The sequence below is a fragment of the Neoarius graeffei genome, chromosome 13 (genome assembly GCF_027579695.1).
Source record: "Neoarius graeffei isolate fNeoGra1 chromosome 13, fNeoGra1.pri, whole genome shotgun sequence".
NCBI classification, from domain to species: Eukaryota; Metazoa; Chordata; class Actinopteri; order Siluriformes; family Ariidae; genus Neoarius; species Neoarius graeffei.
In genome coordinates, this window is record NC_083581.1 from 75,927,617 (window position 1) to 76,071,795 (window position 144,179).

The window sequence follows — 144,179 nt, forward strand, 5'->3', positions numbered from 1 at the left end:
TGCCGAGAGTTCCTTACCCAGTGTCAACTCACCTTTGAGCTTCAGCCTACCACCTACACTACGGATCGCCGCAAGATTGCCTTTGTGATCACCTTATTAGCTGGTAAGGCGCGAGCCTGGGCTACTGCTATCTGGCAAAGACAGGGACCTGAGTGCTTTGATTTCCAGCTGTTTTCTGAAGAGATGCTTCGGGTCTTCGATCAGGCAGACATCAGTACTGACGCAGCCCGAAAGCTCATGTCCATCCGGCAAGGAGGAAGCGTCGCAGATTACGCCATCTCGTTCCGAACACTCGCAGCAGTAAGTGGATGGAACGAGACTGCCCTGGTGTCAGCCTTCCACCATGGTCTGTCTGACCCCATCAAGGATGGTCTGGCCTCTATTGGATGCCCAAGTGACCTCGAAACCCTCATCTCACATGCTATTCGTCTGGACAACAGGATGAGAGAACGCCACCAAGCCTTGAGCCCCCCCAGCCTCCCTACCTCTACCTGGAGACCGTCTACCTCCTTCAGTGACTGTCCAGAACCCATGCAAGTGGGTCGTACTCGCCTCTCCGCATCTGAGAGGGAGCGCAGAAGGAGGGACAAGTGCTGCATCTACTGTGGCAAGCCTGGTCACTTCCGAGCATCATGTCCCGAACTCTTGGGAAAAGGACCGCCCCGTCCAGCCGAGGGAGGGTTGTGACGGGGCCTACCCTCTCTCCCGGACTCCCTGGCCAAGGAATCTACATCCCGGTCTCCATCTCCTGGGGTGAGTCTGTCCACTCTTGTCAAGCTTTGATAGACTCAGGGGCGGCTGGGAACTTTATGGATATTCACTTCGCCCAAAGCATCAATATTCCGACTGCACCTCTTGAAGTCCCACTGTCTGTGTCTGCCCTCGATGGCCAAGCGTTAGGTGATGGAAGAGTCACCCAAGTTACTTCTCCAGTTTTCCTCCAGTCTCAAGGTCACAAGGAAGAAATATCCCTGCACCTGATTCCTTCACCTGAGTTCCCAGTTATTCTAGGCCTTCCTTGGCTTACTCGCCACAACCCTCGCATAGACTGGGTAACAAGCCAGGTTGTGGAATGGGGCCCTGCATGCCATGCCTCTTGTCTGCTCTCTAGCTCTCCTGTGTCTCCTGCTGAGCCCCCTGATCTCACCGAGTTATCTCAAGTTCCCACAGAGTACTGGGATCTCAAGGAGGTATTCAGCAAGAGCAGGGCCGCCGTTCTTCCTCCGCACCGGGCCTACGACTGTGCCATCGACTTGCTCCCTGGGACTACCCCTCCTCGTGGCAGACTGTTTTCACTCTCTCAGCCAGAACGCAAGGCCATGGAGGAATACCTCAAAGATGCCCTGGTCTCTGGGTTTATTCGACCCTCCACTTCACCTGCTGGAGCCGGCTTCTTCTTTGTCGGCAAGAAGGATGGGGGGCTCCGACCATGTATTGATTACAGGGGCCTGAATAAGATCACTGTGCGCAACCGATATCCCCTTCCGCTGATGTCCACAGCTTTCGACCTGCTCCAAGGCGCCACCGTCTTCACCAAGTTGGACCTACGGAACGCATACCACCTCATCCGTATCCGACAGGGAGACGAGTGGAAGACTGCCTTTAACACCCCGTCTGGGCACTACGAATACCAGGTGATGCCCTTCGGACTCACCAACGCACCAGCTGTTTTTCAGACCCTAATCAACGACGTCTTAAGGGACATGATTAACCTATACGTTTTTGTCTACCTCGACGACATCCTTATCTTTTCCAAGACCGTGCAGGAGCACCGCCACCATGTCCGCCAGGTTCTCCAGAGGCTGCTACAGAACAATCTGTTCGCCAAGGCCCAGAAATGCGAATTTCATGTTCCCGAGGTCTCCTTTCTGGGATTTATTGTACGGACAGGCCAACTCCAAATGGACCCTGCCAAGACCCTGGCCGTCCGGGATTGGCCTACTCCCAAGTCCGTTAAGGAGGTTCAGCGGTTCTTAGGATTCGCTAACTTCTACCGCAAGTTCATCAGGAACTTCAGTTCTGTGGCAGCACCCATGTCAGACCTCACCAAAGGGACAGGTGGATCTTATGGCTGGTCTCCTCAGGCAGAAAAGGCGTTCAAAGACCTCAAGGACCGCTTCTGTACGGCACCCATTCTGGTTCTCCCGGACACCTCCCAACCATTCATCGTGGAGGTGGACGCCTCGGACAGTGGTGTCGGCGCGGTGCTCTCTCAACGTTCGGAAGGAAAGCTGCACCCCTGCGCTTACTTCTCCCACCGCCTGAGTCCTGCTGAGTCCCGGTACGATGTGGGGGATCGAGAACTGCTAGCGGTCAAACTGGCCCTTGAGGAGTGGAGGCACTGGCTGGAGGGAGCACAACATCCATTCCTGGTTTGGACTGACCACAAGAACCTGGAGTACCTCCAGCAAGCCAAGAGACTGAACCCTCGACAGGCTAGGTGGGCCCTGTTTTTCAGTCGGTTTGACTTCACCCTCTCATACCGCCCCGGCTCCAAGAACACCAAACCTGACGCACTGTCCAGACTGTTCTCTGCCACTAACAGGGAGAATGAAGTCGGGCCTATTATCCCTGTGTCCCGGATTGTGGCCCCTGTCCGCTGGGGTATTGAGGAGGCTGTCCGACGAGCCCAACGCCAGGACCCCGGTCCTGGGACGGGGCCACCAGGCCTCTTGTACGTCCCACATCAAGCCCGGGCCAAGGTTCTCCAGTGGGGTCACTCTTCCCCTCTCACCGCCCACCCGGGAGCTCGGAGGACCCTGGACTTCCTGAAAAGACGCTTCTGGTGGCCTAACATGGAGAAGGAAGTAAGGTCATTTGTCCTGTCCTGTGAGGTTTGCACCAGAACCAAGAACCCACGACAGCGTCCCCAGGGTCTCCTGCATCCTCTGACCATTCCCCGGCGTCCCTGGTCCCACGTAGCAGTCGACTTTATCACGGGTCTCCCTGAGTCACAAGGTAACACGGTCATTTTGGTCTTAGTTGACAGATTCTCCAAGGCCTGCCGCTTCATACCACTGTGCAAACTCCCCTCTGCTCTTGAAACTGCGAAACTTTTGTTTAATCATGTCTTCCGAGTCTTTGGTCTTCCACAGGACATCGTCTCAGACCGAGGGCCCCAGTTCTCCTCCCGAGTGTGGCACGGGTTCTGCAAGGTCATCGGAGCCACTGCCAGCCTCTCCTCTGGGTTTCACCCACAGTCCAATGGTCAGACGGAGAGGCTCAACCAGGACCTGGAAACCACCCTGCGAGGCCTGGCTATGGATAACCCGACATCGTGGAGCACCTGGCTGCCATGGGCGGAGTACGCCCACAACACCCTGCAGTCATCGGCCACCAAGCTGTCGCCATTCCAGTGCCAATTCGGGTTCCAGCCACCTCTGTTCCCGGACCAGGAGGAGGACGCGGGGGTGCCCTCGGTCAACCAATATGTGAGACGGTGTCGCAAGACCTGGAGCAAGGTCAGGAAGACCCTCATACAGACCTCCAGAACCAACCAGACTCAGGCCAACCGCCATAGAAGACCTGCACACGCTTTCCGCCCTGGGCAGCGTGTTTGGCTGTCCACTAAGGACCTTCCACTGCGGGTGGAGAACCGCAAGCTTGCTCCTCGCTACATTGGTCCCTTCAAGGTGGTGCGCAGGGTGAACCCTGTCTCCTACCGGCTCCAGTTGCCCCGGACTCTGAGGATCAACCCCACTTTCCATGTTTCCCTGTTACGGCCCGTACTGACGTCTACGTATGCCCCTGCCCCTAGGAACCCCCCACCCCCCCGCATCTTCCAGGGGCAGACTGTGTTCACTGTGAATCGCCTGCTTGACTCCCGCCGGGTCCGCGGCGGGTTGCAATATCTGGTGGACTGGGAGGGCTATGGTCCTGAGGAGCGCTGCTGGGTTCCTGCTCGGGATGTCCTTGATAAAGAACTATGTCGGGACTTCCATTCGGCCCATCCGGATCGCCCTGGGAACGTCAGGAGACGCTCCTAGAGGGGGGGGTCCTGTTAGGACTAGGACTGTTTTGGCCTCTAGAGGCCGCTGTTATTTCCTTTTCATGTCGTGTTCATTTTGGCCTCTAGAGGCCGCCACTGTTCCTGTGTTTTGAGTTTGTGTTAATTGCCTAATTATCTTCACCTGTGTCCTTAATTAGTTTGTCTATTTATACCCCTGAGTTCAGTCCTCTTGTCACGGAGTCTTTGTGCTGTTATGTTTATCTCCAGTTTCCTTTGTACTGTGTTTTTTGATCTTCTTAGCTTTTGTATTTTTGCACTTTGCTTTTCTTTTGGATCATACTCTTTGGTTTTTTTTTGTCTTTTGTTTTGCCCTGTATATAGTGTATATAGTTTAAATAAACCTTTTGATTCTTTTTCTACTTCCGCCTCACGCCTCTGCATTTGAGTCATCCCCCTGGTGGCCTAGTGGGGGTTTGCTGGATTATCACACCAACGAACCAGGTTCGAATCCCAGCAAAACCCTAACAGCAGAAATATAGAAAATTCTAAAGGGTTCACAAACTTTCAAGCACCACTGTACTCTATGTTTTATTCCTTATATAATATATCCACTGTATATTATTTAAGTTATTCCACAAAATCGAGTCGTACATGAGCTGATAGTCCGCTATAATCCATGTACGACGAGATTGAGTGGATTAATTGTTTTATTCTATGCATAGCATTTTTTTTATTCTTTTGCAAATTCAATAAATAAAAACTTTACACAAAACATCCAACAAAACCATTTCCGCTTAGAATGTAAACAAACCGGCGAAATGACAGGAGCAATTTGTGAAAAATGTGATAATAATAATTCTTGAAAAATAAAAAAAAATATGTTCTTACCATGGGGTGGCACGGTGGTGTAGTGGTTAGTGCTGTCGCCTCACAGCAAGAAGGTCCGGGTTCGAGCCCCGTGGCCGGCGAGGGCCTTTCTGTGCGGAGTTTGCATGTTCTCCCCGTGTCCGCGTGGGTTTCCTCCGGGTGCTCCGGTTTCCCCCACAGTCCAAAGACATGCAGGTTAGGTTAACTGGTGACTCTAAATTGAGCGTAGGTGTGGATGTGAGTGTGAATGGTTGTCTGTGTCTATGTGTCAGCCCTGTGATGACCTGGCGACTTGTCCAGGGTGTACCCCGCCTTTCGCCCGTAGTCAGCTGGGATAGGCTCCAGCTTGCCTGCGACCCTGTAGAACAAGATAAAGCGGCTACAGATAATGAGATGAGATGTTCTTACCATCAAATACATTTATTCCATATTTTGTTGCATTTTTTGAGGGGGTATTTTTTCGGGTTTTGTTTTTGAGTAGAGTTTTTATTTCATCCTCAGTTGGTTCAGCAACACGCTCCGCCATTTTGTTTTTCTCTACTCACGGTATATGAGGTGATAGCCTAGTAGTAGAGTAGCCAATCAGAGCATGTGATTGCTTGTATCCAGTGAATGTGGATAAAATAATAAGATTTAGCAATATTTGTGGGGAAAATGTGCACATTTTACTTTTTTTAACTATTATTAAGATCACACATGTAAAGTGTACAGTGATCATCAGGAGCTTCAGAAGAACACATGAAGTTTTACTTCATCTTGTTATAATTGCTTAAAGTGCATATCACGGGTAAATTCAGGAGCGAGATCAATGTAATTCTCCTATTTTATATTAAACTTTGGTCAAATATCTGTCACATTTTGCATTTTGTGCAATTTTTTTTCCTTGCGCAATACCAGAAAAATTCAGTTGAAATCAAGCCATTTGAGGCGAATTGGTCCGCCTCTGAAAAAACTTGGCATTTAGATTTCCCAGGAAACATTGATTTTGTGAGTCACGTGCGGGACGCCTCCTTCTGAATCCTACGTCAGCGCTGGTTTGTTTATGAGAAAACGACCTGGTGGTTTTCTGCAAATTTCTTCAACGTTATCACGTAATTATTAAAATGGTTAACAGATGTATCGTAGGAGGGTGCAGCAACATTACATTCTTCATCCAAAGGTGAAGTAACATTGCGCTCAGGTGACAATTCCATATTTCAATGCAAAATCGCTCGCTGCTAAACTTGGTCTACACAGGCTGTGCACTGAAACCGTGCAAGCTCTCGCAGCCTGCTGGCGCTTCTGCAGGTGACGTCACGAATCTGGCTACAGACTCCCTTGGGATTTTTCCAGACGCATTTTGTTATTTTATTTTTTTTCTGCTGTAGACAGATGGCCTTGTGCAAAATTACCCTTCTGGATGAGTGTGTAAAGGGACATACTTTCATATATAAAAAAAAGGAAATTTGGTCCAGGATATGCACTTTAAAAGCGTCTGTTGCTGGTTTTGAAATAGTTGGTTTTGAACAGTGCTGTGTGACACATGAGAACACCAACAGGGGGCAGTAGAACACTGTGGCTGTGAAACCAGTGCAGAGGAAATGGTGGCCTTTTAGAAAAAGGTCTACAACCTGACAGGTTGTTCTGTAAGTAATCTACGGTATATCATCAGGAAAAGTATCTTTATTGCACATTTCTTTCAAGGAGAAAAATTATATGCGGATAGACTGAACAAGGTGGGATGCTGGCGGAGTGATTAGCCCTGTTGCTTCACAGTGAGAAAATTCTGGGTTCAAACCTTGCAGATGACTGGAGCCTTTCTGGATGGAGGTTTCTTGTTCTTCCTGCATGCAGATTAGGTCAACTGGCTACTCTAAATTATCCATAGGTGTGAATGTGAGTCCAAATGGTTGTTTGTTTTTGTGTTAACCCTGCGATAGAGTGCCACCCTTCCCAGGGTATACCGTACCCCGCCTGCCAGCTGAAGTCAACTGGGATTGGCTCCAGCTTCCCCGACGACCCTGACAGATAAATGGTACAGATAATGGATGGATGGATACACTACCATTCAAAAGTTTGGGGTCACCCAGACAATTTTGTGTTTTCCATGAAAAGTCACACTTTTATTTCCCACCATAAGTTATAAAATGAATAGAAAATATAATCAAGACATTTTTCTGGCCATTTTGAGCATTTAATCGACCCCACAAATGTGATGCTCCAGAAACTCAATCTGCTCAAAGGAAGGTCAGTTTTATAGCTTCTCTAAAGAGCTCAACTGTTTTCAGCTGTGCTAACATGATTGCACAAGGGTTTTCTAATCATCCATTAGCCTTCTGAGGCAATGAGCAAACACATTGTACCATTAGAACACTGGAGTGAGAGCTGCTGGAAATGGGCCTCTATACACCTATGGAGATATTGCACCAAAAACCAGACATTTGCAGCTAGAATAGTCATTTACCACATTAGCAATGTATAGAGTGGATTTCTGATTAGTTTAAAGTGACCTTCATTGAAAAGAACAGTGCTTTTCTTTCAAAAATAAGGACATTTCAAAGTGACCCCAAACTTTTGAACGGTAGTGTAAATGGAACAAGACAATTTCAAGCTTAAAATTTGTACAAATGCTAGAAACAGGATCTGTTTTATTGTAATCGCACAGTTAGCCAAATCTGAAGATCTGAAGATTTTGCAGTCCTATAAGGATTTTCTTTTGAGTCACGACTACTAAAATGGTACACAATCAAAATTACAGTGGTGCTTGAAAGTTTGTGAACCCTTCAGAATTTTCTATATTTCTGCATAAATATGACCTAAAACATCATCCGATTTTCACACAAGTCCTAAAAGTAGATAAAGAGAACCCAGTTAAACAAATGAGACAAAAATATTATACTTGGTCATTTATTTATTGAGGAAAACGATCCAAAATTACATATCTATGAGTGGCAAAAGTATGTGAACCTCTAGGATTAGCAGTTAATTTGAAGGTGAAATTAGAGTCAGGTGTTTTCAATCAACGGGATGACAATCAGGTGTGAGTGGGCACCCTGTTTTATTTAAAGAACAGGGATCTATCAAAGTCTGACCTTCACAACACATGTTTGTGGAAGTGTATCATGGCACAAACAAAGGAGATTTCTGAGGACCTCAGAAAAAGTGTTGTTGATGCTCATCAGGCTGGAAAAGGTTACAAAACCATCTCTAAAGAGTTTGGACTTCACCAATCCACAGTCAGACAGATTGTGTACAAATGGAGGAAATTCAAGACCATTGTTACCCTCCCCAGGAGTGGTCGACCAACAAAGATCACTCCAAGAGCAAGGTGTGTAATAGTCGGCGAGGTCACAAAGGACCCCAGGGTAACTTCTAAGCAACTGAAGACCTCTCTGACATTGGCTAATGTTGATGTTCATGAGTCCACCATCTGGAGAACACTGAACAACAAATGGTATGCATGCCAAGGTTGCAAGGAGAAAGCCACTGCTCTCCAAAAAGAACATTGCTGCTCGTCTGCAGTTTGCTAAAGATCATGTGGACAAGCCAGAAGGCTATTGGAAAAATGTTTTGTGGATGGATGAGACCAAAATAGAATTTTTTGGTTTAAATGAGAAGCGTTATGTTTGGAGAAAGGAAAACACTGCATTCCAGCATAAGAACCTTATCCCATCTGTGAAACATGGTGGTGGTAGTATCATGGTTTGGGCCTGTTTTGCTGCATCTGGGTCAGGGTGGCTTGCCATCATTGATGGAACAATAAATTCTGAATTATACCAGCGAAGTCTAAAGGAAAATGTCAGGACATCTATCTATGAAGTGAATCTCAAGAGAAGGTGGGTCATGCAGCAAGAAAATGACCCTAAGCACACAAGTCGTTCTACCAAAGAATGGTTAAAGAAGAATAAAGTTAATGTTTTGGAATGGCCAAGTCAAAGTCCTGACCTTAATCCAATAGAAATGTTGTGGAAGGACCTGAAGCGAGCAGTTCATGTGAGGAAACCCACCAACATCCCAGAGTTGAAGCTGTTCTGTACGGAGGAATGGGCTAAAATTCCTCCAGGCCGGTGTGCAGGACTGATCAACAGTTACCAGAAACGTTTAGTTGCAGTTATTGCTGCACAAGGGGGTCACACCAGATACTGAAAGCAAAGGTTCACATACTTTTGCCACTCATAGATATGTAATATTGGATCATTTTCTTCAATAAATAAATGACCAAGTATAATATTTTTGTCTCATTTGTTTAACTGGGTTCTCTTTATCTACTTTTAGGACTTGTGTGAAAATCTGATGATGTTTTAGGTCATATTTATGCAGAAATATAGAAAATTCTAAAGGGTTCACAAACTTTCAAGCACCACTGTATCCTGTCTTACTCTAAGCATACACATTTGTGTTGCATCCTGAGATGAGAGGAATGTAGGCTCCTATCTATGATCTGATCTGATCTGATCTAATCTGATCTGATGTTTTAAAGGCAGTGCTGGTTTCTATAACTCGTGTCACCTTTTATTGCAATTCACGTGAGTGACACCTGAATGGGAGGTCACAGACAAAGTGTAAATACTTGTGTCTGTGCGTCAGAGGAGCTAAGTTGTGTAAGAGGAGTGACGCACAAGTTTGCACTATAAGGGCAAAGTAAAAAGGGAAGAAAGTCCATCTGCCAACGTCAGGTGAACTGCTAAACGGTCATCGTCTGGGAAAATTACCCCATACATATGACACACATATCTCTTCTCATACCTGCATATAGTGTAGGCAGTTTATTAGCATTATTAGCATTATTAGCCCATCTGTTGCAATGCACTATGTGTAAGTTCCTTCTACCATGTCCATTCCTGAAAATCCATGGAATGACTTCTGAAAACCAAAATGTCTGAGGGCCCGTTTACACGAGGACGCTGTCGGGTAAAAACGACTAAATATTTTATCGGAAGTGCCTTTCGTCTACACGGGGACGGCATTTCCGAGGCTGAAAAATGGAAAAAATTGAAAACGCCTTCCAGAGTGGATAAGTTAAAAACAGCCCCCGTTGCATATCCGTCTAAACTACCCAATACGCGAAACTCTGCTCGGATCTGCTCACGTCGGGTACGCGTTTACGTCATACATATGTCATATACTGTACATGCCAGCCCGGGAAGTAAGAAAGTAAGTAAAAAAGTAAGAGCATGTCTGATTACGTCGATCCAACGGACCTTCAAGCTGCTCTGGCAGCTTTAATAAACGTCCAGGAGTCCTTCGAACATCTATACCGAATCTGCACATATACCGTTAATGAACAGAGGCGGGTATAGCATGCTCTTACTTTTTTACTTACTTTCTTACTTACCATAGCCAGAGTAGTCAGTTTTCGCGGTGCAGATGTTCAGATCAGACAAGACGGAAGACGTTGCGCATGCGTGCAGACATAGTGGAGGTCTTTCACAGCACCACCTAGCCGCCTGGCATGCACATCCAATTGAATTCCACACATTTATGCGTCACCGTATAGACGCAGATTTCCTCCTTGAAAACGGTCGTGTAGACGTGGAAAAAAGTGAGAACGAAAATGGACTTTTGCGTTTTTGTTTCAGACTGTCCCCGTGTAAAGTGGGCCTGAGTTCTTTAAATGGGTATCCGGTTATTTAGCACAAAAGTCTTTTAGCACAAATCTATGTTCTTTAGCATAACTCTGGATTTTGGTCACAATAATAAAAAAAAAAAAATACTCATCTTGATATCAGAAAGGGTTTATTATGATTGCTTAAAGACTGGAAGCTGGAATTTTTGCTGCTGCTCATGTTAATTGTGGAAATGCATCTATCGCCATGGTCAACGCATGTGCAAGAAACGTGTTGCTGCGACATCAAAACATCAGTTTCACATGGCAAAGTCAGCAGTTTTACGGTAATTACCTGCCACGCGCGTCTATTATTTGTAATGCGATTTTATCATGATAAATTTCACCTTCACAAACGAAAATCTTTTTTTTTTTCAACTTACTGGCATGTACATGCGAATCTTGGAAAAGTTCATTTCCTTTTCTCTATCAGTGCTCTCGTTTCATCTTCATTATTTTCTTTCTTCCTGCTGTTACCGATTTTTACACAATTTTCAGGACATTTACTGACATTTTCAGACACTGGTTTTTAGTGGCGTCCCCAAGCCGAGTGATCTAAAACTTTTGTTGTAATAACAATGGGATAGATGGCAAAAATTTTCACTTCTGTAATCCTACAGACCGTTTGCACATGACGGCACATGTCCCATGACCCTCTCTGATTTAGCCGTGTCCACCATCTTTGTGGAATAACACATGTGTAGCAACAAGTACAACCCCGATTCCAAAAAAGTTGGGACAAAGTACAAATTGTAAATAAAAACAGAATGCAATGATGTGGAAGTTTCAAAATTCCATATTTTATTCAGAATAAAACATAGATGACATATCAAATGTTTAAACTGAGAAAATGTATCATTTAAAGAGAAAAATTAGGTGATTTTAAATTTCATGACAACAACACATCTCAAAAAAGTTGGGACAAGGCCATGTTTCCCACTGTGAGACATCCCCTTTTCTCTTTACAACAGTCTGTAAACGTCTGGGGACTGAGGAGACAAGTTGCTCAAGTTTAGGGATAGGAATGTTAACCCATTCTTGTCTAATGTAGGATTCTAGTTGCTCAACTGTCTTAGGTCTTTTTTGTCGTATCTTCCGTTTTATGATGCGCCAAATGTTTTCTATGGGTGAAAGATCTGGACTGCAGGCTGGCCAGTTCAGTACCCGGACCCTTCTTCTACGCAGCCATGATGCTGTAATTGATGCAATATGTGGTTTGGCATTGTCATGTTGGAAAATGCAAGGTCTTCCCTGAAAGAGACGTCGTCTGGATGGGAGCATATGTTGCTCTAGAACCTGGATATACCTTTCAGCATTGATGGTGTCTTTCCAGATGTGTAATCTGCCCATGCCACACGCACTAATGCAACCCCATACCATCAGAGATGCAGGCTTCTGAACTGAGCGCTGATAACAACTCGGGTCGTCCTTCTCCTCTTTAGTCCGAATGACACGGCGTCCCTGATTTCCATAAAGAACTTCAAATTTTGATTCGTCTGACCACAGAACAGTTTTCCACTTTGCCACAGTCCATTTTAAATGAGCCTTGGCCCAGAGAAGACGTCTGCGCTTCTGGATCATGTTTAGATACGGCTTCTTCTTTGAACTATAGAGTTTTAGCTGGCAACAGCAGATGGCACGGTGAATTGTGTTCACAGATAATGTTCTCTGGAAATATTCCTGAGCCCATTTTGTGATTTCCAATACAGAAGCATGCCTGTATGTGATGCAGTGCCGTCTAAGGGCCCGAAGATCACGGGCACCCAGTATGGTTTTCCGGCCTTGACCCTTACGCACAGAGATTCTTCCAGATTCTCTGAATCTTTTGATGATATTATGCACTGTAGATGATGATATGTTCAAACTCTTTGCAATTTTACACTGTCAAACTCCTTTCTGATATTGCTCCACTATTTGTCGGCGCAGAATTAGGGGGATTGGTGATCCTCTTCCCATCTTTACTTCTGAGAGCCGCTGCCACTCCAAGATGCTCTTTTTATACCCAGTCATGTTAATGACCTATTGCCAATTGACCTAATGAGTTGCAATTTGGTCCTCCAGCTGTTCCTTTTTTGTACCTTTAACTTTTCCAGCCTCTTATTGCCCCTGTCCCAACTTTTTTGAGATGTGTTGCTGTAATGAAATTTCAAATGAGCCAAAATTTGCATGAAATTTCAAAATGTCTCACTTTTGACATTTGATATATTGTCTATGTTCTATTGTGAATACAATATCAGTTTCTGAGATTTGTAAATTATTGCATTCTGTTTTTATTTTCAATTTGTACTTTGTCCCAACTTTTTTGGAATCGGGGTTGTACCTTAATATGAAATACTGCAAATTTGTGCAGTTATCAGCTGCTCAAACAATTCTGCTAAGGCTGGAGTCAGTTTACCCACTGTTAAAATGCGAGAAGGACCCCAAATGGAAGATCTAACCCATAGACGACAGAGACAGCGGCTTGCAAATCTGAACAGATTGGACATAAAAGAGACCAGCTGCAAATATGTACGAGTATGTGCAGATCATTTCGTAAAGGGTAAGCTCATACTTCTACCGTTTATGTGAACCATAGACATAATATATATATAAAGATGCGACATACTGTAAGTGATATACATGCAAGTGCTACTCCAATTTATATTGCAGTTACAAATGCAGAGCACAAAGCCCCAGTAAAATGTACTGTAGGTAGCTGAGTTCGGGAAAATGTTGCCTTAGAAGACGTCAATAATTTGGTTGTTTTTTTTTTTTTTTGGTTCGTGTTTTGTGTAACATTTGCCCACATCAGGAACCTACTAGATCCTTACAGTAAACTTGCACTAAACTTTTGTATGCTTTCATCTGCTTCCCAGTGACGAAGCTAGTAGTGAACACCAGGTAATTCATGATTTCTGTGTAATTCACACTCGGCCACACCCGTACATCATCTTCATACTCTACAACATTGCTGTACGGATCCACCCCGAACATTATTTTAACTTTTCTCTGTATCTGACCTTGTCACTATTACTCAATTCGTGATATATTTGCGAAAAATGACAGTTCTCCAATGTACTCTCCTTGGCCGCCATGGATGCTATCCTGCAAAGATTGTGGACACAACAAAATCGGAGAGCATCATGGGAGATTCGTGACGTAAGTGCAAATGGTCTATTGTTCCCTTTAAATTGAGCACTCACTTACGTAGCCAAAAAGAGTTTCTAAAAGAAAGCTGTGATCCTTCCGATAAGTATAAAAACAGAGGGTCACATAGGCCTAACTACAGATCATTCTGTCACTACTAGATTACGCATGGATAAAGATTAAGTGTTCTTGGATCTTGTACTAAAGAACTTAGAGTTGTGCTAAAAGACTTTTGTGCTAAATAACTGTAATCCCTTTAAATGTATGCAGCCAAAACAGACACATACCTCGACGTCCTTGTGTTTTCTTCTAAATTATTTTAAAAGGGCTACCTACCTACCTTTTAATACCTCTATGAATTAATGGATAAACTACAAATAGTAAGAGTGGGCATGGACATCAAAATGTGTAATCACCAAAAGAACTGTATCACATGTTTGCCACCGTTTCTTTCCTGGCAAAGATGTTTGTGCTCGCATACCGATAATTACCGTTTGGGACTAGGGGTAACCTTGAAGTACAAAAGCGGGCATATCTCTCTACAGAAATAGAGTATTTCGTCCAAATTTGTTTTAAAACACAGCTAAGCAAGCAATGCCAGGATGTATCTCAGTATATTAAAAAAAAAACAATATGTGCTTGGATGTGAAGGCTGAGAGAGAAGTCTGTGAATAAGCACCAAATATATGCTAGTTTTCAATGAAAAAAATCACCTAAAATTAGTTCTTTATCCAAAATATATTTAATTTGGCACTTTTTAGTAACTAATGTCATCAGATCATCAGTTTTGCTTACTTTAGGTCTGTGGTTGGAACTGGTGTCACTGAAATAAGGATTTGCAATGTCATTTATTGCAAAATTTAATATAGGTCCCATTGCATGAAATGTTCACTTTCTGAAGTTTTTTAACGTTAAAATGAGTTCCTCTGACCTTCTTAAGTCACCCCAGCGGCTAGAAATTTCATAATGTGTAAACCAAACTATGCCCAACATTTGAGAATGGCGCGTCAAAACGGCGCGTTGATAAACTCTTCCCTTGCCTACGTCAGCAAGGGAGATGATCCCCACGCCCCCCCCTCTGGATTCCCACCCACTGTATGAATTGCCCGCCCAACTCAAAAATTGCTGTTTGTCCTACCAAGCCTACTGCGCATGCGCGAAGCCTACTGCGCATGCGCAGAACACATGACTACATTTTGTAGTGAGGAGCCCATAGAAGACACAACATGGAAATTGCGCTGTACATGGATGTGACAACACAGAAAGGAGTCTGTTTTTACTGCCGACAGGAGAGCCCCTGAAGACGCAGTGGCTTAATTTTATTTACTTCAATAATACGCCGTCGAGTCTACCTAAGACGGTGTATGTTTGTCAGAAGCATTTTCCTGATGAATGTTTCCACAACTTGGGACAGTACAGGGCAGGTTTTGCACATCAACTGTCACTGAAGCCTGGGTCCGTACCAAGCATCCCTGCCGCATCAGCAACAAACACCGAACAAGTAAGTGTATAACTGGTCGTTTTGCCGTGTTTTAAAATCAGTGCGTTAGCCTAGCAATGGCTACATTAGCTGTGCAGCTAACCGCTTCCTGCACTTAGCCAGGTACATGGGCTCGAGTTGTACCATTTTTTTAGACAGGGCAGACGGACCAGGGCATTCGCCTGCCTGGCCGTGCCCGACGAGGAGCGCTCTCGGCCGGCTTGGGAGGCAGACGGCAGCCCCTCCTGGAAGTGCAGTTTTACCATGGGCCTCATGCGCAAAAAAATGACAAAGTCCCACTGCTCAGTTTTACCATGGGCCTCAGGCGGGAAAAAATTACAAAGTCCCAGTTTTACCATGGGCTTGAGTTGTACCATTTTTTTTTAGACAGGGCGGACGGACCAGGGCATTTGCCCGCCTGGCCGTGCCCGACGAGGAGCGCTCTCGGCCGGCTTGGGAGGCAGATGGCAGCCCCTCCCCCTCCCCCCATGGCACGCCCCCACCGTCTACCCTTCCCCACCTCCTGCTTCTCATTAGCAAAACGACGCACTGGGAAAAGCGCTGAAATGGGGCTTTCTCCCAGGAGGCTATATCTACGTACCGAGGGTTCATTTCGAGAAAGGCTGTGGATATAACATCCGGAAGCCTCCACGAGCCCGTTTAAAGCATCAACAAACCACCATGCCATGGGCCCTTTAAAAATTGCGGTTTCGGATATCAAAAAGTGTAACACTTTCATATTTCCTATGCGTTGATTTTCGTACACTTTTAGTATGTCAAACTACATACCTTACAAAAATGCACTGTGCAAAAATAAATTCTGTTGCAATTTTTTTGTTACCTTTTTCACTAGTTCTCCTGGCCGAGAAGGGGACGACAAATGGACTACCATGGAGATATTCTCTTTCAGTAGATCATTTTCAACACAGCAGTCACTCTGACATAAGGCACTGATATGAACGTATCACGTGCAGCAGTACCCACTGGTAATTTTGTTATGAATCAGGAATCAATTTGTTGGCAAACTACAACCCCGATTCCAAAAAAGTTGGGACAAAATGCAAATTGTAAATAAAAACGGAATGCAATGATGTGGAAGTTTCAAAATTCCATATTTTATTCAGAATAAAACATAGATGACATATCAAATGTTTAAACTGAGAAAATGTATCATTTAAAGAGAAAAATTAGGTGATTTTAAATTTCATGACAACAACACATCTCAAAAAAGTTGGGACAAGGCCATGTTTCCCACTGTGAGACATCCCCTTTTCTCTTTACAACAGTCTGTAAACGTCTGGGGACTGAGGAGACAAGTTGCTCAAGTTTAGGGATAGGAATGTTAACCCATTCTTGTCTAATGTAGGATTCTAATTGCTCAACTGTCTTAGGTCTTTTTTGTTGTATCTTCCGTTTTATGATGCGCCAAATGTTTTCTATGGGTGAAAGATCTGGACTGCAGGCTGGCCAGTTCAGTACCCGGACCCTTCTTCTACGCAGCCATGATGCTGTAATTGATGCAATATGTGGTTTGGCATTGTCATGTTGGAAAATGCAAGGTCTTCCCTGAAAGAGACGTCGTCTGGATGGGAGCATATGTTGCTCTAGAACCTGGATATACCTTTCAGCATTGATGGTGTCTTTCCAGATGTGTAAGCTGCCCATGCCACACGCACTAATGCAACCCCATACCATCAGAGATGCAGGCTTCTGAACTGAGCGCTGATAACAACTCGGGTCGTCCTTCTCCTCTTTAGTCCCAATGACATGGCGTCCCTGATTTCCATAAAGAACTTCAAATTTTGATTCGTCTGACCACAGAACAGTTTTCCACTTTGCCACAGTCCATTTTAAATGAGCCTTGGCCCAGAGAAGACGTCTGCGCTTCTGGATCATGTTTAGATACGGCTTCTTCTTTGAACTATAGAGTTTTAGCTGGCAACGGCGGATGGCACGGTGAATTGTGTTCACAGATAATGTTCTCTGGAAATATTCCTGAGCTCATTTTGTGATTTCCAATACAGAAGCATGCCTGTATGTGATGCAGTGCCGTCTAAGGGCCCGAAGATCACGGGCACCCAGTATGGTTTTCCAGCCTTGACCCTTACGCACAGAGATTCTTCCAGATTCTCTGAATCTTTTGATGATATTATGCACTGTAGATGATGATATGTTCAAACTCTTTGCAATTTTACACTGTCGAACTCCTTTCTGATATTGCTCCACTATTTGTCGGCGCAGAATTAGCGGGACTGGTGATCCTCTTCCCATCTTTACTTCTGAGAGCCGCTGCCAGTCCAAGATGCTCTTTTTATACCCAGTCATGTTAATGACCTATTGCCAATTGACCTAATGAGTTGCAATTTGGTCCTCCAGCTGTTCCTTTTTTGTACCTTTAACTTTTCCAGCCTCTTATGCCGCTTTTCCACTACAAACGCGGCTGAGTCGGGCTGAGCCGTGCCGTGCTGAGTCGGGCTGAGCGGGGCTGTTGGAATTGCATTTCGACTACAACCACGCTGAACCGTGCTGGCTGGAAGTGGGTGGACACATTGGGTGGAGTTAGCGAAAGTGGGTGGACGTCACGTGATGTCGTTAAGCAGCGCAAACAGTGACATCAGTGATCTTTTAAGCGGTAGTCTCACAACCCGAATAGTAAACAATAAACATGGAGGACATGGAGTCGTTAGTGTTGCTGGTCTTGGTGCTGTGGCTTGTTGTCACCGACAACGCCAACAGATACTGGCAAGAGCGTATAGATGAGGCGAGGCGCATAAGGCTTCATAATTCTTGTAATTCGTAATTGGGCAATTCCATGTAAATGTCAACCTCACCATGCAAAAATAAAGCAACATGTAATACATCAAAACCACTCCCAGAGATCTCACCTAGGCCTGTATTTTACAGATGTGAATAAGTTGAACCAATTTGTAACCAACCTAATACGTCACTATTAGTCTTTCTTTCTTATAATGTAAACCCCAAGCTAAAATCAACTTTGATCATGTACAATTCTGTATTATTGCCACAAGCCACAGAAATGTATGCTAAAATCCACAAAACAGCAAAACAATAGCCATCCTAAATATTATTTAAGAACTTTGATAGTTTTAGCTGATATTTAGAGAGTTTTTCAAAGGGTTATGGTGGTTAAATTGCTGATTTTCTAAACATATGCCATGTCTATTTCAGACGCGTCACATCCATAACGGAATTTCGTCGCATCCATAACGCTGACTTTTCCTTCTGAAACTCTGCATGAAATACAAAATATTTTAAACAAAGATTTAATATTCACCTTGGACCCCTCTATCAAATGGATATCTCCATTTCGACATTAGGTTTACAATTTCACAGAGTTTGATAAAAATGTACAGTCACCCAAGAAAAGTGATACTTTTTCTGTCACATCCATAACGCATCTTTTATTGGCGTTTTCTGGCATGCCCTAGATGTACTATGGGAATTGTTCTTGTTCTATCACTTCTCCAGTATGGTACAGCCTTAAAATATGCAACACCTGTTTAAATACTGGGAGACAATAAAACATGCACTGGGTCATTTGTTGCCATTTTGAGTTCAAGTGTCACGTCCATAACGCTGGAATTGCTCAATTCTCCTTCTTCCGGGTTTACGGTGTTTACAGATCCCAGTGTGCTCGCGGGGCGTGTGTGGGCATGTGAGGACACTCCTCCTCACCAATCAGTGCACAGGGGAGTGTCTGCTCACGCCCCCAGCCTCACTCGGCACGGTTTGGCTTGCTTCAGCCCCACTCCAAAACGGTGCGAGTTTTGGGGGCTAAGCAGGGCTGAAGCGAGCTGAGTCGTGCTGTTTTTTGGTAGTCGAAACGCGAGCCGTGTCGGGCTGAAGTGAGCTGAAGTGAGCTGAAAAAGGGTAGTGGAAAAGGGCCATTATTGCCCCTGTCCCAACTTTTTTGAGATTTGTTGCTGTCATGAAATTTCAAATGAGCCAATATTTGGCATGAAATTTCAAAATGTCTCACTTTCGACATTTGATATGTTGTCTATGTTCTATTGTGAATACAATATCAGTTTTTGAGATTTGTAAATTATTGCATTCCGTTTTTATTTTCAATTTGTACTTTGTCCCAACTTTTTTTGGAATCAGGGTTGTACACTAAAATGTATTAAGGATTTGTCTTGGTGTTTGGTCCAGTACACCAGCTCAAACGCAATCAACATACACACTTACCTTAATGGTTCAACTTGTAGACATACAAGTAGAGACCAAAGCTTTGGTCTCTACTTGTATGTCTACAAGTTGAACCATTAAGGTAAGTGTGTATGTTGATGCCTGTATGTGCATCAACACACCTAGTAACAGAGAACGTAAGGAGAACGTTAGCATTTGGTTCTCTAAAGGTTAGGTTAGAAACAAAGGCTAACGTTCCTTGAACGTTTAGGGAACCACCCAACTGAAACCTTAGCCTGTAGTTGCACTGCTACCATCTGCCAACGTTATTCTTGGTTGTTTTTTGGTTGCTCTGAGAACCATCCAGAAAGTTTTTGTTTTGATTTGCTGGTTGCATTTTTGGGACAGTTTTTTGAAATATGACGTTTATAAACATGAGGCTTTCTAATGGCTTTGCCATTTCTAATGGCTATTTATTCTTCTTTTTTCATAGCACACTAATTGGACCAAAATGCAAAGACTAAAATACAAAGTAAATTTTATTTCAATTTATCCCAAGTTTGGTTTTAAATTGAGATAAATTCAAACACACACACACACACACACACACACACACACACACACACACACACACACACACACTTGGCTTGACTTGATAATGGTCCAGACATCATTGCAGATTTGCTGGCCATCCATTGCTTTTGGAAACTGGTTTTAAGACAGCATTTTGAAAAAGGAGGTGTATGAGGCTGGCTTTGTCATTTCTAATGGCTATTCATACTCCTTTTTTCATAGCACACTAATTGGACCAAAGTGCAAAGACTAAATACTTACAACAGGGGTGTCCAAACTGATCCATAAAGGGCCGTGTGGCTGCAGGTTTTCATTCCAGCCATGCAGCAGCACACCTGACTTGGCTCATTCAATCAACTGAACTGTCTTCACACAGTCAAATACTTGCAGCCACACCCACCCTTGATTAAAGGGTGGGTGTGTCAGTTGATTGAATAAGCCAAATCAGGTGTGCTGCTGCATAGCTGGAATGAAAACCTGCAGCCACACGGCCCTTTATGGATCAGTTTGGACACCCCTGACTTACAAAGTCAATTACATTTCAAATTGCATTCCAAATTTGGTTTTAAATTGAGATAAACGTTGTTGGAACGTTACTGCAACGTTGCTAACAGCTAACGTTTAGGGAACGTAAAAAAAAACTTTCAAAAAAAAAAAAACAAGTGACAACCTTCACACAAACCAAAAGTTGCTTTCAGGGAACGTAACGGGAACATTTTTGTTTGTTTTTGTTTCTTCAAGGTGAAGCTGATTCTTAGTAGGGTACAATTGCTGGGTTGCATCCGACGTCACAGCCGCCTCATTAGATATGCAAGACATGAAGTGGTGGTCAGCTAAACTCACTGTTCACAAAGCGTTACTATCACTGAGGTTCCTTGCTAGTTGTTAAAATGCTCTACGCTTGTGTTGTTTTGGGCTGTTCGAATCAAACAAACTGTGAAACTGATAAACGTTTCTTCTGGGTTCCCCATGAAATGATAAAAAAGGGTGAAAGGGCAAAGAATTTTACCAAAGGACGATGAGAAAGGTGGCTCTTGAACCTCAAAGGGAGCCGAGTCGAAGAACACTCGAGTTTGCAGTGATCACTTCACGAAAGGTTTGCAAATTCCTCTGATTTAGTTTGTTTGGATTCGCAAATTACTTTTCTCACCATTTTCTGTTATTTCGTGATGTTTTGAAGTTCAGGAGACGCTTCAGTCCTCGGATGTGTTTGCTTACTGTTTGACCATGGTCGCCATATTGTAAACTAACGCGTATATAATACATGTAATCCCCACGTGTTTAAAGGTGTGTCTGTGGATCTTTGTGAATGATTTACCTGGAAGAGAAGAGCAGGGAGGATTGAGAACTGAGCCACTGTGGTTTGTTTACACCCAATACTAAAATTCATAGCGTCCTAGCAAACGTTGCAAAGACGCGTACAAAAAACCCAGAAACTCCTCATTACCCGGGCAAAAACGATACAGGATTTATCTTGTAGTGTCCTGATCCCCAGATCTTTAACCCGGCCCCTCCATGCTCTTCCAGATTTTCATCTGTGTGTCCGTGTAGAACGATGTCTGCAGCACCAGGTAGTCTGAGATGTCAGGGAACTCAACGGACGGATAATTTTCCAACTCCAAGGAAAAAAAATCCTTCTTTGTTAGTGTGTAAGGATCTAATCCCATTGAGTGGTTTCTATATCCACTTCTTGGTTTTAATAACTTGCTTATTTGCTGAACACAAACATGGCAGTAAGTTCTTGTGTTAATGGACCAGACTCCACTTTTGGATCATTAATCCCTTTTGACTGAGAATGCATGGGTTTGGCTTCTGGCACATCTGTACAGTTTTAAATACAACACCTACAATTTAAAAAAAAAAAGTTATTGCATTTATTTAATTCCTGGGCTCAGATCTGTAACAGGGAGTGATGTTGCATCCCATTAATACACTGTACAATAGATTATTTAGATTCTAATAGAATCAATGAGCCAAAATAATTGGGGATTTTTTTTTTTTAAATGAATAGGTGGGCCTTAAAGGAGAAAAGGTTGAGAACCCCTGCTCTAGTCCATATGTTCCCAGTTCATTTTAATCTTCTCCCTGATTTAACACACCATTAGCTGATAAATTTATTTGAAAGTCTGGATTTTTCTCGTTTTTTCAGCACGAGATGAAGCGACTTCACCAAAAGGTGGATTTTTTTCCCCCAATGCTTTTTTACTAATATTTACAAAGGGGGCCAATAATCACAGACAGCACTGTATAGAGGAAGATTAAATAGGTTAATAATATACAGATTGGCATCTCTGTACATCTGTATGCCCTCCGTACAAAAGCTAAACACTTCCATAGTTCTCTCTCCGATTGTTGTGATGTCTTATGGTCAACATTTTAACCCTATTAAGATCGATTCAGAACCCAGAGATCCAGTAAATGGAATGACAAACCAGACATTTTGGGGAAAATAACAATATTTTATTGCAAACCAAACAGTCACATAAATCAAACATTTTACAGTACAAGTTTTAACAGTTATTACATGTAAGCATATCCGTAGTTGCTTTGTTCCATATATATTAAAACTAATACACAGACTCAAAATATACAAACAAACTTAAATAGCAGTACACGGTCATATCGAGTGGAATGTGGTGAGTGGACACACATGGAATGCTTTTTCTTTGTGAGCGGCTTCGTTACATCACAAAAGGAGGCTGGAAGACTAAAGGTGAGACGAAGGTGTCCGATTGGTCGATCCAGGCGTCTATCTACACACATACATAGCAGCAGGTCCCTTCCAGCGTTGGCCCACTCGATCAAGGGGAAATGGAGGAAAAAAAAAAAAAAGTAATGCTCAAAAAATCATACACTAACTGTGCAACCAAACCTGAGGTCATGCAAGTGGTGACGGATTGTGGTCATATGACCCAGAGTGAAGATGAAGACACACACACACACACACACACACACACACACACACAGCATTCACATTCTGACAACAGCACTACCCTCGAATATGTGGGTGGAAAAATAAAACAAACACTTGAAAATAAAATCCATTAACATTCCTGCACCCTCACTCTGTCCATCCAGAACAGTCGGACCACGACGTACGTAAGCGAGAAGTAACCATGCTCTGCGTAGACAAACAAGACAATGATGGTGAAAGAAAGTCAAGTCATTTCTCTCATATGTACGATTCAGGCCTTTAAACCAAGGCCTATGGAGCTGCCTAAGGCCATGTGCAAACAGGGGCCCCCAATCCGGGGGCGGGGCAATGGGGCTGGCTTCATTCTCATAGTGATGCACTACAGGTGGGACTCCATGGGACGGCATTTCCATGGTAATGAGCTACGGTTTCAGAGTCTATGGGATGGTGTCGCCATGGTGACAGGCTACAAGTACGAGTCCATAGTCGGAGCGTAGGAGAAGCCCAGAAAGGCTTCAGCTGCCTCACTGATGCTGGCGGTCACCAGAGCGCTGTCTGGGGAGCAGCCGATGGAGCTCGGCACCGGCTCTTCTGTGAACTCTGGGTCGAAATGCCGCAGGTCGTTGGGGCCGGTCTGAAAACAGACACAAAGATGAATTAGCTTGAAGAACAGAACAGTAATACATTCGTGTTTAAAAACATCGTTTAAGAAGAAAAAGAAGCCAAGAAGCCTTTGTCACATGGACACTCAAGCACAGACTAAAGCCTCGGTCACAACCGGCCGTACGTGCTCCTACAGCCGGTCTACGTGCAAAAAAACCCCCGCAAGAAACGCACAGAGGGCGCGCGTGTGACGTGCTGATTTTCGAGCCGTAGACTGGCCGCAGAGGTTCTTTGTCATGTCAAACAAACTCTACGGGCGCTTACATTTTTTTCAGGTTGCAAGACAAACTTACGGCCAACGTGCGTCTTTCTCCACGAACAAAAAAAAAAAAAAAAAAAAAAAAAAAAAGCAATTTGGGAAATGCCAAAAATCGCACGGCCCCAAAAAAAAAAAAAAAAAAAATCGTACGTCCGGTTGTGACCTAGGCTTTAAGCACACAGTGAAATTTAACTAAGGCCTATTAAATGTATTTCACCAAATTATTTATTACCAATTTATTATTATTATGTATTTATTGAGCCAGGCCTCTTAATTTATTACCAATTTATTTATTAATTTACTACCATTTTATTACTATTATTAATTTATATACCTTTTTTATTTATTTAACCAAGGCCTATTAATGATTTTAGTCAGATTTTAATGATTCATTTTACCATAGTATAAATAAAATGTCATCAGTGGAGTTGATCCTACATTCCCAGCACCTTGTCTAATTTCAGGAACAGCCCTATATTCCCAGGATTCCATGTCAAGAAAAGTAGGTCAGCGTGCTCATATATTCAGTAACTTATTTGAAGTGGAGTTATTTAGCCAATTTCATTAATACAACAGTTAAAGTCACTTGGATAAAGGATTTTTTTTAATCAATTTTTTTTAATAGTAGAGTGTTCATATCTGCTTTAGAGTGTGTGACTTTTGGCAACCCCATGACCCCACCCATAATCTTAGGAATCTTTAAGGAACTTTAGGAAGTTCGTCTAATGCATCATGTACAGCTCAGCTAAAGAAACCTGGATCCTTGGGGAATATACGGCCCTGGGAGCAGGGATACACTCCACTATCATGACCCTTATCCTTATTCAACATGCTCTACAGCATAATAATAATAATAATAATAAAAATAAATACCACGTTAGGGTTGAAAGGAGGCGTGAGCTTCTTAGCATTCAGATCATCCCAGTTAATGGGGGAGAAGAACATGTGGTTCTTGATCTCATTCTGTAAAGAAATCAACGAGAAAGACATGAGCCATCAGATAACAACGTGCAGTCATGTTTCAGGCACTGACGCTGTCAAACAACGACACTTACAAAGTCATCGGTGCAGCCTAGCCGCTTGGTACGGTCCTTCTGCAGCAGACCCTCCAGGAGATGGCGGGCAGCGTTGGAGATGTTGGGCTTCAGCTGCAGTGGCTTGTTCAGGATGTTGTCGTACATCTCCGCTGTGTTGCGGCTGTAAAACGGAGGCTGTGGGCCAAAGAAGGAAAAAAAAAAAAAGCACAGGGTTAAAACTGGTCTCAGTGGTGGGTGTAATTATATAGCTTACATGGTTCCTTGTACCTTATATGATACAATACTCACCAAGCCATACAACATCTCGTAGAGCACAGCACCCAAACACCACCAGTCCACTGTCCGGTCATATGGCTGCTTATGCAACACCTCTGGAGCCAAATACTGAAAGAATACAAGAGCTTGAGTGCATTTTTCAAAACAAGTGCCCTGTAAGGAAAGGCATTTATTTAGCGCCTTTGTTCCATTACAAGGGACAGTAAAAGTGACAAACAAAATGGAGCCACTTCAGCACCAATAGCCTCTATGGTAACAGTCAAGTAGCAGAGATGGATGGTATGTACCTCTGGTGTCCCGCAGAAGGTGGACGTGGTTCCGTTAGGCTCTATGTTCTCCTTGCAGAGGCCGAAGTCTGTTAGGATGATGTGTCCTTGTGAGTCCAGGAGGATGTTTTCGGGCTTCAGGTCCCTGTAGACAATGTTCAGGGAGTGCAGGTAGCCCAAAGCGCTGGCGATTTCAGCAGCGTAGAAACGGGCACGAGGTTCCAGAAAGCACCGTTCCCTCTGAAGGTGATAGAACAGCTACAGAAAGAGAATGGGGGGGAATGAAAGAATGATTAAGTCCTTGGTCCTATATCCTGTGAACCATATTTAATCAGCGCTTTCTTCACTCTTCCAACAATGGGAGGAAATGAGAGTGTACTCTACTGAAAAGATAGAACACACAGAGGACTAAAGCTCCATCACTGCTAAATTGAGCTGCCCCCTTACACACACCCTCCCAGCCGTTTCCTGAATAGCTCCCTTTAAAGAGCACAGAAGGGATATCCGCTCTCTGTCTGTCTCCCGCTCACTTTGTCTCTACTTGTTTTACTTCGCTCTTGTCCTCCAGTTTACACACAGAAATGTTCCATAAACACACTCGGATACTCTTACCTCTCCTCCATTGATGTAGTCCAGCACAAAGTAGAGTTTGTCGGCAGTTTGGAAGGAGTAATGCAAACCAACGAGGAACGGGTGCTTCACGTTCTTCAGCAACACGTTACGCTCGGACATGATGTGTTTCTCCTGAAACGTACAAAGGTGAAAGTTTTAGAGCAGAAGAATGAAGCAGTCAATACAGACAACATCCTCATTCTGTTTACCAGAAAAAAAAAAAATCTTATTAAAGGAAAAGTCTAATATTTGGCAACTGAATCTTCATCAGATACATTAAGAATGCAGGTGTGCTTACTACAGATGACAGTTCGGACACATTTTACTCAAAACCTTTTGGCTTGAAACTCATTCATAAGGGAAGTCAAGATTGCAGAATTGCAAGAACAATTTCCATGTCGTAGAATAAACAAACAGAACAGTGTGCGGTTTGTTTATTCTACGACATGGAAAATGTCAAAATTCTTATCTGTGGTAAGTGCACATTGAGAAATAGTGGCGAAGAAGAAGAAGAAGTGCTTGCCCTTTAAGTGCTAGATATCCCAAAAGATCTTACTTAATCAGAGACTATGGGGAATAAGCGAAAGACACTAAAGCCAACCTGGCCTATTTAAAAAAAAAAAAAAAAAAGGGGATCACATTTCGCACCTCTTTCTTCTTCAGGATGGCTTTCTTCTGGAGCACTTTAACCGCATAGAATTGGTCATCACCACGATGGCGAGCCAGAAGAACCTTTCCGAAGCTGCCTTTTCCGATAACCTTCAGGAAGTTGAAGTCGGAGGGTTTAGCGGTCGGGTTAGACGAAGGCCCCAGGTTTATCTGCTGAGACGGACTGGGCTACAGGACGAGACAGAGTCACGGTCAGGCGTATCATGTATGCACACGGTATATTTTTTATTCTAATTAAGAAATAGACAAATAGCTATTTTATCTTAACTGTTCGAGCACCAAATCAAGAACCATACTTGGCAATAATCTTGATTCTGATTCTGGGAAGCTTGCAGGAGGATACTTACAGGAGGAGACGGGTTGCTCGTCATCAGCTCGGGATCTTGTGGTGGTGTCAAGGTCAGTATGGAATCCACTTCTGGGCTGTAACATGAACGAAGGACCAGAATTACTCCAAGAAAAGTGCAATCAGTAAAGTAAAGTAAAGTAAAGTAATGCAGTTTACTCTAAAAAAAAAAAAAAAAAAGCCTTTTAATGATGGTGCATGCATTTGCAATCTTCAGTCATTTTTGTGTATGAAGATTGTGCATAAATATCGCAATGTAAAATAATGAATTTTGCATTTTAAAAAATATATATTTTTTGGAGGTAAAATAAACATCCTCAGAATTTGTTTGTTTTTCATGAGTGAACTGAATACTCACTGCTTGCAGGCGTAGGAGCTGGTTGCCAGTTTCTGAATAAAGTCATTCAGTCCCATTTTCCTCTGTTTCATAAAAGCTGAGAGAGAGAGAGAGAGAGAGAGAGAGAGAGAGAGAAGAAGAAGAAGGGGTCACTTGATATTCTTCCACTGAAGCAGGTTGGCTTGAAGGAGCTCCATTCATCGCTACTAGAATGAAAGCCTACCGCTGAGATTGGCCACCAGTCCCCTGGTTTTAGAGTAGGTCATCGCGGGAGCGCTCACGCTCGTCCCCGTTTGGATCGTCATGACTGACTGTCACGGTAGTTTTCCAGCGCGGGCACGCGCCCAACACTACACAAAAGCCTCAGTGAACTCCTACACCGCTCCCTTCGCGCACTTTATACCGGAGCGGCGGCGCGAGCTGTAGGCGGGGCCTGTCGAACACTTCCGAGCCGCTGCGTCGACCAATCACACGCGACTGCGCTCTGAATAATAATGAGTCACGAGCCCAAGGCTCCTCCTACGCTCGCGCCGGTAATGTTCCATTATTGCAAAAGGACAAAAAATGGATTTCTCACGCAGAGTTGCCAGATTGGGCACGGTTTTAATCTAACTAGACCTATTTTTTTTACCAACTGTCTTCACGGGTTTAATTAAATAATAGTCCAGTTTAATTCGTTTTATCTGTTCTCTGAGGTTACAAAGTGCTTTTTTATTGTGAATTTGAATTATAAACAAACTACAGTAAGAGGGGTTAACCCACAATATGGCAACCCGGTAATAAAACTGCAATAAAAACTTACGGTTTTATAAAGGAATGACAGAATGACACGAAAGTAAACAAACAGAGCACAGGTTTTCACTTTACACTTCAACACTTAGCCTGTGAATAAACACTACAAAGCACTGATTTAACACCGTAAGTGATTAAAAAAAGAAAGAAGGAAAACATTTTTTTTTTCATTCAAGATTCCAGTCACAGACAGAAAATACAAACCAAAGACAACAACATCCGACCTGACCAGAGAAAGTTTCCGGTTACATCCATCACACCGACTCACCTGGACTCTGTTCGGTTTACCGGTGAATCCGCGAGCCCATGAGGAGTGAGAGAGTGAGTAACAGCTCGCGCTCTCTCCTGACTGCACCGGATGGCTCGCGCAACACCGACAGAACCAAGGAAGTCCGTGCCAAAGACTTTAACCCGTGTTGCCAGATTTACTTCAAATCAACATTTTCATTTCCACTCAGCTACATACAGTCCTGTACAGAAGCCTTCGGTGCATGTAAAGAAACGCTGGAGACCAAAAACGGCTTTAAAAAATAATGAAATGAAATGAAATGAAATGAAATGTTTTAACATAAAAAAATATTATAAACAGTAATCAGTAAGCCATAATAAATGAGACAAAGTCAATATTTGGTGTGAGACGACCCTTTGGGAATGTGGAAGTTTCAAAATTCCATATTTTATTCAGAATAGAACATAGATGACATATCAAATGTTTAAACTGAGAAAATGTATCATTTAAAGAGAAAAATTAGGTGATTTTAAATTTCATGACAACAACACATCTCAAACAAGTTGGGACAAGGCCATGTTTCCCACTGTGAGACATCCCCTTTTCTCTTTACAACAGTCTGTAAACGTCTGGGGACTGAGGAGACAAGTTGCTCAAGTTTAGGGATAGGAATGTTAACCCATTCTTGTCTAATGTAGGATTCTAGTTGCTCAACTGTCTTAGGTCTTTTTTGTCGTATCTTCCATTTTATGATGCGCCAAATGTTTTCTATGGGTGAAAGATCTGGACTGCAGGCTGGCCAGTTCAGTACCCGGACCCTTCTTCTACGCAGCCATGATGCTGTAATTGATGCAATATGTGGTTTGGCATTGTCATGTTGGAAAATGCAAGGTCTTCCCTGAAAGAGACGTCGTCTGGATGGGAGCATATGTTGCTCTAGAACCTGGATATACCTTTCAGCATTGATGGTGTCTTTCCAGATGTGTAAGCTGCCCATGCCACACGCACTAATGCAACCCCATACCATCAGAGATGCAGGCTTCTGAACTGAGCGCTGATAACAACTTGGGTCGTCCTTCTCCTCTTTAGTCTGAATGACACGGCGTCCCTGATTTCCATAAAGAACTTCAAATTTTGATTCGTCTGACCACAGAACAGTTTTCCACTTTGCCACAGTCCATTTTAAATGAGCCTTGGCCCAGAGAAGACGTCTGCGCTTCTGGATCATGTTTAGATACGGCTTCTTCTTTGAACTATAGAGTTTTAGCTGGCAACGGCGGATGGCACGGTGAATTGTGTTCACAGATAATGTTCTCTGGAAATATTCCTGAGCCCATTTTGTGATTTCCAATACAGAAGCATGCCTGTATGTGATGCAGTGCCGTCTAAGGGCCCGAAGATCACGGGCAGCCAGTATGGTTTTCCGGCCTTGACCCTTACGCACAGAGATTCTTCCAGATTCTCTGAATCTTTTGATGATATTATGCACTGTAGATGATGATATGTTCAAACTCTTTGCAATTTTACACTGTCAAACTCCTTTCTGATATTGCTCCACTATTTGTCGGCGCAGAATTAGGGGGATTGGTGATCCTCTTCCCATCTTTACTTCTGAGAGCCGCTGCCACTCCAAGATGCTCTTTTTATACCCAGTCATGTTAATGACCTATTGCCAATTGACCTAATGAGTTGCAATTTGGTCCTCCAGCTGTTCCTTTTTTGTACCTTTAACTTTTCCAGCCTCTTATTGCCCCTGTCCCAACTTTTTTGAGATGTGTTGCTGTCATGAAATTTCAAATGAGCCAATATTTGGCATGAAATTTCAAAATGTCTTACTTTCGACATTTGATATGTTGTCTATGTTCTATTGTGAATACAATATCAGTTTTTGAGATTTGTAAATTATTGCATTCTGTTTTTATTTTCAATTTGTACTTTGTCCCAACTTTTTTGGAATCAGGGTTGTACATATATACACCGATATACAGTGCTCAGTGTAAATGAGTGCACCCCCTTTGAAAAGTACCATTTTAAACAATATCTCAATGAACACAAACGATTTCCAAAATGTTGACAAGACAAAATTTAATATAACATCTGTTTAACTTATAACGTGAAAGTAAGGTTAATAATATAACTTAGATTACACATTTTTCAGTTTTACTCAAATTAGGGTGGTGCAAAAATGAGTACACCCCACAACAAAAACTACTACATCTAGTACTTTGTACGGCCTCCATGATTTTTAATGACAGCACCAAGTCTTCTAGGCATGGAATGAACAAGTTGGCGACATTTTGCCACATCAATCTTTTTCCATTCTTCAACAATGACCTCTTTTAGTGACTGGATGCTGGATGGAAAGTGATGCTCAACTTGTCTCTTCAGAATTCCCCATAGGTGTTCGATTGGGTTCAGATCAGGAGACATACTTGGCCACTGAACCACTTTCACCCTGTTCTTCTTCAGAAATCCAACAGTGGCCTTAGATGTGTGTTTAGTCATGTTGGAAAAGTGCACGACGACCAAGGGCACGGAGTGATGGTAACATCTTCTCTTTCAGTCTAGAGCAATACGTCTGTGAATTCATGATGCCATCAATGAAATGCAGCTCCCCGACACCAGCAGCACTCATGCAGCCCCACATAAGGACACTGCCACCACCATGTTTCACTGTAGACACCATGCAGTTTTCTTTGTATTCCTCACCTTTGCGACACCATACAGTTTTGAAGCCATCAGTTCCAAAAACATTTATCATGGTCTCATCACTCCAGAGTATAGAGTCCCAGTACTCTTCATCTTTATCAGCATGGGCCCTGGCAAACTCTAGGCGGGCTTTTTTGTGCCTGGGCTTTAGGAGAGGCTTCTTTCATGGACGGCATCCATGCATGCCATTCCTCTGCAGTGTACACCGTATTGTGTCACGGGAAATAGTCACCCCAGTTTGGCTTTCTACTTCTTTAGATAACTGCAGTGAACTTACATGCCAATTTTCTTCAACCCTTCTCATCAGAAGACGCTCCTGTCTAGGCGGTAACTTCCATGGACGACCTGGACGTCTCTGTGAGATGGTTGCAGTTCCATCTTTCTTAAATTTTTGTACCACTTTTGCTACAGTATTCTGACTGATAAGTAAAGCTTTGCTGATCTTCTTGTAGCCTTCACCTTTATGGTGTTAAGAAATTATTTTCTTTGGGGAATTCTGAAGAGACAAGTTGAGCATCACTCTCCATCCAGCATCCAGTCACTAAAAGAGGTCATTGTTGAAGAATGGAAAAAGATTGATGTTGCAAAATGTCGCCAACTTGTTCATTCCATGCCTAGAAGACTTGGTGCTGTCATTAAAAATCATGGAGGCCATACAAAGTACTAGATGTAGTAGTTTTTGTTGTGGGGTGTACTCATTTTTGCACCACCCTAATTTGAGTAAAACTGAAAAATGTGTAATCTCATCTCATTATCTCTAGCCACTTTATCCTGTTCTACAGGGTGGCAGGCGAGCTGGAGCCTATCCCAGCTGACTACGGGCAAAAGGCGGGGTTCACCCTGGACAAGTCACCAGGTCATCACAGGGCTGACACATAGACACAGACAACCATTCACACTCACATTCACGGTCAATTTAGAGTCACCAGTTAACCTAACCTGCATGTCTTTGGACTGTGGGGGAAACCGGAGCACCCGGAGGAAACCCACGCGGACACGGGGAGAACATGCAAACTCCGCACAGAAAGGCCCTCGCCGGCCACAGGGCTCGAACCCGGACCTTCTTGCTGTGAGGCGACAGCGTTAACCACTACACCACTGTGCCGCCCAGCGTGTAATCTAAGTTATATTATTAACCTTACTTTCATGTTATAAGTTAAACAGATGTTATATTAAACTTTGTCTTGTCAACATTTTGGAAATTGTTTGTGTTCATTGAGATATTGTTTAAAATGTTACTTTTCAAAGGGGGTGCACTCATTTATGCTGAGCACTGTATTATGTTAGTCTCAGGTCCAGTGAGTGTAGTTTTATGAGGAAATGAGCTGTAGGTTTTACTGAGCATCTAAAGCCAGTATCTTATTGGGCTGCGACAGCCTGCGACTAGTTGGAGACACAACAATTGTGATAAAATATGCGAATTAGCAACAATTTTCACTTAGAATCACACTGAATTGATATTTGCATATTTTACTGTAATTGTTGTGTCTCCAACTAGTCGCAGGCTGTCGCAGCCCGGTGTTCCCTTGGCAGGCAGGGAAGTAGAGGAAGCTTCATGGAAACTGACTTGAGAAGGGTTCGCGACGGCTTTGCGACACCAGTGATGCATTTGCGGCTATTTTGAGAGAAGTTTTGTCGCACGAATTTTTTGAACATGTTCAAAATTTCAGGGACGAAGGAGCAACACTTTGCGACTCATGCGAGGAAATTGAGAAGCCCCGCGAATGTTTCAAGACACTTTTGAAACTCTCTCGCGAATGACGTTCGCAATTTGTCGCAAGCTGTCGCAGCCCAGTGAGATACTACCCTTACAGAACCAGCCACAGTTCTTCTGGACACTTTGACTGTCACACTCACTTCTTCATTTTGCACCAAAACCCAGTAGCCTTCATTATGTTTTCTTTTTTAATCTCTCTTATGGATGCTGCTCAGATACAAAATATTTTTCACCTGTAACATTTAATTTTTAATAAACAAACTTTTGGAACTCTAAAATGTTTTTGTAATGTTGTGACTCGATAATATAGAAGTCATAAAATAGAAATCTATAACAAAGTTTGTATAAAAAAAAATAGGGTGCCTAAGGCTTTTGTGGCGGCACGGTGGTGTAAATGGTTAGTACTGTAACCTCACAGCACGAAGGTTCTGGGTTCAAGCCCAGTGGCCGATGGGGGCCTTTCTGTGTGGAGCTTGCATGTTCGTCCTGTGTCTATGTGGGTTTGCTCCGGTTTCTCCCACAATCCAAAGACATGCAGGTTAGGCTAATTGGTGGCTCTGAATTGTCCATGGGTGTGAATGGTTGAGAGGAGAAAACCTCTATAGCATGTGTTGCCAGGCAAAACAAACCTCGCCTGGTAGTACTTATGATGAATATGAAGGAAGGTATCATGAAAAAATGATTGCGACCTTGATTTTGACCTTGTGTGTGAACATACTTGGCCAATAAACATAGTTCTGGTTCTCTGCTGCTCTCAGCCAATCAGAACACACCGTACTGCTCTCAGCCAATCAGAACACACCGTATTGCGCAATTGTTACATTCTTACAGTATGATGACATAGTGGCTAGCGCTTCTATATGAAGCAGTAGCCACAAAAACCTTGACCTTGACCAGATGACCCCCAAAATGCTGGAGGTTCTATTTGAGACCAATGCCCATCGATCCTGAAAATTTCATGAAGATTGGTCCAGCTGTTTTCCTGTAACATTATTAACAAACAAACAAACAAACAAACCCCACTGAAAACAATACTTGGCCCCCTGGCGGATGAATAATCCAGTAGAAGGCAACAGGAAGCTACTACTGTAATGTTCTCTAGACGATTTGATGGCTGAAGCTGTCAGAGCGGCAACGTCACTGTAGTGATATGCCTGGATGGATGGAAGACTTTTGCGCAGTATTGTATGTATGTAAATTTGTTTAAAAAAACAACAACAACTAAGTCATTACATTACAGGAATTTAGTAGACGTTCTTATCCAGAGCAACATACAACATACCCAGAGCAGCCTGGGGAGCAGTTGGGGATTAGATGCCTTGCTCAAGGGCATTTCACCCATTCCTGATGGTCCAAGGAGTTGAACCAGCAACCTTTTTGTCCCAAAGCTACTTCACTAACCTTTGAGCCATAGCTTGTCCAACTAAAACGTTTCTTCTCGACAACAGAGAATAAAATGCATCAGTGTTTTGATGTGTATATGTTCATTGGAGACGCATGATTGCAATGTAGTGCAATTTATTAATTTAGGTTAATATACTATTTTTTCCACTATCACAACCTTATTTTCACACTGTAAAGTCCCCAGTATGATGTTTATATGCATCCAGATGTTTTGTGAATCCAGATGTTGATGTGAAACAGGGATCTTGCCTTTCAATTTGCTCTTAAAAATCACCCAAACCTTCATAGATGCAGTCTTGTTAACTTTTCGAATGTGCCTCGATAAAGGAATTGTGATATGAATGACGCTTATACTTGATATTAACATATCTGAATTTGCAATCTTTTACAGTTAGGTCCAGAAATATTTGGACAGAGACAACATTTTTCTAATTTTGGTTCTGTACATTACCACAATGAATTTTGAACAAAACAATTCAGATGCAGCTGAAGTTCAGACTTTCAGCTTTAATTCAGTGGGTTGAACAAAATGATTGCATAAAAATGTGAGGAACTAAAGCATTTTTTAAACACAATCCCTTCATTTCAGGGGCTCAAAAGTAATTGGACAAATTAAATAATTGTAAATAAAATGTTCATTTCTAATACTTGGTTGAAAACCCTTTGTTGGCAATGACTGCCTGAAGTCTTGAACTCATGGACATCACCAGACGCTGTGTTTCCTCCTTTTTAATGCTCTGCCAGGCCTTTACTGCAGCGGTTTTCAGTTGCTGTTTGTTTGTGGGCCTTTCTGTCTGAAGTTTAGTCTTTAACAAGTGAAATGCTGCTCAATTGGGTTGAGATCAGGTGACTGACTTGGCCATTCAAGAATATTCCACTTCTTTGCTTTAATAAACTCCTGGGTTGCTTTGGCTTTATGTTTTGGGTCATTGTCCATCTGTATTATGAAACGCCGACCAATCAGTTTGGCTGGATTCGAGCACACAGTATGTCTCTGAATACCTCAGAATTCATCCGGCTGCTTCTGTCCTGTGTCACATCATCAATAAACACTAGTGACCCAGTGCCACTGGCAGCCATGCATGCCCAAGTCATCACACTGCCTCCGCCGTGTTTTACAGATGATGTGGTATGCTTTGGATCATGAGCTGTACCACGCCTTCGCCATACTTTTTTTTTCCATCATTCTGGTAGAGGTTGATCTTGGTTTCATCTGTCCAAAGAATGTTCTTCCAGAACTGTACTAGCTTTTTTAGATGTTTTTTAGCAAAGTCCAATCTAGCCTTTTTATTCTTGAGGCTTGCACCGTGCAGTGAACCCTCTGTATTTACTTTCATACAGTCTTTATGGTAGATTTGGATGTTGATATGCCTACCTCCTGGAGTGTTGTTCACTTGGTTGGCTGTTGTGAAGGGGTTTCTCTTCACCATGGAAATTATTCTGCGATCATCCACCACTGTTGTCTTCTGTGGGCGTCCAGATCTTTTTGCATTGATGAGTTCACCAGTGCTTTCTTTCTTTCTCAGGATGTACCAAACTGTAGATTTTGCCACTCCTAATATTGTAGCAATTTCTCGGATGGGTTTTTTCTGTTTTCACAGCTTAAGGATGGCTTGTTTCACCTGCATGGAGAGCTCCTTTGACTGCATGTTTTCTTCACAGCAAAATCTTCCAAACGCAAGCACCACACCTCAAATCAACTCCAGGCCTTTTATCTGCTTAATTGAGAATGACATAACGAAGGAATTTCCCACACCTGCCCATGAAATAGCCTTTGAGTTAATTGTCCAATTACTTTTGGTCCCTTTAAAAACAGGGTGGCACATGTTAAGGAGCTGAAACTCCTAAACCCTTCATCCAATTTTAATGTGGATACCCTCAAATGAAAGCTGAAAGTCTGGACTTTATGTCCATGTCCATTACATAACTATAACTTGAATATGTTTCAGTAAACAGGTAAAAAAAAACAAAATTTGTGTCAGTGTCCAAATATATATGGACCTAACTGTATTTTTCTGATAAATCTGAACTTAATGAGTTCAGATTTATCAGAAAATGACCCAACACTGAAAATGTTCCTTTTCACATTCCTGGCAAGAGCACCAATCTGGCAACCCTAATTTCACCTCCTAGAGGCAACAGCTACAGTGTTGAGTGGTGAAACAAATACCTTCATTCATGCTACAAAGAGAACGTACAGATAACATCCCTCATAAATCCACTCTGTACCAAAACCTTTGGGATAAACTGTGGAAAACATTCACGCAACACTCTGGGGAACTCGTTGATGAACTCTGAGATTCTGTTAATCACAGGAAAAAAAAGAGTTCAGCTCATGCATAACCCGAGGAAAGTGCTCAAATAATGCAAACATCTCTCCTGTGCACCTTTACACTAGATATGGTCTGGAGATGAGCCCAAAGCTGGATTATATTGCATATAAAATGCATAGTACATTCATGGGACAGTTCAGATCCAGATGTTGTTTGATACCTGATTTATGTAAGCTATAAATTATTGCTTCAATCCAAAATAATGAAAAAAGCCCCCAAGACACGGCTCGTCATCACCTTATGAGTCTCCTGAGAAATGAACTCAACCTGGAACAACAGACTTTATCATATGCAATCCAAGACTCCTTATCAGATCTAGGCCAACCTGATAGATATTAAGTGTTTTAAAACCAGGTCAAGAGTTCTCTCAGAGGTGACACTCGGTACGAATTAGTGCAGTTCATGCACTCTCAGAAGAAAGTACATACTGTATTTCCTTGTTGCGATTGGACCTTTATCTTTCAACTGGAAACCTTTAACTAAAAGGTTCAAGGTATAGAATTGGACCATTATTGCCTTTTAAAGTAAACTTTAAAGCTACACTATATTCCCTTTTCTAGGTAAAAGATACTTACAAAAGGCACGTTTAAGGGTACCAGTCCAGATACAAGGAATGGTAGAGTTTAGTCCACATTTTTCTTAGAGTATGCAGTTCAACGACCGCACACACACACACACACACACCACGATACCAACCAACATTCTCTTATTACATCATCCATCCATCCATTCATCCATCCATCCATCCATTATCTATAGCCGCTTATCCTGTGCAGGGTCGCGGGCAAGCTGGAGCCTATCCCAGCTGACTATGGGTGAGAGGCGGGGTTCACCCTGGACAAGTCGCCAAATCATCGCAGGGCTGACACATAGAGACACACAACCATTCAGATTCACTTTAGAACCACCAATTAACCTAACCTGCATGTCTTCGGACTGTGGGGGAAAGCAGAGCACCTGGAGGAAACCCACACAGACACGGGGAGAACATGCAAACTCCGCACAGAAAGGCCCCCATCGGCCACTGGGCTCGAACCCGGACCTTCTTGCTGTGAGGCAACAGTACTAACCACTACACCATCGTACCGCCCCATTATTAGTTCACTCCACTGCAATTTTCCTCTCACCTATAATGTATGTTATGCATTTTTCAATAGATATATACGTATACAGTACTGTGTAAAAGTCTTCGGCACCCTATATATTTTTTTTTCCATACAAACTTTGTTATAGATTTCTATTTTATGACTTCTACATTATCGAGTGAACAACACAAAAACATTTTAGGGTTCCAAATGTTCATTCATTTTCCTGCACAAAATTAAATGTTACAGAAAATAAAGTTTGTATCATATGCTGAGCAGTATATTCCATAAGAGAGCACTTTTCAGATTAAAAAAAGAAAACATAATGAAGGCTGCTGGGTTTTGCGGCAAAATGAAGAAGCGAGTGTGACAGTCAAAGTGTCCAGAAGAACTGTGGCTGGTTCTGGAAGATGCTCAGTAAAACCTACAGATCATTTCCTTATAAAACTGCACTCATTATATCTGAGACTACTATTTTTTTTTTTTTTAAAGCAAAGGGTCGTCTCACACCAAATATTGACTTTGTTTCATTTATAAGCTCATCCGGCCTACAGGTGATGAGTTTATGCCATCATGTGCTGTCCATCATCTGTCTGGTGTCCGTCCCCATTTCATGAAAATCGCTTCTTCTCTCTCAGTTCTTTACCAATTTTTATTCTTTTTGGCAGGAAGGTAGGTCTGCCTGGGGTGCATATGGCTTCTACCCAAATTTGCATAATTGCAATTAATAATGAAGATATGGAGTAATTAATCAATCCCTAACGAGCAGTTTCCACACAAATCACTTCTTCTTTCTCAATTCTTCACTGATTTTGATTCTTTCTGATATGAAGGTAGGGGAACCTAGGGTGCATATAACTTCTACCCAGATTTGCTTCATTACAATTATTAATGGACTAATTAAGCCTTAATGAGCAGTTCAACAAAAATAGCTTCTTCTCGGTCAATTCCTCGTCATTTTGGATTCTTTCTGGTAAATAGGTCGGTATTCCTAGGGTGGATGTTGCTTCTATATACAGCTTGTATATAGTGTATATAGCTTGGAACATTTATTGCGCAAGGTGGCCCACTTTAGATAGTTCCTTCTGGACTAACAGGGCCGGAGTGAGCTACGCCGTCACTAACGGTCTTGCTATGGCTTACTGCTGTTTATATATTGTTTTAATGTTGAAACATTTAATTTCATTAAGAGAAGAGAGAAGAAACCTTTATTTATCACATGCGCACTTCAAGCACAGTGAAATTCATCCTCTGCATTTAACCCATCTGAAGCAGTGAACACACACACACACACACACACCCAGAGCAGTGGGCAGCCACACTAGAGCGCCCGGGGAGCAGTCAGGGGTTCGGTACCTTGCTCAAGGGCACTAAGGCCGCCCCACGTTAACCTAACAGCATGTCTTTGGACTGTGGGGGAAACCGGAGCACCCGGAGGAAACCCATGCAGACACGGGGAGAACATGCAAACTCCACACAGAAAGGCCCTTGCTGGCCGCTGGGTTCGAACCCAGGACCTTCTTGATGTGAGGTGATCGTGCTAACCACTACACCACTGTGCCGCCATTATTTCTTAAGCCATTTTTGGTCTACAGTATTTCTTTGCATGTGACTAAGACTTTTGCGCAGTACTGTATATTAGAAAATCTTCTACCTTTACGTTTGCATTCAATCTTGCTTTTATCCAAAGCCACTTGCAGATGAAGAAGAAGCTTCTAATGCCATAAAGAATTAATGAGAAATCCACTGTAGAATGGTGGAGACATTGGCACAAATTTTGGACACAAAGATCCACAATGAAATGCAGTTATATGATGCAGTTGAATTTAGTTGCAGCAGAGAGTCAGCTCAGCTAGTTAGGGATCTATGAGATGACAAGTGCCATGGCATTGATGGTAGGATTAGCATGTGAAGTTGAAGCTTTGGAAACTGATCTTTTTGAGTGGAGTGTACAGATGAGGAGGTGAGAGAGCTGGACAGACTACAGGACTAAAGCGCCGCTGCATCACTCTCCTTCGGTAGAAATGAAGTGAGGGTAAGATTCCACTGCAGCACTTTCAGGAAGTACTTGAACATTATTGTGGGTAATCGTTAACCACATTTGTGGGCAGCTATATTGGACCATCAATTTTTTTTTCCTTAGAGCAATTTGGTATTATTCCAAGCCCTTGTATAAGCCCCGCCTCCCAAAGTGTGAAGGTGGCATTTTACCAGGAAGCTGGAAATTATGCAGATTATAATAAGGTTGTACTCTGAACTTAAGTTTCTAAGTACAGACTTTCATTGCTATTTAATAACAGTATGTACTTTTATTATGTCTTTAAAGGAAATATATAAAGATATAAACATGAATTTTCACAGAACTTTGGGTAATACAGGGCTTTATTATGCCGTTAACCTCATAGCACAGGTGAAAAAAAAAACTTCTTATATGTTTAGAGAAGGGCGGCACGGTGGTGTAGTGGTTAGCGCTGTCGCCTCACAGCAAGAAGGTCCTGGGTTCGAGCCCCGGGGCCGGCGAGGGCCTTTCTGTGTGGAGTTTGCATGTTCTCCCCGTGTCCGTGTGGGTTTCCTCCGGGTGCTCCGGTTTCCCCCACAGTCCAAAGACATGCAGGTTAGGTTAACTGGTGACTCTAAATTGAGCGTAGGTGTGAATGTGAGTGTGAATGGTTGTCTGTGTCTATGTGTTAGCCCTGTGATGACCTGGCGACTTGTCCAGGGTGTACCCCGCCTTTCGCCCGTAGTCAGCTGGGATAGGCTCCAGCTTGCCTGCGACCCTTTAGAAGGATAAAGCGGCTAGAGATAATGAGATGAGATGTTTAGAGAAAAATTTGTCATTTGTTTGTCAATTTGATTCACTGCAAAAGCATTTATTTAACTTCCCACATTCTGCCAAAACAGTCATCAACAACACACTGACTAGACGGATGTCTGGACTGAAGCGATGAACTCAGAGAAAAGGGAATGATCAACATCTGACGACACTCAACCATGAGCACAAAGGAAAAACAGAACAGAACAGGAACCATCGGTACTAACAATAAACAGGCCTATGCTTACTTCATCATCTTTCAGGAGCTCTGAGTGAAGCACGCCAATCAAACAGTTTTTAAAACCCTGCTATGTTTCACAATCCGAAATGGTTTATAAGGTTTTAGACTTTTTATTATTTTTTTTACACACACGCACACATCGGAGTCTTCCTTGTACCTTCACTGTTAAAAATAGAGGTACAGTAAGAGTCCATTTCTGTACCCTATGGTACAATCTACACTATTGTACCCCTTAGGGCTTATTATTGGACCTCAAGGTAACTATGTGTACCTTTTTAGGGTCAAAAAGGTACCCATACGTTCCTAAGTGGTATATAAAGGGTACAGATAAATACCTTAGAGGGTACTGCCCCAGTGACAAGCTATTGTACTCCTAAAGCTACAATAATATACTTTATTTTCTGAGAGTGTTGGCTGCATCCATAAATACTGAACAAACTCAGTTAAATTCATTCGACGAGTTATACATTACTGCAATATGTCTTATCTGTACATTGCCATTAACAGAAAGCATCTTTAAACTCATTTAGAGAAAGGTTTTGATAGTCAGTGTAAAGGCTTAGGGGAGCCAATACAATAAATAAGAAGGGAGGCGAGGCGAGCGAGATACGTGCAATGCCAAAAGCGAATTTATTTTTCTTAAGTCTCAAAAGTCTCTCAATTGTAAGCAACCAAAATAAAGGAAGATAGGAGATAAGTCGACAGTCAGTCGTGTATGCATGCTGGATGTGAAAGAAAAGTGGGTTTCAATGTCTGGGAGGCAGCTCCTAATAAAGGGCTAAGCTCCGCCTCTGGACAGGTGACCGCAATTGCTGCTCATAAACACTCCACCCGCGCCTAGTCTAGAGAGTAAAAGGAAAAAACAGCTAATAAACAGAAAAAACCCTGGTGGCCGTCACAGTCAGCTAGCAAGCAGGAGCTAACTTGACAGGATTTCTGCATACATGTCAACCTATACGGAATGTCCGTATTTTATACGGATTTGATTCAATAAACGTAGTATACGGGTGTACAAATAAAGTTATATGGATTCTTTAAAAAAACTTCAATATTTATTTAGAGCTATAATCAATTCCCACGATGATAAAAGAGCGCATAACATTTACAAACGTACTGTACACCACAGAAAGCACAAACAGCCAGTAAAGAGTCTTATGAAATCGCGCGTTATCTTGTGGTAGCGAGACTTCGTTCCACTTTTGATCATGCGCACACCGCATTGCGAGAATCCCGCCAACCGGGAAGTAACATTTTGTTTGAAGCGCGTATTTCCACCTGAGTGACTTTCAATAGCGACTGAAAAGATTCTGAATGGGCACTCTGGCAAGATCAACACAGACACTTGCTGTGACATGCAGCCTCGTGAGGTATTGGTGCAGAGCGCTAAAAAAGCTGTCATGGAGTACAATTCAGAACATTAGAGTGACACTTTGTGTTTTTGTCAAACATTGGAGCTTTGTATTCATTCTGAAGGTTTATTGTTATTAATATTGAATCAAAAGTAACTGGGATATATCATTGTTAATTATCATTCAAATTTTAGGTAAATTATTTTAATTTGCATCTTATAAGGATTTTATGAGGGAAATACAGATTTTGGAGGTTGGTTATACAGGTGACAAAGGGCAGCCCTGCCGGAGTCCAACATGCACTGGGAACAGGTCTGACTTACTGCCGGCAATGCGAACCAGACTCCTGCTCCGTTCGTACAGGGACCGGACAGCCCTTAGCAAAGAGCCCCGAACCCCATACTCCCGAAGCACCCCCCACAGAATACTACGGGGGACACGGTCGAATGCCTTCTCCAGATCCACAAAGCACATGTGGACTGGTTGGGCAAACTCCCATGAACCCTCGAGCACCCTATGAAGGGTATAGAGCTGGTCCAGTGTTCCGCGACCAGGACGAAAACCGCATTGTTCCTCCTGGATCCGAGGTTCGACTATTGGTCGAATTCTCCTCTCCAGTACCCTGGAGTAAACCTTCCCTGGGAGGCTGAGAAGTGTGATTCCCCTATAATTGGGGCACACTCTCCGGTCCCCTTTCTTAAAAAGAGGGACCACCACCCCAGTCTGCCACTCCAGAGGCACTGTCCCTGACCGCCACGCGATGTTGCAGAGGCGTGTCAACCAAGACAGCCCCACAACATCCAGAGACTTGAGATACTCAGGGCGGATCTCATCCACCCCCGGTGCCTTGCCACCGAGGAGCTTGCAAACCACCTCAGTGACTTCGGCTTGGGTAATGGACGAGTCCACCTCTGAGTCATCAGCCTCAGTCTCCTCAGTGGAAGACATGACGGTGGGATTGAGGAGATCCTCAAAGTATTCCTTCCACCGCCCGACAATGTCCCCAGTCGAGGTCAACAGCTCCCCACCCGCACTGTAAACAGTGTTGGCAGAGTACTGCTTCCCCCTCCTGAGGCGCCGGACGGTTTGCCAGAATTTCTTCGAGGCCGACCGATAGTCCTTCTCCATGGCCTCCCCGAACTCCTCCCGGTTCTGTTCATAATTTTTATGGACAGAATTTCTAGGCGCAGCCAGGGGCCAGAAGGAATCCTGTTTGGGAACCACAGGATTTCATCTCTGCTTTTTGCGGATGATGTTGTCCTGTTGGCTTCTTCAAACCAGGACCTTCAGCATGCACTGGGACGGTTTGCAGTCGAGTGTGAAGCGGCTGGGATGAGAATCAGCACCTCCAAGTCCGAGGCCATGGTTCTCGACCGGAAAAGGGTGGCTTGCCCTCTCCAGGTTGGTGGAGAAGTTCTGCCTCAAGTGGAGGAGTTTAAGTATCTCTGGATCTTGTTCACGAGTGAGGGAAGGATGGAGCGTGAGATCGACAGGCGGATCGGTGCAGCCTCCGCAGTGATGCGGTCGCTTTACCGGTCCGTTGTGGTGAAGAAGGAGCTGAGCCAAAAGGCGAAGCTCTCAATTTACCGGTCGATCTACGTTCCGACTCTCACCTATGGTCATGAGCTTTGGGTAATGACCGAAAGGATAAGATCGTGGATACAAGCGGCCGAAATGAGTTTCCTTCGCAGGGTGGCTGGGCGCTCCCTTAGAGATAGGGTGAGAAGCACAGTCACTCGGGAGGAGCTCGGAGTAGAGCCGCTGCTGCTCCACATCGAGAGGAATCAGCTGAGGTGGCTCGGGCATCTTTTTCGGATGCCTCCTGGACGCCTCCCTGGGGAGGTGTTCCAGGCATGTCCCCCCGGGAGGAGGCCCCGGGAGGAGGCCCCGGGGAAGACCCAGGACACGCTGGAGGGACTATGTCTCTCGGCTGGCCTGGGAACGCCTCGGTGTTCTTCCCGAGGAGCTGGCCGAGGTGTCTGGGGAAAGGGAAGTTTGGGCTTCCCTGCTTAGACTGCTGCCTCCGCGACCCGGTCCCGGATAAAGCGGAAGAAGACGAGACGAGACGAGTTATACAGGTTTGATTGACCAAAGGTTGACATGTATGTTTCTGAAAAGATATTTAAGCTACATTTTTAAACATTTATCAGCTTTACTGTCACTAGATAGATTAGCATCAGCTAACAGGATAGGATTTATTAGCAGATTTTTAAAGTCTTATCTGCTAATGTTTATAGCTAGTCTTTACTGCTAATGCTAGATAGACAGCTAACATGAGCTAACCTGAAAAAAAAAAGAAGATGGTTAACCGATGGCCATAAACGTTTATCATCTTTACTGCTTTGTATACAGCTAGTATGAGTTAACTTGACAGGGTTTCTCAGCAGATTTTAAAAGTCTTATCTGTTAATGTTTATATCTAGTCTTTGCTGCTAATGCTAGATAGATCTTAGCATAAGCTAATAAGACTGGATTTATGAAGGGTTTTTAAGTCATATTTATAAACATTTATCATCTTTACTGCCACTATACCGATGGCGATCTGGGAGGATTTTTAAATCACATCATTTAATGTTTATATTGTTTACTACTAATGCTAGATAGACAGCTAACATGAGCTAACCTGACAAAATTGATGGTTAACTGATGGTTATAAACGTTTATCATCTTTGCCGCTATGTATACAACTAGCATGAGCTAACCTGAGAGGATTTTAAAGCTATATTTATACATGTTTATCATGCGTTTTGCTAATGCTACAGTAGATCGATATTTAGAGAGCATTTTAAAGTTAAATCTTCATAATCCTTGCTGCTATTGCTACCTAAATGGTTACATGAGCTGACCCGATGCAATTTTTAGATCATAGAAATGTTCATAAACATTACTGGTAGCATGAAATGATTTTGGGGATGTCTTTCATAAATTTAAATGGTGAGCTAACATTAGCCAACTTGACATAATCATAAATGACTATTGGGCGGCACGGTGGTGTAGTGGTTAGCGCTGTCGCCTCACAGCAAGAAGGTCTGGGTTCGAGCCCCGTGGCCGGCGAGGGCCTTTCTGTGTGGAGTTTGCATGTTCTCCACGTGGGTTTCCTCCGGGTGCTCCGGTTTCCCCCACAGTCCAAAGACATGCAGGTTAGGTTAACTGGTGACTCTAAATTGACCGTAGGTGTGAATGTGAGTGTGAATGGTTGTCTGTGTCTATGTGTCAGCCCTGTGATGACCTGGCGACTTGTCCAGGGTGTACCCCGCCTTTCGCCCATAGTCAGCCGGGATAGGCTCCAGCTTGCCTGCGACCCTGTAGAACAGGATAAAGCGGCTACAGATAATGAGATGAGATGAGATAAATGACTATCATCTTCACTGCTAGCCAGCAAGGTAACATACCATATCCGGGTAAGGTAACGCTATTTCAGAAAACATCCTAATGATGATGGTTTTTGTTCTCCATGTCCCTGATGTAAGTCATATGAAAAATACAAGTGGCGTATTTTCCATTAAAACACTTGTAATATAAATATGTATTTCTCAACATGTTCTAGAGTAGCGCAAGAGGTAAATCCAATGTGTATCACTCTTGTATTGATATGCAAGAAGCTCACCGAGTGTGCTCCAGGATAATTTATATCCATCAAAGTTCTCTGAGCCATGACGTATGACGCTGGTTAAAATCCAGAAAGCCTATTACATATTAGATAATATATACAAATATAGCTTGTGCATTATACTTAGTTGAAGGTGAATAGGATATCCCAAGTGGTGTTTATTGCACCATTTATCTCATCTCATTATCTGTAGCCGCTTTATCCTTCTACAGGGTCGCAGGCAAGCTGGAGCCTATCCCAGCTGACTACGGGCGAAAGGCGGGGTACACCCTGGACAAGTCGCCAGGTCATCACAGGGCTGACACATAGACACAGACAACCATTCACACTCACATTCACACCTACGCTCAATTTAGAGTCACCAGTTAACCTAACCTGCATGTCTTTGGACTGTGGGGGAAACCGGAGGCGACAGTGCTAACCACTACACCACCGTGCTGCCCTGCACCATTTATATATAAATTAATATGAATTATTAATGAAATGAGTAAAAAATAAAGCCTGCAACACTTGATTTTTCTCTCTCTCTCGTGATATCTCTGTCTGCTTTCCCACATGGGAAAACTGTGCCCTTTTTTCATCCATCGGCTCACAAACAACACCACTGTATGTATTGTGCTTTCAAAGGGCATTGAGCCAAGTACACACATACACATTGTGAACACATACACAGACCTCAGACAGATGATTTGAAGCTCTCTGGCTAAGCAGTTAAATATCCTGCTGCTTCCTTCATACTGGTCTAACACTCATTCATCGTCAGCTAATGTCAGCTTTCACTGAGCAGCCATACACAGCTGCCATAATTACGACTCAGAGATGAGTCACTGTGTTATTGTGTCTACTGGAACTGGACTAGGCCCGGTTGTGTTTTTTTTTTTTGTTCATTCTATAAGACCCGGGTTTTATTTCTCATTTCTCTCCTCTGCGGACATTTTGTTTTACTGAGGCATATTTTATTCTCTCTTTCTGTGGTGTGTAGAAGAGTCTGGGAGAGAAAGATTCAGGATGAGCTGATGAGCTGAGAAGGGGATTTTCGAGGATTTAGTCCAGCAGGTGTGCCCAAATACTGTTTTTATTTGCATTTCAAAATGATGATTATGTAATATGCTTCAAAACATACTAGTGTCTTGAACTAAATCCAGCCATTATGCATGCTAATGTGGTTTTGGCACGTAGAGTGTTTTGGGGTTCCTTGAGATTATGTAACTACACACAAATTCATACACACACACGTGTATGAACAAACATGGACACACATCCTGGAGACGAGCCAGCTCTAGATCCATGCTGGCAGAAACCCACTACAAACGGGATGCTGTTTAGCAAAGGTGGCTGATTTTTATGAGGTAACATGAATGGGTTTAGTACATGACTGAGCAAGCCACAACCATCACTTTGGATATTTATCAGTGCTTCAGCAGCAACAACAAGGTCTAATAACAGCAGTGCCTTTCTATAACATCATGTTTCTGTTTGACTGTGCAACCCAAATAGCAAATAAGTGACAGCCCACACTTACCACTTCCATCTGGCCTACATACAACCATGAAATGACGGAGATGGAATCTGGCTACTAGAACACAGCCACAGTTTGACCTTGATGAGACCACATATCCGGCAGGATATGAACCAGAGCTTACGTAACCATTAGACATCATTTGGACCAGTGTTGGTACAGATTTCAAACGATAAATATTGTTGGTACATTTGGCCTATTTTAGCACCATTATACATGTGCTTATAGCATAATAACAAACTACATTTACAGTAAAATCTACACTGACTGGCAACTTTAATAAGAACTTGTTGTTGATTCTGAGATTCCTGTTCTTGGCTGCAGGAATGGAACCCAATGTGCTCTTGTGCTGTTGCATGCCGAGATGCTTTTCTGCTCACCACGGTTGTAAAGAGTTGCTATGAGTTGCTATATCCTTCCTGGCATGCCCTTCGAACCAATCTGTCCATTTTCCTCTGACCTCTCTTATCAACAAGACTTTTCCACCCACACGCTCAGAAAATAAAGTACATTATTGCACCTTTAGGTGTACAACAGCTTGTTGCTGGATCAGTATCCTCTAAGGCACTTATTTGTACCCATTATACACTGCTTGGTATATATGTACACTACCATTCAAAAGTTTGGGGTCACTTTGAAATGTCCTTATTTTTGAAAGAAAAGCACTGTTCTTTTCAATGAAGATCACTTTAAACTAATCAGAAATCCACTCTATACATTGCTAATGTGGTAAATGACTATTCTAGCTGCAAATGTCTGGTTTTTGGTGCAATATCTCCATAGGTGTATAGAGGCCCATTTCCAGCAACTATCACTCCAGTGTTCTAATGGTACAATGTGTTTGCTCATTGCCTCAGAAGGCTAATGGATGATTAGAAAACCCTTGCACAATCATGTTAGCACAGCTGAAAACAGTTTAGCTCTTTAGAGAAGCTATAAAACTGACCTTCCTTTGAGCAGATTGAGTTTCTGGAGCATCACATTTGTGGGGTCGATTAAATGCTAAAAATGGCCAGAAAAATGTCTTGACTATATTTTCTATTCATTTTACAACTTATGGTGGTAAATAAAAGTGTGACTTTTCATGGAAAACACAAAATTGTCTGGGTGACCCCAAACTTTTGAACGGTAGTGTATATGTACCTTTTTGGCCCTAAAAAGGTACACATAACTACCTTGAGGTCCAATAATGAGCCCTAGGGGGTAAATGAGTGTAGGTTGTACCTTGGGGGACAGAAATGGACTCTGACTGTATTCTTATTTCTGACAGTGCACAGAACTGTTGCTCATTCACTCGATGTTTTTTGTTTTTCGCACCATTCTGTCTGTGTAAACTCTAGAGCAGCCTTTCTCAACCGGGGCGCCGCGGCACCCTGGGGTGCCATCTGGCTTTGTTAGGGGTGCCGTCAAAAAAATATATATTCTAACATTGAACTAAATAAAATGAATTAAAATAAATAAATAAAAAAGATAGTTACACTAATGCAGATCATCGCCGCTTCATACATCATCAAAATTTGTCTCACGGCCCCCTTTCCCATGTCACAACATCACTGCCGGGGTCAGCGTATGGTCAGAGTGACTGCGTATATTTTATATGGAGGTGCCTTGAGAATTTGCATACTTCTGAAGGGTGCCATGACTGAAAAAAGGTTGAGAAACGCTGCTCTAGAGACTGTTGTGTGTGAAAACCCCAGGAAGGTGATCAGCAGTTTCTGAAATACTCAAACCAGCAGTTCATCTGGCTCAAACCAACACCCATACTACAGTGAAAGAAAGTCATACTTTGAGATCACAATTTTTCCCATTCTGATGTTTGAACATTGTGAACATTCACTAAAGCTCTTGATTTGTATCTGTGTGATTTGATGCCTTGTGCTGCTGTCAAGGGATCGGCTGATTAGAGAACTGCAGAGAACAGCAGGTGGATGGGTGGGTGTATGTTTAACATTCAAAGTACTACATGATATCCCAGTGTATTATACATACAGGATATTATTTGGATAAATGTCTATCAAATAATAACATTGTGGTGTCTACACTGCCAGTCAGTGTAGCTGTTTAGTTGGCACTGGCTCACCAAAACCAGACAGTTAAAGATTGGGATAAGGATTGGAAACTGATGTTGTCTTCTACTGTTGTCACTCATAGCCGCAAGGTTCTTTGAGCACTCTGAGTTGCTTTTCTGCTCACCACGGGTGTAAAAAGTGGCAATTTGAGCAATCATAACCTGGCTGTCAGCTCAAACCAGTCTGGCAAACTGGTCACCTCTGATTTCTCATCAACACTTTCGCTCACAGAACTGCTGCTCACTGGGTGTTTTTTGTTTTGTGCACCATTCTGTGTAATCTCTACAGATTGTGTGAAAATCCCAGGAGATCAGAAGTTTCTTGAATATTCAAACCATCCTGTTTGTCACCAACAACCATGCCACGGGCAAAGCCACTGAGATCACATTTCCCATGATTCTTATGTTTGATGTAAATATTACATTAAGCTCTAGATGTGAGTTATCATGTCATATGGTTATCCTGTCAGGACTTTGTTCAGTTTCGATTCGCAGAATTTATTAGTTCAGTCTAATGCAGGGTTCACATAATTCAGTCTAGTGTTATAAGATCAGGTAAGCAAGCGGAAAAAAACAAAACAAAACAGTAATTAAAGATAAGTCTGAGTGGAAAGTTTGTTGCACCATTTCAGGAGCTCGGGAAATCCAGCAGTCATGCTGAATAAGTCCTCCCACATCTACACTGTACCAATCTCTTGCTTTCTTGCATTCCTGTCTCTTTTTACTGCACTGTAATATAGTAGGCACTAAATCTCTTCTCATTATCTGTAGCCGCTTTATCCTGTTCTACAGGGTCGCAGGCAAGCTGGAGCCTATCCCAGCTGACTACGGGTGAAAGGCGGGGTACACCCTGGACAAGTCGCCAGGTCATCACAGGGCTGACACATAGACACAGACAACCATTCACACTCACATTCACACCTACGCTCAATTTAGAGTCACCAGTTAACCTAACCTGCATGTCTTTGGACTGTGGGGGAAACCGGAGCACCCGGAGGAAACCCACGCGGACACGGGGAGAACATGCAAACTCTGCACAGAAAGGCCCTTGCCGGCCACGGGGCTCGAACCCGGACCTTCTTGCTGTGAGGCGACAGCACTAACCACTGCACCACCGTGCCGCCCTGGCACTAAATTAGTTAAATTAAAAAAAAAAAAAAGAAGTGGGTTATAAATCTCCGTGCTAATTACGATTAGGATTCTCAAAGCTCTTTAAACAACCAATCAGACAACAACATGGCTTGTTTTGCACAATGAAATTAAACACCATAACAAAAGCTATTTAAGTACACAAGTTTTATTCATATGGGAAGCCATGGCCTAATGGTTAGAGAAGCAGCTTTGGGGCCAAAAGATTGCTGGTTCAATTCCCTTGACCAGTAGGAATGGCTGAAGTACCCTTGAGCAAGGTACCTAACCCCCGAACTGCTCTTCAGGCTGCTCTGGGTATGTTGTATGGTGCTCTGGATAAGAGTGTCTGTTAAATGCCATTAATGTAATATACAGTGTATATAAGAAATACAGCTGTGTTTTTTATATTGTTCAAAGATTGAGAAGAAACAGGAAGGAGGGAATTCATGTGCGGTAAATATTATGTTGTGTAAGTTGTTATTCTTTCATAAGTGCTGGTACGTGTGCAATCTTTCTGATAGCAATCATTCACAGTTTTAAGATGTCAAGTGAACAGTTAGTCATGTAATTGTTTTGTTATAATCTTGTGACTAATCTTTTTATTATAATCCTGTGACACGCCGAATGCTTTGTGTTTTAATCAAATAAGCAAATTCTATTCGATCATGGAGTTGACAAGGCAGCTGTCAAGAAAGTCAAAGTCCTTCCCGGGCCAGGACCTGGTGTTCCCAGGCAGTCTCCTGTCCCAGTATTAACCAGGCCCTTAAAGCAGATTGGGTGGTGCCGATCTCCATTTCTATAGCCCTCGGGCTCTTGCCTATTACCTAGCTAGGGTTACAGTCGGGGGCGGGTCCTCTGGTAACCGCGAGAGTTTGACTCCCTACTCGCATTTGTATTGTAGCGTGCCTCATCAGATGGCAGTAGGTACCATTTTTATGATGGTCTTTGGTATGACCCAACCACAAGTAGAACTCATGATCTCCCAGTTGAGAGGCAGACACACTAACCGCTAGGCCAGCTTGTGGTGAGGCATCTGTCAAAGTCCCTCCCATGCCAGGACCTGGTGTTCCCAGGCAGTCTCCCATCCTGGTACTAACCAGGCCCTTGAGGCGCACTGGGCAGTGCTGATTTCCGCTTCTATAGCTCTCGGTCTCTCACCTATTACATAGCTAGGGTTACAGTGAGGGGCTAGTCCTCTGCTAACCATGAGAGTTTGACTCCCTGGTCACATCTGTAATGCGACGTGCCTTGCCGGATGGCAGTATGGACCATTTTATGATGGCCTTTGGTATGACCTAACCACAAGTAGAACTCATAATCTCCCAATCGGGAGGCAGACACACTAACCACAAGACCAAGTTGCGGTGAGGCACCTGTAGATGTCCATTATTTGGCCAGCTTCACCTGACTTAAATCGCCAGATGGCAGTAGGTGCCATTTTTATGATGGCCTTTGGTATGACCTGGCCATGAGTAGAACTCATGATCTCCCAATTGAGAAGCAGACACACTAACCACTAGACCATCTCGCAGTGAGGCATCTGTAGACGTCCATTATTTGGCCAGCTTGGCCTACATGGGGGCAGTCATGGCCTGAAGGTTAGCGAAGCAGGCTTGGGCCCAAAGGGTCACTGGTTTGATTCCTGGGACCAGCAGGAAAAATGTGAGGGGATTTGAGTGAATAAACAGCACTTTCCCATCCCTCTATATCATGGCTGAAGTGCCCCTGAGCAAGGCACCTAACCCCCAACTGCTCCCCGGGCACTGTAGCATAGCTGCCCACTGCTCTGGGTATGTGTGTGCGCTTATTGCTCACTTGTGTGCACATGTGTGTGTTCACTGCTTCAGATGGATTAAATGCAGAGGAGGGATTTCACTGTGCTTGAGTGTACATGTGACAAGTATAATATACAGTATCTTATTGAGTGCAAAGGATTTCTCCATTTCCTTTGTTGACAGTTTTCTGTCGTAGAAATTAGCTCTGCCCCCAGCTGACATGGCATATACGATTCTGATCATTTGAACACCTGGAATTTACCTCAGTGGCAGCAGAAGGCGCTAATACGGTAATTACAGATTGCCCCTTTAAGTCTTGTCTCTCTTTATTATATTGTAGTCCCTTTATGGAGCATTGTACATTGACTTCAATAGCTGTCACAGTTTTCTAGGTCTTTAAAAGCCACCTTCATTTATTCATCTTCAATAATCATGGATTGTTGAAACTGGATACTAAGCAGTGATACACCTGAACCCTGGAGCTGTGAGGCAGCGATGCTACCATGCTGCACCATCATGTCATCCCAGAGATATATTTTCTCATCTTTAAAAAGTGCTCGCTTCGTTCTAATCTTTGGCATTTGGTTTCATAAGCATATCATTAGCATTCATAAAATGTAATTTGCTTTAATGTTCTCACAAACAGAATGCAGGCAGAGATAATGGCTCAAATAATGGAAGCGAATATAATTGCCAAGTCATTTCTGCTAGTCAGTTGCAATGTCTCTTTTGTTCATGGCATTTTCAGATTGTTTTCAGCTTCGAGACAATTATGGGACAAAAATGTGCAAAGAGTTGCAGTAGTGAGTCATCAGGCTTTATGAACATTAATTAAAACTGGGATACTCTTGCTCTTCTACAGAGCAGAGAGAATTATTAGGCAGAAAGAATTATTAGGCAGTTACAAAAAGCTCTGGAGGAGGAAGAGAGGAAATGATCATGGCATGTTGTATAATCTCTCTTACTGGTGTCTGAGGTGCAGCCGTAGTCTGGATCAGCTTCTCCGTGATAATACAGGTCCATCGCCTGACAAAAAAACAACAAAGATGGTCAGTATGGTTACTGTACATCTTAATATATTTACTTTAGGAATATATGTTAAGTTACATACAGTATCATTAATTATTCCGTCCACATTCACTGGATATGAGCAATCGCATGCTCTGATTGGCTACTCTACTACGAGGCTATCGGCTCATATACGGTGAGTAGAGAAAAACAAAATGTCAGAGCTTGTTGCTGAACCAACCGAGGATGAAATAAAAACTCCACTCGAAAACAAAACCCCAAAATTGTTATCAAGTATTTAAAAAAAACAAACAGAAATAGCTAAAAGAATATAGTTTTTCCCCCCAATATCTTCTGTTCCACACTCCAGCCCAGTTGGTGGGGGTAATGCACCTTTAAGTTGGTTTGCCAACCGCCAAAAAACCATAAATAATAATAATAATAATAATAATAATAATAATAATAATAATAATCCCCCAAAATAAAAAAATGTAATTAAATATGGAATTAATTTATTTGATGGTAAGTACGTATCTTTTTTAAATTATTTTTCAAGAATTATTATTATTATCGCATTTTTCACAAATTGTTCCTGTCATTTTGCCGGTTTGTTTACATTCTAAGTGGAAATGATTTTGTCGGATGTTTTGTATAAAGCTTTTATTTATCGAATTTGCAAAAAATAAAAATAAAAATAGTCTGTTTCTCAAAATCCAGTGAATGTGGATAGAATAAAACAGTTATTCCACTCAATCTTATCGTACATGTCTTTTAGCCGACGAGGTGTATATCAGCTCACGTACGACTCGATTTCGTGGAATAACTATTAAATATATGAGATAGTTTGTACCGTATGTGCAAACTTTAAAGTAGAACCATATTATCATCTGCATAGCTACTAGCTTTCTGCTACAATTCCACCTACAAAGTCCAAGGGGCGGAGCCTAGGCAGCATTTTGTTAAAACATCACGAGTGTAAATGTGCCCAAGTCTGCTATTGTTTTGTGTGGAACTATGCTAATTAGTACTCAGGAAAAAAGTCATCATTGGTTGTCCAAAATGGCAGGAAAGAATAAAGGAAGGAAAGAGGGAAGGAAGGAATAAATATAAAACACAGTAGCTTGTCTTAGATAAAGTGTTGCAACAGCTAACATAGCTAACTAACATTATCGATGCGATGAATAGTTGATTGCTCACCAACCTTTCTTTTAACTCTTTCTTGAATAAAGTCGTCATGTTACTGAGAAACCATAAAACCCAAAGCCTTTCCTAAGAAGACTTTCCCATGGAGGAAAACCTACGGTTACAACTTTACCGCTGACTGTTATAAAGCACTGACACTCGAGACTGCTTCCGTGAATTAAAACAAACAAAATCACAGAAAACCTCACCATATGAATGAGTATACAGTGGGTGTTTTTCTGTAACAATTAGTTTTCCAACCCCAATTCCAAAAAAGTTGGGACACTGTAAAACAGAAATAAAAACAGAATGTGAAGATTTGCAAATCATGGAAACCTTATAGTTCATTGAAAATAGTACAAAGACAACATATCAAATGTTGAAACTGAGATATGTTATTGTTTTTTGAAAAATATATGCTCATTTTTAATTTGATCTCAGCAACAAATTTCAGAAAAGTTTGGACAGGGGCAACAAAAGACTGAAAAAGTTGTGTCATGCTAAAAAACAAACAAAAAAAACCCCGAATTTGGTTAGTTAAAGTTAAAACCATAAACAATATCCAGAAACACCGCCCCCTTGTCTGGGCCTGAGCTCTTTTACGATGGACTGAGGCGAAATGGAAAACTGTCCTGAGGTCTGACGAATCAAAAATAGAAACTCTTTTTGAAATCATGGACACCACGTCCTCCAGGCTAAAGAGGAGAGGGACCATCCGGCTTATCATCAGTGCACAGTTCAAAACCCAGCATCTGTGATGGTATGAGGGGGCATTAGTGCACATGACATGGGTAGTTTGTACGTCTGGGAAGGCATCACTAATGCTGAATGATATAAATATGTTTCAGCGCGATAAGCTGCCATCCAGAAAAAAATCTTTTTCAGTGAAAGCCTTCCTTCTTTCAGTAAGACAACGCCAAACTGCTTTCTGCACATATTAAAACTGCATGGCTCTGTAGTAAAAGAGTCCAGGTGCTAAACTGGCCTGCTGCAGTCCAGACCTGTCTCCCATTTAAAACATTTGGAGCATTATGAAGCACAAAATATGACAAAGGAGACCCCGAACTGCTGAGCAACTGAAATTGTATATCAGGCAAGAACTGGACAGCATTTCTCTTTCAAAACTACAGCAATTGGTCTCCTCAGTTCTCAAACATTTACAAAGTGTTGTTAAAGGTAGAGGTGATGCAACACAGTGATAAACACGCCCCTGTCCCAACTTTTCTGAAATGTGTTGCTGACATCAAATTCAAAACAAGCAGATATTTTTCAAAAAACAATAAAATTTCTCAGTTTCAACATTTGATATGTTGTCTTTGTCCTATTTTCAATTAAATATAGAATTTCCATGATTTGCAAATTATCATATTCTGTTTTTATGTCCAGTTTACACAGCGTCCCAACTTTTTTGGAATTGGGGTTGTAGATGATGTGAAGCACCTCCGTACAAGTCCCTGCGAATTAGCTGTTACTCTGGAAACAATAAAATGCGTTTATATAAATTTGTGTTTTGCCTGCACTACTGTCAGAGAATGTTGTGAGTATTCAACAGCGCTGTGGTTTAAAACACAGGAAGAGTCAAACGTTTATTTCTATACTTATATGTATTCCTTATATGTATTCATTCTTACTCGTTACTCGTTGTGGTTGTCTTGTTAGTGCCTCTGTATGTGGTTTGCACCATCAGCAGTCTGTCGTCGTATAATTTATCCTGATGTTGTTCCTGTTCTGTGTAATTAGTGTTTACTTGGTAGTTACTTCTCCTGTCCTCTGTATTTACAATATTGAGCTGCACTTATTAACACTTTCTTTGTGGAGTCCTGCATACAAAAACAGTATATTGTCTTGAAGTGCAATAAGTTGTCCTTCTGTATACTGAAAACCAAAGTTTACCTTAATTTCTGGATAATTCTAATATGATTTTAAAGTCGAATAATAAGAGCCTATGAAGGTAAATAGACCTCAACTCAGTAGAGACACAAATAAATCTGTTACAGAAATAGTTTGGGCAAAAACAATGAAATTTCCCAGTTTCTTGAGAACGTAGCCAATCAACCAAAGCATGCTTGGCTACTTTTGCAGTGAATATATAAGGCTAAGGTAAGTAACAAGTCAGGAAAGCTTATAGCTACCAGGTTTGCATCTCACAAACATGTCTGATTCATCAGTGTCTCAAAAACAGAAAAAAAGTACAACAGGATGTCACAGAGCTAAAAACACCCATTGTTTTTTTAGCCAGAATTACTTTCTTGCTCAAACAAATCATTTCGCGTGACATTGCACAAATATCAGACAGATGGTTTACTCTTTATCTCTCCCTTGTCAATCACACTAGCCAATCATGGCCATCTGTGAGCTCGTGTATGAGGAAGAGGGCAGATAGCACTTTCCTTTGACTGTGTTAAGACCCGGTCCCACAATACCGATAACTATAACTATAGCTACAACTATAACAATAATGATAAATAAATCAGTCCCCTGCAGTTTATGTAGTTGGTGGTCACACCAGATCGATAACGATCCCTGTAGCCCAGGCCTGAGTTTATCCGTATCGGTGAGATTACTTCTGGAGCAATTTTTCCAGGTCTGGACCTGATCCGATAAAACATCTGATCAATCAGGTAATTGTTTACATGTGACATTGTCTGAGCACGTGCTGTTTTCCCCGGGCATCTTTGTACATCCTTATTGCATCATGAAGCCACGGAATACGGATTCACGGAAAATAAAAAAAATATAATAAAAAGCACAGAGCTTTTCACAGATATGTGATTTTCCGTGAAATATCAATCATATTAATATTAATATTAATAAACAAATAAATGCAGATAAGATATTTTAATTATGAACTTCAGCAGTCCAAACATTTAATTGTTTTAGACTTCTTAATTTTTTATCCATGATGCATCATCCGTATGAAATCAGTAACCAATCTGTAATATACTGAAACGTCCATGACTGATCCGTAAATTATTAGCATCCGTGATGCATCCATATTAAAATCCATAACCACTCTGTATTTTGTATTCTTTTTTTTTAAATTATATTTCTGTAATCCGTGACCTATCCGTATTTTATCAACCACCGGCGTGTGTACGTGGGTTGTTTTGGAGTCCAAGCTGTACAGTATGACCCGGAATAATGTGCTACAACTTGGAGAAAACTTCCATGACTATTCCTAAGTTGCATGTGTTTATTTCCCTGAGTGTCAGGACCAATTATTATTATAGTGGGGATTATAGTTGTGGTGTTTCTGCTCCAGACTGGAACTAAATCCAGGCAGAGGGAGAGTCAGAGTTAGAGTTAGAGTTATTGGTGTTGTGGGACCGGGCCCTTATGCTTTTCTGTGATGCAGCATGAGCAACAGTTTGAAAAGATGACGTTGATTGGCTTCATGTGTCTTGATAAAAGTATGTGTTATTCTTCACCCTCCCCAGCTAATAGCTTTCATATGATAGAGAAGTAGGTAGGAATTGGCCAAAAAAATCCAAACTGGGGAGAAAATGATGGAAAAGTAATTTGAATGGCAATCCAGTCCTGCTTTATTGAAACATTAATGGGAAATGGTGTTAATGTTTGATTCTAAACTGGAAACTAGACTTTGGTACTTGTTAGCAAAACTTGTTAGCCTTGTAGCTCCAGGGCAAATGTGTCTTGTCTGATCCTACATACAGTACTACATTTGTGGTATGTGTTATGCAAGCTGATAAGCATCTTTTTAGCTGATAAGGGGTCACATTTTCCTGTTATGTGGCTCAGCTCGTGTTACCTTGTGATGTAACTATTCCAGCAATGAATGGCCTGATATGTGATCTCCATTTACATCCTTCAGTAAGGATCCACTGTTGTTGTTTTTTTTTCATTCTCAGCTAGACCATATATTCTGAAGTAATAGGTCTCATCTCATTATCTCTAGCCGCTTTATCCTGTTCTACAGGGTCGCAGGCAAGCTGGAGCCTATCCCAGCTGACTACGGGCATGAAGCTGGGCTGCCAACTCTCACGCAATGAGTGTGAGACACATGCATTTGATTGTCTTCACACGCTCACACGCCATACCTCCGATTTCTCACGCTAGAAAAAAATCTAGTTTATCTATCTGATCTAGGCTACCCATTGCGTCGCACCAACCACTTGCGATTGATCAATTACGCCTTACGCACGGCTAAACAGGCAGAGAGGTGTTCCCTTCTGTACACACTCCCCTATGGTAGGTGGCGCATCTAATGATGCTGCACTCGCCAGAAGTTGGATAATTGCCTACCGTCAATTTAGAGGAAGAGGAGGGAGAAGAAGGTATCCGAGTTGAAGACGGGTGTCTCAGACAGGTTTGTACATATGCACGCCAATGTGTGGTGTTACTGGCATAATTATGAACTTATATAAAGTTTCTGAATCGTTTTAGCCTATCAGTGTTGTGAGAATATTTAATGCCATATCGAGAGCTGTGTACTAGGCATGCTAAATCATTATAGGCCTCCTGCCGTGCCACAGCCTCTATCTTCCCCAACAAGCAGCATGGGAGAGCACCTCCTTAGCACACGGTTATTACGGCACATTTTTAGTTTGTTTACTGTATGTTATCATACTTTATGACTTTATTTGAAGCCATACTGGAAATGTTGTAAAATAAAGCAAGTAAGAGATAATATTACAAATGCAAGAAGAGCCATTAGCCACCATACCTATTGTTTATTTACAGGGTATTTATTTTTAATTATTTATGATGTATGTAATTGCTCAGTTAAAGTAAATAAAGCATGGTCACCTGTAATATCAAAGAACTTGAACTTGTGAATAATTAAAAAAAAAGACAGAGAACAATATACTGAGGAGACAGGGTTTCAAAGAGGGCAAGACAGGTAGAGAATATTTGTCAGATAACGGGCCCTGACAAATGCTCTATTACTAATAAGAAACAAAGATAAGAAATATATTAATATAGCTTATTTAAGTATGACCAAAATTTTTAAGCCCAACTTTGTGTGCACATTCCCACCTATGGCCAAGGTTCAGCTTTTTGTGTTTCAATACTGTTCAAACTTAATCATTTTAATGTTTCTTGTAGCACATGCACATTTTGCTTACTGTTTAAGCATTTTATTTGTTCTTTTGCTGTTGATATTTTTCCCCATGTCAATCTTCTGCTGAACCCAGTGGTGGGGAAAGCCCTTAAATGCATAATGAATAGTCAGTGAGGGACAATCTTATTTTTTGCAACAGTTATTAAAATCTTAACATTTAGTTTCAATTCAGAAGGTGTTTAGGCTTAGCTGATGAAATATTTTCAAACATGAACTTGCCTTTAAATCTGAAACACAGGTCTATAGGGCTACAGGAACATTGGCAGTCATCTGTAGTTTTCTAGTGTGGGGGCTTTTAAGCCAAAACTTGGTGCTTTTGTTGGCCACAAGCTGAAGGCCTGGCAAGTCAGGGTGTGTAAGAATGTAGGTATGGCACAGCAGGCCACTCCAAAAATCCACCAGAATGCAGGAACATCTACTAAATCCAAAATCTCAAACCCCCCCCCCCCATTGTCCATCTCCAGCTGGACGACCCACAAACAAAACACCAGAATGCAGGGGGACAAGTGAATATCAAACTGAATACAAAATTCCCACTTACTGCATGGTGTGCGGAAAAATTTTGCTGTCGACCCCCCCTCCCCCCCAAAAAAAATCTCACTCCAAGGAATTTCGAAAAGTTGGCAGCCATGCATGAAGTAATAGGTGAAAATGGAAATATGGTTATATTAAAAATGGCATGTTATTGTTAGCCACAAATACAGTGCTCTCCAATCATTGGCGCCCCTTGCAAAGATGAGTAAAAAGGGTTGGAAAAAAAATCCACCCTTTGGTAAAGTTGCTTCATCTCACACTGAAAAAAATTGAGAAAAATCCAACCTTTAACTGAAATCATTTTATTCAGAGAAAAACAAATCCCTCATCAAGAAATAATTATTTAAACAAATACACATGTGCCACTATTATTGGCCCTCCCTGGAAATGTCCATTTAAATTGGACGTTTTTGAGTTGATTGGAGTGTGTACGAACCTTCAAGCTGTACAGTAATCTATGACTTCCTGATTAATTGGGGAACAAATATGAGGTGAGAGGCCAAATTCCCTTAGTCATCCGTCAACATGGGAAAGATAAGAGAACACACAAACCACATGCAGGAGAAGTGTGTTGACTTTCATAAGTCAGGGAATGGTTATAAAAAAATAGCTCCTCGCCTGAAGATGTCCATTTCTACCCTTAGGGCAATAATAAAAAAGTGGACACCAACTGGAACTGTTACAGACTCTCCTGGAAGAGGAGCCAAGTTTATTTATCCCCATGTACAGTGAGGAGGAGGATAAGAGAGGACAAAAAAAAATCCCCAAGTGTCAGTGTTGGTGGATTACAAGAAAAAGTAAAATCTTGGGGTTTCCAAGTCTCCAAAACCACCATCAGACTCCACCTCTATACCAACAGATGATCTGGAAGGTCTGCCAGAAAAATCCTTTTCTGTCAGTTAACCACAAACATAAGCACCTGAAGTTTGTGAAACGCTACGACAACTTTGACTGGAACTATGTTCTCTGGTCTGATGGAACAAAAATGGAGGGGTTTTTTTTTTCAGTAAACACTCACGGTGGGTTTGGTGTCAAAAGAAGGATGGCTATAATGAAAAGAACCCGATCCCAACTGTAAAATATGGTGGAGGTTTTCCTCCAAAGACCCTGAAACCTTGTTAGGGTCCATGGCATCATGGACTCTATGAAACACCAGAACATTTTAAATCAGAATCTGGACGCCTCTTCCAGGAAACTAAAACTGGGTCGTGATTGGATCTTCCAGCAGGACAAAGATCTGAAGCGTCTGTCCAAATCAACACAATAATGTTTAGATGATTCCTCTATCCTCTACTCTCCATCATTCTTTTTCTCCATGTTTTCATCTCTTTCTCTCTCTAAAATTTGTTTCCTGGATTCTCAGACTGTATCCATAGCGATAACAGATGTAGGCCTCATTAATAATGCATGACAAGTTTTTTCTTTTCCTTTGCTAAGTACCACACAGTCAGAGTTCTGCACAAACCCTTCTCTCTCTGCAGCACATACTTACTACATTAAATAACTCAGAGAGAGAGAGAGAGAAAGGATGATGGCTGCCATCATGAAGACGCACACACTGTTAACAAATCTCCAAATCACATTATGGTGCAAAAATGATTTTATTTACAAGGTGTCTGAAAATTCAGGAACCAACCAGATTCAAACTGTTATATATTTAATTTTGTATTTATTGTATGCAACATATGCTCTAGATGTTCACCCTTACAGATTTTCTCAGTCGTTGTTATGTTTTTGCATATTTATTTTTGCTCAATGTATTTCCATTAGTTCCTGACTTTTCCGACAGCCTGTGCATAGTTCTTTTAACAACAAACATTGTCACAAAACAGCTTTATACATAGATATACTTTGAGCTCAGCCAAAACTTAGCCAGACACCAAAACAGCAACAGGGCAAAGGATTTTGTAAGGGATTAGCGTCAGGCTGCCAGGTTGCTCCGTTGTGTGTAGCTGTCGATGTATCGTAAATTTTAAAAGTAACTCAGTAAATTACACAGGGAAATGAATATTTAAGTCTGAGTGAAAAATACTGTAGCGAGCGTGCAGCGTGGAAGAAGAGTCTGGAGACAGAAACCTTAGTTTCTCCGTCATTAGCCTGTAGCTCTCGATAGCACTGGCTTGACCACTTTATTAGCATTCACTAACACTACTGATGAACGCTACACCGGCTGGAAGGTGACTTCACTGCTGTGCTGACGGCGCTGACTCGCGGTTAGGCTCATGCTGGCCTTCGAGTAGGCTGAGGGCGATAAAGTTTTGGTCCCTCCCACTATAAATCAAAATCTGACTGGTTAATCTGTCTTCATCTGTCACTTCCTACATAAACAGACACTGCCATGGCTTTCTGTCCCGGCAGTGAAGTCCTAACCAATGAGTGAGCAGCTCTAAACTCTTCTCAGCTTAGACACAACAAACAAAAAAAAATCTCATTGGATAACTCGATTTTAATGTTTTCAGGACAGTAACCCTTTCATTTCTGAGGCAAATTTGATAGAAAATGAGGCCAAATTAGAATTAGAAGAGAATAATTATAATGAAATTATGAAAGACTGAAAGAGATTAAATATAACATTTGAAATGCTGATATGTTTTGGCTTTTCTGAAGGACTAGAAGGCCCTGACGGTTCCCGTCTGGGATATAACTTTAGATTTAACCTTAATGAGTAAACTAGAGGCAACAGTGGCAAGGAAAAACTCCCTGAGACATCATGAGGAAGAAACCTTGAGAGGAAACAGACTCAAAAGAGAACCTGTCCCCATCTGGGAGACACCTGATAGTGAGAATATCGTAAATCATTACTCTGTATGCTACAGTGATCTACAGTATAAGCGTCAGGGTCTTTTTTCTTTATTATTTCAATAGAGTTTCAGCTTTAAGGGTGTATTCAGACCAGGATATTTCGATAGTTCACTTGCTTTGGTCCGAACCAAATTTTTTTTTATTTTTTCATTTTGGTGCGGTTCGCTTTCACACTGTACATTTTAGTAAGCGGACCAAAATCTGTCAACAAAGCCACGCGCCCTGAGGTCGTTCAGCTATTGGTCAGAGACGACACACGCACAAAGCGTTAAGTTCAAAAGTAGTCACGGAGGCTTTCCGTGCTGTTATTCTTTTTAATGTCATCAAAGCTATATGTTTTTTCCAGTTTTTACTGTTTTCACAATTGTGCGATTACTATGCTGTTGTACAAGTAATTTATCAACGACGACGACAAAGGGCAAGGCGGCAACAGAGGATAGCGCTGATGAGCGCACATCATGTTGTGACAGTTCTGGCTCTTCACGCAATAGATGAATTTCTTTTTTGCGTCGCTAGTACCGCCACTTTTTGAAAGAATGTCCCTGATTTTAATGTAGGTCTGACGGAGTTTCTTCACTTTTAGCCGACATTGTTCTGGGGAGCGCGTGAACCCCTTCTCCTTCATTTTCTCACTGAATACAGCAAACACGTCGGCATTTTTGTGTGTTCTCTCCAAAAGCTCAGATATGTGGACATCTGCCCGTATATCCACAAGGGTACGCGTTTCTTCCTCGGCCCACGTTTGCCCCCTACTCATTTTTTGTACTCTGTAGTCTAGCCTGAATGACTGAACGACTGTTGTAAGGTTCCCTTGACAACCGAAACAGTGTTTGCACTTTGCGGTGGAGTGTCAAGACTCTGTTTCCCATAATGCTCGACAAACGACGGAAGCTCCCGAGGTACAAAAAAGCAAAACTGTCGGATTAGGTCCGGTCTGCTTTCACACCTCCAAAAGATCCGCACCAGGGTTCCTTTGGTCCGGACCGAGTCCGACCTTGCAGCTCGGTCTCGGTCCACTTGTTTGGTCCGGACCGGAGTTCGGTGGTTTGTATTCAGACCAACCCAAAAGGTCCGGACCAAGGGAAATTTGGTTCGTTTGGTCCGGACCAAACAATGTAGGTGTGAATACGCCATAAGTCTTTAATATCCAGGTGATGTTATTCACTGTATAATGAATGCCAGAATCACAGAATGTTTGTTTATCTGTATTGCATTTCCATTTTGATCTCAGAAGCCTGTTATATGTAATTCGTTTCAGTCTCACAAGACAATACAAAAATATCAAATATGAAATTAAGATACAATATAAAACAAGTGCAATTAAATGGTAGGTTAAATTATAAAATGCAAATTTAAATACAAGAATAAGAAATTTAAAACAGATAAAGAAAAGAGAAAAAATATTTAATCCATTATGGATCATTAAATTATGACATAATAATTTATAAAGCTGTATTTTAATTCGAAGCAATACTATATTTTATTAAAATTATTATTGTAATAGTTCGGTTACAGAGCAAATTATATAGAAATAGAAATTAAAATATATTTTTTTCATATGTTTAACAGTTATTCCAAAAAATCGAGTCGTACAAGAGCTGATAGTCGGCTATAATCCATGTACGATGAGATTGAGTGGAATAACTGTTTTATTCTATCCACATTCACTGGATTTTGGGAAACAGCATTTTTATTTTTTATTTTTTTGCAAATTCAATAAATAAAAACTTCATACAAAATGTCTGACAAAATCATTCCCACTTAGAATGTAAACAAACCGGCGAAATGACAGGAGCAATTTGTGAAAAATGTAATAATAATAATAATAATAATAATAATAATTCTTGAAAAATACAATAAAAAGATATGTTCTTATCATCACATACTTTTATTCCATATATTTTTGCTTTTTTTGAGGTTTTGTTTTCGAGTAGAGTTTTTATTTCATCCTCGGTTGGTTCAGCAATACACTCCGCCATTTTGTTTTTCTCTACTCACAATATATGAGCTGATATCTTAGTAGTAGAGTAGCCAATCAGAGTGCGCGATTGCTCATATCCAGTGAATGTGGATAGAATAATACCTAATATATCCCCTCTCCCCACTTTAGTCATGGCCAATTTCCACCAACCAGACAGCTCTCCCTTGTCATACAAAAGTTGCCAAAGGCTATCACATTCTTCCTCCGAGGCACGACACCAGCCGACTGCATCTTTTCAAACACACTTGGAGGAAAGTGCTATCCGCCCACCTCCATATGCATGAGGTAGCAGATGCTGATAATTGGCTAGCGTTGCTATAATTGACAGGTGAGAGACAGTGTGCCACGCCTCCCTCCCTGAGAGCACGGCCAATTTTGCTCTCATAGGCTCCCAGCCATGGATGGCTGTGGCATCATCAGGATTTGGACCAGTGATCTATAATGATAACGATATGGTGAACACTTCTGTTGCTCTGAGAGCAATTATTGTGTGTGGCGTTCACTTTGCCCCAAATAATTCAGGTCGGATCCTTGATCTGTCGCTGCTTCATCAGTCATGTTATTTATTTATTTTTTGTTCATACTGTGATACACATTGTGGTGGCAAGAAAAAAAAAATCACCTGCCAGAGCTTCAAAACCAGTTTCCACTGAGACACTGAGAATGTTCTTTAATGACCTCCTCGGAGACCGAGATGGAAGCTGAGCGAGTCGAGTGTGAACTAGCATTAGCATTGCTACCTGCTCGAAACTAACCAGACACGTACATTTCAATGCTTTGAATCTGGCTCCCAGCAAAATTGATACGCTCGTCACGATTTTACTCTGCTACAGCACAACCTCCAAGACTAAAATGAGTGAAATGTAGTGTTTTGAAAGTCGAGTGTGTGTATCTGAGTCATATGTGTGGACAGTGTGGGGTTTTTAGTTCCTGCCTTCAGGCAGTGTTGTGTAGCAGTTGGACACACTCTTCGCAAAATTGGCCTTTTTAGTGCACTTGAGTGAGAGAGAGGTCTGAGAATAAGACATTAAGCTAATAAACGTGACCTGGAAGTGATCAAATGATGCTAGGGGACAATAATGCATCACACACAATGGTGTGTGTGTGTGTGTGATGACCTGTGTGCGTTGCCGTGGTTGCCAAGCCTCCTCACTGCTATAGGTGATGAAGGGTCCGTTGCAGATGGAGCACTCCATGAGTACAGGGTTTCCCAGCAGGGGTGACATGGCCCAGGGGCAGACCATGTGACCTTCTGGCTCCGCCTCTTTCGCCTTCCCATCACCATGATGGCGACTCAGCATTTTCCACTTTCTCACCTAAACTCACACACACACACACACACACACACACACACACAGGTAAGCAAACAGGTTCTAGATTCTCCTTGTATGTTTCCTTCTTCTTTAGTTTTTAATGTCACTCTGGAAGTATGTGTCACACACACACACACACACACACACACACACACACACACACACACACACACCACAGTGTCCTAATCACCTCATCGTCAAAAGGTGTCGACTGTCTAAGTTCACTCTGAGATAACAGTCTCATTAACAGCACACTTCTCTCCATTCTTTTTTCTCTCCTCTTTCTATTTCTCCTTTGCTCCCATTCCTTCTCCTTTCCTCTCTGTATTCTTTCGCTCCTCTTTTTTCCTCTTTTCCTTTCTCTTTTCTCTTAATATTTCGACTCTCCTCCCTATATCTCCTCTCTATAGTTTGCATTTTCTTTCTTCTTTCTCTTTATTTAAATATTCCTCCTCTCATCTCATCTCCTCTCTTTCCTCAATCTCTCCTCTTCGTCGCTCTCCGTTGCTCCCTCATTTCTCCTCTCCGTTCTCTATTTCCCCTTTTCTTTCCTCTCATCTATCTCCTCTCTCTATTCCTTCTTCCCGTTCCTGTTTGTATTCCCCCTCTCCTTTCTATAAATTTCCTTTTCTTTACACTTGTATCTCATCTTTCTCCTCTCATCTACTTTTTCACCTCTCCTTTCTGTATTTCTCACTCCCCTCTTTCTCTCTTTCCTCACTTCTGTTCTCATCTCTCTTCTTTTTTAATGTAATCTTTTTTTCTCCTCCACTCGCTAATTCCTATTTGTCTCATCTCCATATTTCTGCTCTTCTCATTTAACAATTATTCAACGAAATCGAGTCATACATGGGCGATGAGATTGAGTGGAATAACTGTTTTATTCTATCCGCATTCACTGGATTTTGAGAAACGGAGCATTTTTATTTTTTGCAAATTTGATAAATAAAAACTCCATACAAAATGTCTGACAAAATAATTTCCGCTTAGAACGTAAACAAACCGATGAAATGACAGGAGCAATTTGTGAAAAATGTGATAATAATAATTCTTGAAAAAAAAAAAAAACCTGGGTGGCATGGTGGTGTAGTGGTTAGCACTGTCGCCTCAAAGCAAGAAGGTCCGGGTTCGAGCCCCGGGGCCGGCGAGGGCCTTTCTGTGCGTAGTTTGCATGTTCTCCCCGTGTCCGCGTGGGTTTCCTCCGGGTGCTCCGGTTTCCCCCACAGTCCAAAGACATGCAGGTTAGGTTAACTGGTGACTCTAAATTGACCGTAGGTGTGAATGTGAGTGTGAATGGTTGTCTGTGTCTATGTGTCAGCCCTGTGATGACCTGGCGACTTGTCCAGGGTGTACCCCGCCTTTCGCCCGTAGTCAGCTGGGATAGACTCCAGCTTGCCTGCGACCCTGTAGAACAGGATAAAGCGGCTACAGATAATGAGATGAGATGAAAAAAAAAAACATTCTTGCCATCAAATACTTTTGTTCCATATTTTGGTGATTTTTTTTTGTATTTTTTAGGGTTTTGTTTTCGAGTAGAGTTTTTATTTCATCCTCGGTTGGTTCAGTAACATGCTCTGCCATTCTGTTTTCCTCTACTCACGGTATATGAGCTGATATCCTAGTAGTAGAGTAGCCAATCAGAGAGTGCACGATTTCTCATATCCAGTGAATGTGGCTAGAATAATTATCTATATCTCTGATCTTTATTTTACATTCTTCCTTTCATATATTCTCTGTCTCTGTCCTACTCATCTCTTTATTTCATCTCTCCTCTCATCTTATTTTCTTTCCTATTCTGCTCTTGTTTGTATGTTTCTCTCTGATGCCTGTTGATTTGCCAGCCAGTGGAAAACTGCTGTTTTGGAAGCCTGTATTTTTTTTTCTTTCTTGTGTGTGTGTGTGTGTGTGTGTGTGTATGTCACACTGATTGCAATACAGCTTTAAGGAAAGTTCAGGCCAGAGCTGCTCGCTTTGGATAAACATTCTTGAGATTCCCAAGATCCCATAAAGCTTCCCTCACTCTGCTGGCTGTACCCATGGAAACCAGATGAGTTTTTCATCGTGTTTTAGGTTCGAACATGTGTGGGCACTGCTGGCTACGGGCCGCCTAAATTGATACGCTGTTTTGCAAAGGGTTAATGTGTGTATGTGAGTGTGTTTATGGTTCCACACCAAAGTTTCCAACAGCCTGGATTTGTTTTTTGTTTTGTTTTTTCTTCAGTTTAGTTCCTGTTTTTTTGCTCATCACCTGTCTGAGAGAGCCATGACCTCTGCAGTGCAACTCTGCTCGAGGCAGAAATACAGTACACCCTCGCATTTTCCATCTTCATATCCCGCTAACAAAATTAAAGCTCCTACACGAGCAGCCTTCCTTCTCCTTTTACAAAAAAAAAAAAAATCTTTTTTGCAAACCATGGTTAGTTTTCCTAATGCAATTTTCAACATAATACAGGAAGGAAATATGAGCAGCTCTGCAAAAATGTTTCATAATGTTTTCATATTATCTGATCCTGGAGACCTACAATACTTTTGTTTCCTGCATTACATATGCAAGACACAGTGAGATTTAGAAATTCTTTCCATACAACGGCTCTAATTTAAAAAGCAAAGTCACATCACATACTGGAGCAAACAAACAAGACCACAGTTTCACATTCACGGTGGGACGGAATAGTTTATATCGAGCAAACGGTGACTGAAGTAACATGGAGGAAACAGTGCCATGGTGCCTTCTTCCATACAAAATATTAGTATCGGGAATCATTATACATACAGGAGACTTTTTCCATGGAATAAAAACGTGTTCTATTCCCTTCTAGCGGGTTTCATTCATTTGGTTTGATAGCATGCAATATTGTTCGCATATCGCTTATCCTACGTGTATTACATCACTCTACCCAATGGAGAATGAGCATTGAATATGGTTTACGATATTGCATGGTTGTCAAGACAACATTATGTCACACATCAGAGCTCATGCGAAGATCTAATAACAAAACTTATCTGCTGCGCATGCGCAGAACCATTTCTTTGTCTGCCTGGAAAGAGAAAAGATGAGGCTAATCCAGTGCTACTGCTAGGATTAGCTATGCTATAATTAAGCACTAAATAAATTAACTGAAAATTGAAACTAAAGACGCACTGAAAACCTGAAAGGCTACCAAAACTTCATTAGATATTCTTCACACATATTTACAAGAGAAAAACATACCAATGGACATCGAAAAACTGGAAAAGAGACACATTGGAGATGTAAAACTTCTGCGCTAGTGAGTGACTGTGACAATTTGTAAACAAACATAGCTGCCAGGTTTGCTTCTTTGAATATGGAAGATTTTGAGAGAATTTTGGTTGCCAAGTTACTCAGTTGTATGGAGCTGTCAATGTTGATTTTAAAAGTAACTCAGTAAATTACACAGGGAAATTAATACTTAAGTCTGAGTGAAAAATACTGTGGTGAGCATGCAGCATGGAAGAAGAGTCTGGAGACAGAAATCTCGGTCATGCTACACTGGCTGGAAGGTGACTTCACTGGCATGCTAAACAGCACCAACTCGCGGGTAAGCTAGCGTTGGGCTTCGCTAACACTACTGATGAACGCTACACCGGGTGGAAGGTGATTGCACTGCCACGCTAACAGTGCTAACTTGCGGGTAAGCTAGCATTGGCCTTCGCTAACACTACTGATGTACATTACACTGGATGAAAGGTAACTGCACTGCTGTTGCATTGCACAAAATAAAAGCGATATTTGTCAAAACACAACTGCGAATGGTCTGCGTTTCCACTGAGTGATGTCACCTGATTACACTTGGGTTTTCTCCTCTTGCAATAGCTCTTACAGAGTGCGCTTTGTTTCAGAAAGGTAGGATTTCCATTTGCATTTCATGTCATGTCATGTGAAAAATGTGTTTCCATTTCATTTTTGTGAAGTATTGCTTTATCAAATCATCTGGGGGAAAAAAAAACACTTCATGCAAACGTAAATTTTTTGGTGATAGTTCGGGATGTTTTCAAAATTCACGTGTTTCCATTACTCTTTTTTTTTTAGTTCACAATTTCAAATTACGCATTAAACCGGTTAATGGATTTGTTGTTGTCCATCATCTCTGCGATGATGATGATGATTCCAGCAGAACAATCTGCGTTAACATCTGTGAAAATGTTTATGGCTGATCAACCCGACCTTCGCAAAACATACACGGCTGCAGACGTCACACACAAAGGAGATATCCGGTGGGGGTTGTAGTTCGTGCTGGCGCTGGCGGTCATGGCAAGTCTTCGCATGCGACGCTCCCCTGTGTTCCACTGCCTTATGCCCCAGTGCACAATTAGTAGCCATTTCTTCTTATGTTTGGTGGTCGATCTTGCAAAGCTTTAGATGGTGCTTGAGATTGTCCTTGTAGCGCTTTCTCTGTCCACCTTGAGTTCGTTTGCCATTACTACGTTCGGAATAGAAAACACACTTGGGTAGCTGATAGTTGGGCATGCGGATTAGGTGGCCTGACCAGCGAAGTTGAGACTTTATAATCTTTGACTCGATACTGGTAGAATTTGCATGAGTTAGGACAACTACATCAGGTATGTGATCTTGCCAGCAGATGCCTAGGAGTAAACATAACTTGCATTGGTGAAAGCATTCCAGATCCTTGATGTGGCTGTGGTACGTAGGTGGTCCACATTTCGCATCCATAGAGTAGGGAGCACATAGTGAATGTGAGTGTGAATGTTTGTTTGTCTCTATTGCCGCTTTTCCACTACAAACGCGGCTGAGCCGTGCCGTGCTGAGTCGAGCTGAGTCGAGCTGAGCGGGGCTGTTGGAGTTGCATTTCGACTACAACCGCGCTGAACCGTGCTGGCTGGAAGTGGGTGGACACATTGGGTGGAGTTAGCGAAAGTGGGTGGACGTCACGTGATGTCGTTAAGCAGCGCAAACAGTGACATCAGTGACAGTGGCGGAACAAGTCAGAGCCGGGCCGGGGGCGGGGCAAATGACCGGGCCCTTTATTAAAGCTTATCATAACATCATTTTAGGTTACAAAATGTCCGCAACTGTGGTGTTTACCAATTTCAACACTACCGGGTGCAACTATGTTATTTAGTACATCAAGTCCTTCAAACGAACATGTAACTCAGAAACAAAAAACATTAGGATACTGTACATGGCTCATAATAAAACATCAATAGCCTATACTGCGCGCATTATTTGAAGGGCATACGAATGAGCGCTCAGAGGTTGCAACGGTGACAGGAAGAGTCAGAAATAAAAGGAGGGCGGTGCAAACCTCACTGAATGCACTGTGTTTACCAATTTCAACACTCCGGGGTGCAACTATGTTATTTTGTACATTAAGTCCTTCAAATGAACATGTAACTCAAACAAAAAAACATTCGGCGACATACTGTACATGGCTCATAATAAAACATCAATAGCCTACTGCGCGCATTATTTGAAGGGCATACGACGAGCCTTGCGCTCCGCGAACTCGTCCACGATGCTCTGTATGTCACTGATTCAGTGATCTTTTAAGCGGTAGTCTCACGACCCGAATAGTAAACAATAAACATGGAGGACATGGAGTCGTTAGTGTTGCTGGTCTTGGTGCTGTGGCTTGTTGTCACCGACAACGGCAACAGATACTGGCAAGAGCGTATAGATGAGGCGAGGCGCATAAGGCTTCAGAAATTCTCATAATTCATAATTCTTCTTCTTCCGGGTTTGCGGTGTTTACAGATCCCAGCGTGCTCACGGGGCGTGTGTGGGCATGTGAGGACACTCCTCCTCACCAATCAGTGCACAGGGGAGTGTCTGCTCACGCCCCCAGCCTCACTCGGCTCAGTTTGGCTCGCTTCAGCCCCACTCCAAAACCGTGCGAGTTTTAGGGGCTAAGCAGGGCTGAAGCGAGCTGAGTCATGCTGGTTTTTGGTAGTCGAAACGCGAGCCGTGTCGGGCTGAAGTGAGCTGAAGCGAGCTGAAGTTAGCTGAAAAAGGGTAGTGGAAAAGGGCCATATGTGTCAGCCCTGCGATGACCTGGTGACTTGTCCAGGGTGTACCCCGCCTTTCACCCGTAGTCAGCTGGGATAGGCTCCAGCTTGCCTGTGACCCTCCACAGGATAAGCGGTTATGGATAATGGATGGATGGAAGTAAACAGACTTAAGCAAATGCTATCCAATCAAAGTATAATTTACACAAAGTGACAAAAGACAGAACTATTTCGATCTGTTTAACATGCTTGTAATTTGGAAGAGACAAAACATGATTCAAAGTCAAAGTCCCTCCCATGCCAGGACCTGGTCTTCCCAGGCAGTCTCCTGTCCCAGTACTAACCAGGCTCTTAAGGTGCATTGAGCAGTGCCAATCTCTGCTTCTATAGCCCTCGGCCTCTCATATAGCTGGGGTCATAGTGGGGGGCTAGTCATCTGGTAACCATGAGAGTTTGACTCCCTACTCACATCTGTATTGCAGCATGCATTACCAGACGGCAGTAGGTACCGTCTTTGGTGTGTCCTGACTGTGAGTAGAACTTGTGATCTCCCGATTGAGAGGTGGACACACTAACCACTAGGCCAGCTTGCAGCGACACAACATGATTACAGACTTAAAAAAATAGCAATCACAAATATTGTTGCCTCTGAGATATTTACTGAGGTTGTTCCTGTGCGTATGCATAGTAGTTTCATGCTAATATAATGAGAAGAGCACTTGGTGGAGTGCATACCTCCACCAAGCCACATATTATCAACATCAAAATCAAATCACTTGAACATAAGATAATACTAAAGCTATCCACCAAATTTCATCAAAACCTGTTCACTACTTTTTGAGTTATGTTGGGAACAGGCAAGAAAATCCTAGATCCACAGACATATCTGGATTTCGGATCCACAAACATATCCAGATTTACATCAAAATTTAATCAACTGTTCATTGGCCCATGGCCCACCTTTCCTCCAAATTTCATCAAAATCCATTCACTACTTTTTGAGTTATGTTGGGAAAAGGCAAGAAAATCTTGGCTCCATATACATATCTGGATCTCGGATCCACATACGGTACATATCCAGATTTGCATCAAAATCTCATCTCATCTCATTATCTCTAGCCGCTTTATCCTTCTACAGGGTCGCAGGCAAGCTGGAGCCTATCCCAGCTGACTACGGGCGAAAGGCGGGATACACCCTGGACAAGTCGCCAGGTCATCACAGGGCTGACACATAGACACAGACAACCATTCACACTCACATTCACACCTACGCTCAATTTAGAGTCACCAGTTAACCTAACCTGCATGTCTTTGGACTGTGGGGGAAACCGGAGCACCCGGAGGAAACCCACACGGACACGGGGAGAACATGCAAACTCCACACAGAAAGGCCCTCGCCGGCCCCGGGGCTCGAACCCAGGACCTTCTTGCTGTGAGGCAACAGCGCTAACCACTACACCACCGTGCCGCCCGCATCAAAATCTAATCAATTATTCATTGAATTTCCTCCAAATTTCATCAAAATCCTTTCACTACTTTTTGAGTTATGTTGGGAACAGGCAAGAAAATCCTAGATCCACACACACATCTGGATTTATCTCATCTCATCTCATCTCATTATCTCAAGCCGCTTTATCCTTCTACAGGGTCGCAGGCAAGCTGGAGCCTATCCCAGCTGACTACGGGCGAAAGGCGGGATACACCCTGGACAAGTCGCCAGGTCATCACAGGGCTGACACATAGACACAGACAACCATTCACACTCACATTCACACCTACGCTCAATTTAGAGTCACCAGTTAACCTAACCTGCATGTCTTTGGACTGTGGGGGAAACCGGAGCACCCGGAGGAAACCCACACGGACACGGGGAGAACATGCAAACTCCACACAGAAAGGCCCTCGCCGGCCCCGGGGCTCGAACCCAGGACCTTCTTGCTGTGAGGCAACAGCGCTAACCACTACACCACCGTGCCGCCCGCATCAAAATCTAATCAATTATTCATTGAATTTCCTCCAAATTTCATCAAAATCCTTTCACTACTTTTTGAGTTATGTTGGGAACAGGCAAGAAAATCCTAGATCCACACACACATCTGGATTTATGTCAAAATCTAATCAATTGTTCCTTGACCACCTTTTAGCCCACCTTTCCTCCAAATTTCATCAAAATCAGTTCACGACTTTTTGAGTTACATTGGGAACAGTCAAACAAACAGTGGCGAAAACATAACCTCATCCAAAAAGTTGGCGGAGGTAATGAGTAAGAAGAATAAGACCCTTGCTTTAAGTCCCAAACATAATTTTTCTAGTCGTCCCATTCAGTATCATGACTGGCCATCTCTTATCTACTATTTTATTATAGTTACCATAAAACACCACAGTAAATGCCAGTAAATACCACAGTGGCTTTACATGAGGGTATCTCTATCATATTCTTTCATGGACTCATCAGCGCTGCTGTGTTGCTCTTAGAAATTTTCCATAACCTTCATTAAAAAAAAAAAAAAGCATCTACAAGGCCACAGCACTAAAAGTGGGTAAAGGACATGAACTTTCTTAATAATATATCTACCAGCTGACAGTGCCATTCCTAGAACAGAAGAGTCAAAGGGCAGCATCCCAGGTAGGTAATTGTGCTCCACATCATCTTGGAGGAGAAAATGCAGCACGACACACTGCAGAAAGCACAAGAGAAGAAGAACAGGACTCCTGGAGAGAGGGCATGGACTGTCCAGACTCTGTGAACTCTGCAGTCAGTGTGGACTTGGTTTTTGGTTCGTTTTTATAAAAATGCATGACTATGATGATAGGATACGATATTCCACTGATGACAGACCTTCAAAGATGTCCATTATTAACTTAAAAGACCTCATTTACTGAATATCATGTCTCTAAATAGATCCTTCTTTACAACAGTGAACAATTTTCCTTCCTAAAGCTGTTAAATATTCCCAAATCATACTAGTGATTACTGATGACTTATTCTCAATGTCATTGCACTGTCCAAACCATGTGCTTTTTTCCTGACTCAAGCTCACCACATTATCCTGTAACATCATTAACCATGAGCAGAGGTACAAAGGGACAGAGTACACGAGGTCAAGTGCTACAAAGAGAAGCCGATGCAAGCTAGCAAAGGAGGTGAGAAACGAGGGTGGCGCTAATTCTCCTGCAGTGTGACAGGTATCTTCAACTCCGGAGGCTACTCTTATGTAACTACACACTCTTTCCTGCCCTCTGTACCACTAGGCTGTACTTAGATACAGTAAGTATGGAGGCGGACAGCCATGCTGTTAAAAGTTTAAAACGTGACGACTCGGCTCAAGAGGGTGAAAGGTTGAATATTATCTTAACTGCTGGAGAAAGTGCTTTTCTTTTATGCAAAGCTCATATATGGAAAGGTATAACCATTCACAACACAGAGAGACTTTAGAATACAGTAAAATCTCAACATCTAACCAAAGGATAATTGAATCAAGATCTAATCTAATTGGAAAAGGTCAAAATCTTTATCACGCTAATTTGGCACACCATGAATGTATGTTAAAGTTGATTAGTGCTATCTATGAGTGGTTTATCTAGGCTTAACCTTTACCCTCCGAGCATGCCTGATTTGAATAAGCTGCTCATTTACAGTCCATTAAAATTCAAGAACAAAATGTACACCAGTAAAATTTATTATAGCAAAATTTAAACTTCTTTAGTGTATAATGTAAATACAATTACAATATACACACCGATCAGCCACAACATCATGACCACTGAGAGGTGACGTGAATAACATTGGTGGTCTCATTACAATGGCACCTGTCAAGGGGTGGGATATATTAAGCAACAAGAAAGAGAACAGTGAGTTCTTGAAGTTGATGTGTTGGAAGCAGGAAAAATGGGCAAGCGTAAGAATCTGAGTGACTTTGACAAGGGCCAAATTGTGATGGCAAGATGACTGGGTCTGAGCATCTGTAAAAATGGCACATCTTGTGAGGTGTTCCTGGTATGCAGTGGTAAGTACCTACCAAACATGCTCCAAGGATCTAAAGGACAACTGGTGAACCGGCAACAGGGTCATGGGTGTCAAAGGCTCATTGATTTGCACGGGGCACAAAGGCTAGCCCATATGGTCCAATCCCACAGAAAGGTGTCTAAATTAACTTCTTCAGCAGTTTGTGCTACAGTAGCTCTTCTGTTCTTCTGGATCAGACCATATGGGCTTGCCTTCGTGCCCCATGTGAATCAATGAGCCTTCAATACGCAGGACCCTGTCACCGGTTCACCGGTTGTCCTTTAGATCCTTGGACCACTTTTCGTCAGTACTAACCACTGCATACCAGGAACACCCCATAAGATGTGACATTTTAGAGATGCTCAGACCCAGTCATCTCGCCATCACAACTTGGTTCTTGTCAAAGTCACTCAGATCCTTACACTTGCCCATTTTTCCTGCTTCCAACACATCAACTTCGAGAACTCACTGTTCTTTTTCTTGCTGCTTAATATATCCCACCCCTTGACAGGTGCCATTGTAATGAGATAATGAGATACCCAATGTTATTCTCTTCTTCACCTGTCAGTAGTTTTAATGTCATGGCTGACCAATGTATACTTTACTATTACTTCCTTTTCATATATGAGAAATTGTATAGATTACTGTATATTCGTCTGCAGTTTCATATATTTCACATAAACACATATATAATATAATGTTTATACTATTAATGATGCACCAAAATGAAAACTCTTGATTTAAGCAAATAAATAAAATTAAGGGCATTCTGGATAAGACTGAAAAACAAATCCAAGTAATCAATTTGTAATTCAATTGTTTAACTGTCAAAGCTGTAATTAACCTCACAGCTCCAGGATTCCTGGTTTGATCCTGAGCTTGAATTACTGTATATATGAAATTTCACATGTTCTTCATATATCCGTGTGGGAATTCTCCAGGTTTCCTTCAAAAAATATGCCAGGAAGTGGATCGGCTGTGGTAAATTGTCTTTAGGTGTGAAACTGTGTGTGTGTGTGTGTGTGTGTGTGTGTGTGTGTGTGTGTGGTGCTCTGTGTCCCATCCAGGCTGTATTCCTGTATCACGCCCAGTTTTCCTGGGAAAGACTCTGGACTATTAACTATTAAACATGGCTTGTATATTATAATAATTTTTTAGCATTTGTACTGTTTCAGTAAATTCCTAGTTTATGTTGGAAATGAAATAATGCTAAAGGTATGAAGGATATTATTCTATCCATTGACTGGATATGAGCAATTGCATGCTCTGATTGGCTACTCTACTAATGCCCCTTTTCCACCAAAGCAGTTCCAGGGCTGGTTCGGGGCCAGTGCTTAGTTTGGAACCGGGTTTTCTGTTTCCACTGACAAAGAACTGGCTCTGGGGCCAGAAAAACCGGTTCCAGGCTAGCACCAACTCTCTGCTGGGCCAGAGGAAAGAACCGCTTACGTCCGTGGGGGGGGGCGGAGTTGTTAAGACCAACAACAATAACAAGACCGCGAAAGTTCGCCATTTTTAAGCGACGAGAAGCAGCAGCTGTACAAACGCGAAGTCATCCATTATTATTATTGTTGCTGTTGTTGCTGCTGCTTCTTCCGTGTTGTTTTTGCTTCGATATTCGCGCCAAGGTTTATGCAAACGTAGCGACGTAACTGACGTATACAGCGACGTAATGACATATACAATGACATAACTGACGTATACAGCGACGTAATGACGTGTCTTCTCTTAGCATCGCGAGCTATGGAAAAGCAAACTGGTTCTCAGCTGGCTCGCAAGTTGAACGGGTTGTGAACCAGCACCAGCACTGGCCCCGACCCAGCCCTGGAACTGATTTGGTGGAAAAGGGGTATCAGAGGATATCAGCTCATGTACCGTGAGTAGAGAAAAAAAAATGGCGGTGCGTGTTGCTGAACCACCTGAGGACAAAATAAAAACTCTACTCAAAAACAAAACCCCAAAAAATACAAAAAAAAGCAACAAAATATGGAATGAAAGTATTTGATGGGAAGAACGTATCTTTTTTATTTTTCAAGAATTATTATTATTATTAGCCCTGTGATGACCTGGCGACTTGTCCAGGGTGAACCCTGCCTTTCGCCCGTATTCAGCTGGGATAGGCTCCAGCTTGCCTGCGACCCTGTAGAACAGGATAAAGCAGCTACAGATAATGAGATGAGATGAGATGAGATGAGATGAGATGAGATTATTAGCCCTGTGATGACCTGGCGACTTGTCCAGGGTGTACCCCGCCTTTCGCCCGTAGTCAGCTGGGATAGGCTCCAGCTTGCCTGCGACCCTGTAGAACAGGATAAAGCGGCTAGAGATAATGAGATGAGATCATTATTGTATTTTTCACAAATTGTTCCTGTCATTTCACTGGTTTGTTTACATTCTTCATTTTTAAGCATTACAACATGTTGAACTTTTTTTTTTTAGACTGGTTAAAATCCTCAAAGAAGTTTGAAAATTACAGAACTGAAATGTCCAACGAAGAATTAAATAAATGTCTAAAGCCTAAATTTTATTCCTTGGCACGACAGCGAGACGGCACTTTCAACAAAAAAACAACACTAAAGTCAATTCGTGCCGCCATCGGGAGGTTTTTAAGAAGTCCGCTCAAGTGGAAATTATTTTGTTGGACGTTTTGCATAGTTTTTATTGATCGAATTTGCAAGAAATAAAAATAAAAATTCTCCGTTTCTCAAAATCCAGTGAATGTGGATAGACTAAAACAGTTATTCCACTCAATTTCGTCGTACATGGATTATAGCCGACTATCAGCTCATGTACGACTCGATTTCGTGGAATAACTGTTAAATATATTAAGAATGTTCATATATAGACTCCAATGGATATGATTATGCATGATGTTTATTCAATTGTACTCTACATATGAATCTACATCTATTAATGAGATACTTAAAACAGAATAATATATACGCAAAACAATAATATACAAAATATAGGAATATTTGTTATGTAAGATACTATGGAAATCATGCTCCTGATGCATGTCCAGGGCTCCCTGACCAAATCTGAAGTGCATGTTGACCTTGTCGTTCAAGGTCAGCTGTTCTTGGCACAGCTATTAATCAACACTCATATCATTTTCCTGACAACTGTAATCTCGGTCACACACAGTAACGCAATCACCACCCATATCACTTTCCACTGAGCTGTAATCTCTCCTGCATACAGGAATTACTGTGATGACGAAGCTGTTGTGGTGCTGATGATGATGATGATGATGATGGTGGTGGTCTTTCTTTCTAAGTGCAGGTCAAAGACCATACGCTCTGCAAAACCCCTTGATCTACAATCACACTTCTGAACCTGACACTATAAATAATCCCTCTTTCATGTTGTGTTTTTGCCTTTGTGTGTGTGTGTGTGTGTGTGTGTGTGTGTGTGTGTGTGTGTGTGTGTGTGTGTGTCACAGCAGAGACCCCAGTGATGAGTCATCTGCGCACTACAGCCAGGCTGAATCTTTCTGCCACATTAATTCTCTGGCTCATGACACACACAAAGACACGTTCAAATACACACACACACACCCCAAGTGCAAGATGTGAAAGACTATTTTCTATTCGTGTAAAAGTGAAGGCCCTTGAAACAGCCAAATTCCTTCAAGGAGGTAAGTTCTAAGTATAATATGATCTAGAACTGTGTGTGTGTGGTTGTGTGAATGATGTGAATCTGATATGTGTCACACTCGTGAATGAAATCGTTCACAACTGCTGATGGTTTTGACACCCGCGCACGGAAACCTGCTAAATCACAACACCTTCCCCGAGGACAGCTATTGAGATAAAAATACCATGTGTCATCCCTTTTCATCTGTCTCTGTCTTCTTCTGGTTCATACAAAACCTCACATCCAGGGCGCTACACGTATCAGAAATTCTGGTACGTTCCATTCCAGATCTCTTGAAGAACCCATTTTACCTAGAGTATACAAAGGACCAAGATAGCTGAGATAATATTGATATGGGGCGGCACGGTGGTGTAGTGGTTAGCGCTGTTGCCTCACAGCAAGAAGGTCCGCGTTCGAGCCCCGTGGCCGGCGAGGGCCTTTCTGTGTGGAGTTTGCATGTTCTCCCCGTGTCCGCGTGGGTTTCCTCCAGGTGGTCCGGTTTCCCCCACAGTCCAAAGACATGCAGGTTAGGTTAACTGGTGACTCTAAATTGACCGACCGTAGGTGTGAATGGTTGTCTGTGTCTATTACCCTGTCCACACTAGGGATTTTGGACCGATACGAAACTACTTTCGTACCGCAACACCTGTCCACACTAGCAACTATACCGGTACTGTAGCGGTATAACTGTATCGGTACGAAACCCACAAATGTATGGGTTTCGTATCGGTACTGTAGCGCTTCGCTGTAGTGTGGACAGATGAAGCGGCTCTGTATCGATACAAATATAATGCGCATGCGCAAAGTCACACACCTCAATCGATGTCTTTGCTGAATAAAATAGTGAAGAACGGAGATTCGTTTGTTTCTTTCTCAACTGCCTCGCGCGTTTTATACGATTCGACTGAATAAATGACCACCAGAAATACAGTACAGACTGTACATTGACAACAAAAAGCGCACACACGTTGTTTCATCCGTACGGAAGCCAAGTGAGGCCCTTCATATAATCCTTTTTTTTAATTCACCTTGTTATCCCGAGATAACGACATAATTAATTCAGGATCTTGAGAAAACAACACAACTAATTTGAGATCTCAAGAAAACAAAACAATTATTTCATGATCTCGAGTAAACAGCTGAGAAATGGTTCATTCAGGTGCGCCAAGAGACTTGTGATATGCTGACTTTGGGGCTATTTCTCATTCTGTATAGACGCAACTTTGGTCATTAGAATGTCTGGAATAATCGATCACCTAATAAGGCAATATTTTGATCAGGGGTTGACACAGGGAGAGATTGCATCAAGTCTTTTAATAAGGGATAATTTCAAAATTAGTCCGCGGCACCTCTGCAGAAGACTGGCCCGGCTTCGTCTCTACCGACGGAGATACAGTGATCCAGCTGAGATAATGAAATAATTGTTTTGTTTTCTCGAGATCTCGAAATAACGGATGCCATATATTCTCGGAAGGAAGTTATTCGGTAACCACGGAAACATTTCATGCACGCGCATTTCAACTACCGTGAAAGAAAACTGCAAATATTTCTCGCTAGTGTGGACAGATGCACTAAACTGTACCGGTATACTTTGCATCGATACAGTTATACCACTTTCGTACCCGTATAAGTGTGAACACAGCATATGTGTCAGCCCTGTGATGACCTGGCGACTTGTCCAGGGTGTACCCCGCCTTTCGCCCGTAGTCAGCTGGGATAGGCTCCAGCTCGCCTGCGACCCTGTAGAAGGATAAAGCAGCTAGAGATAATGAGATGAGAATGAATATTGGTGTGTTCTGGGTAATAATAAGAAAATGATTACCTTTTGTAACATTTGTACTATTTTCTAGAGCTAAGAACCAAGAGTTATCCAATGAACCCTTAAAGAAATCCCTGAAAAACCATTTGAACTTAGAGTTTACCAAGTATCGAGGCAGTTTAGCTCATTGTGATATTCTATTTAAAAAACAATCACAAATAATTTTGAGTTTGTACCACACACCCAGTTAAAACACTTTTTGAATAAAGGGTTCTTCAAAGGTTCTTCAGTTTTTCCTCATGGGAACCCCTGAAAGATTCTCTGTAGAAGGGCTTTCAGAAATTGTTTCAGAAGTAGAACCCTCAATCACTTAATGATCTAATGACTCATGTAGCAAGATTCAACTCTCACCAAAAATATAGCAGACATGCAAGAACAGTGTCATTAATCGTATCTTTGTTGTTTAGTGCAGATCACTAATGTGACTTCTGCAGGACTCGTACTGTATTAGATGGGTTTGCAGTTCAGTTTTGCACAAAATGGAAGCGATTTTTTAAAAAAAGTCAACAAAAAAATGGTGTTTCCACTGAGTGATGTTATATGATTAAAGCTGGGTTTTGTCCTATCGTGATTGTCATTCCAATTAAACGTGGTGATGGATCTCCAAGACTTGATAAGTGTTGGCATGGTGATTTTTGTTGGTTTTGTTCCTCTTCATGTCATGTCATGTAAATGTTAAATGCGAAAAAAAATTCCATTTCAGTTTTGCAAAATACTGCTTTGTTGAGTTATCTGAAAAACCACCAAGCGCAAGTGTATAAACTTTTTTGTTATATTTGAGAGGTTTTTTTTAAAATAAATCTCATGTTTCCATTATTCAGTGATTAGGTCGCAATTTCAAAATTGTGCAGTACACAGGTTAATGGAAACTTGCCTATTGTTAGTGTTAATGTTAGTTATCATCCACTAGAGCACTAACATTATCAACTGGTGCTACTTATCCATCTGTCCGTCCATCCATCCATCCATCCATCCATCCATCAGGGTCACAGGGGAATCTGGAGCCAATCCCAGCTGGCTTTGGGCGAAAGGAAGGGTACACCCTGGGCAGGTTGCCAGTCTATCACAGGGCTTGGTGCTACTTATCTTTAACAAAATGAAAAATTTATTTCTTACAAAACACATTTCCTGCCTTTTCCCAAATAGAATACCATTTCCAATGTTAGTCCACCAAGCCCATTATATTTTCAGCCACCTTTATTCTACCTTCCTAGACTGACAGTGTTGTTATGGAAAGTGCTCCTTTGCTAACGTTGGCTGAATGTTTGCACAACTTTATATGGAGAGGGCCAATATAGAGTAGCCACCCAAAATAGTCCTTGGTACAACATCAGTTTGCTACCTTTTAATACACTTTCCAGTCACCAGACTCTGTACTTTATGTAGTATATATACAGTACAAGTCTATCTTGGGTATTGTGTATTATCAGTCAATATACTGTATGTTTTTATGTAATTAGCTTTTCCCTGCTTTTCACTTGAACAGCTTGAACTTGGACAGACTGAAGCTCTGCCAAATCCACTCAATTTAAGCAAATATGCCAACAATCGGGCCAACACTGCAGTAAAAAATCCATTCCTGGAAGCTTTAGTTCCAGAAGTAGGCCACATTGGGTTTATGACTCTAATTCTAAGAGAAGTAAACATTGTAATGACACATTAACTGTTCCTATGAAATGCCACTTTACCACCCAGAACATCAAAACGACTTCTTTGAAAGAATTCTGGAGTTGAAAACAGTTTACGCATAATAATGAATGCGAGTACAAGGAAGCCAATCTCTAATATCGCCTCGGGCACTTCATTAGCATGCTTTTCATCTGAAATCATGTGTGTTAATACAGTAGTAACGTCACTTAATCATTATACATTTCGAGAAATTAAGAACAGCAATGCTGAGCAGTTACTGGAACATAAAAAGAGCATGGATTTTTTATGGTTTGGGGATGAATGCTTGTTAAATTAGCTGGAGAGAAAAGTCTTATAGCTGTGGAGCGACTGAAAATAAATTCTGCAAGGTTGATAGACAAGATAATGCTCAAAATGTAGGTTTTTTTTCAATAAAAATACGGGAATGTAATTTATTCAACATCTATTCATTTTCTATACCGCTTATCCATTGTGGGTCACGAGGGAGCTGGAGCCAATCAGAGCTGACATTGGGTGAGAGGCGGGGTACACCCTGGACAAGTCGCCAGGTCATCACAGGGCTGACACATAGAGACAAACAACCATTCACACTCACATTCACACCTACGCTCAATTTAGAGTCACCGATTAGCCAAACCTGCATGTCTTTGGACTGTGGGGGAAACCGGAGCACCCGGAGGAAACCCTGGACAGGTCACTGATCTATCGCAGGACTAAGGCCCTGTCCACACGGCAACGGATTCAGGTGACTCCGATACAATTGCTTATCGTTTAGGCCTGGCGTCCACACGGCACCGGCGTTTTGGGTGCCCAAAACGCAATCTTTTTGAGAACGGGTTCCAGAGTGGAAAGATCTGGCAACGTTGCCGTTGTGAAGTCGTCTGGATGAGTAGAACGGATTTGTTTACGATGACGTCACAACCACATGACTGTGAGTGCTTCACGCCGGGTAGAAGTGTAACGAATATCACCAGGAAAACGCCTTACAGAGCACTAGTGAGAGTGAAACACGAGCTGGGATATTATTATTATTATTATTATTATTATTATTATTATGTTCAGTGTTAGTTCACAGTAGTAATGCAAGAAGCAGAATAGTGACAGTAATAGTGAAGCAAAAACATGCAATTGTACAAACACTGCAGCTCTACAGCAAAATATTCATTTATGAAATGGTCTGATTCTTAACACCAGTAGTGCCAATGATCTTCTCATTGCGATGTGAGTTGTCAACAAATCCTATAACTTGGTTCATGAAATGCGCTTACAAAATATTTTCACTGTGAATATTTATTGTGTAATGGTGCAATCCCGCCAGCAAAAATAGGGGAAAAAAGGAGCGATCTCACCTCTTCAGATGTTGATTTAAGTCCGACAATACATTCCTTAAAAAGGGCGTAAAGGAGCAAATTAATCCAATTTATTCCGGACCATTAAAGACGTCGCCTTCTGTGTAGAATCATACGTCATCCTCGCCGCCATATTGGAGAGGTCAAAGCGGAGAATAAAGATTAGCTGCGTTTAACTGTACCAACAGGTTTACCGTCCAAACGAGATCATATGGGATTACCTTTCACAGGTGAGAAACAACAAATTAATTCCATCAACGTGTATCATTCACTTTATTCCGGACCATTGAAGACGCCGCCTTCCGCGTAGAATCATACGTCATCCTCGCCGCCATTTTGGATAGGTCAAAGTGGAGAATAAAGATTAGCTGCGTTTAACTGTACCAACAAGTTTTCTGTTCAAACGAGATCACATGGGATTACCTTTCACAGGTGAGACTGGAAAAATACTTTTCATTGTATTTGGTCATTATAATGTAATTTTACGAACAGATTTTCCTGACTTTGTGGCTAATATGAAGTCTCGCGCATAATAGTTTATGCGCATGCGTCCTTACTTCTTCTATTGTTCTGGTGTCTCCGAAGGGGGCGTCTTACAGCGCCCCTAGAGGTGTGGCATGTGTATTGCATCGTTTTCAGCAAACGTTGCGTTGCCATATGGACCTGATATTTTACTGATTGTTGCCCATTTGGACACGATATATTTTTAAATAACATCTCGTTGCCGTTGTCGTGTGGATGTAGCCTCAGCCTTTCACACTCATATTCACACCTATGGGCAATTTCTAGTAGGCAATTGACCTAATTTGCATGTCTTTGGATTGTGGGAGGAAACCAGAGCACCCAGAGGAAACCCACACAGACACAAGGAAGAACAGAAAGGCCCCAGTTGACCTGCAGGTTTGAACTCAGTGTCTTATGTCTTGTGTCTTATATCTTATTTAATTTAACAGGTGCTCAGATTCACATCGCTCCTGTGGAGGACGGTCCCATATGGACAGTTGAAAGTCACAGATGGAAGACGCTCTGGACTCTTACAGTAATGCTTTTATGGCTGAAGACTACAGTTGACTTGCTAACTTTAGGACTGCAGTTGTCATGAACAGTTTTGCACTCAAGTTTCCATCAATAAAGAATTATAACATCAACAAAACTGACTTCATGTTAAAACTTTTAAAAATGTTCTAATCATGTTGTCCGTTATCACCTAAATGAAAACAGGTTCCCTTTTGATTAGATTAGATTAGATTAGATTAGATTAGATTAGATTAGATTAGATTAGATAAAACTTTATTGATCCCTTTGGGCGGGTTCCCTCAGGGAAATTAAGGTGGGGTTTACATTAGACCGTATCAGCGGATCATCAGATTAACGTTTTTAAAACGATTCGCGTGCACACAGCAACACCAATACACGATTCGCCTGCACACAGCAACGCCAATACACGGATACGCTCGGCTCCGCAGGCATCCTGCGCTCCAAATCACTCCGCCCTGAACAGCGAGTGCCCTCTGGAGGGTGCGCACTCCGGCCTTGCGCAGCTCACAGAGCGCGACAGTGGAGCGCACGAGCAGTGATTTGGGACTGAGCCGCTGTGTGTGTGATCCCAGTGCATGTCGGGCATGCGCGTCACTTACCACTTGCAAGTGGAAGGATGGCAAGCCTAAAGACAATCATAACTACACAATGGGCAGTATTTGCATCAGTATTTGCAGTATTTTCATACTTTTATACTCTTTAATGAAAGGTGATACAAGGCGGAAGTCCGCGCCGTTTTTCAGCAGTCGCGTCACATGACCAACGCCAGCGAATCAGGAAGGTGGATGTCACAGTGATGTTGTCCAATGACGACGCCAGCTAGAGCTCAGCACAGCGTATCCGCGTATTCTCAATGTTTACACAGCACCGGATCAGACACGATCTGGATTGAATACGTGGACCCTGGCGGATTCCCGTTTCCCGGCGTTTCCAGGCGTTTTAATGTAAACGGACAGTGCATCCGCGAAGACAATGAGACAGATACGGTCTAATGTAAACTTGGCCTAAGATTCCAGCAGCAGCATCAGATGCGATTCTAGAGTTTGTTGTGGCCCCAAGCAAAAATTTCCAGAGGGCCCTTCTGACCAGTGTTCATCACCAATATGTTATAAATAATCTGACACCAACGAAAAATGTATGAAACCAAAGTTTTTTAAATTCCAAATATGAAAATACAATGGTAAAGAACAATAAAAACAATAAAAAAAACAAAATAAATAAGCCCTCGGGCCCTGACTCTCGGGGGGTCCCAAGCAGTTGCCTGCCTTGCCTGTTCACAAGCTGCGCATCTGAGCATCATTACAGATAAACAGAGAAAAGAAATAGAGAAAACTTGATAAATTAAAATAAATTATTTACATATACAAATATAAAAAGAATAAGATATGGGGAAGAGAGGAAGGGGGAAGGAGGGGGGAAGTCTGGTTCCTCTCGAGGTTTCTTCCTCATGTCGTCTGAGGGAGTTTTTCCTCACCACTGTCGCCACAGGCGTGCTCATTGGGGATAGATTAGGAATAAAATTAGCTCATGTTTAAAGTCATTAAAATTCTGTAAAGCTGCTTTGCGACAATGTCTATTGTTAAAAGCGCTATACAAATAAACTTGACTTGACTTGATTTGGGCCAACTAACCTGATCGTGAAAGGTCTGACAAAATAAATTTGTACATTTTTATTACAAAAATCCCGTCCTCAAAATGAAACATTTTTTTTGATGATAGCTAATTAACATTTCATCTTGAATATGTCATGCTAGTAAATGTTACTTTTTTTTTTAAAGAGTGAATATTTCTTGTTAACTCAGTGTTGCTATCCACAGATCTGACCTCGAATACTCCAGCAGGAAGTCACTGTAAACACCAAACAGACCAAACATACACAGACATAAACTACCGCATACACAAACTTAAGGTGAACATTAGCAAATATAAATACAGACACCCGCAAGGAGCCGTCTGGAAAATATCCTCACAGTCAAATGGCTGAGTTAAAAACAAACTAAACTAGGCTGGGTAACTACCGGAAGCCATGACCTAATGGTTAGAGAAGTAGCTTTGGGACCAAAAGGTTGCTGGTTTGATTCCCTGGACTTGCAGGAATGACTGAAGTGCCCTTGAGCGAGGCATCTCACCCCTAAATGCTCCCAAGGCTGCTCTGGGTATTTTGTATGTCCCTCTCTGGATAAGAGCGTCTGCTAAACACCAGTAAGGTAATCTAATGGACAAAACTCACGCTGGGTTCATGTAACCCAGACGAATGGGTGTGTTTATTTCACCTAATAAGTTGAGCATAACTTATTTAACATGACATGCTTGGTTGAGTATTCAACCTAAATATTTAACAGGTTATTATTAAGATTATTTACCAGAGGACCCGCCCACGACTGTAACCCTAGCTGTATAGGTGACAGGTCAAGGGGTAAAAAAACAGAGATCGGCGCCATCCAATGCGCCTTAAGGGCCTGGTTAGTACTGGGCTGGGAGACTGCCTGGGAAGACCAGGTCCTGGCATGGGAGGGACTTTGATTCCTATTATTATTACAGTACCTCTGCCACCTTTGTTGGAGGAGGCTATGTTTTCGTCTCCATTTGTTTGTTTGTTGAAGAAGAAGAAGAAGCCTTTATGTGTCGCATGCACACTCAAGCAGGGTGAAATTTGTCCTCTGCATTTAACCCATCTGAAGCAGTGAACACACGCATGCACACACACACGTGAGCAATGAGCACACACACATACCCAGAGCAGTGTGCAGCTATACTACAGCGCCTGGGGAGCAGTTGGGGGTTAGATGCCTTGCTCAAGGGCACTTCAGCCCAACACCTCCCCCATGTTAACCAACTGCATGTCTTTGGACTGGGGGGGGGGGGGGGGGGGGACCGGAGCACCTGGAGGAAAGCCATGCAGACACGGGGAGAACATGCAAACTCCACGCAGAAAGGTCCTATCGGCCATTGGGCTCGAACCCGGAACCTTCTTGCTGTGAAGTAACAATGGTAGCAGTGCTAACCACTACACACATCTGTGAACAGATTTTGATGAAATTTGGAGGAAAGGTGAGCCATGGGCCAAGGAACAACTGAGTAGATTTTGATGTAACTCCAGCTATCTCTGCAGATCCAGGATTTTTTTTTTGTCTTTTCCCAACATAACTCAAAAAGTAGTAGACAGATTTGGATGAAATTTAGTGTACAGCTTTAGTGTTATCCTAGGTTTAAGTTATTTTGGCTTGGCAGAGGTATGGAGTCTACTGTGTGCCCTCTTAATGTTTACTTAATTTGTGCTAGCAGTACTGGCACAAATTGTTACTCTCACTCAGGATCAAATTTTCAAAGACATGCAGTTAGGTTAACATGGGACAGCCTTGGGTTGAAGTGCCTAAGAGCAGTGGCGTGCACGTACGCAGCAGCTTTGCTCTCCTATGATGAACTAAATTTTGTTGTACATTTGTGCAGTGACAATAAAGGCATTCAAGTCAAGTTTATTTGTATAGCACTTTTAACAATAAACATTGTCACAAAGCAGCTTTACAGAATTTGAACGACTTAAAACATGAGCTAATTTTTTCCCTAATCTATCCCCAATGAGCAAGCCTGTGGTGATGGTGGCAAGGAAAAACTCCCTCAGACGACATGAGGAAGAAACCTCGAGAGGAACCAGACTCAAAAGGGAACCCATCCTCATTTGGGCAACAACAGACAGCATGACTAGAACATTAACAGTTTTAACATAAAGTCAGCTTCGTTGATGCTATAAACCCCCCACCGATGGAAACCTGAGCGCAAAACCATTCATGACAACCGCAGTCCCAAAGTCAGCAAGTCAACTGCAGCCCTAAAGTCAGCAAGTCAACTGCAGCCCTAAAGTCAGCAAGTCAACTGCAGCCCTAAAGTCAGCAAGTCAACTGCAGTCCCCAGCCACAAAAGCAACACTACAAGAGTCCAGAGCGTCCTCCAGGTGCGACCCCCAACTGTCCACATGGGGCTGTCCTCCACAGGAGCAATGCGATGAGACTCCAACCAGACACAGGGCACCAGGATGGATCAGGCAGTTCCAAGGAGCAGCAGAGGTCAGCACCTCGATCCCAGGATTGACATGAAACTCAGAGGGACAGATTTGGGGGGGGGGAAACACGGGTTGTTAGGTATGCCCAATGTCACCTGAATAAGTAGGAACAGTATACATATTGCACTGAGTACAAGCAGGGACTCCGGCAACTAACTATGACAGCATAACTAAAAGGGGAGAGCCAGAAGGTAACACAGGCATGAGGGGCCCCGGGACATAAAGCAGCAGCCACTACACCGTCAACAAACTCGAGTGAGCAAGCGAGTGGGGACTGACAGCATCCATACATCCCAGTTTACCAAAACACTCTATCTGAGGATCCTCCAGATCTACACCTTTACCTCATAAATACCATTAACACAAGGCTTGACTAAACAGATATGTTTTCAGCCGAGACTTAAACATTGTGTCTGATTCCCAAACACTACTTGGAAGGCTGTTCCATAACTGTGGGACTTTGTAAGAAAAGGCTCCGCCCCCTGATGTAGCCTTCACTATACGAGGTACCAGCAGATAGCCTGCACCTTTTGATCTAAGTAGGCATGGCAGGTCATAAAGGACCAGAAGTTCACTCAGGTACTGTGGTGCGAGACCATTTAGTGCTTTAAAGGCCAATAGTAGTATTTTATAATCAATATGAAATTTGATTGGGAGCCAATGCAGTGTGGATAAGACAGGGGTGATGGGGTCATATTTTCTAGTTCTAGTAAGGACTCTTGCTGCTGCATTTTGAACTAACTGGAGCTTGTTTATGCACTTATTGGAACATCCAGACAGTAAGGCATTACAATAATCCAACCTGGAGGTAACGAAAGCATGAACTAGTTTTTCCGCGTCATGTAGTGACATTACATTTCTTATCTTAGCAATATTTCTGAGATGAAAGAAAGCTATCCAGGTAATGTTATCAATGTGAGTTTCAAATGAAAGACTGGGGTCAATAATCACCCCGAGGTCTTTGTCTGACCTTAAATTAGTAGTTTGAATTTTTTGTCGGATATTCTCAATTTTGTTATTAAAAAAATTCATGAAGTCATTGCTACTACACACTACAGGTGTGCATGTGTCTATCATGGACTTATTCCTGGTTAATTTTGCTACAGTATTAAATAGGAATCTAGGATTATTTTTGTTATCTTCTATTAGGGAGGAGAGATATGTTGATCTCGCAGCACTAAGAGCTTTTCTATACTTCAGGAAGCTCTCCTTCCACGCTAATTTGAACACTACCAATTTTGTTTGACACCATTTACGTTCCAATTTTCGAGTGGTCTGTTTTAATGCGTGAGTGTCATCATTATACCAGGGTGCTAATTTTTTGTCTCTGACCATTTTCCTTTTAAGAGGAGCTACATTATCTAAAGTATGGCGGAACGTTGACTCTAAGCATTCAGTTGCCTGATCAAGTTCTGCAGGGGCTGACAGTGACCCAATCAAAGCTGATAACTCTGGGAGATCATTTATAAAGCTCTGTGCAGTAGTTGACGTGAATGTACGTTTAATACAGTAGCGTGGTGAGGTGCATGTATTATTACTCAGACATTGTTTGAATGAGATGACATAATGATCTGAGATAACTTCAGACTGTGGAAGTGTGACTATATTTTCTACGTTTAACCCGAATGTTAGTATTAGATCGAGGGTGTGACCACCATTATGGGTTGATCCTATGACATTCTGAAAAATCCCTACTGAATCTAAAATGGACACAAACGCTGTTTTAAAGGGTCTTCTGGGTTATCGAAGTGAATATTAAAATCTCCGACAACTAAAGCTTTGTCTAAGGAAATAACCAGATCTGAGATAAAATCTGCAAATTCAGAAAAAACTCAGAATATGGCCCCGGGGGCCTGTAAATATGGCCCCGGGGCATTCTATTCTATTCTATTCTATTCTACTTTATTATTATTATTATTATTATTATTATTACGTTCTTTAGGACGCTATTTCTCCCTCAGTTTTCAACCAATCATCACCAAATTTCACATGAAGAATACCTCTGGTCTGAATTACGTTGCTATGACTTTTGGTAATGATCTGGATCATCAAACCAGAATGATCCATGAAAAGCGAGCTTTTTTCCTCACTAAGCATCATTCTCTATCTCTTACCGTTCCGGATCGATATGGTACAGTGACCTGACATCCCAGTTTGTAAGAGCTAATGCAAATCACTGTGACTTTAGTAACAGTATCTTCTTCTTCTTCTTCTTCTTCTCCTCCTAATGTTTGTTAGGATGCTATTTCTCCCTCAGTTTTCAACCAAATCATCACTAAATTTCACATGAAGAATACTTCTGGGCTGAATTACATTGCTGTGACTTTTGGTGCTGATCTGGATCATTAATCTGGAACAAACCATGAAAACAGATTTTTTTTTTTTCAATCACTTATAACTCTGTCAATTTTCATGATTTCTTTCAATCAGTTTTTTTTTCAGGGCAACAGGGCTCAACTTTTCTTCACTAAGCGTCATTCTCGATCTCTTACCGCTTCGGATCTATAGGGTACGGTGACCAGACGTCCTGGTTTGTAACAGCTAGCGCAAATTACTGTGACTTTAGTTTTTATTACTGTATTCTAGTTATTATTACTGTATGTGCATTAATTTTCTTAGAGTAATACTTGCAAAAAGTGATTTAAGGCATATTAATGCACAAATCTAACAGTTAAATCAAATTTTATATGTTAGTAAATATGTTAAAAACGAGTATAACAAATAAACAAAAGCACAATCCAAACACACTTCATAACACCTTTGCATTTGGTCAGAGGTCAAATCTAGAGCGTATAAAACTGTCATAGCTTTCATTAGCACATTCGTTACTGTATGTCTCCTCCTTCAGTTTTTTTTTTCACACCAGAAACATGCAGTTGAACTGCTAAATGCTTTTGCTGTCTCTGCTAGTCTGATGCCATTTTTTTTTTTTCTAAATTGAGCAATATAGTTAGCTCCTCGTCAGATTAAAGATGACAGCCCCGGGCCTGAGGCTGCTGTAAAAGAGCACAGATGATGCAATGGATCATCTTTTCTTTCTCACTCTGTCTCTAACTATGTCTGGTTCTGTCTTTCAGGTTGGGGCCGTGACAGCATCTCGAGTGGAGTTTAAAGCAGCCTCGCGCATGCTCACCACCCTGCCAGGAGATTATCATCAAACCCAGAACACAAAAGAGAAGAGAAGGAGAGAGAGGACAAAAATGGACCGAGAGATCGTAACAGGCGCCATCAGTGCAGATTTCCCAGACTCTAAGAGACTCTGTGAGGCTCTACAGCCTCATCTAACCTGTATAACCATGCAGAGCAAGTGAGAAGACCTTCACAGCATGACTAAAACACAGAGGCAGAGTGAAAGTCCTTAAATCCATCCCAACACTGGAGATCTCAGAAGACTTTAAACCACCATCTCACAGGCTAAGATCAAGTGAACGTAAAACAGGCTTTTTTTCTGGAAAAACTGAAACCTGTTCCATGTGGGTCAAAATTATTGGCTTGAAAACAGAACATCTTTTATCTTGACATTAGCTCTAGCTGGAACTGGATCATGCTACATCCAAGCAGAAGGAAAAATACCACTTCAAGTCAGAAAGGTGTCCTCAAGCCCAAGTTCAAACAAAATATCTGATGTCAAAATGGCTGATAGATAAAATATCACTTCACTGTTTTGAAAGCGTTTATAGTAGTACTGTATTTATTTTACAACATAATACTGGACATATTGTTACTGTAGCTCTATTGATAACATAAACCAGACAGGAACCGTCAGGGCCTTCTAGTCCTTCAGAAAAGCCCAAACATATCAGCATTCCAAATGTTATATTTAATTTCTTTTATTCTTTCATAATTTCATTATAATTATTCTCTTCTAATTCGGCCTCATTTTCTATCAAATTTGCCTCAGAAATGAAAGGGTTACTGTCCTGAAAACATTAAAATCGAGTTATCCAATGAGATCGTTTTGTTTGTTGTCTCTAGGCTGAGAAGAGTTTAGAGCTGCTCACTCATTGGTTAGGATGTCACTGCCGGGACAGAAGGCCATGGCAGTGTCTGTTTATGTAGGAAGTGACAGATGAAGACAGATTAACCAATCAGATTTTGATTTATAGTGGGAGGGACCAAAACTTTATCGCCCTCAGCCTACTCGAAGGCCAACGCGAGCTTAACCCAAGAGTTGGCACCGTCAGCACAGCAGTGAAGTCACCTTCCAGCCGGTGTAGCGTTCATCAGTAGTGTTAGCAAATGCTAATAAAGTGGTTAAGCCAGTCCTATCGAGAGCTGCAGGCTAACGACGGAGAAACTAAGATTTCTGTCTCCAGACTCTTCTTCCACGCTGCATGCTCGCTACAGTATTTTCCACTCAGACTTAAGTATTCATTTCCCTGTGTAATTTACTGAGTTACTTTTAAAATCAACATCAACAGCTACACACAACGGAGCGACCTGGCAACCTGCCGCTAATCCCTTACAGAATCCTTTGCCCTGTTGCTGTTTTGGTGTCTGGCTGAGTTTTGGCTGAGCTCAAGTCCCAGCTCTAATAGTAACACTTCACCACTGACATAAATAATCATGAATCATGGGGGTAGCCATGACCTGAAGGGTTGCCGGTTCGATTCCTGGGACCATCAGGAAAAATATGAAGCTCTGGGTATGTGCGTGTGTTCACTGCTTCAGATGGGTTAAATGCAGAGGAGGAATTTCGCTGTGCTTGAGTGTACATGTGACAAATAAAGGCTTCTTCTTCTTCTTCTATTGAACTCCTGTTCACTAATGTTAGCTGGGTAGCTATTTGTTAACAAGACATACTTTCATGCATGAATCCATGTTTTTTCCTATTTTATAGCAACGCCAAAGGAAAATACTGTTTCAGAAGTAGGGGGAAGGGAGAAGAAGGCTTGACAATGTTTTTTTTTTAGACAGCCGTGTCTCACCTTGTAGGAAATTGCAGACTCTAAGTACAGTAATACAAACTAATCCTTTAATCAATGTGAACCGTATTAATATGAACAGCATTTTTAAATCTGAAGCAAAAGCATAATTTCTGATGGCCTCCATGTCTTATTTCCACCATTAACTCTCAACAGGAGTCTCCACAAAGACCAGATATGCTCCATTTCCAATAATCTTTTCAACATCATGAATAATTAATATAAAGAATGAATGCTGTATTGGAAAATACACTAATAAATACACTAGATTCCAGTCTTCAAATCAGCCTGAAGCTATACTGAAGAAGAAGAAGAAGAAGAAGAAGAAGAGTATTGACCTTGCAGTTTTTGGTCTTGTCCCGCGGGCCTGGCATGCAGGGTTGGCACAATGGGCTGGGTGGGTGTGGGAGGTAATACCCTCCAGGACTGTAGGGGCAGCAAGCGTACGAGGTGGGGAAGTGTGTGTACCACAGGTCCTGTCCATCCTGACACTTGGGACACGGTGAGAGGAAAGCTTTAGCCTGGGGCTTCTCCACACTCACCTTCGGGTTTCTCATCCACCTCCGCACCTGCACACACAGCGTTCAAACACATTAATGGTGCTTCGTGTGACTTACAGCATCTCATAGCATTGTTTTCAGTCTTCAGTTGGAGCAGCACTTGGGTATTTTGAATCACTTTATGGACTGGGGAACAGCCTCTTCGTTTTAAGGGCGAGTTGATACCTAAGGAGCTTTTGAAGGACATGTTAGCCATTCAAGACCTTTTTTTCTTTTCAAAGAACCATCTATTGCTAAAACTCTCCAAAGGTGGCACAGAAGGCATGTTCCTGCCTCACAGGTCCAGGTTCCCTGCCTCGAGACTCAGCTTGGGTACCATTTATGTGGAATTTTTATTTTTTAAATTTAATCTTCTCATGTTTGATGGGTAAATATGCTAAATTGTCCCTGGGTGTGAATAAGTGTGCAAATGTGGGTATGAATGGTGCCATGTGATGGACTGGGATCCCTTCAGGGTTCCCACACCTTCTTAAGCATCAAATTCAAGGACCTTTCAAGGCCCAATTTCATCAAATGCAAGGCGCTAACACGGCATAGTTTGAGATATGGATCAAGGTTAATTACTGTTACAACACTAAGAATGTTTATAATGAGAACTAGAAGGCTTTACAAAAGCTCACAGTGAAGAATTAAAAAGAGAGAGAGAGGCTTGAATGTGTCAAGACTTCTCAATTGTACTGTTATAGTGATGGTAGGTGACGTGGTCTCGTGCCTTCACTAACACAATGTGCAAGTTGAACAACGGAGATTTACGAGTTGAAGAGCTCAGTAACTGGTTGTTTATTTCATTAGCACCAGCTTCATCATACAAAACACATTTTTCATGAGCATAACCATGGCCAAATGAATAGACAAATAAATGCCACCTGCCTCAAGAAAGTGTGACAGTGTCTGTCACCATCACCGTCACGTGCATGCATGAGTGACTGAAGTCGAATGATGCAGGCTAAACAACACCAAGAAAGCTAACATTAAGCAAAGTTTGTGGACATAACTCCATATTGTAGTGCTCAACAAATGTTTGCCAAAGTTAATCCCAAGCCCATGTGGTTACATCAGCTAATGATGAACAATGGTACTTGATGCAGTGCCGTCTGAAGGTCTACTCTATTTTTGCACCAAATATACACTACCGTTCAAAAGTTTGGGGTCACTTTGAAATGTCCTTATTTTTGAAAGAAAAGCACTGTTCTTTTCAATGAAGATCACTTTAAACTAATCAGAAATCCACTCTATACATTGCTAATGTGCTAAATGACTATTCTAGCTGCAAATGTCTGGTTTTTGGTGCAATATCTCCATAGGTGTATAGAGGCCCATTTCCAGCAACTCTCACTCCAGTGTTCTAATGGTACAATGTGTTTGCTCATTGCCTCAGAAGGCTAATGGATGATTAGAAAACCCTTGTACAATCATGTTAGCACAGCTGAAAACAGTTGAGCTCTTTAGAGAAGCTATAAAACTGACCTTCCTTTGAGCAGATTGAGTTTCTGGAGCATCACATTTGTGGGGTCGATTAAATGCTCAAAATGGCCAGAAAAATGTCTTGACTATATTTTCTATTCATTTTACAACTTATGGTGGTAAATAAAAGTGTGACTTTTCATGGAAAACACAAAATTGTCTGGGTGACCCCAAACTTTTGAACGGTAGTGTATAAATTCAAGGATGTCAATAACCTGTGGGAGCCATGTCGCTGACAGGGTCTATTCCCACCTCACATCCAGTGTTCCCGGGATATACTCTGGAACCACAAAAACCCTGATCAGGATAAAGTCATTACTAAAGCTGAATGAGTGAATAAAAATCTAATGCTGTTGGGAGAAAAAGATACTAAACTGGTCCAAACACTTATCCCCAGGTTGGTACCTTCAAGGGTATGTCTTTTGTACAAGTAAAAAGCAATACACTGTAATTGTTGAACATTATAAAGTTTGAGGGCTTTTCCAAATTGTTATTTCATTAATTCAAGATTTCATGGTGCGGTCTTCTGTACTTTTTCTCCTCTTTAATTCTTAGTTTTGTGCAACCGTCAAGTTAAGCAATTCATTATTCAGGATCACATTTCAAAACACTTGCTGGATGACGTCAAAGATGAATGTACCGAACAGCACAAACTGTTTCTTCTCACATAGTTCTGTACACGTGTTTAGTTTTTTTTTTTTAATCAAGAACTATGTTACATACTTTAGCTGAACATTAACTCAGCATGTCCTGAGTTATATCTGTTACGGTAAAGAAGAGCAAGAATGGCATGCAAAGCACACACACACACACACACACACACACACACACACACACTGGTATCTTATCTCTAAAGAACTGGACAATCATGAGAACTGCACCAAACAAACAAAACATTGATAGAGAAATAACAAGGAATCAAGAAATGAAAGCTGAATTTCTGTCCTCTTGCCTCATCCTTTCCCTTTGATCTCTCTTTTCACCTAAATGATTAAAATAACAGTAGAGTAATAAATTATTTTGGCTGGATTCATTTCAGTGCCAACCTCATAGATTATCCTCTGAATGTGTGGGATCTCTCTTTTTCTCTCTCGCTCTTTCCTGTCTCTGTCTCTTGCAGTCTCTCTCTCTCTCTGTCTCTTCTAATCTCTCTCTCTCTGTCTCTTTCTTTTTCTTCTAATGTCTCTCTCTCTCTTGCACTTTGTCTCTTCTAATCTCTCTCTCTCTGTCTATCTTAATGTCTCTCTTTTCCTTGTCTCTGTCTCTTTCAGTCCCTTCTTTGCTCTCTCTCTCTCTCTCTCTCTCTCTCTCTCTCACACACACACACACACACACACACACACACACACACACACACACACACACAGTCCTTTGATCTGATTTTCAAAGTCGTATCAGTGTCATCCCCTGCTGTCTGTGTGCCACTCTGCTGGCATTGCTGAACTCTCTGGCTTTGAGACCGAAACACTCTCATCTTTCCCTCCCTCCCTCACTACCCCCCGTCTGTCTGACACTCCACACATTGCTGAATCCTTAACAAAGTGAAGCACATTCTTCCCACAGCTTTATATATATATATATATATATATATATATATATATATATATATATATATATATATATATATATATATATACACACACTGCATATGAGCAAGAGAGAGAGAGAGAGAGAGAGAAACTGAATTGCTTGAATGATGACTCAACTTTTCCAAGACAGCTAGCTCTCTCTCTCTCTCTCTCTCTCTCTCTGTTTTCTTTATGCAAGCTGATATCACACCAAGAGGTGGAGGAAGCTGAATGTGCAATGAATACAACATTTTCAGAAAACAGAGTTGAACCCTCCAGCAGAGAATTTATGTTATGTTACTTTCTTTCCCTTTTACAACTGGTGCATTAGAATATCTTTAGCTTGAACAATTAACCATATAAGAAATGTGCTGCCTTTGATTTAACATTTAAATTTGGACTCTGCGTTCATGGTGGAACAGCCTGACACCTTGCTGCTACAACTCAAGACACCTCTACCATCCCTTCCTACACAATGCTACACCTTGCTACACCACTGCACAATTTACCACACCTTACTACAACTTGCCATACTTCACTACACCCCTACCACAACTTGACACACCCCACTACAGCCTGCCACACCTCACTACACCCCTACTACAACTTGCCACACCTCACTACAGCCTGCCACACCTCACTACACCCCTACCACAACTTGACACACCTCACTACAGCCTGCCACACCTCACTACACCCCTACCACAACTTGACACACCTCACTACACCCCTACCACAACTTGCCACACCTCACTACAGCCTGCCACACCTCACTACACCCCTACCACAACTTGACACACCTCACTACAGCCTGCCACACCTCACTACACCCCACCACAACTTGACACACCTCACTACAGCCTGCCACACCTCACTACACCCCACCACAACTTGACACACCTCACTACAGCCTGCCACACCTCACTACACCCCACCACAACTTGCCACACCTCACTACAGCCTGCCACACCTCACTACACCCCTACCACAACTTGCCACACCTCACTACAGCCTGCCACACCTCACTACACCCCTACCACAACTTGACACACCTCACTACAGCCTGCCACACCTCACTACACCCCTACCACAACTTGCCACACCTCACTACAGCCTGCCACACCTCACTACACCCCACCACAACTTGCCACACCTCACTACAGCCTGCCACACCTCACTACACCCCTAACACAACTTGACACACCTCACTACAGCCTGCCACACCTCACTACACTCCTACCACAACTTGACACACCTCACTACAGCCTGACACACCTTACTACACCCCTACCACAACTTGACACACCTCACTACAGCCTGCCACACCTCACTACACCCCTACCACAACTTGCCACACCTCACTACACTCCTACCACAACTTGACACACCTCACTACAGCCTGCCACACCTCACTACACCCCACCACAACTTGCCACACCTCACTACAGCCTGCCACACCTCACTACACTCCTACCACAACTTGACACACCTCACTACAGCCTGCCACACCTCACTACACCCCACCACAACTTGACACACCTCACTACAGCCTGCCACACCTCACTACACCCCTACCACAACTTGCCACAACTCACTACACCCCTACCACAACTTGACACACCTCACTACAGCCTGACACACCTCACTACACCCCTACCACAACTTGACACACCTCACTACAGCCTGACACATCTTGTTACATCATTCTACATCTTGTTACAGTCTGCAACACCTTGCTGAACCTCGTTACACCCTGTCATACTTTGCTACACTCTGATACACCTTGCCACACCATGTGACACCTTGCCACACCTCACTAAACCCTGCCACACCTTGGTACAACTTGTCACACTTCACAATGCCCTGCCACAACTTGTTACACCCTGCAACACTTTGCCAAATCCTGCCATACTTTGCTACATCATGATACACCCTGTTACACCCTGCCACAACTTGCTACACCTTGCCACACCTTTCAAAACTCTGCCATGCCTTGTGACACCTTGCTATACCTCTTTACCCCCTGCCATGCCTTGCTACAAACCTTGCTACACCCTTCTATATTTTGTTACAACCTGCAAGACCATGTTACACCCTGTCTACACCTCTTTACACCCAGCCACACCTCAATACATTATGCCACAACTTGCTATACCTTGGCACACCTGTCTATATCCTGCCACACCTTGCTACACCCTCCAGACACACCTACACTCTGCTACACTGCTCTATACCTTACTACACCCTGCTACACCTCACTATACCTCTATAAACCCGACTACTCCCTGCTATTCTCTGCCATACATCACCACACACTGCAACTTCCTGCTATACCCTACACTTATCTACCCACTCCTACACTTCTCTACACCTTCCTATACTTTGCATACATATACAAATACAGTGCAAATGCAAATACACATGATATAAGTAAACATACAATTGACACACTGATCAGGCATAAAATTATGATCACAGACAGGTGACATAAATAACATTGATTATCTCATTACAATAGCACCTGTCAAGGGGTGGGGTATATTAGGCAGCAAGAGAACAGTCAGTTCTTGAAGTTGATGTGTTGGAAGCAGGAAAAATGGGCAAGCATAGCATCAGGATCTGAGTGACTTTGACAAGGGACAAACTGTGATGGTGAGATGACTGGGTCTGAGCATCTCCAAAATGGAACATCTTGTGGGGTGTTCCTGGTATGTAGTGGTTAGTGCCTACCAAAAGTGGTCCAAGGATCCAAAGGACAACCGGGAAACCAGTGACAGGGTCATAGGTGTCGAAGGCTCGTTGATTTGCATGGGGAAAGAAGGCTAGCCCATATTGTCCAATCCCACAGAAGAGCTACTGTAGCACAAACTGCTGAAAAAGTTAATGCTGGCGAAAACAGAAAGGTGTCAACATTAACTTTTTCAGCAGTTTGTGCGACAGCAGCTCTTCTGCAGGATTGGACCAGATGGACTAGCCTTTGTGCCCCATGCATTGCATTGCATTACATTAACAGCATTTAGCAGATGCTCTTATCCAGAGCAACATTCAACACACCCAGAGCAACCTGGAGAGCAGTTGGGGGTTAGGTGCCTTTCTAAGGGGCACGTCCTTAGATACAGCAATTCCTGCTGGTCTAGGGAATTGAACCAGCAACCTTTTGGCCCTAAAGCTGCTTCTCTAACCATGAGGCCATAGCTTCCCCTAGTAGGCCATTTTGGAGATGCGCAGACCCAGTCATCTAGCCATCACAATTTGGCCCTTGTCAAAGTCACTCAGATCCTTACGCTTGCCCATTTTTCCTGCTTTCAATACAGCAACTTCAAGAACTGACCCATGCGAATCAGTGAGCCTTCGACACCCATGATCCTGTTGCCGGTTCACCGGTTGTCCTTCCTTGGACCCCTTATAGTAGGTACTAACCACTGCATACCGGGAACACCCCACAAGATGTGCCATTTTTTTTTTTTTTAGAGATGCTCAGACCCAGTCACCTAGCCATCGCAATTTGGCCCTTGTAAAAAAAAAAAAAACCATTGCTCAGATCCTTATGCTTGCCCATTTTTTCTGCTTCCTACACATCAACTTCAAGAACTGACTGTTCTCATGCTGCTGAATATATCCCACCCCTTGACAGGTGCTATTCTAATGTGATAATCAATGTTATTCACTTCACCTGTCAGTGTTTTAATGTTCTGGCTGATCAGTGTATAGTCCTCATGGTCTCTCTCTCTCTCTCTCTCTCTCTCTATGAGCAGCAACACAGTTGGCATAACTACATAACAACCCAAAACCCATCTCACTGAGTCAGCTGCTAACACCCCATCCATCTGCTGAGCGTGTGCTTGTTTGTGTGTGCATGTGCGTCCGAGTGTATGAGTGTGCAAGCTTGGACACAAGCCTGAGCTGAACAGGCTCACAGCAAATGCCTGTGGACAAAAACAAAAGCAATGTGGTGGAATTTTGAACCAAAAGCCTGCAGGTCTTTACTCAGAAAGTCCTTCATGTGTATTAACAACATTTCTGTACTTAGCAGTGTGACTGATCAACTGTGTGGGTGGTGGTGGTGGTGGTGTTTTTTTTTTTTTTGGGGGGGGGGGGTGTTATGTGTAGACTTGTTTCCTGTTTAATGATCAATCACAATCTGAGATTAGATCATTTTACAGACTATTAAATCTGATCAGTTAGACTAAGTTGCACAAACACATCCACATACCTAATGAAATACATGTGTACCTGTGTTAATGTTTACAGTACTGCTGCACTGTGCTTTCAGGGAAATATGGAAATCATTGTGAGTGACTGGACCTGGGCATCTCTATATGATGAAAGATGCACTTCTCTGTCCCACTGAAGAGGGCGTGGCTTCTCAATCCTCAAAGCTAACACATTTTTCAAACTATTTTTTGGGAAAAATTATTTCTATGTTGTAATGCATCATATCGCATTGTCCAAAAACATCTTAGAATATGAAATCATTATCTGCTTTAAATTCATCTTTATATCACAGTGCTGTTGATTCTTAAAGGTAGACGGCTTTTCAGATTTTTCAAGTGTAGGTCATAAAAATAATTTTCCTGACACCCAATTATTTTTGTTTAGTGGACTGAAAGCTACTGAATTCGAATCACAGACTTCCAATTCTATTATTTTTTTTAAAGAGAACAATTAATGAATTTAAGGCCACATGGCCCTAAATTCTCTGCTATTTTTTTCCTGCTTCACCATGACCCAATTCAAGATACTACGTCATGCATCATGTGGTGGGTTTTCCCCGTTCACGCAAGGCATTGTGGAATACAAATTTGAAACAGGAGAGAAAAATGGAGGACGTGAGTGTGTGAATGAAACATGAAAGATCGACTACAGTAATGGAAAGAAAGCGAGAAGAAAAGACGTTATGTTCTATACGAAGGAAAGGAAACGCAGGACCAAACTAATAAATATGGGCGCTCAGCGAGCACCTCGGTGTGATCAGCTGTTCGTTTAGCGACAGAATGATGGAACGGTCAGTGCACGCTCAAAGGGAAACCTGTAGATGGCAGTAATGCAACACTGTGGATGCCAGCTGCTGTAAAACCCAAAAGAAGAAGAAGAAGGTAAACCTGCGCATGCACAAACGGACTTCCTCTGTCTGCTTGACTGCGCGAAGCGAGCGATTTCATGCACATTATTTGCTTTAATCCCCTCAAATTAAATAACTTCCCAGTCACAGAACAGAAAGGCCTGATATTTTTGAGATATGACAGAAATAAACATATATCACAATGACCACATTTCAAAGGGAACTAAATTTCACATTTTTTATGAAATCAAAAGGCCATATCGCTTTAACAGCAGCTCTGACAATAATTCTGACTAAAAGACAAATCACAGGTTGCACATAATGCACGCTATTGTTTCTATAAAACAGTAAATACGTAGAAAAGGACTTGGATAACAGACGTTCTATAGAAATTGATTAAAAACCATGTCTAATTGTTGATATGGTTAAGGTTTCTGAAAGCATATGTTGATAGCATTTATGGAAGGAGTCTCCAGTGTCAGTGCTTTGTAACAATGAGTACGTTTTCTGCCAGGACAGAGAGCATCTGATCTTGGATTTGGTAATGGAGTTGATATTAACACATATTATGTTGAAAGGAGAGACATACACTGATAGCTTTTTATCCAAAGTGGTTTAGAATTGAGGCAGAAACCAAGCAGTTGAAGGTTAAGACCTCAAGACCACAAAATGTCCCTCTGGCAGTACCGGGATTTAAAATCATAACCTTCCACTCACCAGCATACAACAATGACTAACTACCACTGGCTGGAAAATAAAGTTAAAACAATCAAGGCATTCTGCCATGCCTTACTACACTATGTCATACCTTGCTACACCTTTTCATACCCTGCCACACCTCACTATACCTTGCTACACCTTGCCACACCCTCCACACACACCTTCTCTGCCACACCGCTCTACACTTTACTGCACCCTGCTACGCCTCACTATACCTGTCTATACCCTGCCACACTCTGCTACTCTCTCGATCATACAGTATTGTTACCTCCGCTGACTTTGCTGGAGGAGGTTATGTTTTCATCTCCATTTGTTTGTTCCCAATGTAACTCAAAAAGTAGTGAATAGATTTTGATGAAATTTTGAGGAAAGGTGAGCCATGGGCCAAAAACAATCGCTTCCATTTTCATGCAAATCCAGATATATGGCTTGGTGCAGGTATGCATTCTACCAAGTGTCCTTCTAGTTGTAGCTGAGACAATGACATACAACCCCGATTCCAAAAAAGTTGGGACAAAGTACAAATTGTAAATAAAAACCGAATGCAATGATGTGGAAGTTTCAAAATTCCATATTTTATTCAGAATAGAACATAGATGACATATCAAATGTTTAAACTGAGAAAATGTATCATTTAAAGAGAAAAATTAAGTGATTTTAAATTTCATGACAACAACACATCTCAAAAGAGTTGGGACAAGGCCATGTTTCCCACTGTGAGACATCCCCTTTTCTCTTTACAACAGTCTGTAAACGTCTGGGGACTGAGGAGACAAGTTGCTCAAGTTTAGGGATAGGAATGTTAACCCATTCTTGTCTAATGTAGGATTCTAGTTGCTCAACTGTCTTAGGTCTTTTTTGTCGTATCTTCCGTTTTATGATGCGCCAAATGTTTTCTATGGGTGAAAGATCTGGACTGCAGGCTGGCCAGTTCAGTACCCGGACCCTTCTTCTACACAGCCATGATGCTGTAATTGATGCAGTATGTGGTTTGGCATTGTCATGTTGGAAAATGCAAGGTCTTCCCTGAAAGAGACGTCGTCTGGATGGGAGCATATGTTGCTCTAGAACCTGGATATACCTTTCAGCATTGATGGTGTCTTTCCAGATGTGTAAGCTGCCCATGCCACATGCACTAATGCAACCCCATACCATCAGAGATGCAGGCTTCTGAACTGAGCGCTGATAACAACTCGGGTCGTCCTTCTCCTCTTTAGTCTGAATGACACGGCGTCCCTGATTTCCATAAAGAACTTCAAATTTTGATTCGTCTGACCACAGAACAGTTTTCCACTTTGCCACAGTCCATTTTAAATGAGCCTTGGCCCAGAGAAGACATCTGCGCTTCTGGATCATGTTTAGATACGGCTTCTTCTTAGAACTATAGAGTTTTAGCTGGCAATGGCGGATGGCACGGTGAATTGTGTTCACAGATAATGTTCTCTGGAAATATTCCTGAGCCCATTTTGTGATTTCCAAAACAGAAGCATGCCTGTATGTGATGCAGTGCCGTCTAAGGGCCCGTAGATCATGGGCACCCAGTATGGTTTTCCAGCCTTGAACCTTACGCACAGAGATTCTTCCAGATTCTCTGAATCTTTTGATGATATTATGCACTGTAGATGATGATATGTTCAAACTCTTTGCAATTTTACACTGTCGAACTCCTTTCTGATATTGCTCCACTATTTGTCGGCGCAGAATTAGGGGGATTGGTGATCCTCTTCCCATCTTTACTTCTGAGAGCCGCTGCCACTCCAAGATGCTCTTTTTATACCCAGTCATGTTAATGACCTATTGCCAATTGACCTAATGAGTTGCAATTTGGTCCTCCAGCTGTTCCTTTTTTGTACCTTTAACTTTTCCAGCCTCTTATTGCCCCTGTCCCAACTTTTTTGAGATGTGTTGCTGTCATGAAATTTCAAATGAGCCAATATTTGGCATGAAATTTCAAAATGTCTCACTTTCGACATTTGATATATTGTCTATGTTCTATTGTGAATACAATATCAGTTTTTGAGATTTGTAAATTATTGCATTCCGTTGTTATTTACAATCTGTACTTTGTCCCAACTTTTTTGGAATCAGGGTTGTAATATAGTAAGAGATATTTAGTGGACTAGATCACATCAGTACCCAATTTCTCTTAATTCTTGGGTTTTAGTGCAGGATCGATTCCGATTCTGAACTGAAATGGACTTAAAGTAAAGGATCGACATTATTTTTTAATTCAGTGCTTCATTCAGAGGCTGTCCACTCAGGTTCAACTGTATGCTTCTTAAAAGTTCATCTGTTTCAAGCAAACTTCAACAGATTTCATCAATCAACATATTTCCATGATTAGTGCTCTACCTGGCCAATAATAAATTCCACATTGTGTTCATGGATCTCAAAGGATACTAAAAATTTAGGACAAAAAGCATTACAGTGTTTCTTCTTCTTCTTTCAACTGCTCCCATTCGTTAGGGGTCCCCACAGCGGATCTGTTCCATCCATCTGTTATCCGTAACCGCTTATCCTGTGCAGGGTCGTGAGCAAGCTGGAGCCTATCCCAGCTAACTATGGGTGAGAGGTGGGGTACACCCTGGACAAGTTGCCAGATCATTGCAGGGTTGACACATAGAGACAAACAACCATTCACACTCATCTTCACACCTAAGGTCAATTTAGAGCCACCGATTAACCTAACCTGCATGTCTTTGGACTGTGGAAGAAACTGGAGCACCCAGAGGAAACCCACGCAGACATGATGAGAACATGCAAACTCCACACAGAAAGGTGAGATGACAGTGCTAACCACTACACCACCGTGCCACCTGGATCTGGTCCAAATATTTGATTTGGCATAGGTTTTACACCAGACGCCCTTCCTGACGCAGCCCTCCCCAGTCTATCTGTGCTTGGGCCCGAGACTAAGTATGCACTGCATCGTACAACCCCAGTGGCTGGGTATTTTACCTAATCTGCATGTCTTTGGACTGTAGGGGAAACCGGAGTACCCGGAGGGAACCCACACAGACACAGGGAGAACGTGCAAACTTCACACAGAAAAGCTCCTGTCAGCTGTGGAGTTTGAATGCGGAACCTTCTTGCTGTGAGATGACAGCGTTAACCACTACACCACTGTGCCGCCTGGTGCAAGGCTTCCATCCATTCATCCATTATCTGTAGCCGCTTATCCTGTGCAGGGTCGCGGGCAAGCTGGAGCCTATCCCAGCTGACTATGGGTGAGAGGCGGGGTACACCCTGGACAAGTCGGCAGGTCATTGCAGGACTGATACATAGAAACAAACAACCATTCACATTCACACCTACGGCACGTTCAATTTAGAGCCACCAATTAGCCAAACCTGCATGTCTTTGGACTGTGGAGGAAACCGGAGCACCCGGAGGAAACCCACACAGACACGGGGAGAACATGCAAACTCCGCACAGAAAGGCCCCCATTGGCCGTGGAGTTCGAATGCGGAACCTTCTTGCTGTGAGGTGACAGCGTTAACCACTACACCACTGTGGTGCCTGGTGCAATGCTTACTTTCAGTAATTAAAGAAGTACAGTACCAAACAAAATCGCTTCTTCTTGGTCAATTCCTCGCTGTTTGGGATTCTTTCTGCTGAATAGGTCAGTATTCCTAGGGTGGATATCGCTTCTATATATAGCTTGTATATAGTGTATATAGCTTGCAACATTTATTACGCAAAGTGCAAAGACTTTAGATCGTTCCTTCTGGACTAGACAGGGCCGGAGTGAGCTACGCCGTCACTGATGGTCTCATTCTTGTTTGATGTTGCCGTGCTGTGCTTTGACTCCTGCGATGAACACTAATTATGATTGTCCGAACAAAGTGCATGCTTTTACACACTTGTGTCTTGCCTCTACTCACATTATGCCCCTTACAGTGATGTTTATGTTTATAGATTACATTAAGATATACTGTATCATAAACTACTCTAGCATTGCTAAACAGCCGGAGGCAGTTGAAGGCAGATCCAACTACTAACTACTACTAGCTAACTACATTAGTCTCATAGCTCTATTGCATGTAATGTTTGATTAATAACATCTAGGAGGACCTTATTAAACTTTTTAGCACAATTTTCCAAGCAATCAGATTAAACTATGTGCTTCAACAACACACACACACACACACACACACACACACACACACACATAGAGCGAAACATACATACACACCTTCCTTTTGACGAACTGGAAGGCAGAGCACTTCTTCAAGGAGAAGGTGTGTTTCTCTGTGCCATGGACCAGGCGCATGGCCTCCGGCGGCCCCGCACACTCCGCAGAACCCAGCGTGATGCCTATGAGGTGGTTCAGGAGGGGGAAGGAGGGAGCAAAGAGATGTAACAAAGATCTCCTATGTCAAATGACATTCATATTCAAAGTTACAGCCATTACTGGCTGCATTATTAAATCTGACAGAAGCCCCTGTATGTTTTGGTATACACAATACAGTGTGTGTGTGTGTGTGTGTGTGTGTGTGTGTGTGTGTGTGTGTGTGTGTGAGTGAGAGAGGACAAGCAACAATTGCTTGTAGTCTCACCGGTGTTGTTGCCTCCGATGGTCCAGGATGTGCTCGTTATTATCGCTGACTCCAATGATGTCGCTGCAGCCCAGGATGGTGCTGATAGGCGCTGATGCTGTTTCTATTACATCATGCCTACTGAGCTACTTCGACCTGCACTGCTGCCTGCAGATGTGTATGTGTGTGTGCGTGTGTGTGTGTGTGTGTATGTCTATCTGTGTGCGACAAGGGAGACAAAACAAATCATGCACTTTGTCAATGAGAGACAAGAGCACAAGATGCAGCGTCCCTTCGTCTCCACTGCTCTCCTCCTTCTATCTCTACAGCGCTCTCTCTGGCGTTCTCTCATCCTCCTGGTCCCCCCCCTCCCCCCTATGCTGCAGTTGATGCTCTCTCTCTCTCTTTCTCTCTCTCTTTCTCTCTCTCTCTCTGGATTGTGTGAATGAAGGTTTTTCCTCATAAGAGGATGAATGAGGAATGATGGATTACAGGGGTGTGTTCAGCTTCACCATTCCTGTCAAATGAGATGATGCAATGCAGCAACCTTGACCTAATGAATACTACACACACACACACACACACACACACACACACACACACACACACACAGATACAAACGTGGATGTTTACAAAGCACCTATACAGAAGATTTCACTATTCTGCTAATATAATATTCAACTTTGACATAGAAACTGCAATAAGTAAGGAATAAAACAGCTAACCATACAGTTGGTGATTTTTGGTGGAAAGTAGCTGGAGCTAATTGTTTTGAAACTTAAAATTAAATCAAATACAAAGCCACGCCCCCCAAAATGTGAGCTTGAGCATGTGGGCTTGGCTGGACTCAAACGCCTGAATGCTGAGTTTATGAAGAGATGAAGCTTCTGCGTTGACTGGTAACATGATTGACAGCTGAGGTAGAACCTGTGGCTGCTTCACATCTCCAGGGTCTCGGGTTTGATCCTGACTTCAGGTTACCTCAGATCACTGTTTGCTCAAGAAAAAAACATTTGTCTCTACATCAACTATGTAATCATGCCATGGTTTTGCTCATATAATTAAATAATATTGGCTGGTGTTGAGTGGTACAGTGAGTGGTATATCAGATATACTCCATTCAGCTAGCATGATACAGAATGAGTCGAAGACGAGTAGCTGAATGGAATATATCTGATATAACACAAAAAAGCCATTATTATTATTATTATTATTATTATTATACATACACATTCCTTTTGGGTGTTCAATGCATCTTTCTCTTTCAAAATTCTCTCAAACTCTTCCATATTCAACGAAGCAAACCTGGCAGCCATGTTTGTTTACAAATTGTCACAGTCGCTCACTAGCGCGGAAGTTTTACGTCTCCGATGTGTCACTTTTCCAGTTTTTCAATGTCCGTTGGTATGTTTTTCTTTTGTAAATATGTGTGAAGAACGTCTAATGAAGTTCTGGTAGCCTTCCAGGTGTTCAATGCATCTTTCTCTTTCCTGGTAAACAAAGAAATGCTTTTACGCATGCACAACAGAAAACTTTCTCACTGAATATTCACATCAGCTCCAACGTATGATGTCATGTTGTCTTGACAACCATGCGATATCGTAAACCATATTCAACGCTCATTCTCCATTGGGTAGAGTGACGTAATACACATAGGTAGGGTTTACTTTAGACTGTATCAGCGGATCATCAGATTAACGTTTTTAAAACGATTCGCGTGCACACAGCAACACCAATACACGGATACGCTCGGCTCCGCAGGCATCCTGCGCTCCAAATCACTCCGCCCTGAACAGCGAGTGCCCTCTGGAGGGTGCGCACTCCGGCCCTGCGCAGCTCACAGAGCGCACGAGTATAGCGCACGAGCAGTGATTCGGGACTGAGCCGCTGTGTGTGTGATCCCAGCGCATATCACTTACCACTTGCAAGTGGAAGGATGGCAAGCCTAAAGACAATCATAACTACACAATGGGCAGTATTTGCATCAGTATTTGCAGTATTTTCATACTTTTATACTCTTTAATGAAAGGTGATACAAGGCGGAAGTCCGCGCCGTTTTTCAGCAGTCGCGTCACATGACCAACGCCAGCGAATCAGGAAGGTGGATGTCACAGTGACGTTGTCCAATGACGACGCCAGCTAGAGCTCAGCACAGCGTATCCGCGTATCCTCAATGTTTACACAGCACCAGATCAGACACGATCTGGATTGAATACGTGGACCCTGGCGGATTCCCGTTTCCCGGCGTTTTAATGTAAACGGACAGTGCATCCGCGAAGAAAACGAGACAGATACGGTCTAATGTAAACTTGGCCATAGGATAAGTGATATGCTAACAATATTGCATTCTATCGAAACAAATGAACGAAACCCACTAGAAGGGAATAGAACACATGCTTTTATTCCATCGAAAAAGTGTCCTGTACGTATAATAATATGTGATGTTACTTTGATAGTATTTTTGATAGTAGTCATGTTAAACCCTGCGATTCCAATCATATTGAATTTGATCTCTTTCAATTGGGTTTATTAGCAGATTACGATATTAGAATACAGTGATCATATTAGCAAAGTATAAATATTAGCAAAACAGTTTTCTTCATTGTCATCATTATTGTTTTCAGCCGTACAAACGTAGTTCAAAAGAAAAAAAAACTTCTTCTTCAAGCACATGTGGGCCAAAATCAAACACGCTCATTATCAAGGCATCACTGCAGTTCAGGCAGCAGCTCAGACACAATAATGTACAATAATTAGTGCTAAATAATAACAGCATCTTGGATCATAGCAGAAATCTGTTCTCGGTATCAGACCCTGTGTCTGAAATCACTCACTCGTTCACTGCTCACTATATAGGGAATTACTATATAGAGGACTACAGGTATATACTGTAGTGAGCTCATTGGTAAAATGAAAAAAAACGCTTTCGGACACTAGTCTGTTACGCTGGTATTTACATCATTACTGTTGCACAATTAAAACGTGCCAGATCAGGCGGCTGGTGGGTTTTCAAAATAATAAATACATGCATGTGTTTTTGTGATAAATCCATATTATACTGAGCTCATTTCCCACATTAATCAATACAAAGTCCCTGCATCTTTCAGGGTTTTTTTTAATCAAGGCTGAATCCTTTCTTCTTTGCCGCTGCCTTTTATTAAATCAAATTTGAGACTTTTAATTTGATTTCTTTCAGCGTGACCGCAATGCATGATGGGATATATTGCTATGGTTAGTAACTATCGCTGTACACTACTTTTCATGATGCATTGTGGGACACTTTGAGTGCAATATATAGGGTGTAATAATCCTCACTAAGGTTTTGGACAGCACTACAAAATGGCGTCCTCACTATATAGTGCCCTATATAGTGAGTAGGGAGCGATTTCAGACACAGAGAGAGACTCCATAAATGAGACAATGGTTTTTTTCACATTAGAAAGCAGGTGAATAATTCAGTCAATAATGAAGTTCCAGGTTTTGACACTGAAATAGGTTTGCTGAATGGCTACTTTAATATTTAGCATAAATTAAACACTTCCAAGAAAAAGAAGGCTAAATGATGTCTGTCTGCTCTGTACAGAGAAGCAAGTCTTTCAGAGAAATAAGCCATTTAACAAACACTCTGTTGGTGTTCTGCTACATTAATTCAAGACATGACCAGGTCAGTGGCACCATGGTTGTAAAATGTTAAGATGAAGGATTAAAAAAAAAATACTAATAATAATCAAAGTGAAACCAAATTATGATTCCCAACTCAAGTAGTCCAAGACATATTTTTTGCATATTATATTTATTGTTAAATCAAAACACTGCAGAACACTTGAATGAGATTGGTCAAAACGATGTATAACTAGCAGCTCTGACAGTAGTTCCAATATACTGTGACCGGCCACTTTAATAGGAACTTGTTCTTGATTCTAAGGCTACGTTTACATTACGTCGAATCAGCGGATCATCAGATTAATGTTCTTAAAACGATTCGCGTTTACACTAAAACCGTTAGCCGTGCACATAGCAACGCCAATACGCGGATACGCTCGGCTCCGCAGGCATCCTGCGCTCCAAATCACTCCGCCCTGAACAGCGAGTGCCCTCTGGAGGGTGCGCACTCCGGCCCTGCGCAGCTCACAGAGCGCGCGAGTGAAGTGAACAAGCCACGATTCGGGACTGAGCCGCTGTGTGTGTGATCCCAGCGCAGATCACTTATTACTTGCAAGTGGAAGGATGGCAAGCCTAAAGACAATCATAACTACACAATGGGCAGTATTTGCATCAGTATTTGCAGTATTTTCATACTTTTATACTCTTTAATGAAAGGTGATACAAGGCGGAAGTCTGCGCCGTTTTTCAGCAGTCGCGTCACATGACCAACGCCAGCGAATCAGGAAGGTGGATGTCACAGTGATGTTGTCCAATGAGACGCCAGCTAGAGCTCAGCACAGCGTATTCGCGTATTCTGAATGTTTACACAGCACCGGACCAGATACGATCTAGATTGAATACGTGGACGCTGGCGGATTCCCGTTTCCTGGCTTTTCCAGGGGGTTTAATGTAAACGGACAGTGCATCCGCGAAGAAAACGAGACAGATACGGTCTAATGTAAACGTAGCCTAAGATTCCTGTTCTTGGCTGCAGGAGTCAAACCCAATGTGTTCTTCTGTCTCCTGTTGCATGCTGAGATGCTTTTCTGCTCACCACAGTTGTAAAAAGTGATTATATGAGTTACTATATCCTTCCTGGCAAAAAAGCTCAAACCACCTTGAATCCTCTGACCTCTCTTATCAACAAGGCGTTTGTTTCCACCCACAGAACTGTCTCTCACTCACTCATTGTTTGTTTTTTTGTTTTTCGCACCATTCTGTGTAAACTCTAGAGACTGTTGTGTGTGAAAACCCCAGGAGATCAGCAGTTTCTGAAATACTCAAACCAGCAGTCCACCTGGCTCAAACTAACACCCATACCACAGTGAAAGAAAGTCACACCTCACTGTGAGATCACATTTTTTCCCGTTCTGATGTTTGAACATTGTGAACATTAACTGAATCTCTTGATTTGTATCTGCGTGATTTGATGCATCGTGCTGCTGTCGAGGGATCGGCTGATTAGAGAACTGCATCAAACAGTGGGTGTATTCCTAATAAAGTGGCCGGTGAGTAGATATAAATACAGTGACTCACATCACAGGTTTAAATTAATGCGCTTGTTCTAATAGTAACAGGTTTTAACCACTCAGGGAATAGGCAGACACTCCACATGAACAGATTTTTTTTTTTTAATGCAATTGCATAGTTTTCAAATGGTGAATATTTCTGTGAGGAAATGTTTATTAAGTTTATTAATGTTTATTCAATGTTTATTAAAGCAGCAATTTTAAATTTTCATTTCTGGATTCTCAGTAAGCCCTGTGATGACCTGGCGACTTGTCCAGGGTGTACCCCGCCTTTCGCCCGTAGTCAGCTGGGATAGGCTCCAGCTTGCCTGCGACCCTGTAGAAGGATAAAGCGGCTAGAGATAATGAGATGAGATGAGATGAGATTCTCAGTAACATGACAAACTGTGTTTTGTCTTACACACACATATGTACAGTGGGGCAAAAAAGTATTTAGTCAGTCACCAATTGTGCAAGTTCTCCCACTTAAAAAGATGAGAGAGGCCTGTAATTTTCATCATAGGTTCACTTCAACTATGAGAGACAGAATGAGAAAAAAAATCCAGAAAATCACATTGTCTGATTTTTAAAGAATTTATTTGCAAATTATGGTGGAAAATAAGTATTTGGTCAATAACAAAAGTTCATCTCAATACTTTGTTATATACCCTTTGTTGGCAATGACAGAGGTCAAACGTTTTCTGTAAGTCTTCACAAGGTTTTCACACACTGTTGCTGGTATTTTGGCCCATTCCTCCATGCAGATCTCCTCTAGAGCAATGATGTTTTGGGGCTGTCGCTGGGCAACACGGACTTTCAACTCCCTCCAAAGATTTTCTATGGGGTTGAGATCTGGAGACTGGCTAGGCCACTCCAGGACCTTGAAATGCTTCTTACGAAGTCACTCCTTCATTGCCCGGGCGGTGTGTTTGGGATCATTGTCATGCTGAAAGACCCAGCCACGTTTCATCTTCAATGCCCTTGCTGATGGAAGGTTTTCACTCAAAAACTCACGATACATGGCCCCATTCATTCTTTCCTTTACACGGATCAGTCGTCCTGGTCCCTTTGCAGAAAAACAGCCCCAAAGCATGATGTTTCCACCCCCATGCTTCACAGTAGGTATGGTGTTCTTTGGATGCAACTTGGCATTCTTTCATTCTTTCTCCTCCAAACACGACAAGTTGAGTTTTTACCAAAAAGTTCTATTTTGGTTTCATCTGACCATATGACATTCTCCCAGTCCTCTTCTGGATCATCCAAATGCTCTCTAGCAAACTTCAGACGGGCCTGGACATGTACTGGCTTAAGCAGGGGGACACGTCCGGCACTGCAGGATTTGAGTCCCTGGCGGCGTAGTGTGTTACTGATGGTAGCCTTTGTTACTTTGGTCCCAGCTCTCTGCAGGTCATTCACTAGGTCCCCCCGTGTGGTTCTGGGATTTTTGCTCACTGTTCTTGTGATCATTTTGACCCCACGGGGTGAGATCTTGCGTTGAGCCCCAGATCGAGGGAGATTAAGATCAGTGGTCTTGTATGTTTTCCATTTTCTAATAATTGCTCCCATAGTTGATTTCTTCACACCAGGCTGCTTACCTATTGCAGATTCAGTCTTCCCAGCCTGGTGCAGGTCTACAGTTTTGTTTCTGGTGTCCTTTGACAGCTCTTTGGTCTTGGCCATAGTGGAGTTTGGAGTGTGACTGTTTGAGGTTGTGGACAGGTGTCTTTTATACTGATAACAAGTTCAAACAGGTGCCATTAATACAGGTAACGAGTGGAGGACAGCGGAGCCTCTTAAAGAAGAAGTTACAGGTCTGTGAGAGCCAGAAATCTTGCTTGTTTGTAGGTGACCAAATACTTATTTTACTGAGGAATTTACCAATTAATTCATTAAAAATCCTACAATGTGATTTCCTGGATTCTTTCCCCCCATTCTGTCTCTCATAGTTGAAGTGTACCTATGATGAAAATTACAGGCCTCTCTCATCTTTTTAAGTGGGAGAACTTGCACAATTGATGGCTGACTAAATACTTTTTTGCCCCACTGTATATATATATATATATATATATATATATATATATATATATATATATATATATCCCCTCCTAGAACTGCCACCTTATTGTGGTGGAGGGGTTTGTGTGCTTGAATGATCCTAGGAGCTATGTTGTCGGGGGCATTATGCCCCTGTTGGGGTTTCCCAAGGCAGACAGGTCCTAGGTGACAGGCCAGACCAAGAGCAGTTCACCTTATGGAAATGAAAAAATCAAGGACCGTGACATCGCCTGGTATGGCGCAGCCGGGGCCTCACCCCGGAGTCAGGCCCGGGGTTGGGGCTCGTATGTGAGCGCCTGGTGGCTGGGCCTTTGCCCACGGGGCCCGGCTAGGCTCATCCTGAAGTGGTGATGTGGGCCCGACCTCCTGTGGGTTCACCACCCACAGAGGTAGCTGTAGGGGGCCAGTGCAGTGTGGATTGCGCGGCAGTCAAAGGCAGGGGCCTCAACAACCTGATCACTGAACACAGCGGCTAACTGTTGGGACATGGAATGTGACCTTGCTGGGGGGGAAAGAGCCTGAGCTTGTGTGGGAGGTTGAGAGGTACCGGCTAGAGATAGTCGGGCTCACCTCCACGCACAGCTTGGGCTCCAGAACCCAGCTCCTCGAGAGGGGCTGGACTCTCCACTTCTCTGGAGTCGCCCATGCTGAGTGGCAGCAGGCTGGTGTGGGCTTGCTTATAGCTCCCCAGCTCAGCCGCCATGTGTTGGAGTTTATCCCAGTGAATGAGAGGGTCGCCTCTCTGCGCCTTCGGGTTGGGGAGAGGGCTCTTGCTGTTGTTTGTGCCTACGGGCGGAATAGTAGTATAGAGTATCCGGCCTTCTTGGAGTCCCTGGGAGAGGTACTGAGAGGTGCTCAGACTGGGGACTCCATTGTTCGACTGGGGGACTTTAACACTCATGTGGGCGACAACAGTGACACCTGGAGGGGTTTGATTGGGAGGAACAGCCTCCCCGATCTGAACCCGAGTGGTGCTTTGTTATTGGACTTCTGTGCTAGTCATGGTTTGTCCATAACGAACACCATGTTCAAGCATAGGGGTGTCCATAAGTGCATGTGGCACCAGGACACCTTAGGTCGGAGGTCGATGATCGACTTTGTTGTCATTTTATCTGATCTCCGGCCCTATGTCTTGGACACTTGGGTGAAGAGAGGGGTTGAGCTGTCAACTGATCACCACCTGGTGGTGTGTTGGATCTGCTGGCAGAGGAGGAAGCCGGACACACCTGGCAGGCCCAAACGTATGGGGAGGGTCTGCTGGGAACGTCTGGCCGAACACTCTGTCAGGGAGGTCTTTAACTCCCACCTCCGGGAAAGTTTCTCCCAGCTTCCGAGGGAGGCGGGGGACATTGAATCTCAGTGGACCATGTTCTCTGCCTCCATTGTCGACACGGCTGTTCGGAGCTGTGGCCGCAAGGTCTGTCTGGGCGGCAATCCCCGAACTTGTGGACACCGGAAGTAAGGGATGCCTTCAAGCTGAAGAAGGAGTCCTATTGGGCCATGTTGGCCTCCGGGACTCCTGAGGCAGCTGACGGGTATCAGCAGGCCAGGCGTGCCGCAGCTCGGGCAGTTACGAAGGCAAAAACTCGGAACTGGCAGGAGTTCGGTGAGGCCATGGAGGAGGACTATCGGTCGGCCTTGAGGAAATTCTGGCAAACCATCCAGTGCCTCAGGAGGGGGAAGCAGTACTCTGCCAACACTGTTTACAGTGCGGGTGGGGAGCGGTTGACCTCGACTGGGGATATTGTCGGATGGTGGAAGGAATACTTTGAGGATCTCCTCAATCCCACCGTCACGTCTTCCATTGAGGAAGCGGAGGCTGATGACTCAGAGGTGGACTCATCCATTACACAAGCCAAAGTAACTGAGGTGGTTTGCAAGCTCCTAGGTGGCAAGGCACTGGGGGCGGATGAGATCCGCCCTGAGTATCTCAAGTCTCTGGATGTTGTGGGGCTGTCTTGGCTGACATGCCTCTGCAACATCGCGTGGCAGTTGGGGACAGTGCCTCTGGAGTGGCAGACCAGGGTGGTGGTCCCTCTTTTTAAGGAAGGGGACCGGAGATTGTGCTCCAATTATAGGGGAATCACACTTCTCAGCCTCTCCGGGAAGGTTTACTCCAGGGTACTGGAGAGGAGAATTCGGCCAATAGTCGAACCTCAGATCCAGGAGGAACAATGCGGTTTTCATCCTGGTCGTGGAACACTGGACCAGCTCTATACCCTTAATAGGGTGCTCGGGGGATTCATGGGAGTTTGCCTAACCAGTCCACATGTGCTTTGTGGATCTGGAGAAGGCATTCGACCGTGTCCCTCATGGTATCCTGTGGGGGGTGCTTCGGGAGTATGGGGTTCGGGGCTCTTTGCTAAGGGCTGTCCGGTCCCTGTAGGAACGGAGCACGAGTCTGGTTCGCATTGCCAGCAGTAAGTCAGACCTGTTCCCAGTGCATGTTGGACTCCGGCAGGGCTGCCCTTTGTCACCGGTTCTGTTCATATTTTTTATGGACAGAATTTCTAGGCGCAGCCAGGGGCCGGAGGGAATCCTGTTTGAGAACCACAGGATTTCATCTCTGCTTTTTGCGGATGATGTTGGCCTGTTGGCTTCTTCAAACCAGGACCTTCAGCATGCACTGGGGCAGTTTGCAGTCGAGTGTGAAGCGGCTGGGATGAGAATCAGCACCTCCAAGTCCGAGGCCATGGTTCTCGACCGGAAAAGACATGGCTTGCCCTCTTCAGATTGGTGGAGAAGTCCTGCCTCAAGTGGAAGAGTTTAAGTATCTCGGGATCTTGTTCACAAGTGAGGGAAGGATGGAGCGTGAGATCAACAGGTGGATTGGTGCAGCCTCCGCAGTGATGCGGTCGCTTTACTGGTCCGTCATGGTGAAGAAGGAGCTGAGCCAAAAGATGAAGCTCTCGATTTACCGGTCAATCTACGTTCCAACACTCACCTATGGTCATGAGCTTTGGGTAATGACCGAAAGAACAAGATCGCGGATACAAGCGGCCGAAATGAGTTTCCTTCACAGGGTGGCTGGGCACTCCCTTAGAGATAGGGTGAGAAGCACAGTCACTCGGGAGGAGCTCGGAGTAGAGCTGCTGCTCCTCCACATCGAAAGGAATCAGCTGAGGTGGCTCAGGCATCTCTTTCGGATGCCTCCTGGACGCCTCCCTGGGGAGGTGTTCCAGGCATGTCCCCCCGGGGAGGAGGCCTCGGGGAAGACCCAGGACACGCTGGAGGGACTATGTCTCTCGACTGGCCTGGGAACGCCTCGGCGCTCTTCCCGAGGAGCTGGCCGAGGTGTCTGGGGAGAGGGAAGTTTGGGCTTCTATGCTCAGACTGCTGCCTCCGCGACCCGGCCCTGGATAAGTGGAAGAAAATGAGATAAGATAAGATTATATATATGATATATATACACATACACAAACATCAGTGTTGTAGCCAAGTCACTAAACCTCGAGTCTGAGTCCAGTCTCGAGTCCCCAGCGTTCAAGTCTGAGTCAAGTCCAAGTCATTAAAAAAATTTTGTGTCGAGTCCGAGAACAAATAGGCATTTTTGCAAATTATCTCAGTGACCATTGTGTCATTGCAACTGTCAGGCAGGCTAAGTTCCCTTAAGTCAAGTCTCGACTGCTTATCAAAAGAGACCTTAAACGTTTTTGTGAGCAAGCTTTTTGTCATGATCTTTATCATTTTGATTGGAGTAGATTTAATCTTATTGGTGAAGTGGAACTGGCCTGGAAATTCTTTTCTGATGGTTTCCTGAATATTTTGAACAAACATGCTCCTTTTTACAAATTGCGAGTCAAAGGTCGCAATAATCCCTGGTTTTCTCCTGAGCTAAATAGTCTTCTTCGAGATAGAAACAATGCATGGGCCAGAGCAAGACAAAGTAAAACTGATGAAGATTGGCTCAGACTTAGGCAGCTTAGAAATCGCTGTACTCAGGCTATAAAAAGAGCAAAGGCAGAGTATTACCTCTTGGAAACCAGTAAAAATTTAAATGATCCAAAAAAGTTTTGGAAAGTGATCAGGTCTTTTTCCGGTCAGGTTTCCTCCACCAAACCACCATCCTTTATCAACAAGAGCTCATGTATGATAACTGATAAGTCTGAGATATTAAACTGTTTTAATGAGCATTTTATTTCTGCAGGTTTTTTTATTTGAATCTAGTCATGAGTCAAATAGTCCTGATTCTCTTGTTGAAAATGGTAATGTCTTGCCTGTTTGTAAAGAAAATGTGGAAGCCCCATTTCAGTTTCTTCCTATATCTGCTGCTGATGTATCTAGAGAGTTGAAACAGTTGGACCCAAAGAAATCTGCCGGTCCTGATCAACTTGAACCTTACTTTCTTAAGTTGGCTGCGGACTTCATTGCTCAGCCTTTATCAAATTTGTATAATCTCAGTCTTCTTAATAGTGAGGTCCCAAGCATATGGAAGTCTGCCTTCGTTCTTCCCCTGTTAAAAGGGGGAGATCCCTCAATTGTGAACAATTACAGGCCGATTTCGAAGCTGTACATTTTAGCAAAAGTCTTCGAAAGACTTGTCAGCAATCAATTAAAGGATTTTCTTGAGGAAACTAGCATCTTATCAAGCTACCAGTCTGGCTTTAGGAAAAAACATAGCATTGTTTCTGCGGCTCTTAAGGTTTTAAATGACATCACTGAAGCATTGTACTTAAAGAAAGTGTGTGTAGCGTTATTTATAGACTTATCCAAGGCATTTGACACTGTTGATCATAATATCCTGATTGATATATTGCACAAAATTGGCTTATCCGAGCATGCAGTTTCTTGGTTCAGAAATTATTTATCAGGTAGATCACAGTGTGTCCAGATGGCAGGGTCCTCATCAACATTTTTGAGGGTTTCAAAGGGGGTACCACAAGGGTCAGTGCTAGGGCCCATTTTGTTTTCATTCTATATAAATGATCTTTGCAATGATTTGTCAGATGCCTTGTATCATTTTTATGCAGACGACACAATAATTTATTGTTTTGCATCATCTGTTGTGCAAGCTTTCACTCTTTTACAGTCGGCCTTTGATGTTGTTCAGGCCCGTCTGCAAAGACTGAAGCTGGTTTTGAACACTGATAAGACGAAGGTCATGCTGTTTTCCAGGGCTGTTGTGCTGTCAAAAAATCTCCCCGTTTTAACTTGCCAGGGTACAGCCATTGAGCTGGTCTCATCCTATAAGTACCTGGGTTTCCATGTTGACGAACGTTTAACTTTCAAGTACCATATTTCAAGTTTAGTTTCTAAACTTATGGTAAAATTGGGCTTTGACTTTAGGAATGGCTCTTGCTTCTCTCTTGGAGCCAGGAAATGCCTCATGTCAGCAACCTTTCTTCCACCGCTTGATTATGGTGATGCACTGTACATGTATGCACCAGTTACATGTTTACGTTCTCTGGATACTGTACATCATTGTGCTCTGAGGTTTGTCATGGGACGCAAGAATCTGACCCATCATTGCACTTTGTACAAAAAAGCTGAATGGTCATCCCTGTCTGTTAGAAGATTCACTCATTGGTTGACTTTTATTTATAAGGCTCTACTTGGTATGGTCCCATCCTATCTCGGAAATTACCTTGTTAGGAATCATGGACATTATAGCCTACGATCCACTGGCTTTTTTATTCTGACTGTCCCTCATGTCTTCACAGAACTGGGAAAAAGGCATTTCAATTTGCTGCTCCCTCTGCATGGAACTTTCTGCAAGATGAATTAAAATGTTGGATTTGATTCCTCTTGATAGCTTTGTTAGAATTCTTAAAACTAAGGAACTCGAAAGCATTGGGCTTTGTCACTGTTTTTAAATCAGATGTTAAAATGTGTTACAGATGCTAATCTATCTCTGATATTTTTATTTATTGTATGATTGTTATTTGTATTATTGTTTGTACTATAAAATCTGCTGCCTCTTGGCCAGGTCACTTTTGAAAAAGAGATTTTATATCTCAATAAGCTTTACCTGGTTAAATAAAGGTTAAATAAATAAAATAAAACAAGACTCCAACCGCATCATGTGACGATGTCTGTTTCAGCATCATTAACATTAGTTTGTTCCTGAACATGACGTATAAACAGGTGAATGTGCTTCTCTTTATCAGGGAGTGTGAAGTATTCTGTCAGAGACAGTTGGGAGACGGATGTAAGTGCAGAAGGTGTGTTTATTAATGCAAGTGAAGATGGTAAACAATCCAGAATGGCAGGAAAAATCATAAAGTGGTGAAACAGGCAATAGGTTGAGCGAGGCACAAACAGGCTATCGTAGACTCGGCAGAATCAAAGACGAGAAACAGGAAATCAGGGATCAGGAAACCAAACAAGGAAATAAGGCTCGGTAATGTGTCAGCAATGCAACTCAATACTTTGCAAAGTAAGTGTGTTTTCACAGTTTTTATATCGGCGCGCTGATTGCACCTTAATCCTGTGCAGGCACGAGTCGTTTACAGCACATGCGAGAGTCTGCTTGGTGCGTGCGCTGTCTGGAGCACACCCAAGAGTCTATCTTATGCATGTGTGTGTGACACTCTTGCACAAAATTAGTACAAAATTAATGTAGATATAAATATTTTATGCCAAATTATTATGGCATGTTACAAAAAATAAAGAAAAAATCTGAGTCCTCGTCTCCAGTTTACGAGTCTGAATGCAGTTAATGCACGAGTCCGAGTCCAAGTCCGAGTTATCAGTGCTCAAGTCCAAGTCGAGTCACGAGTCCTTGAAAATAGGGCACGAGTCAGAGTCCTGGACTCAAGTACTACAAGCCTGATAATATATATATATATATGCACTCCCTAAAAGTGGCGCTCCTGATGACTGTAAAATGTGTTAGTAAATAATCCCACATTATTTTTTAAAACTCAAATTTAAAAATAAGCTCTGGATTAAACAAACATATAAACATGTATCTAATATAAATAAATATACAAATTTCATAGCCCGGAGGTCAAGTGTTTACGAGATATGTTGCCTTGCACTTATGATCAGGTTCCCTGGGATGGTGCACATATCGTTCGTAGTACGGTCACAAAAGTCTCTATTACCTGGTTGGTGAATGGTATCAGGAAACATCTTTTTTAGCACATGCTCCACAACCTTAAGATTAAGCTAGATTTTGAAAGTATGTAAATCCCACCCCCCTCCCTTCAGGCCTCCCTCCAAAACCACTCCTTCAAAATACCTGAACACGCACTGCCTGGCTACTGCTGGAGGACGAGTCCAGGAGAGATAAAGAGCATTGAGCAGAGGAACATAGCGCATCGTTGTCATATCCCATTCCCTCATGTCTCGTTCACATGTAAGAAATCACCTCACATTATCATAATGAATGTAAACAATGAACATAGATTTTGTAAGTGCTCACAGCTACCAATTATCTTTAGAAACATGTCAGTAACATGTCTGCCTCGCCTTGTGGAAGAATCTGGTTATGCACAGTGAGTGCACCTATACATAGTTTGCACATGACATCACAGAGTCGGGGATTCCCTAGTGGCGGCCATCTTGCGGGTCAAGCTTACCATACAGGTCACTGAGCACACATTGTAACACGCGAGTACAAAGTCTTCAAAAGAACCTAAGCAAGCTATTTAAAGCTAGCAATGGTGCACACCTGTTGTATTCACGGCTGTCGTAATAGGTCAGATGATGACGTCAAGCGGAGCTTTTATGGAATTCCCAATGTACGGGAGCACGAAGGCAAGCAAACAAAGAAACTCAGCATACAAAGGAGAAATCTATGGCTTGCGAGAATCAACCGCAAGGATTTTCAGCCTTCCAAACACAGCAAAGTCTGCTCCGATCATTTTATAAGTGGTAAGTTGTTTAAATAAACAATCAATTGTGTTTAAGTTTGTTTTTGGAAACCAAAACATTGTGTAAACAATCTCTGGAGAATGCCTAACTTGAACCGCTGAGTGTACGATTGCATTGTACACTGACATGGTACTGTAATACCACTAATGGATGTAAAATTTGTCTTAAATCAACTCGATATTATACACACACATATATTTATATGCAGTGTTGAGAGCTCTAAAATTCCAATGTTTACATATCTTGGCTGTAATTAGGACACGACTGTCACTTGTTTTTATATGGAGGACTTCACGGACCCAGCCACAGACAAAATAATTGTATGACTCCAGTGACTTGTATGCTTTGAGGTCGTCAAGTGTGTAGGCACTTTTATTATTCACGAAATAGTTCACAATATCAGGGTATGATATGGATGGCAGCCCTGCATAGTCACTTGAAAATGCATCTTTGTCCACTTCGTAGGGGTCAATTCCCCCAATCAAGGCCAGTTTGGCTGCATACCGTTGTCGTGAGATGTCGTCTAATGTATCTATATACTTCTGTTTGCTTGATTTTGCCGACATTGACCTTTATTTTAGAAAACTGACTATATAACTTCATAAATTCGTCTGAGATAACGTAGCCGGTAATGGCGATGGTCCGTTTTGTTTGACCCGCAAGATGGCGGCTGGAGGGCGTTCCCCGGAATGCTGTGACGTCAGTGAAAACTATGTATAGTGTGTGCGCAGGTAAGCAGGTCATCCAATCATTTCACTTGGACCACATGAATTGATTGGACGGGTTCTTTACAGCCCTGTGACTACCACAGATGATGGATAATTTGTCAAATCATTTGATTTATTCATTGCTGTCAGGATGTAAAGAGAATTTCAAGAAATATAAGAAAAATGCTGCTAAAATAAATGACCTACCCTAGCTTGAAATGTAACTATTAACAGATAAAAGTGACGCGTCCTTCTTTAATGATGAAAAAATGTTTAATTTTTGGCAAATTGCTATGGTATGTGCTGTTATTGGAAACTTTTCAGAACAATAACTCTTTGTATCAGGCTGCATCATGCTATCCTGTCACTGATTATTTTCCTAAAAGAACATGCCTGGTTGTGGTGAATTCCTTTATTCAGAATTAGACTGAAAAAGATGTGTGGATTTGTTTAAACTGAACTGTTGATACAGCTCTGTTTAGGTTTCTCTCCTTCTCCATATGGAGTGAATACCGTGTGTGTGTGTGTGTGTGTGTGTGTTTAAACTAGCATGAGTGTGGAACAGATTATGTCATCCTTGGATCTGTGTGTGTCCTCCTGGTCAACGCTCTGAATCACCACAGGAACCATGACACTGTCGCAGCCGACTCCAGCCGTGAATCTCCACCATAAAATCCATCTCGGTCTGAAGCCAAGAAATAACGTCATGGTGTGGACAGGAGATGCATCAAGGTAATTGCAATTCAAGATGGCAGATCTCCTGCATAATGCAGGCAGCTTTTTCCTGCTGTAAAGTAATAAGCACATACCAGCGGCTGGAGCTTTTTATTTTTATCCTGGCATCCACCATGATATGCTGAGTCATTTGGAGATACAGTCCTACCTGATTCCTAACAGAGTCCGACTCCTAGCTAGCTAGCTAGCTAGCTTGCTAATTACACTTCACTGACGGATTGTTAAATTTGCAGTCATTACAGTTCTTATTTTAATTTCACTGGAGATAAAGCTTCAATAAAACACACCTGTGTACTTCTGAATTCAAGACAAAAGTTCATGGCGTGAACTCAGATTTCAACACGGTAGGTAGATCTCTTGCATCCTGCTGTAAAGTAATAAGCACATTATATTTGCAGTGTCCTCTAACAAGAAAAAAAAAAAGCTGAGTCATTTTGGAATAAAATTTTTTCACTGACTGAGTCTTGATTTGTTTATTGATTTCAAGCATGTTAGCTAGATTGCTAATTGCACGAAGGTACAGTAAAAATCACAGTAGTCTTCTTTTATGATGTTTACAGCCTGTTTATACCACACTGTACCTTTTATTATTCCACTGACATCATAAAATTTGAAGTTTTAATATCACATCCATGTAACCACAGTGCCAAGATATAATCATGTTGTGCACAGGAAATATAACACAACCTGTTTTTGCTAAGTCATAAATATGTTGTTGGTAGTCATTTTTATTTATAAGTAGTGCAGCAACCAAGATTTTAAAAATTCCATGTTGAAAACGATAAAATAACAAGAAGTATCAACACTTTTACAACTCCAAATCAGAAAAAGTTGTCACGGTATGCTGAAATTGAAAACAATGATTTGTAAATAATCTTTAACCTGTATTGCACTCAAAACAACACAACAGCACATTATTTGATGTTTTGAATCATGAATTTTATTGCTTTCTCAACATAAAAACATTTCAATTTTGATTCTCATCTCATCTCATTATCTCTAGCCGCTTTATCCTGTTCTACAGGGTCGCAGGCGAGCTGGAGCCTATCCCAGCTGACTACGGGCGAAAGGCGGGGTACACCCTGGACAAGTCACCAGGTCATCACAGGGCTGACACATAGACACAGACAACCATTCACACTCACATTCACACCTACGGTCAATTTAGAGTCAGCAGTTAACCTAACCTGCATGTCTTTGGACTGTGGGGGAAACCGGAGCACCCGGAGGAAACCCACGCGGACACGGGGAGAACATGCAAACTCCGCACAGAAAGGCTGTCGCCCGCCACAGGGCTCGAACCCGGACCTTCTTGCTGTGAGGCGACAGCGCTAACCACTACACCACCGTGCTGCCCAATTTTGATTTTTATAATATATATTTTTTAAAAAGTTGAGATGGTAAAACATTCACCACTTTATAATGTTCCCATTCCTTCTCACAACAGATGTTTAGGACTGAAGAGACAAGATGAAGATGAAGTGTTTCAGGTGTTATTTTGTCCCATTCTTCCTATAAACAGTTCTTAAAGTGTGCAACAGTACTACACACATTCTCTACTGGGGACAGAGGGGACACACCCTCTTCTTCCACAGCCATGTGGTTTTGCATTGTCTTGTTGAAATCTCCCTGGAAAAGACGTCGTCTTGAAGGCAGCAGATGTTGCTCTAAAATCTCAGTGTACTTTTTTGCATTAATGCTCCATCTCAGAAGTGTAAGTTACCTTTGCCAAGGGCACTGACCCAACCCCATACCATGACACACCCTGGCTTTTGGACTTGTTCCTGGTAACAGTCTGGATGGTCCTTTTCATCTTCGGTCTAGAGCACACAGTGTCCATTTCTTCCAAAAAAGACCTGGAATACTGATTCATGTGACCACAATACACGTTCCCACTGTGTGATGGTCCATCCCAGATGCCTCCGAGGCCAGAGAAGTCGACGGCGCTTCTGGACACAGTTAACATATGTTAGGGTTTTGCTGGGATTCGAACCTGGTTCGTTGGTGTGATAATCCAGCAAACCCCCACTAGGCCACCAGGGGGATGACTCAAATGCAGAGGCGTGAGGCGGAAGTAGAAAAAGAATCAAAAGGTTTATTTAAACTATATACACTATATACAGGGCAAAACAAAAGACAAAAAAAAACCAAAGAGTATAATCCAAAAGAAAAGCAAAGTGCAAAAATTCAAAAGCTAAGAAGATCAAAAAACACAGTACAAAGGAAACTGGAGATAAACATAACAGCACAAAGACTCCGTGACAAGAGGACTGAACTCAGGGGTATAAATAGACAAACTAATTAAGGACACAGGTGAAGATAATTAGGCAATTAACACAAACACAAAACACAGGAACAGTGGCGGCCTCTAGAGGCCAAAATAAACACGACATGAAAAGGAAATAACAGCGGCCTCTAGAGGCCAAAACAGTCCTAGTCCTAACAGGACCCCCCCCTCTAGGAGCGTCTCCTGACGTTCCCAGGGCGATCCGGATGGGCCGAATGGAAGTCCCGACATAGTTCTTTATCAAGGACATCCCGAGCAGGAACCCAGCAGCGCTCCTCAGGACCATAGCCCTCCCAGTCCACCAGATATTGCAACCCGCCGCGGACCCGGCGGGAGTCAAGCAGGCGATTCACAGTGAACACAGTCTGCCCCTGGAAGATGCGGGGGGGTGGGGGGTTCCTAGGGGCAGGGGCATACGTAGACGTCAGTACGGGCCGTAACAGGGAAACATGGAAAGTGGGGTTGATCCTCAGAGTCCGGGGCAACTGGAGCCGGTAGGAGACAGGGTTCACCCTGCGCACCACCTTGAAGGGACCAATGTAGCGAGGAGCAAGCTTGCGGTTCTCCACCCGCAGTGGAAGGTCCTTAGTGGACAGCCAAACACGCTGCCCAGGGCGGAAAGCGTGTGCAGGTCTTCTATGGCGGTTGGCCTGAGTCTGGTTGGTTCTGGAGGTCTGTATGAGGGTCTTCCTGACCTTGCTCCAGGTCTTGCGACACCGTCTCACATATTGGTTGACCGAGGGCACCCCCGCGTCCTCCTCCTGGTCCGGGAACAGAGGTGGCTGGAACCCGAATTGGCACTGGAATGGCGACAGCTTGGTGGCCGATGACTGCAGGGTGTTGTGGGCGTACTCCGCCCATGGCAGCCAGGTGCTCCACGATGTCGGGTTATCCATAGCCAGGCCTCGCAGGGTGGTTTCCAGGTCCTGGTTGAGCCTCTCCGTCTGACCATTGGACTGTGGGTGAAACCCAGAGGAGAGGCTGGCAGTGGCTCCGATGACCTTGCAGAACCCATGCCACACTCGGGAGGAGAACTGGGGCCCTCGGTCTGAGACGATGTCCTGTGGAAGACCAAAGACTCGGAAGACATGATTAAACAAAAGTTTCGCAGTTTCAAGAGCAGAGGGGAGTTTGCACAGTGGTATGAAGCGGCAGGCCTTGGAGAATCTGTCAACTAAGACCAAAATGACCGTGTTACCTTGTGACTCAGGGAGACCCGTGATAAAGTCGACTGCCACGTGGGACCAGGGACGCCGGGGAATGGTCAGAGGATGCAGGAGACCCTGGGGACGCTGTCGTGGGTTCTTGGTTCTGGTGCAAACCTCACAGGACAGGACAAATGACCTTACTTCCTTCTCCATGTTAGGCCACCAGAAGCGTCTTTTCAGGAAGTCCAGGGTCCTCCGAGCTCCCGGGTGGGCGGTGAGAGGGGAAGAGTGACCCCACTGGAGAACCTTGGCCCGGGCTTGATGTGGGACGTACAAGAGGCCTGGTGGCCCCGTCCCAGGACCGGGGTCCTGGCGTTGGGCTCGTCGGACAGCCTCCTCAATACCCCAGCGGACAGGGGCCACAATCCGGGACACAGGGATAATAGGCCCGACTTCATTCTCCCTGTTAGTGGCAGAGAACAGTCTGGACAGTGCGTCAGGTTTGGTGTTCTTGGAGCCGGGGCGGTATGAGAGGGTGAAGTCAAACCGACTGAAAAACAGGGCCCACCTAGCCTGTCGAGGGTTCAGTCTCTTGGCTTGCTGGAGGTACTCCAGGTTCTTGTGGTCAGTCCAAACCAGGAATGGATGTTGTGCTCCCTCCAGCCAGTGCCTCCACTCCTCAAGGGCCAGTTTGACCGCTAGCAGTTCTCGATCCCCCACATCGTACCGGGACTCAGCAGGACTCAGGCGGTGGGAGAAGTAAGCGCAGGGGTGCAGCTTTCCTTCCGAACGTTGAGAGAGCACCGCGCCGACACCACTGTCCGAGGCGTCCACCTCCACGATGAATGGTTGGGAGGTGTCCGGGAGAACCAGAATGGGTGCCGTGCAGAAGCGGTCCTTGAGGTCTTTGAACGCCTTTTCTGCCTGAGGAGACCAGCCATAAGATCCACCTGTCCCTTTGGTGAGGTCTGACATGGGTGCTGCCACAGAACTGAAGTTCCTGATGAACTTGCGGTAGAAGTTAGCGAATCCTAAGAACCGCTGAACCTCCTTCACGGACTTGGGAGTAGGCCAGTCCCGGACGGCCAGGGTCTTGGCAGGGTCCATTTGGAGTTGGCCTGTCCGTACAATAAATCCCAGAAAGGAGACCTCGGGAACATGAAATTCGCATTTCTGGGCCTTGGCGAACAGATTGTTCTGTAGCAGCCTCTGGAGAACCTGGCGGACATGGTGGCGGTGCTCCTGCACGGTCTTGGAAAAGATAAGGATGTCGTCGAGGTAGACAAAAACGTATAGGTTAATCATGTCCCTTAAGACGTCGTTGATTAGGGCCTGAAAAACAGCTGGTGCGTTGGTGAGTCCGAAGGGCATCACCTGGTATTCGTAGTGCCCAGACGGGGTGTTAAAGGCAGTCTTCCACTCGTCTCCCTGTCGGATACGGATGAGGTGGTATGCGTTCCGTAGGTCCAACTTGGTGAAGACGGTGGCGCCTTGGAGCAGGTCGAAAGCTGTGGACATCAGCGGAAGGGGATATCGGTTGCGCACAGTGATCTTATTCAGGCCCCTGTAATCAATACATGGTCGGAGCCCCCCATCCTTCTTGCCGACAAAGAAGAAGCCGGCTCCAGCAGGTGAAGTGGAGGGTCGAATAAACCCAGAGACCAGGGCATCTTTGAGGTATTCCTCCATGGCCTTGCGTTCTGGCTGAGAGAGTGAAAACAGTCTGCCACGAGGAGGGGTAGTCCCAGGGAGCAAGTCGATGGCACAGTCGTAGGCCCGGTGCGGAGGAAGAACGGCGGCCCTGCTCTTGCTGAATACCTCCTTGAGATCCCAGTACTCTGTGGGAACTTGAGATAACTCGGTGAGATCAGGGGGCTCGGCAGGAGACACAGGAGAGCTAGAGAGCAGACAAGAGGCATGGCATGCAGGGCCCCATTCCACAACCTGGCTTGTTACCCAGTCTATGCGAGGGTTGTGGCGAGTAAGCCAAGGAAGGCCTAGAATAACTGGGAACTCAGGTGAAGGAATCAGGTGCAGGGATATTTCTTCCTTGTGACCTTGAGACTGGAGGAAAACTGGAGAAGTAACTTGGGTGACTCTTCCATCACCTAACGCTTGGCCATCGAGGGCAGACACAGACAGTGGGACTTCAAGAGGTGCAGTCGGAATATTGATGCTTTGGGCGAAGTGAATATCCATAAAGTTCCCAGCCGCCCCTGAGTCTATCAAAGCTTGACAAGAGTGGACAGACTCACCCCAGGAGATGGAGACCGGGATGTAGATTCCTTGGCCAGGGAGTCCGGGAGAGAGGGTAGGCCCCGTCACAACCCTCCCTCGGCTGGACGGGGCGGTCCTTTTCCCAAGAGTTCGGGACATGATGCTCGGAAGTGACCAGGCTTGCCACAGTAGATGCAGCACTTGTCCCTCCTTCTGCGCTCCCTCTCAGATGCGGAGAGGCGAGTACGACCCACTTGCATGGGTTCTGGACAGTCACTGAAGGAGGTAGACGGTCTCCAGGTAGAGGTAGGGAGGCTGGGGGGGCTCAAGGCTTGGTGGCGTTCTCTCATCCTGTTGTCCAGACGAATAGCATGTGAGATGAGGGTTTCGAGGTCACTTGGGCATCCAATAGAGGCCAGACCGTCCTTGATGGGGTCAGACAGACCATGGTGGAAGGCTGACACCAGGGCAGTCTCGTTCCATCCACTTACTGCTGCGAGTGTTCGGAACGAGATGGCGTAATCTGCGACGCTTCCTCCTTGCCGGATGGACATGAGCTTTCGGGCTGCGTCGGTACTGATGTCTGCCTGATCGAAGACCCGAAGCATCTCTTCAGAAAACAGCTGGAAATCAAAGCACTCAGGTCCCTGTCTTTGCCAGATAGCAGTAGCCCAGGCTCGCGCCTTACCAGCTAATAAGGTGATCACAAAGGCAATCTTGCGGCGATCCGTAGTGTAGGTGGTAGGCTGAAGCTCAAAGGTGAGTTGACACTGGGTAAGGAACTCTCGGCACTCACTGTGCTTGCCGTCATACCTCTGTGGTGCAGGAAGGCTGGGTTCGCGAGGTGAAGAAGGCAGCATTGCAGGAGGCACTGGAGCAGGAGTGGGAGCTGGATCAGGAGCAGGAACTGGATCAGGAGCAGGAGATGCAGGCAGAGATGTCAGCTGTGCCAGGGTTTTCCCAATTTGCTGAAGCAGTTCCTCGTGGCGAGCGAGGGCCTCACGTTGGCTGGTGAGCGTACGTCCATGAGCGTCCATGGTCGCTCCGAAGCGTGTCAAAGCTGCCATAATTCCCTGAAGGTTGGCCGGGTAGACAGTTGAAGCAGCCTCTGCTGAGTCGGTCATGACGGAGTCTTTCTGTTAGGGTTTTGCTGGGATTCGAACCTGGTTCGTTGGTGTGATAATCCAGCAAACCCCCACTAGGCCACCAGGGGGATGACTCAAATGCAGAGGCGTGAGGCGGAAGTAGAAAAAGAATCAAAAGGTTTATTTAAACTATATACACTATATACAGGGCAAAACAAAAGACAAAAAAAAACCAAAGAGTATAATCCAAAAGAAAAGCAAAGTGCAAAAATTCAAAAGCTAAGAAGATCAAAAAACACAGTACAAAGGAAACTGGAGATAAACATAACAGCACAAAGACTCCGTGACAAGAGGACTGAACTCAGGGGTATAAATAGACAAACTAATTAAGGACACAGGTGAAGATAATTAGGCAATTAACACAAACACAAAACACAGGAACAGTGGCGGCCTCTAGAGGCCAAAATAAACACGACATGAAAAGGAAATAACAGCGGCCTCTAGAGGCCAAAACAGTCCTAGTCCTAACAACATAAGGCTTCCTTTTTGCACAGTAAAGATTTAACTGGTGTTTGTGGATGTAACTCTGTATTGTAGCTTGATAAAGGTTTGCCAAAGTAATCCTGAGCCCATGTGGTTCTGTCAGCTGTAGATGAATGCAGTGCTTGATGCAGTGCTGTCTGAGGGATCGGAGATCACGGGGGTTAGATTAGGCTTGAGCCCTTGACCTTTATACACCGAAATTCCTCCAGAATTGTTGAATGATATTATGCACCGTAGAGGGTGAAATATCCAAAATCCCTTCCTAACTTTCTTTATGGAACACTGTTTTTAAACAGTTCAACAATTTTTTCATGCATTTGTTGACAAGCTGGAGATCCTCAGCTCCTCAAAGACTAGGCCTTTCCTGGATACTGATTTTGTACCAAATCATGATTACAATCACCTGTTGATATCACCTGTTTCAGATCACATCATTATTTAATTGTTTTACCTCATTACTCACCCTAAATTGCCCCATCTCAACTTTTTTTGGAATGTGTTGCAGGCCTGAAACGAAGGAATGGATGTGTATTAACAAATGAAATGAAGTTGAACAGAAAAAAAAAGAAATATCTTGGGTTCATTCTGTCTGTAATGAAATACAAGTCAAAGTAAATTTAGAAATCTCTGCTTTCTTTTTTTTATTTACATTTTCCATCCCAAATTTTTCTGATTTGGGGTCATACTATTCTACAGTACCAGTCAAATGTTTGGACACATCTTCAAATTTAATGTTTTTTCTTTATTTTAATTAAATAAAAGTCACTTCATGTCTTAAAGTAATGATGGATGTCATTTCTCTTTACTTAGCTGAGCGGTTCCTGACATAATATGGTACAGTGGTAGAATAGGGCTGTTTACTGTATTTTTTCTGAAGCTGGTTAAGATAATGCCAATAGTGTGCAAAGCATCATCAAGGTAAACGGTGGCTACTTTGAATAATCTAAAATATCAAACATATTTAGTTTTTTTAACACTTTTTTGTTTACCACATAATTTCATATATCTCATCTCATTATCTCTAGCCGCTTTATCCTGTTCTACAGGGTCGCAGGCGAGCTGGAGCCTATCCCAGCTGACTACGGGCGAAAGGCGGGGTACACCCTGGACAAGTCACCAGGTCATCACAGGGCTGACACATAGACACAGACAACCATTCACACTCACATTCACACCTACGCTCAATTTAGAGTCACCAGTTAACCTAACCTGCATGTCTTTGGACTGTGGGGGAAACCGGAGCACCCGGAGGAAACCCACGCGGACACGGGGAGAACATGCAAACTCCGCACAGAAAGGCCCTCGCCGGCCACGGGGCTCGAACCCGGACCTTCTTGCTGTGAGGCGACAGCGCTAACCACTACACCACCGTGCCGCCCTAATTTCATATATGTTCCAGATATTATTTCATAGTTTTGATGTCTTTAGTTTTGTTCTACAATGTAGAAAATACAAAATACAGAAATACCTATGAATGAGTAGAGTAGGGGTGTACAAACATTTGACTGGTACTGTACCTCTCACTCCTGGTGTGACTGCCTGTAAGAGCTCTGTAAGTTCCTGAGCATTAGCCACTAGTAAAACTAGCCTAACATGTCAGGTAGAAACTTTAATAAGGGTGTAATTAACAATTTATTTGGACAAGATGTGAATTAAAACCTTAGGTCATTAGAATGTAATTTGATAATCATGCATATTTTATTCTAATTTTTGTTACCTATTTTTTGTTGCCTCATTTATTGAGCCTGCTGTAAACAACTTAATTGTTGATTCAGCATGTTTTACCCTCTTTAGTGAGATTTAATAGATTTAATGATCCCACAGAAGAGCCTTTAATCTGATTTGTTTTCGGCTGCTAGGTTTTTTTTTTTCTTTTTAGTAAACAATTAATCAAGTCTTATTCTTATAGAACATTTGAATGTTCAGCTCAGTAATCAACAGGATATATCGTCCAAAACAAAAAATAAATTATACTTTCAGCCCTAATGTTAAGTCACTGACGAAAGAAAAAAAATCACATTTCTGCTTGATCGAGGTCGATTTATTTAGCTAATTGTTAGCTAGCATGCTAACTAGATTGCTAGCGATGTGGACAGGAGGCACTGATTCAAGGATTGAGCAGTTTTTCTTAAGTAGTAAACACATAACACTGATAGCCACCATGATATGCTGAGTCATTTGTAAATAAGTTTTTTAGCTTGAATCAGTGCCTCCTGTCCACATACCGTAGCTAGCAAGCTAGTTAGCATGCTAGCTAACAATTAGCTAAATAAATCAAACTCGATCAAGCAGAAATGCGATTTTTTTTCCCTCAATGACTTAACATTAGGGCTGAAAGTATAATTTATTTTTTTGTTTTGGACAATATATCCTGTTGATTATTGAGCTGAACATTCAAATGTTCTATAAGAATAAGACGATTAATTGTTTACTAAAAAAAAAAAAAAACTAGCAGCCGAAAACAAATCAGATTAAATGCTCTATTTTAACCTCATAGCTGAAAAATAACCATACTGTCTGCAAAGTTTTATTCAAGATGGTGGATTTTTCATAACACAGGCAGGTTTTTCATTAAAAAAAGAGTAATTAGCTTTTAATACTGAATAAAAAATAATTTTATATACCTAATCAACATCACGGTGGTGTAGTGGTTAGTGCTGTCGCCTCACAGCAAGAAGGTCCGGGTTCGAGCCCCGTGGCCGGCGAGGGCCTTTCTGTGCGGAGTTTGCATGTTCTCCCCGTGGGTTTCCTCCGGGTGCTCCGGTTTCCCCCACAGTCCAAAGACATGCAGGTTAGGTTAACTGGTGACTCTAAATTGACCGTAGGTGTGAATGTGAGTGTGAATGGTTGTCTGTGTCTATGTGTCAGCCCTGTGATGACCTGGCGACTTGTCCAGGGTGTACCCCGCCTTTCGCCCGTAGTCAGCTGGGATAGGCTCCAGCTCACCTGCGACCCTGTAGAACAGGATAAAGCGGCTACAGATAATGAGATGAGATGAGACCTAATCAACATTAAAAGCTGAGTTATTACAAGCTCATAATTTTTATTTCCTGACTGTCGTTTATTAAACATAGCCTTGTTAGCATACTTACTAACTGCCCAAGGTGAACATCTCCGTCTAAGGTGCCAGAGTAGGGTGATTATGTAGTGTGATATTCTGTAACTCTGAAACTCTATAATGGGATTTGAATCTAATATTTAATTGAAATACGCTACTACAAATCTGATTTACTGGGATTTGATCATTCAGGTTAAGTTTGTTAGTGAGCTTGCTAATTATACATGATAAAGAGCTGCATTCAGGAATTCACAAAAGCACAACTCCTCAGTAATTTACCTTGACAGACTGATTTATTTTTTTCCTTTACTTTCAGGAGACTTGATTAGATATTCATCATCAATACGGCATCGGAAAAGGTGTGTGAATGAAAATACTCATCTCTGATAAGATCAGTATCCAGAACCTTCCGTAGCATTCTGTCTTTCTATTCCTAAAGCTATATTTTTCTTCTAAATTGTTGGTTTCTTTTGCAGCATGCACACACGCACAACTACACACACACACGCATGCATGCACAGCATAATAAGGCAGAAAAAGAAATAGTGCCTTATGAAATAAACATGGCTCCGTGGCTCCATTTCCCTTTTTGTCAAATTGAATCCTCACTTCTATTATCTGAAATGATTCCCTCACGTGTAGTAGCAGTCTCACAGCCTGATGCATGGAACGAGACACGTGAAAAGTGCAAAATCTTTCTCTTTCATACAGAAGAAATGTGGCATCACACACTGAATGCAAGTGGAGAGAAAATAGATCAAACCACAAACAGCAACAAGGAAAGAAAGGCGGTAGAAAAAGAAACAGAATAAATTGAGGAAGGTGTGTGTGTGTGTGTGTGTGTGTGTGTGTGTGTGTGTGTGTGTGTGTTGTATCAAGGGTAAAAATAACAGCAAAGGATGACATTCAGGCATGTGATATGTTTTGTAGGCTCATGGCAAATAACTCACATGTACACACACACACACACACACACACACACACACACACAAGATGCCATTTTGATCAAGTAGCAAGGACAACAGGTTAAATCTTTTTTATTAAATTAGTGAATAAATTCAGCACAGTGGTGCAGCAGATAGTGTTGTTGCCTCAGAGCTGCAGGAGCCCAGATTAGATCCTGAGCTCGGCTTACTATCAGGCTTGTGTTTTGCATGTGTTCGTATGGGTTTCCTTTGGGTTCTATGATAGGTGGTATGAGGTCAAAAGTCAAAGTCTTCCCAGACAGTCTCCTGTCCCAGTACTACCCAGGCTTTTGAGGTGTATGGGTGTGGCACCCATCTCAGTTTCTATAGCCCTCGGCCTCTCACCTATTACATAGCTAGGGTTACAGTGGAGGGGCGGGTCCTCTGGTAACCATGAGAGTTTGACTCCCTACTCACATCTGTATTGCAGCGTGCCTTGCCAGATGGCAGTAGGTACCATTTTATGATGGTCTTTGATGCGAAATGTACCGCGAATTCTAGAAGGAGCCTATCCCAGCTGACTACGGGCGAAAGGCGGGGTACACCCTGGACAAGTCGCCAGGTCATCACAGGGCTGACACATAGACACAGACAACCATTCACACTCACATTCACACCTACAGTCAATTTAGAGTCACCAGTTAACCTAACCTGCATGTCTTTGGACTGTGGGGGAAACCGGAGCACCCGGAGGAAACCCACGCGGACACGGGGAGAACATGCAAACTCCACACAGAAAGGCCCTCGCCGGCCCCGGGGCTCGAACCCAGGACCTTCTTGCTGTGAGGCGACAGCGCTAACCACTACACCACCGTGCCGCCCCTAGAATGACCCATATATATATATATATATATATATGAGTGATTCCACGCTTATGGGTGCTGAAATGGGGACATGAACTTATTCACCTAAAAACATTTCTTTTTTTACCATCAGGTCACAAAACATGTAATCTTTAATGAATGATATGTTAAAAGATAACTTTAATTTTCTGAGATGTAATAAAAACATATTTATATGCCAAAGTCAAGCCTATGAGTTCCAAAATGATGTCTGTTACATTACTTCTGTTACGATTGTCCATCTCGCGTCTGTTACAAATTAATTACAATCTAGCTCTATACCATGTTAATCTTATTGAAAGAATGTGTATGTTTATTCTACTACACATGTTTATTAATTATATTTGCTAAAACATCACCTTCCTATGTTTCAAAAAGTAATTCTACATTGTTCAAATTGAGAATATATATGTCCACAACACTTCTGTTACGTTCTGACTTTGGCATATAAATATGTTTTTATTACATCTCAGAAAATTAAAGTTATCTTTTAACATATCATTCATTAAAGATTACATGTTTTGTGACCTGATGGTAAAAAAAAAGAAATGGTTTTAGGTGAATTTTTAAAAATAAGTTCATGTCCCCATTTCAGTACCCATAAGCGTGGAATCACTCATATATATATATATACACCAACATCATGGGCCAGGACGTCAGCAGAGCTCCCCACATCACCATCGGCAACCACACCCTTGAAGTGGTGGATAGGTTCACCTATCTGGGCTCCACCATCTCCAGCAATCTCTCTCGATACCAAGCTGAGCGTGCGGATCAGCAAAGCAGTAACAGCAATGGCCCGTCTTGCGAAGAGTCTGGGACAACACCATGTTCACGACCAACACCAAAATGAGAGTGTATCAGGCCTGCATGCTGAGCACTCTCCTCTATGGAAGTGAAGCATGGACCCTCTACTCCCGCCAAGAACGCAGACTGAACGCCTTCCACATGCGCGGTCTCAGAAGACTTCTAGGCATCACCTGGCAGGACCATGTCACCAACACCAATGTCCTGGCCAAGGCAGGGATGCCCAGCATGTTTGCCATGCTGACCCAGAGATGCCACGTCAGCCGCATGGACGACGGCTGCATCCCAAAGGATGTGCTGTGTGGTGAGCTGGCCACAGGCTCCAGACCCACAGGACGACCCGTACCACGCTACAAGGACGTGTGCAAGCGCGATCTGAGGGCGGGCGGCTTCAACCCCGCAGACCTGGAGACGGCGGCCTCAGACCGTGCCGGCTGGCGGTCCAGCACCAAGACCGTCATTGGGGAAGCCAAGGAAAGGAGAGAGACCCGGTGGGGGGAGAGGAGGCTCAGACGACAGCGGAGACTGCAGTCGGCACCAACAGACACCCGACCAAGCAACTTCACCTGCAGCAACTGTAGCAGACCGTGAGGCTCATGCATCAGCCTATACAGTCATACTAGGCACTGCAACTTGATAACTGATGGATGACCCCTGGCGCAGATCACCATGATCTTTCGAGATCGAAGGAGTCAACAACAACAACTATATATATATATATATATATATATATATATATATATATATATATATATATATATATGAAACTAAATCTATATAATTCCTTCTTTCAGAGATTTATTTTCTTGGGGAAGAATTTGTGGTTATGCATGGGTTCATCTGTGTCATGGATACGACAAAACCTTTGAAACTTTCCATAAGTAACATCGTTTTTTTTTTTACATCGTTGCTCTAAGGTTTTAAAAGTTTGGATGCAAGTACTGTACATAAGAAAAAGCTTTGGAAAGATTTTCTCTCATGCAGGTCTTATCCCAAGACCTTCACAGTTCACTAAAGAATAACTGAACAGATTTTTCGTTCATTTCTCAGGACAAGGAAATGGGTCAAATTCCTTGTCTGTGGTTTATAAGATTGAGAACATTTATGAGAACTGAGAATAAAATCAAGATGAAATGCAAAGCTTGTAGATATTGTCAGCATAAACATATAGTACTATCACATTCGTATTGCACAGTGAGTCATCAAAATGAACCAGTTACACCTGGCTCGTCTTTCTCTTGGGTTCGATCCATCCATTCTGTGTAGACCTCTGTGGATTAATACATGGGAACAGAAGTGTGTGTGGGTGTGAAGAATGTTTTAATGTGAGTATCTGTGATACCGCTGTGTGTTTGTTCAGTACTGTAGCTGATTAACCTTACTTGTACTCAGTAGCTAAACCAAAAGACCAACAAAGTTCTACTCCAATACAAACACACACAAAATACACATACAATTTTATCAAATCATGAAATTTGATTGATTTTTACACAACTGCTAGTTGACATGATGGTCATTTATTGTTTTGCAATAAGTTGTAGCAATGAATAAGTGTATTGTTGCATCGAGTTACGCATTTTGTCACTGTTAACTGGTTAACTAACTATAAATATTGTAACTGGTCATAACTTGGAATTAAAAATCCACAAAAATTGAATTGTAGACACCAAACATGGAGCTGAGAGATAATATTACACTGGAATGATGTATAAAGACATACAGGAGGCACTGGAGTTGTGAAATAGACACCATTAGCCTGCGTCAACATAAGCAAATAGACTTTTCCACCCATCCCTGGGAAATAATTAACTAGAGGCAATATATTAAGTAGGACATCCCACTACATGTTAATCAGTAGGCTTGATGGTCACAACCTAATAATCTGAGATACCTACATGGTGGTTTCAGCATATTAACTCATGGCCATGTCTTATTATAAACTAAACACTATGGCAGGGGAAATCATGAGGGTCGCCAACCAAACTGCAATGTCTACAGCCATGGCCAAAAGTTTTGAGACTGACACAAATTTTGGTTCTTACAAAGTTTGCTGCTTCAGTGCTTTTAGATCTTTTTTGTCACATGTTTCTATGGTATACTGAAGTACAATTATAAGCATTTCATAAGTTTCAAAGGCTTTTATTGACAAATACATCAAGACTCCTGCAATTGGCCCTGGTATGCTGGATATCAGCTTCTGGGCCAAATCCTGACTGATTGTAACCCATTCTTGCATAATCAGTGCTTGGAGTTTCACAATTTTGGGTGTTTTGTTTGTCCACCTGCTTTTTGAGGATTGACCACAGGATTGAAACAGTCTGAAGAGACTTCATCAGAGAAAATAACTTTTTGCAGGACTTTTTGCAGACTGCAGAGGACTGGGGTAAAGTTATTTTCTCCGATGAAGCCCCCTTCAGACTGTTTGGGACATCTGGAAAAATAATTGTCTGGAGAATAAAAGGTGAGTGCTACCATGAGTCCTGTGTCATGCCAACAGTAAAGTATCCTGAGACTATTCATGTGTGGAGTTGCTTCTCATCCAAGGGAGTAGGCTCACTCACAATTTTGCCCAAGAACACTGCCACGAATAAAGAATGGTATCAAAACATCATCCAAGAGCAACTTCTCCCAACGATCCAGGAGCAATTTGGTGATGAACAATGTTTTTTCCAGCATGATGGAGCACCATGTCACAAGACAAAAGTGATAACTAAGTGGCTCAGGGAACAAAACATTGAAATTTTGGGTCCATGGCCAGGAAACTCCCCAGATCTTAATCTCATCGAGAACCTGTGGTCAATCCTCAGAAAGTGGGTGGACAAATAAAAACCCAAAAATTGTGAAACTCCAAGCATTGATTATGCAAGAATGGGTTTCTGTCAGTCAGGATTTGGCCCAGAAGCTGATATCCAGCATGCCAGGGTGAATTGCAGGAGTCTTGAAAAAGAAGGGTCAACACTGTAAATATTAATTCTTTGCATGAACTTGATGCATTTGTCAATAAAAGCCTTTGAAACTTACTTCATAGTTCATCCCAAACCCTTACTGAAGCCTTGAAATACTGCGATGTTTCAGATATTTGCAATGCAAGATGCTCCTGTTATCATATTGTGACTTAAAAAAACAACAACCCTTTTCCAGATATTTCAGTTCCAATCCATCCACAAACAGATGAGCCATCATGGAGAACCTACACTCACCAGCCACTTTAATACTGCTGCTGCATGCTGAGATGCTTTTCTGCTCACCACGGTTGTAAAGAGCTGCTATGAGTTGCTAGCTCCTTCCTGGCATATCCTTCAAACTAATCTGGCCATTTTCCTCTGACCTCTTTTATCAAAAGACGTTTCCACCCACAGAACTTGATATGGTGCTGGGTTACTGGGTTGGCCAAAATTGATCCCCAAGTCCTGCCATCTGCTGTTAGTCCCACTAAAGTGACAAGAAATCGTAACAACAGTACAGCTGGAATCATGTACAAAAAAACATTCTACAGGAACTCCACATATCAAAAGTCATTCCTGATAAGAACAACAAGAATTTGGAACACACTACCACAAGAAATTCATCAACTCAAACTAACACTGTCCTTCTATAAAGTCCTACAAGTATAATACCTTATCCATGCAGTCTGCTTACAACCCTGACGATCCACAAACATGGAGAACAATATGTGTTACTGTAAGTGCAATTCTACATGTAGCTTTCTTAGGCCTTTAACTTGTTGTTTTTAAATATTTATATTTTGTTACTAAGCTAGTCGTCATCGTCATGTAATCTTAGTTTTACGTACGGGTCTGCTGTAATTGGCTTTAGCTGTTGCAGTTTCCCTGCCTTAGTTTTATTATTATTGTTAGTTACGGCCGGGTTCTTGCCCGAACTGATAATCACATCAACAGTTTTTCTCTGGCTAATAAGACACAAAGTACGCTACCACTCTTGCCAGAGCAGTTGGGGGTTAGGCACTTTGTTCAAGGGCACTTGAGCCAGTCCTGCTGGTTCAGGGAATTGAACCAGCGACCTTTTGGTCCCAGTGCTGTTTCTCTAACTATTTGGCCATGGCTTCCCTACTATTATATTGTATTATTATTGTAATATTATTTTATTGTAATAATATTATTATTGTAAAATTATTTAAAATGTGTTTACCCTAAGGCAAAGCTAAATAAACAAGATAAACTGTGAGCTACTGCTCACTTACATATTCCCCCATTCTCGCTTATATCAGAACACAAGCAGTCGAAGGAATAGGACACTTATTATGAATGTTGACTTCAACAAATAATGAACCCTGAAACAAATAAGTAAAGAGCAGTGTCTCTCCCCAGGGATTTCAAATAGCATCCTGGGAAACTGTCATTTTGAAATAGCATTCTGCTTCTTGAAATAACGTCAAAATCGACACTATGTTTCGTAAATACCACGGGCGATTGCTCTAAGACAACGAGGGAGGCTCAGCCTCCTCTAAAAATGACGAACATCGTGTAGGATGAATTGCTAGGCTTATGTTATAGCTGACCTTATAACATTGCTATTTCAGATCCAGAATCATAAAAATATATGTGCTCAACCCACTACAGTGCGAAATCATTCCGTTATAACTTTCCCCAGTTCGCCTAATGTGTGCGTGAGTTTTTCCCCCTCGTGACAGCGCGATGCAGCCCAGCCTCAGTGGATTTCAATGGCATTTGGGAGCTCTGCGCTTTTCAATCTCAAAATGCAAGACAATTATTGGACAAATACTGCAAAAATGCCCGCCCACCAGACTCCCAGCCTCACAGTGGGAGGGACATGGCAGTTTCCGCGAGGAGACTGGTGATTGGTGAAAGCGGCCGGATATTTTCTTTGATTGACAGCTCGTTTCAAATATAGACAGGCAGCGGTGAATCTCAGTTCAGTCCCATGCAGATTCACAAGTGCTGTGGTGTATTGTAAGAGATCAGCTTACATTTCGATTTCATTCATTACATAGGTTTCTACCAGCTTTTTTAGTTTGTATATATTTTCATTGTAAATAAAGTGTAAATATAGTGTTGTCAAGTTTGCTATCTTAGTTCCAGAAATTTCGTTTATTTGAGTGACTGAACTTGAACTTGAGGGGGCTAGTCAGCTAGCAAGAAAGCTGCGCATGGAGGCCAAGAATTTTGGCGAAGCCATTTGCCAGTCTTCCTTTCGAGGAAAAAATTAAAATTAAAGAGCAGGGTAGACCAACGCCTCAAATTGACTTGGTGAAAAAGGTAGGGAATAATACTCGTTCCTTTCAGCTCTCCTGGTACGAGAAAGTGAATTGGCTAACAGCAAGTGACCCACATCAACAACAGTAAATAGGCTACTTTAGTAATATGTCATGGATGGACCAAAAATATAGAATCTATTTAAAATGTTTATGCTGAGTATATTATATTGGAATATATATTTTTCTGGATATGAATTAAACACAGCTACAATTTGGAAAACATTTTTAAACAAAAACACAGCCGAGAACATTTCACACTACAGACCTGGATTAAAAGTGAAGGGTTATCAAAACTGTCAATAAAACATTTCTCAGTCAAAATAAGTAAAATATAGGGAAAGTGTCATTGAATGAAATGTGTGGCACCCAGCTCTATGTTTGGCTCCCCAAGGTCAGTGCTTGTGCCTATTCCAGAACACTCTGCTGTTACTGCTGAGGTTCCTGACAAAGAGCTGCTTTCAATAATGATCAATTTTTAAACAACATGCCACAATTTTAAAATATAAAATGTTAAAATATACCCCCCCCCCAACACCACCATCATGTATATTGGACAGTAGGCTAATGGGCCAAAAGAACCTGTTATTTCACAGTTTGTGACCCTGCCAATAATCAGCCAGATCAGAGGCAAGAGTATGAGCAAAATTGATGTTTTTTCTTTTTTCTTTTAAAATCTGGAAATATCGTAACCGACCAGCCTCCCATGTTTGAAAGACTACCAGCCGCCACTGGTAAATACATTCAGTTGGTGAACAGGAAGTCAATGTGGGACAGACCTGAAAACGGTATACATGGTATAGAACGCCAAGCTGAAGCTCGGTACCAAATATCAAGCAGTTGTGATTTGCAGTTGCTGAGAAAAGTGTTACAAAAATTTTGTAAATCCACGCTATATGTTTCGTAAATACATTCAGTCGGTAAACAGGAACCTGATGTCTGACAGACCTGAAAACAGTATTCACAGTATAGAACCCCAAACTAAAGCTTGATACCAAGTGGCTATGATTTGTGGTTGCTCAAAAAAAGGGTGTTTCGGATGGACAAATGGACAGAAGGACAGAGGTAAACCAGTATAAAATAAAATTATAAAAATAAATAAATAAAACTGTCACTCACTCAATGTTTTTTTGTTTTTCGCACCATTCTGTCTGTGTAAACTCTTGAGACTGTTGTGTGTGAAAACCCCAGGAAGGAGATCAGCAGTTTCTGAAATACTCAAACCTTCATGCTCCATCTGGCTCAAACTAACACCCATACCACAGTGAAAGAAAGTCACACTGTGAGATCACAATTTTTCCCATTCTGATGTTTGAACATTGTGAACATTAATTAACTGAAGCTCTTGATTTGTATCTGCAT

At 42.7% G+C, this 144,179-nt stretch overlaps 1 protein-coding gene across 3 annotated transcripts; it reads right to left on the reverse strand.

Moving 5' to 3' along the window:
* Positions 1–22,166: 22,166 nt before the first annotated feature.
* On the reverse strand, positions 22,167–107,899 carry sgk1 (serum/glucocorticoid regulated kinase 1). 3 transcript variants are annotated; one of them, XM_060938529.1, is made up of 13 exons: positions 107,822–107,899; positions 94,591–94,821; positions 65,590–65,787; positions 52,847–52,907; positions 27,129–27,204; positions 26,772–26,847; positions 26,404–26,592; positions 25,756–25,887; positions 25,165–25,401; positions 24,890–24,985; positions 24,620–24,775; positions 24,438–24,527; positions 22,167–23,276 (listed from the first exon to the last, which is right to left on the reverse strand). In XM_060938529.1, exons 1-13 carry the CDS (start codon positions 107,897–107,899, stop codon positions 23,109–23,111), a joined length of 1,788 nt encoding a protein of 595 aa, XP_060794512.1. In that variant the 3' UTR covers positions 22,167–23,108. The 3 variants fall into 3 exon arrangements, with proteins under 3 accessions (XP_060794512.1, XP_060794514.1, XP_060794513.1); XM_060938531.1 differs by lacking the exons at positions 52,847–52,907; positions 65,590–65,787; positions 94,591–94,821; positions 107,822–107,899 and adding an exon at positions 28,168–28,280; XM_060938530.1 differs by lacking the exons at positions 52,847–52,907; positions 65,590–65,787; positions 94,591–94,821; positions 107,822–107,899 and adding an exon at positions 27,331–28,151.
* Positions 107,900–144,179: the final 36,280 nt, after the last annotated feature.

Excerpts from the sequence above, each read along its gene's own strand:
- sgk1 (XM_060938529.1), bottom strand. The coding sequence starts at position 107,899 with ATGCGCCTGGTCCATGGCACAGAGAAACACACCTTCTCCTTGAAGAAG. Across the intron at positions 26,593-26,771 it reads CGAGCAACCCGTCTCCTCCT|CCCAGTCCGTCTCAGCAGAT; the intron begins GTAAGTATCCTC and ends CTCGTCCTGTAG. Across the intron at positions 24,986-25,164 it reads CCTTCTGCGGGACACCAGAG|TATTTGGCTCCAGAGGTGTT; the intron begins GTACATACCATC and ends GTATTCTTTCAG.